A 143,833-nucleotide genomic window follows, 5' to 3' on the forward strand; every position below is an offset into this window, starting at 1 on the left:
GATTAACTACAGCACACAACTACACCTGCAACATGCACTTAGATGCCCATTAAAATAAGCAGCAACATGGCGATTAGAGGTAGACGCATTTGTAATTTTAGAGGACTAACCTTTCCTATTGTGATCTTAAAAAAATTAAAGCAACTCTTGCCCTTGGCTGAGACCGACATCCACATTTGGCCAGCAGAGGACCTGAGGAGGGGGATTTAAAAAGGGGGGAAATAATGACATCCTTGCCAATCTAATTAAGCAACATCTCCCTACAGAGAAAGAGAGACATTCGTTTCGTAACTTAAAGCCCACAACACTCGCAGATCAAGTTCTCTGATGAAATAAACCCTTACATAGGGACTGATACCAGCTGATTACAATTTAATGTTGACCGAGATACAACCGGACTGTTGGGTACAACAGATAAACAGCGAGCAACCAGTGACATCTGGTGGTCAAAAGAGAAACTGCACCATTCTCCTCTAATCCTGAATGACAAACTCGAGACCATCTGCCCAAACGGGGGAATGTCGTAAGATTTTCTCTTAACTCATGATCTGTTACAAATGAATCAACTAGGAACCTTCTTTAGAAAATGATAATTATCATCACAATATAATTCGGTTTAAAACATACCAAACAAATAACTCACCCTTTCCCCCCCACAGAACACAGAAAACAGTGTTTGTTTACATCAGCAAAGAAAAACAGATGGACCTATAGTCAATTTATTTAATATCACAAAATATTCAAAATAAACCAAATTATGTACAGTGGCAACAATCTTGGAAAATTAATATAACTTGCAAAGACTTTCCCAAAATCATAGCTCTGGCGGATAAGATCAATTATTCCAAAGTGGAAAATAACCATCTAATTTTTAATATGTGACCAGGATTTAAAAACAAAAAAAAACAAAAAAACTTGAAAAATATTTGAAATCTTTCTTCCTGTAAGCGTTTATTTAACCAACACATGCCAGAAGTGTTGGCAAGATAACCTCTAAAATTAAAAATTAAAAGCAGGGCAAATAAGTGTACACATGGCTGTGGGCTTGTCCTTTTTGCATTATAGATCTTACTTTTGCCAATAAAAAAAAAAAAAGAAAAACAACAGCTGGTTGTGAAAGCATGTGGATCAGAGTTCAACTTGAATATGCAGGACACAGAAGAAAACAAGAATATATACAGCAAGTGACCAAATACATTCAAACAGCAGGACCATAATGCAAAGGGCATCTCTGCAATTGGTAAATGGCCTCATTTATATATTGCTTTTCTCCAAAGCGCTTTACAGGAATGACTGACCCATTCACGCACACATTCACACACCGACGGCGGAGTCAACCATACAGGAATTGGGGTGAGGTGTGACACCAGTCACTCAGCTCGGAGGAGCCGGGGAACGAACCGGCAATCTTGTGGTTGCCAGCCAAACACTCTACCTCCTGAGCTAAACCCCAACCATTCTACTAAGGTTTCCATCTGGAATGACTTGGTATGTTTGTTTCTTCAACAACTACAGTACAGACATCTATACATGACGTCAAACATGACTGTAAGAGCTTTGCCCTGCTTTCCATTTATGTTGTAATGTCTCATGTTGTCCACTGAGTGTCGCTGCCCAATTGCGGGCACAGGTATAAAGGGGTGTCATTTGGCGTTACCTTTGTTGTTTGACCCTGAAAGGGCATACGGTTTTTGACCGCTGTAGCTCAATCCTGAAGTGTAAACAGTTGTTAGTAATGTCACAGAGGATCTAGCTGGATGTACACGCATGTAATTCGTGTCATGGTATGCAATAAACGGGTTGCAACAGAAGACGAGGATCAGTCGTTACTTCATACAGCTGCATGGACAAGTTTGGGTAAACATCGGGAGTCAAACCAAGGAGCATTCGTATTGGACTAAGCTCCCATATTAGTCAAAAACCCGCCGTTTATTGAAAACTAGCCGATTGGAACATTAGAAACCCTTCGGCACGTAAAGCAAGTTACAGAGACGGCACATGAGACTGAGACTCCTGCTGAGTTTGCCAAGATCAGTCGCCCAAGCTTGAGAAGACCATTGATGACCTGGAGGTTGCAAACTCGCTGGATACGGATGCGTACATTAATGCTTTGCTGCGTTTCACAAGTAGAACAGGCCAAGTTTCTCATATGCTGTCTGACAATGGTACCAATTTCGTTGGAGCAAATAGAGAACTGAAGGAGGCTCACGCTGCACTTAATCATGACCAGATCCAAAGGTCTCTTATTCCAGCTGGAGTGGACTGGAACCTCAACCCTCCAGGGGCATCTCATTTTGGCAGTAAGGCGTGTTGTCAGATCTGTGTTGCACCAGCAGCAATTGGACGACAGCCTTCACACGGTTCTCTGTGAAGTTGCACGGCCCATCACTCAGCTGTCCGAGGATCCTAATGATCTTGAATCTCTCACGCCGAACATATCCTCCTCGTGAAAGGCAAACCTGCGTTACCACCTGGGCTGTTTGTGAAACAAGACCTGTATACAAAGAGAAGGTGGAGACAGGTTCAATATATATCTGATCTATTCTGGAAACGGTGGGTTCAAGAGTACCTCCCTTTGCTGCAAGAACGGCAAAAATGGAACTGAAAAAAGGAAATCTTGTGCCAGGGGACATCGTCATAGTCATGGATTTAACTCTTGGCTCTTGGCTGCTCGGACGAGTAGGCAAGACCTTTCCCCGACAAGAACGAGTTTGTATGGTCCGTTCCTCTTAAGACAAAGTTTAAAACTATGGTAAGACCAGTGACCAAACTGTGTCTGTTAAACGCCGCTCAAGATATTTGATGATAATGCAGTAATGCACAATGGGTGTTGATGGCTCGTTGTTTGTTTTGTTTGAATTATTAGCTCCATCCGTCGCTTACGATTAGGGGCTGGAGTGTGAGAGCCATTTTCCTGCTTTCCATTTGTTGTAATGTCTGATTTTGTCCACTGAGTGTCGCTGCAGATGATCTAGATGGATATACTCATATGTAATTGGTGTCATGGTATGCAATAAACGGGTTGCAACAGAAGATGATAGTCGTTCCTTCATACAGCTGTATGGACAAGTTCGGGTAAACATCAGCCAGGTCACTCAAGGTCAAACCAAGGAGCATTCGTATTGGACTCAGCTCCTATATTAACCATAAGTTAAAAAATGTAACAACTTAGAAGACCGTGCTTAAATATAGTTTTTTACTGCTTAAAGATCTTGTGCTGTACATTTTATAACAGAGTCAATGAAATCTACCAGCAGTCTATGAGGTGTGTTCAAAAATGCCCACCAGCCACATAACAACTTTCTCCCTACATATATAAATGCAGATGTGTTTTCCTTGTTCATGAACAGCATCGATAGCCACTCGGCGTTGCACATGACGAGGAGACAGATGTGCTTCTTCCTGTTCTCACGAGCCAGAGTCTGCAGGGTCTATGGTTCTGTGCTGCAGTAGCCTTTTACTGCAATAAACAACAACTTTCTCTTAAAGTCTTTGTGACGTCAGACTTAACTGTGGCCTGGAAATATTTATTTAGAAACAGGAATGTAGGTTGTTTGTATTCTTCGTCATTAATTTTGATTACTGGTATAAACTAAAGCTAGCAAAAGCCAGCAGTCATCGGATCCCTAATCCCCCCCCCCCCTTTTTTTTTTACAGCCATTTAATATTAAAGGTGTGAATGTAAAACATAATTCAAAATCAAGAGGCATTTTCTTTCCCCATGATATTTAAACTACACATTGTTGCAGAACCAGAACCCAGGTTCAGATCAATTTAGCTCTACTGTACCATCCTAAAGTAATCCAAAATGCTGGTGTTTATTGCAGGTACCCCTGCAAGAATATGAAGTAGTGAGCTCAGCCGGTGGAGGAGAGACAAACAACACAGACGAGAGAGAGCGAGAGAGAGAGAGAGAAGCTACAAGTGCTTCTCCCAACAATAACGGAAGTCCTTTATGTTCCTTGGTCAGGTGTTGAAAAAGCAATCCTCAACAATCTCCTTGTTAAGGGACGAACAAAAAGTTATTTCAAGGGAGAAGGTCCAAAAAGTGAAAAAAGTAAAATGAGTCATCCTTAATGTCACACAGAGGGACAGTTTGTCTGCAAGTTCCCCCAAACAGTTGCGAGGTGCCCAGCATAGAGGTGCTTCTCTGAAGTGTTATCACTTCTCGCTCTCACTGCCACAAGTCCAAAGATGTGAGATGAGGAAGCGAAGCAGAGTCTGTGATTCCCATAAGGTTCAAGCTGTAAAATAGTCCATCCCAAGGTAAGAAGTGAAATCATTTAAGGTCACTGAACCTCCACTCTGGTCCCCATCCTCAAGCAAATGAAAACATTAACAGCTTAACTTTACCAGTAAGTGACCAGCTGTTTTATAATAAAGTAAGAATGAAAGCTCAAGGCCACACTAGGTGCCATCTCATCCTTCTCTACCCGAGTAGTTCTGGTTCGACAAAGGGGACAAAAGGTTGATCCAACGCGAGGACAGCATCAGTGTTCAGATGAGAAGTCAAAAAACAAGTTCAGAGGCAGGAACAGAGGGGTCAAATGGCACACTGCATGCTATAATAGGCCTTAGACTAAGGACTAAGTCTGAAGCGGTGTGGTGTCCAGTGTGTCAAAAACCTGTCTGCACTTCTTTAAACTCCCATTAAATTCTGGTTTCTTCAAAAGGGTCACCAAGGGGGTCGTAGCATTGAACGGGAGAGTGGTGACGCTAGAAGTAGATTATAGCTTCATGTTGCTGAGGTCCTTGGATAAACTCTGCAGGTAAGCATCATGAATGGCACCAAGGAAGTCAGGGTCGTTCTAGACGGGGAGAAAGTAAATGAGAGAGGAGGTCAATACACAAAAGAGTCACCCTGCCTGAACAGAACTGACCCACATTCCAGCCAAGAGCGAAACAAATGACACCACAGCTAAACGTAGTGTTAACTAACATAAACGGGCCTTAATAATTCTCAATACCACCAAATTATACACTACAGCTGTCAGGCTGGGAACCCAGAATTTAACACATGCATCTCCTTGTTTCCCATGGTTTTCTGGGAGACTGTGCTTCTGCTATAATGGACAACAGCTTAAGCTTAAAGTCTTTCCACTTCAACGAGCCAACAGTACTGCCTTTATGTATTTTACGCCCTTTATGTACCTTAATGAGGTGTATCAGAGTATCCTGTAGCTGTGTTTTGCTGCAGGCAGCTTGTGGCAGCTCTAAAGCTCCTACAGAGGAGCAGGAGGGCTCGGCAGGGGCAGGAGAGACCACTGATGCTGCTGCTGCTGTCTTATTGATGGACTGCTGGAAGACGCTGGGTGACAGAAGCACAGACATCGGCGGCCCTGGAACAGCAAGACCTGGACTCATAGGGACAGCCTGAGAATAGAAAAGGAAAGATGTGGAGAAACAAAGGAGAAGAAACGACACAAAAACAGAATATATATTAGTTGCGTTATAAAAATATAGACAAGACATTGAGACATATGAGAGTAATATCAGTCTACAGATTAGAGCTAAGAAAACCATCTAACTTACAGACATTGGTTTGATCAGGTTTGGAGGCTTAGAGAAAACATCCAACTCATTGCTGTGCTGGTGAAGGGGCTTCCCCATGGGCTCTTGGAAGCTGTGGGGTGGGAACAGCGTGCTTGGCAGGAAGTTGGGTGCGAGGATGGGTTTGTGGGTGTCGGAATTGACAGATGGCACTGCTGGTTTCAGGGTGTTAAGTAACTCCTGTCCCAAATAGGCCGAGGGAGCTGCTGATGGTGCTACGGGGCCAGGGGGAGCAGATCGAGGCTCTGAGCCGGCTGGGAGCACCATAAGAGGAGAGACTGAGCACCGAGGCTGGGGATCTGACCTGGGGACCACTGACTGGAAAACTGGGCTGGGGTGTAGCGTGTATGGAGCTGGGAGCAGGCCAGGGACTTGGTGCCGCTGACTTGACCCAGGGTCTTGGGCTGCGAGAAGGGGCGGAAAGAGGTGGTTTTGGTGGGCTGGAGCGGGATAGGACTGGTTCTGGAGGTAAGCAGTGGAGGGGTTGGTGTCACTGGAAGCAGTGTTCTGTGCGGGTATGGTGGGTAGAGGGGGGTCCTTAGGGAGGGAGGAGCCAAAGAGCTCCTCAACTGTGATCTGCTTCACCATGGTATGAGAGCTCTGGTGGTTTAAAAGAAAGAAATCTGTGAGATTAAATGCTTACAATGCATTACTGAAACACATGGTCAAAAGACAGAAAATCAATCAATCAAAGTATGTGCCGACATCTCTTTTATACTTCTATGTAAAAACTGGCAAAACCAGCAATATGTGGATGCCACATTGGACTCTGGGAATTTGAGATGGACATTGTTGGACCATTTTCTTAAATTGTGTGTATATATATATATATATAAAAGAATTAGCTGCTTAAATTCAGTCTCTCTTGCTTACTGCAGTTTGAACATGAAGAGGCTGTGCTTAGCTTCTTCCTGATTTAATTTCTAGGTATCTGTCTGCAACATAACCTCAATCATCAACAGCTTCCTGCAGCCAAATAGGCAACCATATATTGGTTGACAGCACCACCCGAGATAAAAACATGCTTCTCTTTGTCCTTCTCCACAGTATCTATATGTAGGCGTTAAAAGTATAAATTAATAACTATCAGACCGTTGCTTACGCGTTCGTGTAATGCCTGTACCTTTTCAGGTTGTTGTGTGCTGTGCACATGCTCTGTGGTGTTGATAGCCGCTTTCACATTAGACTCTGGAGACGCATCCGTTTCACCTGCCTGAGCCTGCATCACACACAGAAATCAAATGGAATTTTCAATACGCTATTTCAAAAAGGAGAGAGGATAAACATGCAGGCTAAAACCTGGGATTTGGCAACTGGACCAGGCATAAATTCAGACTAAATCATAAAATTCTGACTGCATATGTGGGAGTCATGAGTCTGTATCTGTTGAGTCAGAACTGTGAAAGTGTTTCAGTCATTGTTCCTGAGGTATGAACATAATAAAAACATGTAGTCTGTGATCACGTTTTTGAATAATCTTATAACTATACATAATTAATGGTTGGGTGTAATACCCAATTCCAGGCCTAAAAAATATGTAATAAGCTAATTGTGTGTGTTTGCCTCCTCACTCTTTGGTATTCCTCCTTGGCTTTGCTGAGCAGTTCCAGGATGTCGATGGGCCTTGGTTCTGCGACCCCATTGGTCCTCCCTGGCGCTGCCCTTTCTGGAGACTCTCTCTGGGCATGGCCTGCCTCTTGTTTTACAATCCTGGGGGAGAGTTAAAGCGCAACATATAGTCTACACGCATAAATACTGTCAAGTGTGGATTCAAATGCTAATCGTGACGAAAGCAGGGTTGCTTCTAAAGCTAACACCTAATGGGTTAAATAGCCATCAGTGTACTGTTCCATCTCATCCAAACACAGATACAGTATAGTTTTATGTTCCGCTACTTACTTGACCATCAGCTGAGCGATGCGTTGACAGTCTCTCTTGTCATAGAACCAAATACTGTAGATACCCACTGCAAGAAAAATAACAAATACTTGATATTATAATATGTAGCAGATTAAATGAGACAAAACTCTTCACACATAGAACTTTATAACCAACCAATTGTAAGGGTTTACATTTTGTTTAGAAGTGAGTTTTGCACAACAATAACGTAATACGATTGCACTACTGGAACATAGCATTCATCACCATTATTATTCTCTATGCAGTATATTAACTGGGCAGCCTGCCCAGAAGATGCTGTATTAAGTTCTGCTGTATTAAGTTGTTTGTAAAAATAATCAATAACTTATTCTACAAAGGGAAAAAAGCACTTTACAAAAACCCTTCATCATTACTGTGATGCTGAGCATAAGTGCTCATTTGAATCACAGTAATGGGTGTTATATCATTAGCTATGTTGAAGTAAGAGAAATCTTTGCTTGATAAAAAGGGAACCGACTACTTGTTGTACAATAAAATGTGAAAATAAAAAAACTGTATCTCAGCATTTTTTGCTGCAAATAATAACTAGTTAATTTTACATGGCTGGTGTGCCATTTGTGTGTGTGTGTATGTGATGAAATACTAGTGTATTGAAGGTCCCTCAAGAGGCTGAGGTAACCTAGCAACCTGAGTGTTTGCCTCCCTGCAGCATCTACTGCTACCAAGGGGAATATGGAGAGTGGTAAACAGGTGTGTGTAAGAACACTGGTCTCTCTAAAGAGTATTCACTAAGATTGAGTACAATTGTGAACTTCAGGCAGCAGGTTCACCAGGGCTCACAGAGGAGCAAGAAACAGAACAGAACCATTAAATATCAACATCTTTCTTGAGACTCCACCCTTCCTGTGTTGGACTTTTGATTCAAACTTTTATCCAACTCGCGCTCAGCCTTTGACGTTCCTTCTTTGCACTTCTTACTTCACTGCAGAGGGAGGAGTATTTGAACCATCTTGAAGATTTTTTTCAACAACCACACCTTTTCAGGAGCACAATCAAAGAGACAGACACTACATGATGACCAATTGATGTCTGAGAACTACTAAAGGGGAGAGAAGAAAAACTAGCAGCCAAAACCAGCTTCCAACAAAACCTGAGGAATATTAAAAACCAGCATTTTACACAGCAACGTACCCTGCAACTCAACCCAGTCTGAGGAACGAATATGTTAACAGCAGCACTTGGACTCAATTGAAGCTACTGGAGAAGCTGCTCTGGCCTGAATACTAACAAGAAATTACATCATGTCTTCCATACCAGGCAGGCTGATGGGCAAACCAAGTCCAAAGGGGGAGCAGTCTACTTTGACATTGACTCTGGCTATGCTGTTTTTTCTTATAAGCAAACAAATGGGTAAACAGTCTAAGTCCTTATGCATTGCTTTGATAAAACTCCTGTTCAGACTTCTAATAGATTACCTTGGCGGCAGCACTGTCAGTTACTTTCTCAAGATCTGAGGATTTTCATCTTTTCCCCCTGCATCCTACAAACTCTTTCCACAAGGCATCCAACTACAGCATTGGCATCTCACTGGATTTCATCTACAAAAGCACAACTTTTATAATTATATATACAAATCAAATAGTCAAATTCGTAATGAAACAGATCTTCTTGGCTGTTGCCCTCATGCAGAATAGTACTGACTGTGGCCGAACCCAGCTGAAACGGTTGCCATCTGGTAAGCCTGTGTGAAGCCATGAGTGCAAAACCCTCCTCAGAAGAAGTTTTCTTACTAAACGCGACTCCAAGACACCAAAATGACTTCAAGCAAAAGGGAAAGGAGATGTTCCAGAGAACGCTGGGGACTTGCTTGTTCGGGATTTTCAGAGGTATCATTATGTTCTTTTCCATTTGTGTGCTTGTGATTCTGAATGTCATCGCCAGCTGTTTAGTAGCAGTACGTATTTCTTAGACAGAATCGTCTGAGCTACATAAGTGTTTCATAGTAGTTGAGAATAGATATTGTCGATAATAATCAATACATCATGATATTCACACTGACAATAGAGGACTTCGAGATTTTGCACAGGATTGATAATTATGTGACGATGACGGTTCAATGAGCATTTTCGCAGTATCTCACATTTCTCATCATGCAGATTCTTAAATTTTGTCCCGGATTTGTTTTGGATCAAATATCAGATCCCGGACATTGAACAATAACCTCTAATTACATCTCATTTCACTCCACCCGGACACAGAAATATGTCTGCACTGTATATAAACTGAAGATATCTACTCTTTAAACGCTTATATTCAACAAAATACTCACAGTTGCCGTTCCGATAGAGCAGGAAGGGATCCTGCAGCTGGAATTCCAGGTCTTTGTTGATCGGCTCCACCAGATTCTCTGTGCTCAGTCGGTTCATTATGGTGAAGCCATGGTGAGGCGAGGCAGACCTTAGATGAACAAAGATTGCAAACACTATAAATAATAGTCTGACTGTACAAAACATAAACATCCCATTCCCCATCACACTTTAAAACACCTTTTTCATGACCAAACGCTAGCAAACTTGTTTTACTTTCATCAGTTTAAAGTATATTAATCTACAATAGTATATTTAAGTTATTTTAATAAATATATCACTTCAAATATGAATATGACAAATGTTTTTAAAAGTTAAAGTATGAACTATACATTTAAAAAATCATGATAAAGGCTGATTGTGCTGAAGTAGCTCATTTAGTTTAACAACGCGAGAGAGAAGAAGAATGCAAAGTGAAAGGCAGGCAAATCGTCATGCTTCGTCAGTAATAATCTAGTACACATTTATAAGTTAGTGTAACAAAGGCCTTTATGTTGAAACTATGGACATATACAATTAAGGACATATTACAGTTAGCCTAATAAAGAACAGCTGTTTGCACAAGGCTGTAATAAAAAGCAAATCAGATACGTCTTAACGAACCGCAGTAAATATTTGTTTACAAAGAATGAGGCCTACGCACGTGTGGATCTTAACGTTAACTTTACGTCAAATGGCAGCGCAAAGTGACGTACCTCGAAAGACGTAAACAACATTCATGCTCTTCGTCGTTTTAAATAAATTGCTTACCTTGCATACACAAACAGGGTACCTTCAATGTCGGTCTTCTCCTGAAATGATAAGTGACGTTATGTATTAAACACAACAACCGTAATCCAAAACGTGCTGAATAATAGCAACGACCGCTGCCGGTTGGCGTCACTAGCTAACTTATGTTAGCCCAGGTAACATAAAGCTATAGCTAACTATCGTATTACCGGAAAATCAACGAAAACACTAACACAATGACACTGGTATCACAGCGGCATATCTATGAATGCATCTGATTAATAACAGGTTGACAAATACTAACATATTCCTTACCGTTCTCTAATGTTTTTATCAAAGAGTTAGCATTACCATGCTAAGTGAACACAGCATACTTTTGATGACTTTACGTAAGACTGTTTCCGGTCTTCTAACACACTTACCCATTCGTTCGCTTTGGAGTTGAAGTTGTAGAGAGCCACTTGGCCGGTAACATCGAGCAGTTTGTTTATATACGGGTCTTGTCTCTGTAGAGCTGCTAAACTCATCATTTGTCCAGCATTTACGGTCGCCATCTTGGATGTGATTGTTGCTCCCGCACGGACGGATTTCCGAAGACACATTTATAACTTCCGCTGTCCCCGGAAGTCCTGGCTATCAAAAAGTTTCCGAGAGATTTATTTATTCAGCAGAGATTAATCTGAAACGTAATATAGGTCATTCCCAATTTGTTAAAGTGGCGCTTAAAAAAAAAATGTTTTAGGAAATGATGGATAACCTAATGACCTTAGCCTTAGCCGGGGTGCTTTCTGAAATCAAACAGGTTATATTTCAAATAAATAAAATTAATTATTTAAAGAAAACCCAGCAATAAGGACAATAATTTGACCAAGCAATTTTGCTTACACTGTGTGTGGCGTTTAAATCAAATGAAACTAGCCTAAATTAAATTAAATTATATTTAGTCAATAAAATAAACTACACAGAAAATACACCACATTAAGGAGACAATCGTGGTACTAAGAGATAGGTAAAAAGAGATATTTGTTATTGACTTAATAATGAAGTGAACCAAGGGCTGATATTATTTTTCTAAGAAGTAAAGCCCATGTATGTCTATCTGTAGAAATACATTGACAGTAGGCTATCTTAAAGTTGTGTAAACACCACAAGGCTGCGCTGCACTAGGCCTAATTATGTTTGAGTCCAATCCCTGTGAAAAAATATTGTGCAGTTTGGTTTCACTCAAAATAAATCAGAAGTGCACCGAAGTGAATTCTGTTCTGTTAGTCTTGCCTTTAGTTTTACGCAGTCCAACCAAGTAGTGTTGTGAAAACATGGCCTATAGAAATGTGAGAACTCAGTCGGGTAGAACACTTCACACCATCATATACAAAAGAAGAAGAAAAAAAACGTACAATTCTCTGCGTTTGAGGGAACATTGGAGCAGAGATTATAATCGCGAGGATTACGCGCTACCGTGAAACTGTTATCCTCTATACGGGCACAGGTAATCCAATCACTGCTAACCTCCCAGCACAGCTCCGGCAACTCATTTCCTCTCGAGTCGCTGCGGAGTGAGAGCAGAAATCGGCGCTATGGGGCCCCAGAGAAGAGCCAGGTGACAGAATGCCGTTCATTATAAGGGGAAGACCGCTGCGGGGTAAGTTCAATGGGCCTGGAATACAGTGACTAGACTTTAATGGATAATATATGGACATGGTGTTTATCCAGAAGAAAACAGATTCATTTACACAGAGTGTGAGCGCACGTAGCGCATCGGACTGAAACATGTACAGAATATAGACGAGTCAGATATTTTAAGTCTTATACATAGAAAAACAGACCATCTTCAGAGTCTTAGCTGTGGGAGGCGAGGGTTTGTTTTGTTTGAGTCCCATGCTGCGTAAATTATTGTTAATACGATTTATGCAACTAGATCTAATTAGCAACAGGCTGACATCTTGTCGGATTCACTGCTTGTTTGTTTTCCATGATTTCTTGTCTCCGTTCACATGACATCACGTTCTGTTATTTGTAATGAATCAAAGCATAAATCATCTGGAAACACACTTGGACGCGGAGAGGAGTTTAACACGCACCCTGGACGTTTAGTGGGCAGCAACAGGTGTATCTATCCAGTTTGGGTGTGATTCCGGTTCGCTATTCTGTGCGCTTCCTCCAACTTGTGACCAGATAATAATCGACAGCAGCGGATTGACTGCTGCTGTCAGCGCGTCCCCTCGGATCCGCCGTGAATCTGCAGGCGGGCACCCGGATGTGGCGAAAATGTTTGGCGCTCTCCTCCCAGGGTCTGCGCTCGGGAAACATATTTATAATTCGGGTTAACGGCTCGGTTCAGGCTCGCGCGTCGACACGCTCGGGTGGTTTCTTTTCCAACGATGAGTTGGATATAAAACGGACCATTTCAATGTGGATTCGAGGATGCAAGAAGCAGATGAACAGTCTGAAGGTAAAAAAAAAAAAAATAAATACTCTGCGTGGAGCGCAGGAGGAGAGTTGGAGCGCTACGAGAGCGAGAGGGAGAGAGATAGAGAGAGAGGGGGCGAGAGCGCTCGTTGGGTATATTCTCTGGATGTCTGTTTATTCTCTCATTATATGCTCGTGTCTGCGTCCAGGCGTTTTCTTTGTTTTCTTCGCCAAACTGTATTTTAGTCCACAGATTGGGGAGGCTATTGACATTATAAGGCTCAGTGTAATGACAGCAGTCATTAAATTCAACGAGTTGCTGCTAGTTCTCCGAAAAAAAAAAAAAAATGGTTGTCTATGTTTGGTCTTATATTATGGACAAGTGAAACCATGTGACTTTTTGGGGAGGATATCTGATGGTTTGTGCGCGAGAATAAACTTTTCAAGTAAATCCCGTTAGTTTTAAAATCAATTTCTCTCTTTTTGTTTTAGAAGTGGTGATATGTTGTTAGAAAAAGCCACCGCCGGTTAATGTAAAGTCTAGAACAACAGTTGTTACCCAGCAACGTGTGACAGATTATTATACTGGGATTATTATTCCCGTTATAGCCTACATCCCGGAGATGTCGGAGGAGCTGTGGTCACCATGAAATAACAGGTTGCACTTGTTATTTTGCACCTGTGGTGATGTTGTGTCCTGGAATGAGGAGTCCTGCAGTTATAATCCTCCTTGTTGAGATTAGCAAATGTGAATTTGTGATTAAATATCTTTTCTCAATACAGTAAAAACAGTAAAAAAAAAAAATATGGTGGGAACTTTCTGTAAGCAGTAGATTTGTTAGTCTGGTTTTCTTTGGTTTATTAGCCATTTATTCACCATTTCTACCAGCTGTTCACAAGTCTTAAGAGATCGAATGCTTGTAAGATATTCTGATGAATGATGAGCTTTTTGGATCTCTTTTAGTTGAATGACATGGACGGCTGGTTGGCTGTGACAGTGTCTGATGTGATTCTGCTGCAGTCGACCAAAGTGACTGTGTCAAGGGCACTGTCTTTTTCACTCGTGGTTTGCATTGATTTTAATGACTCTCTCTGTCTCTCTCTCTCGTTAAGGCAGGCTGTCCTGCTCTCTCTTTTCAAACCAACGCTTCCTCCTCCTCCTCTTCTTCTTCGTCCACTCACTTTTCTTTAGGTTATTTCAACATCTCAACTCAACATTTCCGGCACATGTTAAAGGCAGTGCTTTAATGTGAAATTGCACTGCTCGTGTCTGCATAAAATACAAAATTAGTAACTCCAGTCGACTAATTGAAGCTTTGAATGTTTGTCCAGTTTGCCCAAAGGAAGTTTGGGTACTTCTCTGCTGACAGAAATGTAATTTTCATTAGAATGTTTAATTATTCTATCTATAAACTTAGTTAATCAGGAAAATGCTATAAAAAGTGTGCTAGTTTCCTGAACTGCACTAGAATCGTCTGAAAACGTATTTTGTGTGTGTTTCCCTTCCTCCAGGGGCACCGTATGCCAACAACAAAAGGCCCACTCCCCCTGCTGATGCCTCAGCCCTCTGGGCAGAAAGCCAAGCCCGTCTGCCCCGGCTCCATACACCTGAGCCCCTGCACGCCCCGCCTAGCACGGGGAAGCCCGTCGGCTCCTCTTGTGGCCTCCTCGGGGCAAACAGCGGCTTTCAGGATCCCGGTGGCACCGATTCCGGTGTCAGCCCGGTCCTCGCTTGGCATGCCACCATTAGTGCTGCTCGCCAAGCGCAGGACGATGTCGCAAAGCCCGACATGACTTCACAGCCCTCGGTTTGCACCACCGGGCCACCTCCCGTGGGCTCGCTGGCGCAGAGGAAGAGGCAGCAGTACGCCAAAAGCAAAAAGCAGGGAGGATCCACCAACAGCAGGCCACCCAGAGCCCTGTTCTGCCTCACCCTCAACAACCCAATCCGCAGGGCCTGCATCAGCCTGGTGGAGTGGAAGTATCCTTTAGCCCAGAGACAGAGGCTGGTTGAATGAATGGATGGTTGTTGCTTGAGTGTCTGGATTATGCTTTTTGGAAGGTATAGCTACTTAGTGGATGGATGGGTTTGTCCAACAATAGACTAAATTATAAAGCCTGGATGCCGTTTCTCTATGTATTCCTTAACAGTTTCTTTTTCCAGACCGTTTGATATCTTTATACTGCTGTCTATTTTTGCCAACTGTGTGGCCTTAGCCATCTACATCCCCTTCCCCGGAGATGACTCCAACTCTACCAACCAAGAACTGGTGAGTGCTGCTGGAGAGAATGTAATGGATAAATTGTGGTTTGCCGAAGTATATAGTACATCCCTCATTACATGCTGCTACCGTGTTTATATGCCTGCTGTTGTAAAGTGTATATGACAGCAGGATACGACCCAGAAGCAACGAGGACATTCAGGCTTGGTGTTGCACATGTTTGAATGAAAGAAATCCCGTCATAATTTCTTACTTTTCCCTCGTGGTGTCGAGCCATGCAGATAGTTTAGTTCTTTCACACTTGCACAGTGATGCTCGCGGCTCGTGCCACTATTTGTCATCAGCTGACACACGCAGAGACGAGACTCGACACCTTTTACACGAGTGTGATCAGGGCTGACGTGTGGGTTGCGTCAGAGGGTTTTCCCGGCAATATATAGGGATGGATGTGTTGGGCTCATTGTTTTGTTGACACGATTACACAACACACACACACACACACACACACACACACACACACACACCGACCTCATTTCATGTCTGTATTGACGTGTACTGATTGTGCTTGATTCACATCTTACTAGAGTATTGTTGCACCTGTTTGGATGGGACACGTACCATTCTTAGAAACGAATGGAATCTGGTGAGGACACTTAATCCCAGCATCATTTTGCCGGAGTTCAATGGGAGCAGAGGTCTCATCATACTTCTTCAGAATCAGGAACATTTTGTTCATGACTTACTGTCTCATGCATTCATTCAACATTTTCAGAAAAGGAAAACCTCCATTGTTCTGACTTGGACACATTCACACATTTAGTCCAAGATGACTCAGCCTTAAATTTGTAACATTTTCACCTATTTTTATGTAATTATGTAATTTCTAAAGTTACTATAGAACGACTTAAAACAATGGTGATTGATCAGCGTTCTTTGAGGCTGGCGACGGACCTTTTTGTCTTCATATGGAATTGTGTGAGTGTATGAGTGTGTGTTGGTGTGTGTGTGTGTGTGTGTCATAGTGAGAGACAGACACAGAAATGTAACATGTTCCCTCAACAGATGGGGATTATTCATGCTATCCAATTCATCACTCACTGCACAATGTACAGTATCTGTGTGGGTGTGTGTTTTTGTGTGTAGGTGTGTGTGTGTGTTTTTGCAGTCACGTGTCACGCTGCTCTTTTCTGCTTTTAGAGATGAGATGTCTTATCATCTTCAGTTAGTCATTAACCTCATTTCATTGTTGTTGTTGTTGTTTATGTACTGTGGTTTTTACATTTACGAGGAAGGGGATTTTTTTTTAGTTTTTTTCATTTGATTTAATGTGACGCAAAGAATTTGTTCTTGTATAATATTTATTCTGGTCCAGAATTTAATTCTGCGGTAGCTGCACATTTGATGGCAGCCACTGAATCTGTGAAAGAGTGAGTGAACGAGACTTTAGGCCAAAATGCATTTTTCTTCCTGAAAATGCTTTTAAAATGCAGTGCAACATTGTGCTCCAGTTTTAATGAAGTGGACCTTTGATCCGATAGCAATTTATAGAGAAATGTTAAAGGAAGGCTGCACCAAGAAGTATCCAAACAAAAGTTTCCATAGCAACTTCCCAAACGACTCCTGCAGCATAATCCATATCTCCTCTGTCCACCCTCATTGTTTTCCAAATGCTCAGACTTGAGCCAAGATGTGCCAAATATACTTAAATGTAACACTTCAATGTGATGCTCTGTAAGGCAACATAGTTGTGTGTGACTTTTTATACATTTACAGAACATTAACAACATCAATTCTAGAGAGGCCATACATTTTTAAAAAATCGTATAATTCATTCAACACAGGTTTACTCTCGCACCACAGTATTTCCACAACTACGGCTTCGTCCTTTTTTAGAGAGCATGTAGGTGTTGTTTGATTGGCTCGTTCATAGCAAAGGAAGGGAAAGAGGAAGAGAAATAGACAGCTGGGGGAACAGCAAATAAGTCCTTATATGAACTTGCCATGAAAATCAGCAGAAAGCGGTTTATTATTTGTTTCATATTCGATTATGTCCAGATTCTGATGTTTGTTGCTTCACTAAATACATTTATTGCTCCAGCTTTTAGATTCGATGACTTGTATGTCTTTATGCTTGATTTTCAAGCTGACTGTGACGGCTGCATGAATAGTACGAAAACAGATCATAAAACATTTCTACATTCACCTTCCAAGCCTATTTGCCAAACGCCAGTTCTGTCCCTCTGTTTTAAAGAAGAATGTTCATCCCATTCATAGAAGTAGGACAGTCATTTAGGGCCGTTGTTGAACTCGTAAGTGAGTCAGTGAGTTCTGTGTATTTGAGCATGTGTTTTATTTTATACAGGAGATCGTGTGTGAGTGTGAGGGACTGAGTGTGCAACAGGAGAGAGTTGTGTGTGTGTGTGTTTGTGTGTATGTGTGTGTGCATGTGGAGGTTGAGGGATTAAGCTGGGCAGTGGATTAGTCGTCAGTGAATGAGTGGAGGTTGTGTGTGTGTGTGTGTGTGTGTGTGTGGGGGGGGGGATGGAAGAGATGTAGGGCTGGAGATTACAAGTCTATCTATCTATCTATCTATCTATCTATCTATCTATCTATCTATCTATCTATCTATCTATCTATCTATCTATCTATCTATCTATCCATCCATCCATCCATAGATCCATCCATCCATCCATCCATCCATCCATCCATAGATCCATCCATCCATCCATCCATCCATCCATCCATCCATCCATCCATCCATAGATCCATCCATCCATCCATCCATCCATCCATCCATCCATCCATCCACCCACCAGTCCATCCATCCATCCATCCATCCATCCATCCATCCATCCATCCATCCATCCATCCATCCATCATCCATCCATCCATCCATCCATCCATCCATCCATCCATCCATCCATCCATAGATCCATCCATCCATCCACCCACCAGTCCATCCATCCATCCATCCATCGATCCATCCATCGATCCATAGATCCATCATCCATCCATCCATCCATCCATCCATCCATCCATCCATCCATCCATCCATCCATCCATCCATCCATCCATCCATAGATCCATCCATCCATCCATCCATCCATCCATCATCCATCCATCCATAGATCCATCCATCCATCCATCCACCCATCCATCCATCCATCCATCCATCCATCCATCCATCCATCCATCCATCCATCCATCCATCCATCCACCCATCCATCCATAGATCCATCCATCCATCCATCCATCCATCCATCCATCCATCCATCCATCCATCCATCCACCCATCCATCCATAGATCCATCCATCCATCCATCCATCCATCCATCCATCTACTCTCTGTTCTGGCTACCACAGTTTACAGTAAACATGTAATAGAATAAGTAAATAAATAAGTGGACATAAACCACAACAGAGCTCTTCAAAATCAGCTCTTGTTTTATTTTCATTGATTTCCAACTCTTTATTTTTTTTTAAATGTATAACATAAATGTAAATATGTTCACATATTTTGAAAAAAAAAAGCCCATTCCTATCTCTTTAACATGAAGACAGTCGGATGGAACAAGGAAACAAACTAACTTTCTGTAGAGGCTCCTCATTCAGTTTATACTCTCGAGCTCTGACTGTAACTGAAATGCGTTCAAATCAACAGAAGGAGTGCATGTTCATGATATAATGAGATGTGTTTTGTTATTCTGCACGTGTTTGCAACATTATGTCAGCGCATGTTGATGTAATGCAAGAATTACATGCGAGTGTAGATATCAGAAGTCGTCCCAATATGACACGCAAGAAGCAAATGCAAATTGATCATCAGGGCCTGCAGTTTTCGTTATTGTGACCTTTTGTTTTGTTTGATGCTTCCGCTCTTCTGTCACGTTCATCTCTCCGTTACTCTCAGATTATAAAATGTGTGCCTTTCTTTCTACACTTTCTGGTTTTCCTCTCTGCCTTCTCTCCTCCTCCCCTGACATTTTTTTCTTTCCTCTATTCAACACACCTCCCTTTGTCCCCTCCATCTCCTCTTCCTTTGCAGATTGGAGAATGATTAATATCCTATTAAGCCGGTTAGATTGAACAGATTTATGACGGCCCCTTTGACCGCTAGCTGGCTAACATACACCTGCCTGATCAGCTCGTAATCCCATAAGGATTCTATATTATTCTGCTGTATAAGAGTGTAGGAGTGAGAATGTATGTGAGTGAACACCTAAAACGCATGTATGCACCTTAGAGTAGACATGCTGATGTAACGCCTACGTGTGATTGGTTGTTTTTTTAAGTGTAAAATTCACAAATAACATTTTTGGGGAGAATTCATCATCGGATAAATCATGTGAAAACCAGACAGAACTGGACAATCTTCTCTTGACTAATGAGCAGCGATTAACCTGAGAAAATGTTGTCAAAAGGTTAAAAAGAACATTCAGTTTGAGCAAGTTGTTATTTAGCCTGTTGTTACTGTCTGCCCCCAAAATAATGGCAACTTAACAAAATAAATTCCCATCACTGATCTCGGTCTGGCACACGTTACTCTCTTCATAGGTTTTGTTGGTCGCCAACAAGCTAATTCCACTGTCACAATGTTATGTTTCGGATTTATATATTTGGAAATATATATATATATATATATATATATATATATTAGAGGTGTAACGATTCATTCGATTAATCGATGAATCGATTGTTAGTCCTATAGATTCGACTAAATCCATCTGCTAAAATAAATAAATAGAATGAATCGTTTTGGCTTCACCAATAATCGATATAAATGCATTTAATCGGATGAATCGTGATTCTTACTTATGATTAATGTTTTAATACGTTTAAGACACTCTCTCCCCTGCCAGCATGTAGTCTATTGAATAATGTTCAAAATAACTGAGCAATGTTTAATTACATTTTTGTATTCAGCATAAAATATTATGCAGGTTTAATATACATTGTTTTTTATAGAATAAATATGTTATTTTTCCTCTTTCAGAAGAATACAGATAGTCTCACTCGCATTATTGCATGTTTATTTAATGGATATAGAATTTTGGTTACAAGTTACTGAATCGAATCGTGGTTTACAGAATCGAATCGAATCGTTACAAAAAAAAGAAAAGAAATCGGCCTTGAATCGAATCGCCAACTACTGTATCGTTAATCGAATCGAATCGCTGTGAAGCCAAAGATTCACACCCCTAATATATATATATATATATATATATATATATATATATCAATAAATACTGAACATCTTGTGCATAACTTCATAGACATTTCCCGAAGATTTCCACTTGACGTATATGGCATCTGTGGGAACTTTAGGCTCTCATGGCTCAGTGTGTAATGTCTGACCCTCCTAAAGACTGAAGGTTAATGTTTTTTTAAGTTTGAAAAGTAACAGTGGGAAAAGGCAGATCACTCCAACTGTCCATGCTTCACAGCCAGTGAAACAGCTTCCACTTCGACTACGCCACTGCGGCAACAACGGCATCAATTAGTGCCAGTATACACAGATTAGTGTATAAGCTGAATTATATACACAAGGTCACGTTGGTAAGAATAAATCTGATCAGAGTGTGTGTCCACGTTTTAGGGTTGCTGGGTGTGTCAGTGCTTTAACATTAGTGATACAACTGAAAAACTAAAATGACATAAACCCTCCCTGACTGCCATTCAAACTAAAGCTATAAGACATGTCACAATATTAAAGAGGACTTTTGTCCTGGATTCTGTGCATTTACAAATCACAGCATGTTGTGCAGTGAAATTATTTATGCTTTGATTGATGTATTCTGTGGCTAGTAACAACAAAAAACTGTATTAATATCTCTGGTGCAACATGAAGTATATAAAGACATTTATTCTACCATGTTAAAGTCTTCAACCAGTCTTTTACGAACACAATCCTGTGATTTTAAAAATAAAATATATGTTTTAGATCTCACTGATTTCTTTTTACATATTGCAATCACAATAAATAATAGGATAATTTTTCTTCTTTGGAAAGATGATGTTGACTCATTCATATTACTCTATATGAGATGAGATCTGCGTATTCAGGTTATATAGAAACCTGAAGTGAAGGGAGCAGCTGTGATAGATATTTTTAGATACATTTATTTGTTCATTCTGAATCGTGACATCAAAGTCAAAACACACAGCGGAAAACAGCCAGACTTCACCCTAATTTAATTCATTCCCATTGTAAAACTGATTGTCATAAATCTGCCTGCAAAAATGAAACCGCTATGATAGGCTAATTCTTCCAGCCCAATTTCAGCGTTTACAACTTTGAACACATTTAAGAGTCCTTCTCTGACTGTTCTGTCTCAATCAATCATGAGATTAGTTGAAGTCCTGGTTGCTGGATGGTTGTCAAGCAGAGTGCCTTTTGTTTCTCATCAGCTTCAGGTTTAAACTTGAAGGGATTCCTTTTGGAGGGGAAGCTTTGGAAATCGGCACCTTTGGCCGCTACTTATGAAGTGCAATTTGACACAAGCCCAAGAAAACCGTCCTTAGCACTTAATGCACCTGTACCTGCCATATTTAATTTCAGGAGCAATGGCTTTTTAAATAATATGAATAAGAATGTATTTTTTCATCATCTTGAAAGTGAAATGAAAATACATTAGGAGAGCAGTGCATGAGGGTTTGTGTTGTCACGTTCATTTTCCTGCTAATTTCGCCTCACTGTGATGCAGAAATATATGTACGTGCCTGTGTTGCAGTCATGTATGACGTGTGTTTTTTGTGTACGTGTGTGCAATTCTGGGAACAAAATATCATGTTTCTCTCAGTCAGGGATTAAAGGTTTAAAGAGGGAAATGAGAGTCACTCTAAGCAGCACGCTGCTCCGTCAAGCACGTGTGTGTGTGTGTGTGTGTGTGTGTGTGTGTGTGTGTGGGTGGGTGGGTATGTCCTTTTCTTTGCACGCTTGTATGTGTTGCAAAGAAAACCAGAGAGAGAGAGAGAGAGAGAGAGAGAGAGAGAGAGAGATCAATTGATTGTATTGGTGAACAGACTAGGGCAGCGTGTGACTGGTCGTTGACCTGGCCAGTTTTCAGCCTTTAGGCAGCATTTTTGATACAAACATACTACTGTATATACACATACATTCACTTCAAACTGTTTGTAATAATGTGTGTCTTCAGTCTGTCTGCACTACTCCATTTTATGTGTGTGTGTGTGTGTGTGTGTACTTGCAAAACAGTAAGTGCATTTCTCAAAACAATTCGTACAAATAGTAAAACACCATGATTACCTGCAAAATCCAGTCTCTTGCTCAAAATCTTTAGTTCATCTCAAAAGTAAATATCTGTGTCAATGAACATTGTGTACGGATAAGACACTCAAATTGCTTAGTCATGTTGTCAATATAACAGTGTAGTCTGGAGGGTGTTCTGATGTAAACTATGGCTGAAGCTCTGATGACAATTATTGTAAATTTTAAGTTACACCTTAGTGCATGTGGGAGATTGATTGCAAGAGACTGGAATAAAGAACATGATGTGAACATTGAACAATCTTTTAGAGTGTCTTATCCAGCAGAGAAAAATTATAATACATTTTGATCAACATGACATAAGCAATTGGTAATGTAGGAAACAGCAGAGAACTGTACATGATCATTTGCATGGATGTACCAAAGCATTTGCAACGTGTTCAAAGAAATGTGAAACTGCTTATTTTGATGTGCACAAGTGACACAATGATGTGAAGATTGAACAAGTAGTTTTTGAGAATTTCACTTCTGATCTGAGAAATATTCCAAGGCGACTGAGAAAAACTATAAGTGATTGTTCTGGGTATCGTTGAAGACAGTCGTGTCTCACCTGTGAATCAAAACTCATAAAGCGGAGACGTCCCGACATTTCTGTTATTAAGCTATAAAAATAACTGAACACATGTTCGTTGTTTTATCATTCAAAGTTAAGCATAGCAAGCACACATTCTGCCATGTTGATCAGTTGGTGTTGACAGTGAGGATCTGTTTTCATTCATGGTGTTAAAGGATGCTGATCGCGTCCCTTCTGATCAACTCTTGTTGTTCTGTTAAAATTACTGTGAACATTTCACAACTGGTATCATGTCAACAGTCAGCTGATTTGAATGAAATACATCAAAAAGACAATAAGAGATGAACAAAAATAGAGAGATGATAATAATAAAAGCAATATAATCCAAGCCATTATATACAATATAATACTGTATACTGTATAAGTGAGTCCATTGCACAGTCCATTCGAGCAACTCTGGCAGCCATGATGTCATAACTGTATATTATAACTATAGGTATAAGTATGAAGTACAATAAACATAATGACATGAATAAAGTCTATTAAGTAATGCCGTTTATGTAATTTACACACCATTAATAACACAATACTGATGCACATCTAATAGAAATCATATTGAACAATAAACAATGGAAATATGAACAGTTGCAGAAGTGAGTGGTGTAAAATTACACACATGGTGAGCGAAACTTTTATCCATAGTCGTGTGAGTGAGTGAACAAAGTGGTCGACAAAACTTTTTAATCAAGTCATCACATTGATATTCATCCAGCTGACCACCAAATAACACTTAGCGCTCCATTCCTTGTACCCGTAAAGTGAAGAGAACGGAACGGCAAGTGTTTTCTGCGTTATGATCAGATAACGAGTGACCAGGCTGCCCACACACTTGCCTTCAACACACATAGAAGACATCCTAAGATCAGCGTTTAGATGAATTCGATTTGATTCGATTTGATTTGATAAAGACGGGACTGTGTATGCACAAGGATGTTTTTTTTTTTTTTTGCTTTTATCACTTGATTTGTATTTAAAATGAATATAGGCCCATCTGAAGGAGATTTCTGAGCATTGATCTCACATCTTGATCTGCCAGATTGGCAGAAATGCCACTGATGGCAGGATGTATGGAGAGATAAAGGGATGGAGAGTGGGTGGGATAGTGTGAAGAAGGCCATGTTAATTTACCCTGTTGGCTTACATTCTGTTTAAGTTCACTCACTTTCCACTGTCAGGACTGTGTGTGTGTGTGTGTGTGTGTGTGTGTGTGTGTGTGTGTGTGTGTGTGTGTGTGTGTGTGTGTGTGTGTGTGTGTGTGTGTGTGCGCGTGCGTTTGCTCTGCTAGCACTCCATGAGCAGGATAGAAGATTCATGCGTGGTACTTGGTGTACCTGTTGCGTTGTTCGAAAAAGGGGCTGCAGTATGTTCAAGGCTTCCATCTATTTGTGTGTGTGTGCGTGTGTGTTTGTGTGTGTGTGTGTTCACCAACAACCAATAAGAAAGCAGTCGTTGATAACTATTTTGACAATAGAGTGATGTCAAGTCAAAATACCAAACATTTTCTTAGATTCTGAGACGTGACAATGTGTTGCTTTTCTCCATTTTAAATCACTGTTTATTGAATGTTGCTGTTGGATTGGACTGAGTGTGGGTGTATCAGAAAAACCATGAAACCATGTGAAACGTCTGGGAGCAGCACACTTAACTGAATGAATACTTTTTATTGAATTGTTCATAGAAAAACATTTTGTGTAAGTTGATTTTTCAGACTGTTTAGACAATTGGGCTTTTGTAACGTGATGCGTATTTGTTATTTGACATTTTATAGACTAATCATTATTAGTATAATAATAATAGACAATATACTGTGAGACAATAGACATTTGTCACAGATGTTGCTGTAATCAGGCCATTGCTAGCAATCTTTGACTTTTTTTTATATGCCTTTTGCATAATTTTGAACTGCCCTTATATGTGTTTAATTCACTGTATTAGCCCCCTAAAAGTGTGGTCTTTGTAAGATGAAGCATACATTTATTTTGGAGCCACTATATGTGTGTGTGTGTGTGTGTGTGTGTGTGTTTGTGTCACCGTTAAAGCAGCCTTGGGACATCGGTGATCATACATCTCTTAGAGTGCAGTCCCATCGTTGTGAGTCATTTCCTTCCTCCTCTAAGCCGTCACTCCTCTTCATCATTATCATGTGTTAAATATAGCCTCTCTGTATAAGCAAACATGCTCACAAACACACGGCCTGCTAAATTCAAACTGTCATTGAAGACGACTAAAGAATTTGTTTTAGTGGTTGAGAGCAAAATGCTCATCAGAAAAGAATTCTTGACTTGGCTGAGTGTTATGAAAGTGTTTGTGTATTATAAATGGAGCCCACGGGCTTTAAAGGTTTTTAGGCCGTTGGGTGACAGATGCCCAGATGTCAGGAGGCCTGTTGGACAGAATGCTTAGCACCCAAAGGCCCAGGGACCACAGACACCGTGGGGAAAATGGGACACACACACACACACACACACTTTCTCTGTCACTGTCACACGGTCAAATACACACTGTAACGTTTGTATCCCGGACCACATTTTGTTCACACATTAATAGCCACAGAGTTCGCTTAATGAATGCTGTGTTGAGCCTTGTGCTCCAGACCCAAAAATAGATAATAAAGGTTTCAATACAGATGGTTATTGTATGGATCACTGCACAATAACTGCACAATAACACAAGAGAAACACAATCACGAAATTATGACTTTTTTGCATTGTGATTGGTTTTGGAAGACAAATGATGTCTTCAGGGCTCATATTTATCAAACTTGTACAAATCACACATAAACATCCTCTCAACATAATTTGAGATGTAAAGGGTTGGAAGAAGACACATTTATAAAGCAAATCCTCTACATTTGGTACTAAATGAAAAAAAAGAAATTCTGCAAAAATGTATATTTTTTACATACATTATTTTAAATTGCCTCCAGTCATAATTTTCATGTGAAATTAAACGATCAAACTAATATCTAATATATTTATGATGTAGAAATTAATATAAATAAGGACTTTGGTGGGGAAAAGATAGAACCCTATATATCGCTTCAGCTAACAAAGTACTCATCATGACCAATGATATTTTGTACAATCACTCCGAAACACAGAGCTCGCTCTTATTTCTGTGTCCTGCCTCCAGCCCATAAGTTGCTATTGGATGTAGTTTAACTTAGTGTTCATATTCATCAGGTTACACCTTCACCTCATTTTACATACTGCACAGCCTGCTGCCGTGACAACTGTGGCCATGGAGACTTGTGGAGTATCCGAGGAGAAGGCTCTCGACAGGAGAGAAAAGAAGGAGAGAAGAGACGAGAGAGGGACGGAAAAATGAGAAAAGAGCAGAGAGGACAGGAGAGTGAACAAGAGAGGGTGGAGGAGTGCCAGGAGAAGGAGGAGGAGATAATAAGGGTGAGAAACAAGGAGATGACAGAAGGACGGAGAAGAGGAAAGGTTAAGATTGTAGGTGACGCACAGATGAGAATAAAAGAGGAGGAGAGAAGAATAGATGTAATTAGAGCAGGCGGAAGAGGAGGAGTTCAAATGAAGAGGAGAGCTGAATAAATAAGGAGAGAAGTCCTCATCCTCTGTTTTGCATAAGACCTGCTGTTTATCTGCCATTAACATGTTTAACGTGACTCAGCTGCTAACTGAAGTCGAGCTGCGTTCAGCAGCTTTGATCAGCAGCAGCGATGTGTTTTATATTTGTATCACCGCTCACTTACACTCTGGCGAAGCCATGTCGCCGTACACATGACTGTTTACATTCGCAGCGCGGCGGATCTCTGTTGCAGTCTTAGTACCAACTCTGGATTAGTAAGTAGCTCTTGGTGGTCCGCCAGCACCGACGCCGGCTGCTTTCACTGCGTTTGTGGCCACGCTTGCTGTTTTGACATCGGGATTATGAATAGCCACGACTAAAAATAGACACTAGCATATATGGCCTTGATTGGAAAACCGTTACAGGAATGCACAGAGGCCGTACTCAGCTGCTGAACCATCGATAAACACTGTCTGGACTGATGCTGCCGCAGAGCTAAAAGAGATAGAAAGGCTGTCATGATATCATCTGTTGAAGTGAAGCTCCACAGGTGAAAACTGTGATGGACACAAGTCATTTTGTGATTGGCACAGCCGTTTTCATTTAAAACGTGTAAGTGTACGTGAGTAAGTAACATTACTTTGTTGATAGTTTTGTAAATGGTCACCTGTATATGCATCAGGGAAAGGTGATCAGAGCGTCAAGTGACCATATTTGATCTGTGGAGGAGCGACAGATGGATTAGACGAACACAAACGGCAGAACAACACCCGGAGCAGCAACCTCACTGTATCTGGCTCCGTCTGGCTTCCGTGAAGCTGTTAACAAAGTTAGCTTCCATAATTCAAGGGCAATTTAACTGCTAAAATTAAAGTCATCTTAGCAGCTAATTGCATTGGAAGCGTGGTAGCGACGGTAGCAAGGCCAGCCACGCTCTAAAGCTTACCCTAAGACTTCAAACTAGCATGCTGTCTTCACAATGTTTACAGTGATAATCCAGTGAGAAGTTGGGTCATTTTTTCATAGACTTCCATGCAATCGGAATCATTTTTCAACCAGAGGAGTCGCCCCCTGGTGGCCAGTACAAAGAATGGTTCAAGGTTTCATTGGCTTCACTTCACTTGATTTGTAACATATTCAGCATTTTGGCCAACGTGTAAATATAAAGGCTTTCTTATGATGTTTTTCACTTGAACATTTTTTCAAAGACATTATTGCAACCTTTATTAGCAAGAATGGAACTTTCATAGCTTTACCTTTGAGTCTTTGTTCATTGTTCAGTCATAAGTTTATATCTGGCTATACCACTGCAGCCTTTCTTTGACCACATCTTTTGTACAGGTTGAACTTTTCGTGAATCTAGCTTTTGCTTGACTGCTTGCTGGATTCAAGTCTGTGTACCTCAGACTAAGTAATGAGTGAATAGATTGGGTTTGACTCAATGAAATGTAAAATAGACTTAATAATACATCATACTCAGCACAAATATTCCATGTGAACTAAAATGTGTATTTTTAACCACGCACACTAAATTTCACGACTCATCAGCTTAATAATTAGCACATAGCGATTACTGTGTTCATATCTCATGTCATCTAGATCCATCACATGACACACTTTTGTATCCGGAGATGAGAGAGATATGGAGATAGAAAGAGAAAGAAAGGCAGACAGAGGAACAGGGGACGCCAAGAGGGAGAGACACGGGGGATGCAGACGTATAGAAGAGAGGCGGGAGGCTGCCAATATAAATCACATCTCTGTTTCTCTACTCATGTTCACTGTGTGCTTCAGGGCAAAGTAGGAATACTGGCAGTCCGCCTTCCTTCCTTTCCTGGAAGAATTTAACAGAAGTTAACATGTAGAAATTTACATGTTAACTAATTTCAATCAAGTCAACCGTAGAAAAGTGTCAATCCAACATCAACCCAAATGAGCACCAATGTAATGCAACTTTTTCTGGGGCGATTTTGTAAAACAATGCAGCTGCAAAATGAGTAGACAGAGGATTCTTAGTATATTCTGATTCATTGCATTCTCTACACCCTGTACGTCCCAAGAGTGACAGGTCGGGGATATAACCTGCTTCCGGATTAGACCATTCTTATAAACCTGGATGTTCTTTTTTCTCAGTATTTAATGTGAACTCTCTTGTCCGTCATTTGTGCGATCATTTAGATTATGACAACCCGTGTATTGCCAACTTGTTTTGTGTTTGAAAATGCAATCTTTACATCTTATAGGCCAAACATGCAGCTTTAACCTGCAGGAACTAGACAGGAGAGGTCAATATAATTAACGTCACACTGAAGCAGCTATAATATAACCATGTCAGGTTTGTCATGAATAGATGCTAAAAGAGAGAGATGGCCATTCGCACAAATTAGTCCTAATTCCTAACAGAGCAGGATATGGACTATATGAATGTGTGTGGTGGTAATCCTTAATTTTTGAAATAGATCATTTCCAGATAAGTTTAAAATATATATACATGCTGGGCTTTAGAAGACGCTGTAGATTTAAGAAAATCACTCCATTAATCTTCTCGTCACTAATAGAGGAGATGTCGGTGACTCTGTTGTTCATCCTGTGGTCGTGCTCTGGAACAATCAGCACGAACATCCTCGGCCTGGCCCTCATTAATTTTATTAAGACCAATGGGAACACAGGCTAATAGGGGTTGATTCGCCTGCTGCTGGCCGCCTGGCTGATTCACCTACATGCACTCGTTCACACGCGCATCAGCCCTACAGACACCGGCACGCTGACAGAATCACACTGACACACTCTCGTATGAGCACGCACCGCCGTCCACACAGATGTTATTCAGGCATCAACTTGGAGGGTTTTGTCCGAGAGAGTTGGTTAGCAGATACAGACACTGTCAGAGAGGCACTGTCCTCATATTAACTCAAATGTGTCGATGTACAAATAAAAGCCCAGCTGGCAAATACCAAACTTCAGACTACAGCTCAGTGTTTGACCATCAGAGCTGCTCCTCTGCTCCGATGTGGTCAGTTATTACTCACACATCCTCAGGTGATCATGACACATTGAGTCAACCCGGTTGGGTTTGGCCCATCGGAGAGGTGCAGGAATGATGCATTTTTGTAGGCCAAATTATAAAATAGAAGTGTTTATAGGCCGGTAGGTAGACAATGCAAATTTTCAGTATAAAAATGTCATAATCGTAAAGCAAACCATACAATAAAATGTTGTATATGTTGGAAAGCAAAATGTGTGGGAAAGTACAGAGGATTCAAAGAGGGCGTAGGCCATACAGAGGTCAGAGTTCGACATCCTGGTGGCCAAAGAAATAAGCTTTTTCCCTAGATGTGTAGAAGCTGGAATAATCTATTGCTGATTTGGTGAGGATTGTACATAATCCTTCTCGCTCGTTCTTCACCTTCTGGTCCTCCAGAGTGGATCTGCTTGTAGCAGAGGAGACATCCCAGCCTGTCTTCTTCTGGTCTTTACTTACACTTCATTTAAGGTGCTGGGATATTTGTTCAAGCTTTGGAATCTAGTTTATTAACCTTTTTGCAATATAACTTGTTTTGCTGATCAATGTGGATGAATATAAATCCAGTTTTGTTTAAAAGTAGTTCAAGCTACTTCCTGTTTACATCATGTGATTCAGGCTGACATCATCGCAGCTGTTGGTCACTGGCAGAGCATTGTTGGATGCTACAGTACCTGTTGGGTGGGGTGGGGATGACCAGGGTTACACACACACACACACACACACACACACACACACACACACACACACACACACACACACACACACACACACACACACACACACACACACACACACACACGGCATTGAGTGTTATGTCAGCTCGTGTTATCATCAATGAGGGTAGTGACATCCAGTGACCCTGCATCTGCTGTGTGTGTGTGTGTGTGTGTGTGTGTGTGTGTGTGTGTGTAGCTCCCAGCACTTCTCTTTGATCAACTTTAGTACACACACACCCACACACATATACACACATGCATGTATTTATACCAGCGTATTTAAGACTATAAAAGCGCTACAGAAATGCAGGTCCGTACACAGCTGGAACGAGGGGGATTACAGTCACCTGGAAAACACAAAGCAAAGCCGTTATAAACAGAACTGAAATCAGCGTGCAGGAACGATCAGACAGAAAAGAAAAGAAGATAGTACAGTGGCCATCTGTAGAACGTCACAACCCTGTCTCTCTATCTTTGACCTGCCAAATTATGTGCAGCCTCAGGTAACAGGGGGAGTAGAGAGACGACTTTGTTTATGTGACTTAAATTAGATCACTTACTGTGAAACATATTTAGTTTTGGTTGCTGTTCTCAGAACAAGCTGTACTGTTAAGCTGTACAGTTTAAAAAAGTGAAATTGACTTAAGCACCAATAGACTGGAAGTTAAATAAACTGAAAGCAGTAAAATCAACAGCAATAAAACAGACATGAACATTGCCTGGTGGGTCCTCCAGTTCATCAACAGCCGTGCCCTGCTGTTCCCTCCATCTTGAATTGGAGTACTTCTCTCAAATTCTTGTTTTTTCAATGGATTTACTGGAAAAACAACCTGTTTACATCGATATTTAGACCGATAATGTGATAAAAAATTGAATTATTTTAATATCTTTACTAATAGAATGTGTACATAGGCTGTGTATGGAGCAACCTTGGTGTTTCTTTGACAGTACTGACATTATAAGTTGATTTATTGATATGTATTCTTTGCATATTGAGTAGTAAACTTTCCCTCATCATTTTCAGTGAATTTGTGGCTCACGAAGTCACACTAATACATGTTTGTACTTCCATACATCAACATAATGCACTCTCCTGTTATAACTATCTCAACTTCATGCCTAACCTCAACATTTAACTAACATTTTAAGACTAATGGGAAGAAAGTTGACCATTTTAACTAACTGCATTGTAGCTGCATCGTGGAGATTAGACAAACTAACCCTTAATCAGACGGATACAATCACATTCAGATAATTAATTAGGCGTGTGTCATGTGAGGTGGGACCGTGCAGAAAATGCACTTGTTAGTATAACTGCAAAGATTCGCACAACATAATGTGGCGCTTGCAGAGTACAGCCAACTCACCACTGCTGCTACCAGTTGGTAGAGTGGAGAACACAGTATTACATTGACATCATTTTACAGCCTGATGCACAATATAGGAACCACAAAAACAAAATGCAAAACCAGACTTGGAGGATTTATTTCATTCTACCCATAACTATTTTGTATCTCTTTTTGAGTTCACCTATGGGAAACCAGTCATACTGTATTTCAGACGTCCTATTTCATTGTGTGTCATTAAGCATCCATTACACTGATAGTCTCTTCTGTCCGTCCCTTCACTTCTTCTCTCTTTTGCAGTTCCTCAGTCTTCTACATTTTTTCTCCTCTCCTCTTATTTCGGTCTCTCTGCCCTGCTGTGCTTTAGTTACTCTAATCCTTTACTTCAGCTTAGATCTGTACCAATCACCGCCTCCTCTCTAAACTGCCAAACCTCAGTAATGGCTACATGTATTATAATAATAGTGTGTTTAATCTAAAAATAATGTTCTACATTTTGGGAGATGTTTTGAGAAAAGATGACATGTTCATGAAAATATAGTACTCACTCATTGTGAGTGAGTTGTGCATTTATCCAGTCAAGTGTAGGAAGGATTCATGTTGCTTGTTTAAGTGCTGGAGAGTTAAGACCTCTCATCTCTTGTACTCGGTCTCAGAAGTGATAATTGTGGTTTAGCCGGGATAATAGGTTGATCAATAAAGCCATTATGATAGAGGATAAGGCTAAATCTCTTCATATTAACAGCACGACTCAAAGTGTTTTCAACCCAAACCGTACATTTATGGACTCCTGACTGCGCCACAGTTACTGTGTATCCAAAAAAACATCATCTAGGACATTTTATCTGGCCTCTGTACAGGGACCGTGAGCTCTCTTGGCTTCAGCAACCAACATTTCTTGTCCAGCTCCCAAAAGAGGGGATTTGGGAGCTTACAGGATGCCCTGCTCCTCCTTAAAACAATTAAGCTGCTTCGTTTTGTGTGCCTGGGCCCGTGTTGTGCTGGGGTTAGTAAAGACATCTTAAAGCCATGTAGAGTACAAGGGAAAGGAGGACAAACGTAGATGGTGCCAATGAACTTCTCCATGAATATAGAGTATGGTTCATGGAGTTTGACATAGTTGCCTTCAGGTACTTCGTTTAGGTCTATACATTTGGGCATTGTGGGTTGAAGCTGACTGGACTTGTAGTTGGATGAGCGTAATACAAAGACTGTGAGGAATAAACCTTGACAATAACAGTAAAATACGTCACTTTTTTGTATGCTGCTGTGTAGCTTTAATAGATTAATAATATATTAATTTTGAAATTGTTCAAATCAAAGGTATTTATGAAGTGCATCAGTGAAAACTCCTATATTTACATGCTGTTCCAGAGGCTGGAAGTCTCATTCTCTGCCCACAGATTAAACAAGCCTGATTTCCATGGCAACGCTATCCCTACAATACCAGCATCGCGGTTGTATTTCCCAGTCTCTCCCCAGTTGGAACCGAACAAAATATTGTCTGGAGAAGAGGGTTGACAGGGTTCAGGCACCACTTGTTGTCTCTCTCTCTCTTTACACCTCGTGGTCAGCACTCAGCTCCGCTCTACTTCTGCCACGCAGCGCAGCGTGTTACTGCGACACTCTCACACTCGCTTACTATCCAGGAACCCCCTGTGGATGTGAGAAATAACAAGGGATTGGATGGTTTTTATATAACATCATGCCACGTGTATTAAAGCTATGCCGAGGTATGTAACAGTGCAGAGGGCAACGACTATTCATTTTCTGCCTTAACTTATTAATCCTCTTCCCTGCAGGGAAGAGGGGAGTTACATGAGCATAAAACTCAAATGTGGATTGAAGTGCCAAATGAGTTTCTGATGGGTCTCCATTTAGTTTGCTGAATTAGATTATTTTGAAAATATAGTGTATTAAAAACAAATTGTTTTGTAATTTACTTGCTAAGACAATACTTTATACGAACTATTCTATGCTTGCTCAGTTAAAACTAAAATAACGCAGGCTGAGATAACGGCAGTGATTACAACTCTTCCAGCTGCTTCACACTAAAGCCATAATCCAGTCCTTTCACTGGAAAGCTTTGATGCGGAGGCAGGAAACACTTTTCCATTAACAGCATTGCACACATGCACCTGCCCACGGAAAACTTGCGGTGTGCTGGCCTTGCATTATTTTGTCTCCGTGATTCATTGCGTCACAGATTTTCTCTTTCATTTTGGTTTAAGGTTGAAAATAAAATGGTCTTGTCAGTGTATCCTGCATTTGTACTGGTAGATAAAAGTTAGGGGTACAGTGTCATACAGGGAATAGAGAGTTTGTTTGGTGTTCATAGAATTGCTTACTCTTCCGTGTGCATTGTTTCTATCATTGTGTTTGTGTTGGTTAAGTATGTTAGATCATGTGACCGCTCTAATTGTTGTCTCCATTGTCCTGCAGTAATCTCCGTTCTTCAGCTACAACCATGTTGATTATCAGCCTTACTCGCAGGTCACAACCTGAATACAGCAGGCTGAACACACACACACACACACACACACACACACACACACACACACACACACACACACACACACACACACACACACACACACACACACACACACACACACACACACACGCACTGTTTGTCGGCTGTTCACTAAGCAGAGGAGCTGATGTTTCAGACGTAAACAACAGAAGGCTGGAGCAAGAATGTTGAATTAGATGCAGGCAGGTGTGTGTGTTGTGTGTGCTTATCAGTGTTAAACAGCTCGGAGTCGCCAGTTGACCCTAACAGGTCACCCATCAGCCACTATAATGGGACACTGCTCGGTTGACACCCGTCAACAATTACGAGCCAGACAAAGACATGGAAAATAATATTTATATTGTTCATCTGGGTAATTCTGCAGCATGAATGGAGGATAGCAGTAATTTTGCATATTCTTACTGCTGAATATTTTGCAAACCTTCAAGGAAGGTCTGTTGCAACCAAAATCAAATCGCAGACTCACAGTTCGTGTTATAATTATTTGAAGTCAATACTTTATGGTCTCAAAATACATGCAAACCCCAACGACTTTTGACCGCACAGTGGTGCTAGATAGAAAGTTATTACATCACCAAAGTCAGTATGATTCATCCTGCGTGAACCATGACCGCATTAAACAAAATCTCTGCACTAAAGTCGTGGACCAACATCTAACATCTCTAGAGCCGCGGCTCAAGCATGGTTAGAAATACGATGTGTACATAATGGATTACACAACTCAAAGGTTTAAAGCGCAAATTGTTTTTTATACTTTACAGAACTAAATGAGAGTCTGTGGCTGCTTGGAAATGTTGGACTTGACTGCATGCGATTAAATAGTCAGCAGTGGCATTAAATATATATTATGCACTTATTAACAGGTGGCGGTTGTGGTGTTTTTTACAATGGCTGCTGTTTAATCACACATCCTAAAGTTACATTGCCTGGGGCGTCTAATCCCTGTGCTTGCTGACTTTCATAAATGTGTGTACTACCGCAGGTCTCTTGCCCGCTCGTGTGGGTGTGAAGTCTGAGTGTGCGTGTTGCTGTTGTCGTCAGTGTCTTTCAGTGGCCATGAATGTGTCCGTGTGAGTCTTTGTGCACGCTGTCTGTGAGCGCCGTCTGTGTTTGTGTCCTTTAAATCAACAAGAGGAGCGCTTAGCTTAATGGGCCCTATAACCCGCCGACTCGCCAACCTTTCGCATTGAGGGAGAGAGAGGGAAAGAGAGAGATAGAGAGACATGCAAAGATAGAAAGATAGAAATGGAGGGAGTTTGTGTGGGAGAGACAGGGCGAGAAAGGGAGACAAAAATGGTAGGTAGGAGAGTGAAAGGTATTTCTGTGAGAGAGAAAGAAATTGGAGGTGAGAAAGTGAAAGAATGTGTAAGCTCAATGAATGTGGAAATGTCCAAATTCAGGGCCCCATTTCTGTTACCAGACACAGTGTTACCATGGAAACATGCTGATGATGCAACAGGACATACAGTATTACTGAAAATCTTTCTTTGGGCCAGAAATATATTTTTTTGGTGACAGCTTTGATGCTGAAGTGGTCATTGCTTTATTATTTCTGCACTACATTTCCCATAGATCATCTGTCAATCAAACAGGTTGACAGGTGCAGGTACTGTGACATCTCTGTCCGGTTATCCACCATGACGAACTCTGCTCATGCTAACTACCAAGTTCTTCCTTTTATTCCAAAGCACTAATGTGTAATGCACCACTTCCTGTGCAGTGTTTCTGAGGAGGGTCACTTGAATGCATCATAATGTGGTCCGAGCCATAAGGGCTATGATGTCATACGGGTCCTTCACCCACACGCCTCCACAGATAGCCAGTGTTTGCCATGTTCCACCATGCTGCTGCTGGATGAAAACATTGAGCTCTCAAAAGATGTCTAATGAATGTTATCTGTGCTTACAGAATTAAATTCTCTCTTTGAGTTTTTTTCTGCCAATGTTGCAAAAAATCCCACGTTTGGTAACAGCATCCGTGAAAAACTATGACTTTAAGATGAATATCATATGTCAAATTAGAAGACATGACACTTGTTATTGAATCCCAGAAACCTGGACCAAACGTGGGAGATGACAAACATGTACCTACAGCCAGACATTCACTTCACCCACTCATGAGATTCACATTTGTCCTTGCATGTTGATTTCAGATAAATTCACAATTTCTTTCTCTCCTCTCTACTCCCTCTCATATTATTGTTATCAGAAGTGGATTGATGTATTCAGCCCGGCATTCTTGCTGTTATTCCTGCAACAATACTGAGCTTTATTACACACAAGGCAAGGCAAGGCAAAGCAAGGAGATACATACAAAATAATTTCACCTGGAAAACACTTGTTTAATTTGTTTCCAGTATTCCAGTCGACATGACGCAGTGCAAATCTCACAGGCAACTTCTTGGCAGTGCCAAACCATGCTTACGTTTTATGTTCCACTGAATTTGTTTGGGTAGTAGATAACTAAACTTTTCTCTTTTATTTTCTCCCTCTCTCCCTATCCCTCCCCTCTCTATATACAGGAAACAGTAGAATATGCCTTCCTGATCATTTTCACTATAGAGACATTTCTGAAGATTATTGCTTACGGCCTGGTCATGCACCAAAACTCCTACGTCCGAAACGGCTGGAACATGCTGGACTTTGTCATCGTCATTGTGGGGTGAGTTCATAGGTGGCACACACACACACACACACACACACACACACACACACACACACACACACACACACACACACAGAAACAGATTATTTCTTCCACTTGCTTCAGCTTAAACCATAAAACTACTGCTCATACGCTCTTGCTCCCTGACTCACAATCACACATATGAATTGCACAAGCGTCTTCACTCTATATTTATTTTGACCATTTGCGTGGCTTCCCAGCTTATTGTTCTCATCATGTTGAGCAGCAAGATGGCAGTCGTGTTTTGGTGCACGTGCACACACACACGGCCTTGTTTAAAGTGATGGTTTATCAGTAGACCACCTGGCCCTGGTAGGACCTCAATGTAAACTGTGATGGGGTGTGAAAAACTGAAGGTAAATATGCACAGACATAAAGGGCGCACGCATGAAGCATGTATACGAGCACACGCTTGAACACACAGCATGCGTGTCACAGAGACAGGTACAAAGGAGTACAAAGGCTTCGTATTTTTTTCTTTTTTGCTTCCGTGAGTTTGGCTGTTTTTATAATCTCTGACTGCTTTCTTCACCTTTCTCAAGCTTCTGCCTCCATTTCCTAAACTTCTCCTCTACTCCCCCGTTTGCCTCCCTCCTCTCCATCAGGTTGTTCAGTGTAGTTCTGGAGATGATAACCAAAGACGCCGACTCTGGAGGCCAGTCTGGAGGCAAACCAGGGGGGTTTGATGTCAAGGCCCTCCGAGCCTTTCGCGTGCTACGACCCCTCCGCCTTGTCTCCGGAGTTCCTAGTGAGTTTACACAGAGCTGTTTTACATCTTAAGCAATTTTAAGCAAGTCTCAAGTCAAGACTTGGGTCAGAAGCTTTAAGGCTGACATGTCCAGTCTACAGTTTTAAATTATTATTCACGTGAAATTTAACATAAATTAAAGTTGAACTAGGGAACTCCTCATGTTGGTGCCTCCCAATAACAGGCTTTTACAGGTGTGTATAGTGCACAATAAGTCACTATATGGAAACCTTAAATTCCAAATCCAAAGTTCATCTTCAAGCAAGTAACGTTAGCACCAGCTAGCTAACTTTTAGCAGGGTGTTCTTGGCAATAAAGGCAGGGCAGCGTGCCAAAAGAAACTGTCCTGCTGACGTTTTCTATCAATTCGTTCTACGGCTAGCAGCGTAAACTTTGTCCATTTGTTCTCTCACTGTGGCTAACCTAGCTGCTCGCTAGTTAGGCTACATAGTAAGGTGAGTTGGCTAATTAAAAAGGAACGCGTTAGCTTAGTTCATTGCTTCAATTCAGTAATGAAGTTACATAGCTACCCTGGTTGTTGTGTATGATAATTGTATATCATTCAAGTTAATTCAAAAGACAAACGTGGCTTGAATTTAATGAAAACTTCCCCTTTAACTCAACTAATATTTAGCTTTTTCAGTACGGTAGCAGTTTGTTGTGGTGGTTTGAGGACGTTAAGGAGGAATAGGCACAACATAGTTTAACTGGACAAATCATGTTACTGGTTGGAAGAAACCTAAAACAATTATATTTTCATGATTTCTGCCTGTAATCGTTTTACTATGAAACAACATCCACACTAAATGTTTTGAAACATCTGTTTTACTGTGTTACCACTGTAACCAATAAATATTACCTTGAATATTTAAACAGAAATTTGGAGGCTTCCCTTCCTGCGAAGAAAACATCTGCTTAGTCCCTACATTTCTGCCAAATTCCTTCATCACCAAGGAGATGCTGTTTTCGTCACTATTTCTGCCCAGCTCATTTGACCTCGCTCTAACGTGTCTGCATTCTTTGAGTTGCCATAGCGATGCGGTCTCCGGGAGGAAAAGACCTGTGTGAGAGATGAACCGAGTTTCAACGACATTTTCAGTCCTATTCCAGCTGAACATTTGTCTTTGTCGGCTGGAAGGCACAATTTAATTAAGATGTGATATTCCAGCTTGTTGGCTGATGCTACAGAGGCCGGTTTGTTGTTTTCAGTAATATCATGAGGCTTTGAGGGATATCGCTGACGCCATGCCTTTACAACTACTGATACATTTCTTTGTGTATGCTTCTGTTTCCTTTCTTTTTGCATATTTTTCTATTCGTATATCGTTTATCTAAACAATCAAACTGAGAAAATAATCAATCCACAATAAAAAATATTTGTTAGTTGTCGCCATCATTTTCATATCTAATGTCTCATGTGCTTTTCTCATATGGATGACAACTCAAACCTTGGCTTCTGTGTGTGTTCGCAGGTTTACAGGTGGTTTTAAACTCCATTATTAAAGCCATGGTCCCCCTGCTTCACATCGCTCTGCTGGTCCTCTTCGTCATCATCATCTACGCCATCATCGGCCTGGAGCTCTTCATCGGCAAAATGCACGCCACATGCTACCTGATACAAACAGGTAGGGTAGTTTGAAGCAGTTTTATTTTATTTGTAATCATTGGTTTAATTTGGTGTCATTCTGTTCAGCCATGAGACTTTCTTGGTGAATTTCATGCAACTGTATTTTTTAAAATTCCCACATCCATCCTGCAGTTTGAACAGGCGTATACGTACATCTCATCTTCAGAAAGATACTGGATTTAATCCTTGAGGATGAATGGACACATGTGGTTTTAATGTGAATGGTGGCAAGCTACTAAAAACAGGACAGAACAACAGCTGGTGGATTAAATCCAGCGATTAAATTACTAATATCTGACTATTATGTAAACAGGCTCGACCTTTACTCCAGCATTGCTTCCAACTAGAGCTGTCACTATATTCGATTTTCATTATTATTTTTGCATTTATTTTATTATTAACCTTATATATTTATGCATATATTGATCATTCTTTATCATAATATATACTTAAAATATTTAAAAAATCTATCTGTCAAATGTATCTGTAACTTTGTTTACTGTGTTTTGCGTCTATTTAAAAAAAATTGTACACTCAAAATACAAGTGTAGAATAAATATAATTGAATATATAAACTGATTTAGGAGGGACTGGATTATTTTCACAATATTATCATATGTATGTTATTAATATTTAATTTTTAAATACCCTGGTTATCATTCCTACTTCCAACACACGGCGACCACATTCATATTCAGCTGGAATCACAGGAACTGGTGAGCTATGCAGTAAAGGAATATGACAGCAGTTTTCCTGGATTATCACCCTCTGTCTTCCCGTCTCACTCAGACACCTTTCACTTAATCATGCCCACTTTCTCGCTTTGATCTGTTTGCTTGTGAACGAAAAGGAGAAGCATTGTAGTTGAGAGTTCATGACAGAGCGAGGTGAGAGCCCTCTTTAATCCCTCTCGCTTGCATTCGCTCTCTTCGCCCTGAGAAAGGCACGAAGTTTAACGTTTTGTGGGCACATCACATACATCACATACATGCATAATGTGCTGCTGTGGTTACATAACTGCATGATGACAGAACATCCAGTAATGAAATGTAACATATATGACTATATGAAGGCACATATGGGCTGCTGATCTTTGCTCGGACCGCGATGCGTTCAAATAACTGTGTATGATTATCTTCTTAGGGAGCAATTATTAAAATGATAATTTCCTTTCCAGAGAAATTAAAAGAAAATGTACCTACAGGACATGAGATGAAGGGAGTTAGTAAACAAAATGATGACTAATCGAACAAAATAATTAAATTTGAGTGTAATAAGAGGCTAATTCACGGTACGGGGTTACCAGTAAAAGGAGCTGATATGACTTATAATGAGTGTTATAACATATACTGCAAATAATAAAAGGCTGTTGGTTAGAAATAAATATTCTAAATAAATGTTATAAAGTCACTTTAAACTTGTTGTTCTCCTTCAACATGCACCAGAAATACTTTAAGTTAGATGAATTTGTCCACCTCCGTGCCCCCCAGGTGCCATTGCAGAAGAAGAGCTCACGCCGTGTGCGGTATCAGGGCATGGCCGCCATTGCCTGCTCAATGGTACATCCTGCAGAGAGGGCTGGCAAGGCCCCAACAACGGCATCACCAACTTTGACAATTTCATGTTTGCCATGCTCACTGTGTTCCAGTGCATCACCATGGAGGGCTGGACCGACGTTCTCTACTGGGTAATCTGCATCTGCACATCCGAATGACTATATTTTACATTTACAGAATGTTACTGAAAATGTGTTGGCTACAAGAAACTCATTCAGGCCTTTAACACAAAATCTGTTTCCCGTCTCTCCTACAAATTCAAGCTATGTAATTTTGTTTAATTGGAAAGTAGTCCCCATCTAGAGGTGGAGTCTGATCCTGAACCATCACCCTTCTTTTCGTTGATAACAAGCATTTTAAAACTAGAAAAGCCAGGCTCACTTCAAAAACCCTCAGTTCCTCATTAGCAAAAATCACCAACAGCTTGCAATTAGCCAAAACACTCAACAGTGTACCTCAACTCAGAATGAGTTTTCATCCAAATCCACCCACATCCATTAATTGACGGAGACCCTCATCTGTGAAATAATGAACCTCTGCCTGTCCTTCTCTTATGTATGTCGTATGCGTTGCCATGGCAATACCATGCTAATACTGCTGTGATGAAGGAAGGAGCCAAGCCTTAAAAAGGAATAGATAGATGGATGCAACGGCAGACAGATAGATTACATCTCACCTCTGACCTTTCCTACAGACATCAATTAAATATCAGTGACTGTGTATTGTGCTCCGGCTGGAGGCAGAGTCAAAGCATTGTGTTGTCTCTGCCTCGCCTTGCCAGCTGTATTGGCTTTGATATATGAGATTTTAAGTAGACTTGCATGTAGAAGAAACAAAATGAGGAAATAATGGGTTATTTGGACTGTGTAAAAAGCCGTTGTGTGGTTGTTAATGGACAAACTTCAACTATCAACTGTCAAACAGTTTTATTAAAAAGCACTTAAGCTCTATAATGTGGTCATTGCCACATCCTCATCAATACTAAAATATATGTCATCTTCTAATACCTCCTCCACCATACCTAATCAAGTTGGCTCTCACATGGGGCCCCCTGGTGGCCACAGTTCCTGTTGTGACTCAATGAAGATCTCTTTCCCTCTTTGAACTGCCTCCAGTTTATTTAAAATCCAGTACTGGAGTATAAGCACTCTGGAGCTAAGCAAGATGAGCTTGTACTCCACAAAGTATAAAACAATGACACTAAACACAGTATATGAGTATTTACTTTCAAAAATGTAATTTTGAAGGCTGTGCCTGTAAGTAAACTGTAAATACCTGGAGCATTCAGAAGCACTGTTTTTCTCCCTCTGATTCAGTTCTTTGGTAATATAAGTCTATCTAAACATTAATCTTTGGATTGCTGCTACAGTAAACAAGCAAGAGAATATGTGCACAATTATGATGTGAACTAATATGTCTCCTTGCTTGTGTTTCTGTTTAGATGAACGACGCAATGGGCTTTGAGCTGCCCTGGGTCTACTTTGTCAGCCTGGTCATCTTCGGATCCTTCTTTGTTCTCAACTTGGTTTTGGGTGTGTTGAGTGGGTAGGTTTGAGTTTGCATGTGTTGGTTTTGTGCTTTTACAATGTGTTGTCCGATATGACAGTCATTACGCTTTGCCCTGTCTAGAGAGTTTTCCAAAGAGCGAGAGAAGGCCAAGGCTCGGGGAGATTTCCAGAAGTTACGTGAGAAGCAGCAGTTAGAGGAAGACCTGAAAGGCTACCTGGACTGGATCACACAGGCTGAGGACATCGACCCCGAGAACGAGGAGGAGGGAGACGAGGAGGGCAAGCGTAACCGTGAGTTTACTGGATTGAATCCATTACGTTCATTCTCTCCGTGTCTAAAGAAGTGGAATGAAGAATGTTAAATTAACAAGCCTTAAGTTCTTGTGCCTTCGGTGGGAGAGGAGGGCAAACCGTTACTCATCTATCCGTTCCACTCTGGCAAACTCAATGATGCCTTTAATGTATCATCAAAGGAAATGTTTCATGTTTCTGAGAGTAATGGCCCTGACTCAGCTACTAAACCCCCCCCCCCCCACAATTAGATGTTGAAGAACTTTTTCAAGCATGCAAAAGTGATCAAATAAAATTGAAAGACTGACACGTTGCATTTATAAATGACATGCTGACAAAATACAAAGAGACAGTATCACATGTTGCCTAAATAACACACAAATGTCACCTTACAAATATGCATTCAATGAATGATGCCTCTCCAGACACTATCTTTTGCAGTTCGGTATATAAGTCTCTACAGGAGGAAATAATCCCAGAAAATGGTTACTTATTGGATCAAAATGAGACATTCACTACACAAAAAAATCACACATTTTTGACCATCATATTTTATTGTAGTACGATTAATTAGTTCAAGAATAGAAATAACTGTTATGTTTATCACAATGTGCTGCAATAACACATGGTATATATACACAGTGTGTGTATATATACTTTTAAATGTGAGGAATAACATCAATGCATTATCATCTAGATCCTCACGATTATCTCTTGATGACTGCAAACATAAACTCTTGCAGATTAGGGCAGTTGTGCAGCCATATGTGCTACTCACTTTCCTGTTTAAGTGCCACAGGATAAATAAAACTGTCCTTTAGGTGGCGCAATGCGCTGTGAAGTGAGCGAGTGAAAACCTCAGAAAGTGGGCGACAGCAGTGCTTTGATTTTTGGTCTTTTCTATGATGTAGCCTCGTGTGTGTGTGCAGTCGCCATGACAACACAGCGTTAACTATGGATGATTGATTGTGTGTGTGTGTGTGCATGTGTGAGAGAGAAAATATTGCTTATTCTGAGGAGGTTTGTTGAAGGGACAGCTTGTTTGGACGCTGTGTTTTTTTCCTGGTGCGAAAACAATTAATACAGAATTAAAATGACTTGAAAATGAATTTGAATAACTAAAATCCAGTCATGTGTACATTTCTGACCGGTTCTTTGACCATACAGTAAATGGGAGGTGGCTGCCAGAGACTTGTTGTTTGTGGTAACAATAGAAATGAGGATTGACTTCAATTAAATAAGCCGTGGGTGCTTGTATGAAAAACTGTAAGAGATTTAAAAGAAAACATCATTATTTATAACAGCTTATGATCAGCTTCTCCTCAAAAATAGAGTCTTTTATTCTATATTTTGTACTATTATTTTATATGAGTGCCCTTGGAAGTGGTTGCTGTTGGAAACAAGGAAACAAGTGGTTGCTGTTGGAAACAAGGGCAATCACTTCGAGGAGTCTCTAAAAAGGCAGATCTAGACCTTTGGTCCTGTGGGTAGCAGCTCTTTTCTGGTTTCGGGTTTCTTCTGGTTGTCTTCCATGTTTCTCACATGGTCTTTGCGATATGCTCTTCAGTGGCTCTGGGATGCAGTTATGACAATGTGACTGACTGATAATAGACTACAGTGAAATGTTGTAGCACCATACAGATACAGTACTTCCAATCAATCATCTTTTGCAGTATTTGTGCCATGATAAATTGTATTGAGGTAAAATGCACCACATCAATAAACGAATGCTTTTGTTTAAATCCTAATTATTAATGATTGTTGTCATAATAAATCTAGACAGAATTTTTTTTTGCATCCTTCTAACACATAAAATGTCCAGAATGCTGCAAAGGATTTTTCACATTTCGACAGTCGTCGTTCCAATGTTCGCCACTCGTTTCTTCAGGCCACTATTTCCTGAAAGTTTCCCCGTCTTTTTAGAAACTCCTGTCTGCCAGCAACCATCTCCAGTTGTACACTTAATCGTACATCCCATCAAGGCTACCGGAAAGTGATTTTTTTTGTCTCTTTAGGACTGTTATTTATGTTTCTTTAGCCTTGTTTGTCACCTGCTCATGAGAATAAACTGTTTGGAAATGAAACATTAAGAACTCTTTGGGAGTAGGCTATGTGAAAATATCCTCGAGTGATGTCACTGTAGTCAGTGTCTTGTTGAAAGTAAAAAAAAGTTTTGAGAACAAAAATCTCGGCTTGGGGCTACGTTAGCAGCTACTAACATAATACATGTGGATCTCAATTGTGGGCAGTAGCGTTGCATCGTGGGTAATGTGGGCGTCACTTGCCAGTTCGTTCAGTGCATAGTTACCTGTGAGTTTTTATATCCTCTAGTAATTACCCTGCTCTCACCCTTGCTGCTGCTGTGTAGACTATAGAGACCCGACACAACACACTAACTCTCTCTCCTTGATTCCTGCAGTGACTGTGTGCCTCGTCTGTAGATTGCTGCTAACATTAGTTCTTTTCCCTCTTTCTCCTTTTTATTTTCCCCCTTTTCTGTTCATATCTTCGTTTCTTATTGTCAGCAGAAGTTATCTGCTTTCCATCTTCTGTTTTCTTCCTAAAGTCTTGTTGATTGCAAATCCTTTCCAGTCTAATATTGTATTAATAATCACTCTGTCCAGAAATCATTCACCTAAAATCTCCCGACCTCAGCTATGTTTCAAAACTACCTCAGATAAATGGCATTTCTGTACTCTGTTTTTCTTGTTATTCATTGGCTGACACAAACGCCAGTACCTGTATGTCTGCACAAAACTAATTTAGGCCTGGCTGATATACAGTACATATTATTAAACTATTCTCTATTACTACTTCAGTTAGTGAATAGCTCATATAAAATATCAGTTAACTGTGCTGGGAGTTTTTATTCTTATTTCAGCACTTGCAGTATGTATAACATGTATAGCTTATAACATAAGTAAATATTAAACATCTACTTATTTTACTGTATTGTGTCAAGGCCTTTAAAACCCATGTTATGTGCAAATCCCCTTCCTGCCAAAAGTGAATGATTTACTGTAGTAGGACATGGTGATGTTACTGTATGTCCTGTACACTTGTCTTCTTCTCTGGACATGGTAGCTGTGTCTGTACTGTAGTTTTTGTATTGCAGCTATCTTTTGCTGTACATTCCTCTCTCTCTCTCTCTCTCCCCCCCTTGTTCTGCCGTGTACTGACTCACTGCTTCCTCTGCTGTCTGGCTGTGTGAACTGCATGTTGGTAACACCAAGGGGTCACGCTGGCTGACCTCACTGAGAAGAAGAAGGGAAAGTTTGGCTGGTTCACTCAGTCCACAGAGACACAGGGTAAATGCGTTTGTGTGTGGGAGTGTGTGCGTCTTTTATTTATTTTTTTTGCAAATAGAATGAGGACGGTCCTTCTTTGTCCCGGAGGGCTCCTCTGCTTGCATGTGCTTTGCTTCTGCTTTTTGTTCGTGCTTTTGTGCCTGCACGCCCTGTGTTTCATTCGGTATGCGTCTGATCCTCATTCTCATCCAAAGCAAATCCATTTCATCGACCTTATTGTCCATTATCGATGAACTCCTTTAAAAAGAAACTTTGCACAACACTGTCCTCTACCAGCAAAACAAAGCCGTTCTAGTGAAATGAGTCATCGCTTTATACTGTAGAAGAGATGAGAGGCTAATGGAGGAAATATGTCCTCCAGTCTTCATGTGGATGTGTGCCGAGCAGCAGTTTTAATGGGAAATGTGGCTTTCATTTGAAATAAACAACAACACCAGTGTTATGTTATGAATGACACACTCACACAAGATACATGGTATTTAATATTCAGCTTGTAAATGACACACAGGTACAGGTTTAAATATTACATCTTGACACACTTTATAATGTATAGAAATACACAGTCATGCTTTCAGTTAATCTCATTTTTGGGTAGTAAGTATTTGTGTGCAGATCTCTCATCCAATCATAATCACATTCCTTTCATTTGTCATTTATATATACAATATTGTATGCATGTATATATGATAAGTATAGATTACTTCTAAAGTATTGTATGCTGTAACGCCTTGACTGATAGTTGTTGCAGCATACAGACCAAATAGTCTGATCAAATATTTAATATTTTAAGTATACTCTTTTATATGAGTAACTTTATCTGTAATCTGATATTTCTGGTTGAATTTTTTTTTTTTTATGACGTGTTATTTACAAATAACCTTAAAATTCACGTTTTTGGTCTATTTTGTTGAGAGCAAAATTATTCTTTAATTAGGGAAACCCTAGTTTAATTTTATTTCATTCGTGTCAAACTCTGTGGAAGAGTCACCCAGCATTTTCTATTTTCACCTGCATTTTTTGTTTTTCAGTGGCTTGGCTCGTCCTATAAGTTTGCTGTGTAAACACGTAAAAAAAAGATATGTTTTGTGCTGACAAATCTACAAGCAGAAGAGGTCAAATTGGAGACTCAGTGCTGTATTGATTTATTTTGCAAATGAGTCATTGGAATGTGTGATATACAGTAAATAAACCAAAAATGCATGTGTGTAAATAGGAAAATCTATGAAATTTCATGTGTGAAAGCTGTTTCCTCACAACAGTGCTTCTGCCCTTAATCTCTTTGTTAACCTGGTAGCTTATTATCTCTCTGACTTTTTCTTGTTTGTACGTGTCTGTGTGTGACATCACAGCGAGCATGCCCAGTGAGACAGAGTCTGCGAACACAGAGAATCACAACGGCGAGGAAAACAAATCCCCCTGCTGTGGGCCGCTGTGGTGAGTGTGACACATTGTTGTTATTATGAGCTGATAAAAAACACAGAGTGCACTATTGCACATGTTGTTGCCCTGCGTTTAAAGCTGCCTCCTCTTTTATTCTCCCCAGTCAAAAAATTACTAAGTCAAAGTGCAGGTTAGTACCTTGGTACTGTATGACATTGCATGGTTGATGCCTTCCTCATTCATTTATTAGATTCAACTCATCTTGCATGGTTCACTCTTAACTTGAATTGCCCAGATCCCCGAATGTGTTCATATCTTTTTTTGCGATTGATCCAATGTCTGACAATTTCATGACTGTCATTTCTTCCCTGTTAACTCACCTAAATTTCAATCCTTCAGACCCCTTTGTAATTCATTTTTCATGGTGATGTTGTGCTTTCATGACATATCATGTATACCTGTGAGAAAGCGTAATCAAATACACATTTTATATACAAGTAAATCCAAAATGTATTACATTCAGGGAGTCAGTCGCGACTCTTCTGAATATGTCTGAACATATCTTAACCATTGATCCTGAAGTGGGACTGACTGTCTGTCTGTCTGTCTGTCTGTCTGTCAGTCGTCAGTGGCGACGGTGGAACCGTTTCTGCCGCAGGAAGTGTCGCGTGGCTGTGAAATCGGTGACGTTTTATTGGCTGGTCATCATCTTGGTGTTCCTGAACACTCTCACCATCGCCTCCGAGCACTACAACCAGCCAGACTGGCTGACTGAAGTACAGGGTATCTTCTTTTTGTTCCCTTCTGTTCTATTTGGGTTTATTGTAAAACATGCATTCAGGTCGGCTTGTTGATTTTTTTGGTTAAAGTAGTCCTCTCCTCCGCTCCTCTCCAGACGTTGCCAACAAAGTTCTCCTGGCGATGTTCACCTTGGAGATGCTGGTGAAGATGTACAGTTTGGGGCTGCAGGCCTACTTCGTGTCGCTGTTCAACCGCTTTGACTGTTTCGTGGTGTGCGGCGGCATCGTAGAGACCATCCTGGTGGAGCTGGCGGTCATGTCGCCACTCGGCATCTCTGTTTTCCGTTGCGTACGACTCCTCAGGATCTTCAAGGTGACACGGTGAGCAACAGATGGTCCCAAACTAACAAAGCAACAGGCTAGTGAATACAGGCAGGAGAATGTGTTCATCTGTTTTTCTATTTCTTCTTCTCCAGTCATTGGGCCTCTCTTAGTAACCTGGTGGCCTCTCTGCTCAACTCCATGAAGTCCATCGCCTCCCTGTTGCTGCTGCTCTTCCTCTTCATCATTATTTTCTCCCTGCTTGGCATGCAGCTCTTTGGGGGAAAGTTCAACTTCGACGAGACCGTGACCAAAAGGAGCACGTTTGATAACTTCCCCCAGGCCCTGCTCACCGTGTTCCAGGCGAGTGTTTTGGGTCGTATTCGGTTCATTGGGATTAAATGTACCATGGTCTAAATGATTCAAATGGCTTTCCACTGTGTTGCGTTGGCCAGATCTTGACAGGAGAAGATTGGAACACAGTGATGTATGACGGTATCATGGCGTACGGCGGTCCAGCTTCCTCTGGAATGGTGGTCTGCATTTACTTCATCATCCTCTTCATCTGTGGAAACTGTATCCTAAACACACACAATGGAAAATCCACACAGTCACGCTTGCTTGTGTGAAAATGTTGTGTTTCAAAATGAGCCTGTTGAGATGCATCTTTCACGTTGGTCAGTGTTACTCTCCTTAAGTCACATGACCAGACATCCTGCTAAACGTCTTCTTGGCCATTGCTGTTGACAACCTGGCAGACGCAGAGAGCCTCAACACAGCGCAGAAGGAGGAAGAGGAGGCCAAGAAGAGGAAGAACAGCGCCAAGTACAGCTTAAAGCACCACACATCTCTTTACTTGTTTGTGTAGCCATTTTACAAACACTTTCTAATTGCAGAAATAATGTGCTTCCTGCCTTGTTAGTCACTCCCTGTTTGATCTATCACTGACAGGGATACAAGCACTGACAAGAGAGTTGAAATAATAGATGTGAAGGATGGAGAGACCAAGGTGTGTTGCTAACAGAACATGTCTTCTTTATGTGGTTTTCATCTCAGTAATTGTACATTTCTATAATGCTCAACCTGCTCACCGTGTGTAGGTACCAGCGGAGGTCTTGCTGGAGGAAGACAAGGAGTCGTATCCTGTCATCGACTCTCCAGGTAAAAGTGTCCTGAGTGAAGCAGACCCAAATTTGGGTCCACAATCCATCCATCCAGTTTCATGGTGTAAGGGTTGGAGTCAGAGATCATCCCTTCGAGTGAAAATGTGGATCAAAACTAAACTATTACAGAAAAACAAGGAATGGGCAAAATGTAACCTTGTGAATTGAGATGGCACATTTAAAAAACACTGTCTCAGCTACACACTAACAATGACATACGCTGAATTTGGCTCTGAAACGATGCTGTTGTGAGCATCAGAAATGAAACTACAAATACAACTGAAGGACTGTTTTCATATAAAGAGTTATTAAGATAACTCAATCTCTGTCCGTAGCGTGTGATGATGACGACGATAACGGCGTTCTCCCAGAAGTCCCGGTAGGGCCCCGCCCTCAGAGGCTGTCTGAACTGAGCATCAAAGAAAAGACTCCACCCATCCCGCACGGCAGCGCCTTCTTCATCTTCAGCAGCACTAACCCGTGAGTCTCAGACCCGATATTTGGTGATATCGGCACGGGAACCAGATGTGTCACGTTTCTCTCTGCTCTAGGTTTCGTGTATTCTGCCATAAGCTGATCAACCATCAGATCTTCACCAACCTGATCCTGGTCTTCATCATGCTCAGCTCCGTCTCGCTGGCTGCAGAGGACCCGATACGCAACTGCTCTGCTCGCAATATCGTACGTAGACATCCACTGGGACTGTGGTCTGAAAGGCATATTTGGAGGGTTTATTTGACTCACTGTAGCTGACAATCAGCCTTTATCACAGCACACCTTTGGATACGTCACAGTAAGAAAGACACAGGAGTAAATAATAAACCTAACCATTTTGGTTTCTGTGATCTTGTCACACTGTGGAAACCATGATTTTGAATTAAATTCTACTGCCTTTTTACATAGAAATAGAAAGTACAATGGCAGCATTTTGATGCCGAGAAGTCCGTTATATTAACCAACACGTGACCAACAGTAATTGTTTTGGTTTGATTTTTTCCTTAAAAGTCACATTTTGTGTATATATAACCTATATATCACCGCCACATAATTCTGGATCAGAATCTTGTCTCGAGCTGCTTAAATATACCAGTAGTTATTTTTCATCTGTGTTAGACTCTGACTGTATATATATACAGTATATATACACATATATACTGTATATATACACACACACTGCATCCTATTATGCTTTTATCTTGAAATAACTTGGAATGACTTGACTTGTGCATTGCCTCTTGCAGATACTTGGTTATTTTGACTATGCGTTCACCGCAATCTTTACTGTTGAGATCCTGTTGAAGGTAAATGACCTGTGTGCTGTGTCGTGCTGTCCTGGGTAGAGCTTCAGTAACCCTGCGTGCTTATCTCACTCTGATTGCCTCCTCAGATCCTAGGCTATGCAGACTATGTCTTCACTAGTATGTTTACATTTGAGATCCTTATTAAGGTAAACGATAAAAAAATCTCTTGCGTTGCCTCAGCAACAAACCCACCACTTCCAAGCTTGCTGCACTCGCCCTCCTTCCCCTCATTTTCGTCTTTATCATTTATTGGTCAAAACGGTCGCCTTGTCTTGTTGTCATGGGGCCGATCCGATCATGAGATTTCATTCAACCCTGTCTCCGACAAAATTGCATTCCCGTACAACTAAATATTAGGTTTCTAGGGAAACGTTTTTGTTTTTTTTCTGCACCCAACAGTCGCAGTCTTAAACAGTTTGACAGACAAACGCTACAAAATTAAATAGTAAGGGTTAGGCAACAAAACTACTTATTAGGTTGAACCCCATCGGGGTCTGGCTTCAAATGACTATGAAATTAAAGGACACGAACAGCGGTCTCCTGGGTGAAAGCCCTGTGTTGGTTTTTTGACAGATTCACCACCCCGATCTGCTCCTTGTAGGCTACAGACTTTTGTGGATTTTTAAAAAGTAATTTGTGACACGTGAAGAGCAAATATGAATCGTGTTTCACAGTTTTGTAGTGTGGGAACGTCATTTTTAGGAGACCTGACTGTTTCGTCAGATATTTGTTTTTGTCTGTCAGTCACTTTACCATCACGGCCCACTTCCCCCCTTCATCCGTGACCAGTTTACAGACCAGTAGCTCTCCAGAGTACAACTACGCTTTTGGCTGAATGTTTACAGTGAAGAGTAAAAAAATATTTGACTGGTGGCATTTTGAAACCTTTCACCAACTATTAGAAACATTTTGAACAACAAAATATTTCAAAACATTTTGGATTTTTAGTTAGAATTATATTTGTTAAATTTGAAATATTCTGGACTGTGGAGAGATGAACTTGAACTAACATCAAGCTTTATAACCCACTGCCTGATTGCATCCTGATGTGCCCCTTTTTTGACTAATGCACTCTCGATATAGCACTCGCATATCAGGAACCATTGTATTTTTGTTTTAATTTTTGCTATTAGAATTAAATCCTCTGCCTCATACGTTTGCTCGCTGCATGGCTGTACCAGGTAAACCTCATGTATTGTGGCTTAATCAGGAGATCAGGAGAGGATTAAAGGCTGTGTCTGCAGCTTAATCTGCACCGGAAATGAGTGTAGTGGCTTTTGAATAAGGTTTCACCACGTCTTGTGTGGACATTTTGCATCATATGTGATGGTCTTCTTGTGTGTGCCTGGTGTGTGTGTGTGTGTGTGTGTGTGTGTGTGTGTGTGTGTGTGTTTGACTACAGTTTGTTTACATTTTTTTTTAAATATTGAACAAAACATATTAGATTGCTTGATTTGTGTGTGTGCTTACTGTAAGTGACATTATTACATAACATAATTTCAATGCAGGACCATCAGCCGGGAAACCGCAATTATGTTGTACATTGCTGTCATGAACACTAATGTTTGAAATGCAAAAATCAACTTGAATGTAAGGCAATAATAGAAGAAGATCCGCTCCGGTCCTGACTGTTGCCTCTCCTCTGTGCAGATGACGGCGTTCGGAGCGTTCCTTCATAAAGGGGCATTCTGTAGAAACTACTTCAACCTTTTAGACCTGCTGGTCGTTGGTGTGTCACTGGTCTCCTTCGGCATTCAGTATGTATTCAGTATGCATTCAGTGTGTAACAGTGCTCTCTCTTCATGCCCTTACAGTTGCTCAGCTGAACCCCCCGCTGTGCTTTCTGCCGTCCTCAGGTCCTCTGCTATCTCAGTGGTGAAGATTCTGCGTGTTTTGCGAGTCCTCCGTCCCCTAAGGGCCATCAACAGAGCCAAGGGACTAAAGGTCCGGATGACAATGACACAACATGGTGCAACTCGGACCTGTTGATGTGTATTTTGGTGTATTAACGGTGTATAACTGTGCGTCCTTTGCAGCACGTTGTCCAGTGTGTGTTTGTGGCCATCAGGACCATTGGAAACATCATGATCGTCACCACGCTGCTGCAGTTCATGTTTGCTTGTATCGGAGTGCAGCTCTTCAAGGTACAGGGGAAAAGTCGAGGGTAATGGGGTCAGAAGAAAATCAACAGGCTCCTCTAGTGAAAAAACATATTTGTATGAAATGTGTTTGAAATGTTTTAAACAAAGAGCACCTCTGACTTTCTCTGGCGTTTTAGGGGAAATTCTATCGCTGCACAGATGATGCTAAGTCCAGCCCAGAGGATTGCAAGTGAGTTTTTTTTTTTTATTCGTCATGGTTCGCTGGTCATTGGCCTGCATGAGTGTGCCAGTGCCTGTGCTTATGCGTACATGGGGTTGATATTTAATCTTTCCTTCACAGAGGAACCTACATTCTCTACAACAACGGGGACACGGCGCTGCCCATGGTGAAGGAAAGGATCTGGTACAACAGTGACTTCAACTTCGACAACGTCCTCACGGCTATGATGGCTCTTTTCACTGTCTCTACATTTGAAGGATGGCCCACGTAAGCGCAGATTTGACGACCATCATATAGAATAATGCCACGATTTATATCATGTTTGCTCATCATTCACCTTCGTCTCTGTCTCAAAGAAAAGGCTCCATTCTCAGCATTTTTATTACCCAGAAGTAAAGCGATACAGCCAATTGTTTCTATAATTTGACTATTTTGCGAGTATGAATGTGGTGTCTTTAAACAAACAAACCATCTTGACTGTGTTTTGTGTGTCCCTGCAGTTTACTCTACAAGGCCATCGACTCCAACAGAGAGAACATGGGTCCCATCTACAACTACCGTATCGAGATCTCCATCTTCTTCATCATTTATATCATCATCATCGCCTTCTTCATGATGAACATCTTTGTCGGCTTCGTTATTGTCACCTTTCAGGAGCAAGGGGAGAAGGAGTACAAGAACTGCGAGCTGGACAAGAACCAGGTAGGAGGGACCCGTTACGTTTGTGTGTTTGTGCATGCTGTGTATTAAATCTCTTCATGTTTGATTATTAAGTGAGGATAATTGCAGTATATCCTCACACAGCGGTTCGTATGACATCTTACGAAATGTTATTATGTATGTTTACTTCCTGTCCACTGCAAGGTGATCTCACAGAAGTAGCCTATGGGAAATGACCATGACCTCTTTAACCTTTGCAAACTGCCTCCCTATCCCCCATGCCACGTCCCAACATAACTAAACGTTCACTTGTTACATGCATACAGACTTTCCAAATTAACTTGCATCTTCACAGGATACTATTTGTAATATTTAGCCAACAAAACTACTCGGTTAAGATTAGGAAAACATTTTGGTTAAGATAACTATGGAAGTGGGACAAGAACAGTGGTGTGGGTGGATGTTTTTGGACCCACCCATCTACCCTGACCTCCCTGTGGTTCACGATTATATGGATTACATACAAATAGATTTTGTAGGATATGTAAGAATTGCAGTGCTTACATTTTCTCGAGTATTTTCGAACAGTGTTACATCTAGAAATAGAATTGCAGTTGATCACGAGTCTGTTTGCTTGTCTGTTTCTCTGTTTCCCCACCACCACCACTGCAGCGTCAGTGTGTGGAATATGCTCTTAAAGCTCGTCCTCTGCGACGCTACATCCCCAAAAACCCGTACCAGTACAAGTTCTGGTACGTGGTCAACTCCACTGGCTTTGAGTACGTCATGTTTGTCCTCATCATCCTCAACACCCTGTGTCTGGCCATTCAGGTGAGTGCTCTTCATTCACTCCTTTGGGTGATATTGACATAAATTAGCTGCAGGTGAATCTAACATCAGTCATCAAAATTATGTGGAAGGATTTATGCACGTGCCTGGGAATGTGAACGATGTTTTAGTTAAAGTTATCTAACTTTCTTTCCTTATAATTAAAAAGTAAAATATCCAATCTCCGTGTAGTTTACATTGCTTTGTTTGTAGCAGTGGGTATCATGACCTTTCTGTATTATCAATAAATGTGTTTTAGATTTCTGATCAGTCTTTCTGCATGCGTCTTTCCAGCACCATGGTCAGTCTCAACTGTTCAACTACGCCATGGACATCCTCAACATGGTCTTCACTGGGGTTTTCACTGTGGAGATGATCCTCAAGCTTATCGCCTTCAAACCCAGAGTAAGTCTCCTCTCCTCTCCTCTCCTCTCCTCTCCTCTCCTCTCCTCTCCCCTTCCCTCCCCTCTCCTCTCCCCTCCCCTCCCCATTTATCCAAATATATGTAAAACTAGACAAGACGATCTTTTGGTAGAGTTTTTCCTTTTAGATCTAATATTTTGTCTATAAAAGTCCATGTTTTTGACTTTTTATCTGAAAGCACCCAGCCCTCATACACTTTCCATCTTACCTCCCCTTTTGGACTCTTCACCCTCCTGCTGCGACTCCCCTTCCATTTCTCCTTTCCCAACCTCTCCAATTTCCTGCATCGCACCTCCTCTCCTTCCTCCCCATCTCCTGCCTCCCCCTCTCCTCCCACTGGCTGTGCATGGTGCCATAATCAGGGCTATGTCGGGGACGCCTGGAACGTCTTTGATGCCCTGGTCGTGATTGGCAGTGTAGTCGACATCATTCTCAGCCAGGTAGAGAGACTTTAGTATGTATCTTCCTGCTCTCCCACTGCTGCTGCTCCGTTGTTTCCGCCCCTTCACATCTTTCCTCCTTTCCTTCCTTCCTGTCTTAATTTTGTCTTCTCTTTTTAGGTTGGCTTGAGCCAATTTCTGGTCATGGAGAGAGTCTGTTGAATCTGCTATAAAGTAATGATTGATGAGCACCATAGACCAATACATTTCATACTGATTAGATCATGTTAAATTGTTTCATTTTAAGTCTATGGCGGCTGTTTCTGTAAGCCTGCCTCTGCATCAGCAGGAGTAAAAAAAACATCTCGATAAGAAATTAATATAGAATAGACCTATTTTGACATGAGTATTTCTATAAACAAAACAAGCTAATACTACCACAGACTTAATAGCAGAACGGATTTGACTTTCAACCTCACCCTTAAATCTAATCATGACGTTTTATATGTTCTCCTCTTCTATCTATCATAATCCTTTTTGTTTTACCTTTTCTTTCTTGCTCTGTTGTCTCTCTCTGTCTTCTTTTCTGTGTCTCTGCTGCTCGTGCTTGCAGAACTATTTTGCTGATGCATGGAACACGTTTGATGCCTTAATTGTTGTGGGTAGCGTGGTTGACATTGCCATCACTGAGATCAATGTAAGTAGTCATTTATCACACATACAAGCGTGTCTTACTGTGACGCTCCCAGCAGGAGGGCCTTGCTTTAGCAGCAGAGTTGCATTCAAGATGCTAACGGTATTTGTTATGCATAAATTAATAAAATACAACTCCATCATCTGTGATAAATGAAACGTCTCATGATATGGTGAAATTATTATGATGTTGCTGAACTACTGTTTTTGAGTTTATTAAGAGAATCACAATGATAATGAATTATTTAACTGAACAAATGTAAATAATATGTTTATAGCTCAATTTATATTTATGAAAGATATATTTAAATACATAAATCCCACATTTTGATAAAAAAAACTTCTGAATTGTGAACTGTTTTTGATGCAGCTCATTGATCATTTAAACATCTCAGATGTGATCGTTTTGTACCAAATTGTTTTTGCTTGTAACTCTTTGACTGCTGCTACTTCAAGGCCACTCAATATTCTGGCTTGCAGCTGCTGTTAACACGGACTTCCTGCTGTAGGCTTGTCCATATGAATATGTTTGTTTGTCCTGCTAGTCTCTTGCTTTGAATGGATGTTAGAGGTAAAGAACACATAGAACAATCTGGCACGGAAAGACGAGGCGGAGCATCACCGAGCAGCAGTCAGTTATTTATGTTCACTCATGAGGCCAGATAGGGGTCGAGTGGGTCTTTGAAAATGTCCGTCCCCAGTACCTTAGCTTTCTGAAAATGTGGCCCCAATATAGTTGAGTAGCCCTGTTGTACACCATTGTTGATCAAACTCTAGCATAACATGTAACATCCAAAATAAACATTGTAGGTCTGAATGTTAACTGTATGTTAGAGCAACAGGATAATAAACCCCAAGAGCATGTCAGCATTTGCTGAATATTAACCGTTTGGTTCTGCAACCCAGAAAATACCAGTTTATATTCATATTGTTCCTTAACGGTTTGAAATCCAGGGTCCTTCCCAGGTTCCTCACTCTCCAATGTTTCCTTTCTAGAGGAACATAAGCTCAACCCTCTGCATTCACTCTGAGATGTCAGTTAGACAAAGAGCAATGAGCGCCTACACCTGGTTGTCAGAATAGCTGGGTGTCATCGGCGTAGGAGTGGTAGGAGAAGCCTGCAGGATTAAGTTATATTTTCTAGGATGTCACAGCTAATTTAAATCAGGCGTGATATGAAATGATCATATCATTTAAAAACAATGTTATTACATTCGGCAGACAGTTCATAGTGAAATGTAAGATGTAGTCAGGACAATCCTATGTATGACAGTAGCAATGATAATACAAAGCAAACAGTGTCAGCATTTTCCTTTAAAAAGTGCTTTTATGATTATTTTCAGTGTCCGCGAAACTATTCTGATAAAGAACACTCTTTCCTTCCACGCTGAGCGCTTGCATCTCATTTCTGCTGTTACTGCTGAGAATACATGGTGAAGCTTTTGCATGACTTTACAATAATGATGCTGTTTGTTGTACGTTACAATGTTTTTAAGTGAAGGTTGGATACAATGAAGGTAATGATGTTTGCTGCAGCATTGACTCGTGAACGGTTTGGTGCTGTGCAGCTGGTTTGTGTGACTCGGATTAACTTTAGGCTTTTGGTTTCAAGTCGGCAGCCATTCCTGTCGTCAAGGTGATAGTGGAGCCAGGGGTAAGAACACGATTAAAGCCCTTCTGTGAACCCAGCATCAAGATCTTTTTGTTGTCTCTCTCTGTCGCTCGCTTACTGATGGAAACATTGAGATGCGTTATGGTCTCATTCAATCATGTGATATTTTGTAATCCTCAGTCTTTGTTTTGTCAAAGTCTGGTTTGTTGCATTTTGGCTCCAGTTTTTCATGATTCAGCTGACATTGTCTTTGTTGAGACTTGATCCTGTCTGGGTGCATGGCATCTTTTGCCTTCCTTTATTTCAACATAGCTTGCCGATCGTTTGCCATCGGATTTCCATTATTGCATTGTCAATGCATTGTTTTGAGTTTACATTACTTGTCGAAGGTCTTGTGTGATTGAATTGCAAGAGAGTAAAAGACGTTTAATGAGACAGTAAAAGATGCATTTTGATGTTTGCATCTGTTCTGAAAAAAAAAACGCAATTTCAGTTTGTCATTTGGTTTGTCTGTCTTTGGGCTTTGATTCTCTGTCCGTTACCCGTTTCCAATCAGTCAAGTTAAATGTTCTGTATGTCTAAGTCCTCGGTCGGTCACGGCGGACACAATCACTCTGCATGCACATTGATTGTTGTCATCGCACAGATGCAAAAATATCACAATATGGGAGGAATTCATCATAATTTTGCATGTGAGCTAATATGACTCATATGTGGTATTTTAAAAGAATGCATGTACGGCCGACTGCATTAATGAATGAGTGCTATGTATCTGCCTCACTCTCTGTGTTTGGACTTCTGGTTTCTCATCCCGTGATCGCTCTCCCGGTCCTCCGCTCCAGAACACGGAGGACAGTGCGCGCATCTCCATCACCTTCTTCCGCCTGTTCAGAGTGATGCGATTGGTCAAACTTCTGAGCAGGGGGGAGGGCATCAGGACTCTGCTGTGGACCTTCATCAAGTCCTTCCAGGTGAGACTGTACCATTCAATATGCAATCAACCAATGAGATAAGGGGAAAGGTCTAATCTGCTACTGGTTGCTGGGTAGTCAGCTTATAACCACAATTCCTGAGTAGCGTTTCATGAGATTTAATTTCAAAATAAATGACAACGTAGTCTTTCTCTGTATAATATAGTTCGGAAGAAACTGTCTAGCTTACCAAGATAAGAGAACATGCATTTTTCAACAGAGTGAGGCTTAGCATTGTCTCACTCTATTCTCTTTTTTGCTCACCCAGGCTCTTCCCTATGTTGCACTCCTGATAGCCATGCTGTTCTTCATCTATGCTGTAATTGGGATGCAGGTAATATGTTCTATAACCTGGTTGACACCCTGCATAGTAAGTGCTGCCTTCAGGCACTGTTTTCCACCAAGGAGGTTGTTTTGGATGCACGTTGGAGAACTTTGCCTTTCTGGCAAAAATCTCCTGAGGTTTAAGGCAACAAACTTACTATGGTTCAGGAAAAGATCATGTTTTTATTTTAATTAAAGGGACCACGTTTCATGAAACTTCTTGGATGTTGCATGGAAGAAGGAAGAACAAATTACATTTTGGAGAGGATATAATGGGGCGGATACAGAAATGAATAGCGTTAACATTGTGCGATAGGGCATGGGCTCGGTAGAACTTGAGTGCAGGCTGGCTGATGTCTCTTTATCTGTTTTAGGTGTTTGGGAAAATAGCCATGGTGGATGGAACACAAATCAACCGCAACAATAACTTCCAAACCTTTCCTCAAGCTGTCCTGATGCTTTTCAGGTGTGTTAAATTGTGGTTTAACGTCAATAGAAGTTTTCATAAATGCATAAATAGATGAAAACCTCTCATTCTGTTGTTTCTTGTTCTATGTTAGGTGTGCCACAGGCGAGGCCTGGCAGGAGATCATGCTGGCCTGTCTGCCCGGGAAGCTGTGTGATTCAGAGTCTGAGGAGAGAACCTGTGGCAGCGGCTTCGCCATCATCTACTTCATCAGCTTCTACATGCTCTGTGCTTTCCTGGTAATCCTTTCCCTATTTGCAGTGGCAGGAATGTTTGAGCGCAGACTTGAGCATGCACATTCATACAGTGAATTACTGCTCCTGGAATTCCTGTCCTGGTTTCAGATCATCAACCTGTTTGTCGCCGTCATCATGGATAACTTTGACTATCTGACCCGTGATTGGTCCATTCTTGGGCCGCATCACCTCGATGAGTTTAAAAGAATCTGGTCTGAATATGACCCTGAAGCCAAGTGAGTACTTTCCTACTACTGCTGAGGAATATGTATGTCATTTATCAGATTCTGTAGTGGCAGTGAAGACTGTGCTTAGTAGTATAGTGGCTCTTATGATAATATTTTAATGTACCTTGTCGTCAGGGGCAGGATAAAGCACCTTGATGTGGTGACTCTGCTGAGGAGGATCCAGCCTCCGCTGGGCTTCGGCAAGCTCTGCCCTCACAGAGTGGCCTGTAAGGTGGGTCTCCACCACACGACGGCACACTCACACCCCAGTGCAGATAGAGAAATGCGTGCTGAGGGTGACAAGAATACATGAAAGCTTTCGCACATCGTTAATCTGTACTTCCGTTGCAGCGTCTGGTGGCGATGAACATGCCCCTCAACAGCGACGGGACGGTCATGTTTAATGCCACCTTGTTTGCTCTGGTCCGCACCGCTCTAAAGATTAAGACTGAAGGTGAGTCTGCAGGTTCGAGCTATCAGAGATTTTTATTGGTTCTATACTTATGGATCTTTCTGATTTGTTGGGCTTTTTTGAGCTGTGCATTGTCATTTTGTACAGTAAAAAAAGAGGGACTTACAGTGCTGAATATATTTCATTTTGAGTCAAATGAGGTGAAGTGTGAGGTGTTTGAGCCAGAGTGTCCTGCTGTGTGCACTGGAGCCTCCAGACATAATAGCTGCTAGTCCTGAGAAACCCCTACAGCACCCATCCCTCATGTAATTTTGTTTTTAATTTATCTCATGTTGTGCTACTTTGAATGTATTAAAGTAGTCAACTATTCGTGTCATGGAATCCATGAGGTCATGCAGCCCATATTCCAGTTCAACATTTTGCCACAAGAGGGAGTTATAGATGTTTGTAGCTCTCCTCCATGGCCAACAGGGCCAACTGTATGATTGATGGAGATCATTTTGATCATGTCCAACTGTGTTTTCAAAACTGAGGGCATTTAATGCTTAATGCATGTGGTGAGAGAGAAAGAGAGATGGATTAGTATTTTACTTTCAGGCAGATACCGCTCCATACACCAATACATCCCCTATTATTTGGTGCTTTTAACTAAAGTCACCTTACAGTAAAATATTCCCCCGTTTCCAAGGTAACCTGGAGCAGGCCAACGAGGAGCTTCGGGCTGTGATTAAGAAGATCTGGAAGAGGACCAGCATGAAGCTGCTGGACCAAGTGGTTCCCCCTGCAGGCGGTCAGTGGTCATTATGTACACAAAGGCACACGTGGTCAGCACTGTGCATGAACAGTGGTCATCAATATGCGTGACAGTAATCACACCGTGTCCGTCTCTGCCTCCGTACCGTTCTTTCACTCCACTGATTTGAATAAATGTTGCTTCTCATTTGTATTTTCCCAAGAATCCATAATGACAACATCCCATGTAGTGAGGTGAGATAAAGGTTTCTGAAGTCACACAGCAAACAATTCTACATTCATAGAATGAGGAAGGATGTCAAACAATGGACACGCATTTGAATGTGCATATAACATACCCTTAATTTGAATGAAAAAACAAAGTCAGTGCTACTCCTTGAAAGCTTTGTCGTAGGCAGCTGGACTTCTTTACTTCTGAACTGAACCTATTCTGAAACTCTCTTGGATGAGAGGTGAAACATCTTCAAGAGCTTAAGGCGAGTCCCACGACAAAGCTTTAAGAATTTCACACAAAGTTACACACTTTCCTTCACATTTCGCTGGAGTTTAGGACTTTTGGTAACGTATCCATCCTTCAACATCCTGCATTTGCTTTTCTGAACAAAACCAACAGCGAGATAGTCAAAGTTACCAAGTACAGCGCTTTCACATCAGTTCACGGAAACTCCTTATCACCTTCAGCCAGTGACAGTTCAACTGCGGTCTCTGTTATGATCCTACACTTATCAGTGATCTCTTTTTCTGCATTCTCTCTTCCTCTTGCTCTCCCTCACTGTTTTAGTGAGGTGTATACTGTGTGTGTGTGGAAACCATCTTAACGGCCTATTTAAACAGCAACCTAGTGGCAGCTACTTGAAAAAAACTTTGATGCAGATGTTTTAAGGCATAAGCTGGATTTGTCAGAGTAGCAGATTCTACCACCTCGTTCACAAGTTGCACTGCCTCACACACTTCCTTCATGAATAGGTTATTTGCAATCATCAGCCACCACTGGCCAAGCAGAATGTGTATTGACATGAGAGCCCAACTGAAATCAGTCTGTGGGTAGACAGGCATAGGTATAGGTGTGTTCATGCAGCTTCCTCTTCCTGTAGTCTCTCCAGTAGCTATGCGTACACTGCTTCAGCTCTGCTGTGTGTTCTGCTTGTCACACTTAATGCATGACTTTGTGTGCATTCGTTTGCTAACCCCTCTTCTTTTTGTCGAACCTTTTCTGCCGAGCCTCTCTCTTCCACAGCTTCCTCTGCTTTCAGTCAGTCGCGGGCCTCCTCCTCTTCTCTTTCTGCCGTCCTGAGCTCTCTGGGGCAGTTCTGTTTTAGTTCAGTGGCATGAAACTACTGATACCTCTTTCTTAAAGAGTTCATCAGGCTTTGCCCAGAAAAAGAACCTGCATATGGCTACAAAATGTACCACACATTGATCTGCCCACACAGGGTTGATGTGTGATGTACAAAAGTAAAATCTTACCATATTATCAATTGATCAGATCAGATAAACAGCCTTAAAATAACTTGTGTCAACACAGTTCTTTTAATAGAAAATATATAGAATGATTCAGATCCTTTGCTTGTAAATGTGAGTACTAAAAATATGATTTATCTGATGAATAATTGGCCCACATGCTCACGAACATCTGACATTTAGATGAGAAATTCCCCTTGAATATGCTTTTGGTTGCAGGTTTTCTTTCTGGCCAGAGCCTTTTCTTTCTGGCTGAGTCCGGTGATGTAGAGGAATGTGTCAGCTGCTTTAAGGTGGATCATCAGATAAGGATGGAATGGTGTTTCCATCTTAAAGCCTCCATCCTACTGACATTCATCTGCTTTACTTGATTCCACTCCAAATGAGCTAAAATGGGTCAAGGAAAGTTGACGAAAAAACCCACCACATTTCCTACGCACCGGGGTTCAGTCGCTTGTTTTCCTGTTTGGCTCCCCATTCTGCTTCAGCAACCTTATCTGAGTGAATCAGACCCATGCTTACTGAGCCTCCCTGCATGACAGAGTGCGTGTAGTCAGCTTCCTCTCTGGCTGAATGTAGCGTGTTCTCTCACGAAAGAAGAGCTGTAGGTTTGACCCTTGCTGTTTCCCTTCTCTGCCTTCTTGCATGTGCTTCTCGCTATAGATTCTTTTTTCTGGGATGGATGTAGAGAAAAAAAACAAAATGTTTTGTCTATAACTTCTGTTCCCTGAAGGAGAGGAGCGGGGGATATGACTTCCTGCCTTCTCTGAAAAGACCTCTATTAACGACAGGTGGTGAGATATATGAGGCTCTGCCTACACACATATATCACTTACAGATACCCTTTAAACAAAACCCACGATGTTGCCATGCTACTAGTAGAGTGTGCCCTCACACAGACAGGCAATCACACACCCTTGGTGTTGTAGCCCAGGGAGATAGCCTCCACAATCCAGTGAAAAACACTCTTTAGACAGGGCTTTTCCCTTGGATATATAGGGAGGGCCACCCATACGTCACCACAAGTCATCTGCCTTAAAGGGAACAGGGGTCTTCACGTAAAGGTCACGTGGGCCTGATTTTCCATCTATGTGTTGTACCGAGTGAATCGGCTGAAAGGGAACGCCTGTACTCGTCTGTCTCTAAAGGTGGTGGTGGATGTAATTAATTGTGCCATAGCACTGGTATGTGTGGTAGTAACTTGTGAGACTGACTAGATAATCTAGTTATCAATTACTGTCATTTTGGTACACAGAGTTGAAGAGAGATCATATTGCACTTGCTTGCATGAGAAGTTATGTTTTGCATGTACGTGCGTGCCTTTATATCTGCGTGTGAACCGAGAAGTGAACCGAGATGGGAGCTGCAGGCGTAGATGTTATCTGTCTTGGGGTTAAAACACCTGCTTTCATACATCCGTCTCATTGATATGCTCCTGAAAAATAATTTCATGACTCAGTGCTGTGTATGTGTTTTTGCTGACCTACTGTCTTGGTATTCTTTCATTGTGATTGTAGCAGAAGCACTTTGTTTCATTGTCAGGATGTTGTCCTTTCAAACACCCGTCTGCAGTGGTGGTGCTTCATCGTTGTGATCTTTTACTGTTAATGGACAGTTTTTATACTTTTAGTGATATTTAGATGAGTTTCTGTTCTCTTAGATGGAGAGATGGTGGTGGATAAGCTCTCTGTTGGGGGATTTTATTTTCTAAATGTGGATACAAACAGAATTTTCCCCTTGTTGAGGTATTTCAGTATGTCGGTGTTGATCTGGAAGGCTTTGGTGTGTCTGGTCTGCTCACTCAGATGACGAGGTAACAGTGGGGAAGTTCTATGCCACCTTCCTGATACAGGACTACTTCAGGAAGTTCAAGAGGCGCAAAGAGCAAGGTCTTGTGGGAAGGCACTCGTGGGACAGGGTGAACACGACCATGGCTCTGCAGGTGAGAAAAATGCAATGTAACCGGGACACGTAAAAACCAAAGCTCTCTGCATAGTGGATACTACAGTAAGTGAGACAATGTGTTTAATTTGGGGCGAAGCGACCCTTTAAAAGTAATTATTTTCCTCTTATGCTCCACAGAGATCAAAACAATTAGAATATGTGAGATTCGGACTACCTTTAAAACCATGTTTTCAGTGTCTCTTCTCACTATTGTGGACTTGTAAAAGTCTGGGCAGAGACTTGCTGGGACCTGGTAAAGACTGGACTGGTAATGGCTGGCAGGTTTGGTGTTACAGCTGCTCTGTTTGCAGGCCGGCCTGCGCACGCTGCATGACATTGGACCGGAGATCCGTCGAGCCATATCATGTGACCTGCAAGACGCGGGGCTAGTGGATGCTGATGGAGAGGAAGAGGAGGAAATCTACAGGGTAAACATTGTTGAAGATCCTTTTTAGATATTTAGACTTTTTTTTTTTTGTTTAATTGTCTGAATGGCTGAACCGTTTATGGTGTCTCTACAGCGTAATGGCGGCCTTTTTGGGAATCACGTCAACCATGTCGGTGGCGATCAGCAAGGCTATTTTCACCCGACCACCGTCACCCAGCGGCCGCTGCAGATCCTGCCCTTCTCCAACAGTGGCTCCACTGAACCCCAACAAACAGGCATGAGAGCCGGCGACGCCGACAGAGGAGAGGAGACCGAGATGAACTCTTCCCCCCACCAGTACAACAATCACTATCACCCCCCTCATCCGTATAATTACCCTCACTGTATTTCCACTGTCCATCAATCGCCGATACCCTCCAACGCCAACCTCAACAATGCCAACGTGCCCTCACTCCTCTCTGTGACTAACGGGAGGCAGCAGAAGTGTTTGTTACGGCGAGAACGTCCGTCCTCCACCAAAAACAGATTGTCGGTGTCAACTTGCAGTAAAGAAGTACATGACAAGCTCTGGAAGTCACACTCCACAAGGTCAGTGAAAAAAAGGACCCGTACAACTTTTTTTCACATGCAGTCGTCCTCCCCAGGACCTGAGAATCTGGTTTTGCGTCAGCATTCAGCAGGAGCATCTGAAAATGTCACTGAGTACTATATGTTGGAGAAGAAGAAAAAAAAGGACTTGTTTAATAAAAACCCCACATGAAACTTCCCCCCGAGCATCCTGTTCAACTTGATCTCATTCCCCCACAGTTTTACAAATCTCTTCCCACAAGAGCATCTTCAAATGGTTTAGTGTCCCAAAGGTTTTAATTGCAAGTAATGCTTCAATTTAAACATTCCCTGGTTGTGACGAATGTATGAAAACAAATAGCTTTCATATAAAAGTATCACCCAATACCACCTCCCCTAACTCTGCCTCTGTTTTCCCATATTCCCACTCTGCCTCATCATATTAACATTCATATTTCATTTGATTTACTTTTGAATTTACAACACTAGCAGGCAGATATTATACGACATTATTAAAAAGCCTGTATTTGGATTTTTTTCTTGACCTTTTTTACCCCAAGCTTATGTTCTACAAATATCTCACATTATTTTCTTATTTTGCCAATGACATGTATTTTCTCCTGTTTAAATAAGAACAATAAGCTTGTAGAGTAGTGACACCATTCAACAAATACAAACATATATTTTTTAAAAAGGGCTTTAATTTGTGTCCCCTTGTCTTGTCTTGTGATTGCATGCAACCTCTCTTCCCCTTCCTTTCCTGCTCTCCCGTTGCAATTAATCCTCACCTATCTGACTGCTGACTTCCTCTCCTCGGAGCAGGACACGCTACTATGAGGCCTACATTAGGTATGTGCATGATTATTATCATATGATTATTAGCTTCATTTGACAAGATGATGTTTTTGATGGCAGGTCTGACAAAAAAACATGCTTTGAAAGCATCTCTCTTGCAGACATAGAGTGTCTCGGTTTCAAAGCATGTGAACGTCAATGAGCACTATGGGAAAATGTCGCTTTGAGAATCAGCGTTTGTGTATTAATGCACGTGTGCTTTATTGCACTGAATCTGCATAAAACCAACAAACAGCAGCTGCGAATAAAGAAAAAAATAGATAGGGACATCTGTAATTGTCAAATTTGCACTAATCGACGTATCTTTGACGTTTCAATGCAAGGTCAGAGAGCGGCGGCGGGCTCTACCCCACCATTCGCCGAGAAGAGCCAGGGGGCGATGACAGCGATGACGAGCGGGGCTCGGGGGAGTACTACAGTGGGGAGGAGTTTCACGAGGATGACATCATGCTCACAAAGGAAAGGTACTGCGATGTGATATTCACTCCAGCTTGGTTCACTATTCAATCATAGCCAATTAGGTTTCAGAATGCTCAATCAGAAACGTTAATACAGAGAGAAGTCTCAAAAAGTTTCTGGCTGAATGTGCTGAAGCAAGGTCTGTATTCCATGGAGGAAGGAGCAGAATGCTTCACGTAGGCAGCTCCTCACCTCTCTTCAGCCCTAAAGGAAGGGTGTTGTCTCACCCTGATTGGCCAAGAGGGGAAACGCACAAAGCTGCTCTCAATTCTTGATTAGGAGTCCCCACATCCTACACCACAGGTGACCTGAATGACCTGAATCAGCTAAGTGAATTATAACAAGGAACATGACTGAAAATACCAAAGAATGAAGGAATGCCACAACTGACAATAAAACTGTCTATCACAAGTATGTTTCTCTGTCGAACGTATCTAGAATTAACTATTTTGGTTCACGGTTAACTCATTTATCCACCAAATCTTTGCATATCATTATATAAGAGTTTCATAGTACTTATTTTTTTTTTAAATTTTACTAAAAAAAAACTTTTATCTTTTCGTTTCTTAGGTTATCCAAAAAGGATAACCACGATGCAGAGGGGGACTTCGGGGTTTTCAGGGGCGACCAACAACCCGAGGGTTACCATGACGATGACCAACAGCCGATCTACCAAGATGACAGGCGGTCACCCAGGAAGTGGCTTTTACGCTCACCTCAAGGTGACAACAGCACAACTGTAGTTTATTACTTTTAGAATGTTTGCAGAGGTATTGAGAGGAGATTTGTTTTTGCAGATTGAATGTATTTCAACTGCATGTTATTCAGATGAAGTGATGATTCTTGTTTGCTCTCTCAGCCTCCAACAGACCAACATTCAGTTTTGAGTGTCTTCGCAGAAGAAGTAGTCAGGACGAAGCTCCTCCCTCTCCATCCTGCACAGCTCTTCCACTACACCTTGTGCAGCAGCAGGTACACACACACACACACACACACACACACACACACACACACGCACACACACATCTTTTTCTGTTCATGAATATTGTGATGGACGACTATACAGGGATCTCACAAAATGTCCGGCTTTATTGATGGAACCTCAGGTGATGGCGGTGGCCGGTCTGGATGCCAGCAGAATTCACCGCCTGTCTCCTACGCATTCGCTTCCCTCCTGGGTCACACCTCCTGCGTCGCCCCTGAGTCGGGACTGCTCGCCTTGCTACACACCACTCATACAGGTCTGAGTCACTGAGCGACCACATATTCAGATAAGCATGCTCATTTCTTTGCATGGCAAGACTGCTTCAGTGAGATAAAAGGAAGAAGACAGAAGAAACACCAGAAATCCTGTCGATGCTCATCGAGCTGTTGATGGCTGATGTCATTGAACCAATCAGATTGTATGTTTGTGCGGGTACTCAGGTGGACTGGCGCAGTCCCGGCAGCGTCTGCAGCATCCCCGGAGCAATGAAGAGGAGTTCTTGGTATACAGACGGCCGGGAGGCTCCTCCCAGTCGCAGCCACTCTCCGGCACATCTGCAGTTACCTGCAGACTTCTGCCCACACTTCCTGCAGAAGAGAGGCAGCGCCAACAGTGTGGTGGAAGCTGTGAGTCCAAAAACACGGACACTCACATATCTGGAGTCAAAAAGAATGGCACAAGCCCAGAAACAGAGATCCACATTTTATTTGAATATTTCTTAGAATTTATATTCATCCAACAACATTTTTTTAAACTTTATGTTGATTAGCAACAAGCAATTAGCATTTGTGAAATATGGATTTTCACCTAATCAATAAACTGACTTGAGCTCTTTAAATTGTCTGAACTTTGCAGAAAGTACATTGAAATTAATGTATTTCCACATTTAACTGGGACTCCCCATAAGGACCCTTGCAAGTCCTTGGACTCCCATTGCAAAAGCCACAATGTGCAAAAACTGGTTCAAGCACAAACAATATTCAGACGACACCAGCAGAATCTCCCATTTAGGTGAATTCTGATGTGAATTGATTGATGAAACCATCTTTTCAGCTTTGACTGTTTGACTCATCCTCAGGTGTTGATCTCTGAGGGTCTGGGGAAATACGCCAGGGACCCCAAGTTTGTGACGGCGACCAAACACGAAATCGCAGACGCCTGCGAGATGACCATCGATGAGATGGAGAGCGCTGCCTGCAACCTGCTGAATGGGAGCATGGGTAACGGCAACGCTGGGCGAACGGGCAGCGTCAGCTCGGACCCACGTGCCCCGGCGCTCCTCAGAGACCGCAGCATCCGCGACTACAGCGACGAGGAGCCGTACGTGGCTCTGAAATGCGAGGAGGACCTATCAGACGAGATGATATGCATCACGTCGCTATAGCAGCGGCTCACACAGGATTATTTAGGTTTTTTCAATTGAATTTCTACTTCTATTCCACAGTGAGGGGATGTCTCCATTCACATAAAAAAAACCATGGATGGATACGAGAACAAAGTGCCTTGTTTACTCTTTGAGTGGAGAATGGAAACGTTGGGAGAAAAACAGATAAGATAAATGAGAGGGTGATTTGGGTTTCCTTTATTGTTAACCTGCCAGCCTCGCAGAGCTCATCCCTTTAGTTTCTCCAACTCTATCCAGAGGATCCGTTTGGTAAGATGCTGGGAGTTGATGGTATGCAGTCTGTACTTGGTTGTTTATGTGTTTTACAGTTTTGAAATGAGACAAGAATCCCGATGGCTTTAACTTGAGGGCGTCTGCGTTCATATTGAGTGTCGGGGTTGTGGGCCTGTCATTGTTCTGCTGCACCATCCTAAATGTGTGTGACTTTGTATAAACAAGTGACGCTGGCTTTGCAAAGCTGCATTTGTCCCGCTGTTGGTTACCCAACGATTCCCTGTATTCAGTCGGAGTTTCACGTCTTGTATATATATATATGATGTGCGATTTGAACCGGGTTTGTCCTCCATGGCTCAAGTAACACAAAAGGTGATGAAAACGTTTTTTTTTTTTTTTATTAAATTATTTCGAAGATCATTACGATCTGGGTTCAGGCTTTCAGGGTTAAATGTTGCTCGATCTGGTACTTGAAAAGAAAAATCACATATCACTGAAAAACGACTTTGTCCTCAGGCATATCCTTCTGTCTAATGTGCATGCTGATAACAGAAACATACTCTTCCCCTCTTTTACACCACCAATATACACATTTACACCCAGGTTTATTTAAACACCCTGACTTATAAAGGAAGATTTAGCATGATAGTTCAGCGTCACACTTGTTTCAATAGTGAACTTTGATCAAAGCCCATTAAAGACTGTGAGGAGAGACCAGTTCATTGTTACAAACTAACTCAGAATATGCAAAGATCCACTCTTCACAGATCTGCTTGAGACTATTTGAACATGAGTGACGTTATGAAAATAAGAGTCTGTAGAGAAAACGCTGTGGCACATCAGTCTTGTATATTAAACCCCTGCATGAGACTTGAACTAGTAATAGGTTTGAAATTACTCATCAAGGCAAGAAAACAAAGAGGATCCAGAGATTCCTGCCAGATTGCTAATGCACAAAGTAATCACAATAGTATCATCTGTCTGATAATATTTAAAATGCCACAACAAAAAGGTTTCCCTGACAATATATAAATTCAGTATTTGTGATTTTGAATGAAATGATATTGCCTTTTATTTGTAGGATTACCTTTTGTTCCAACGCCGACGTGAGTGCACAAGATGTCCAGAACAGCTGCCGGCTGTGAAGGGACGGCTCGTAGACTAGAAACACTAAAGAGAAGCAACATTTCTCACCTGCTCTTTTCTTCACATTCGCTCCAACACTGCCAACTGGAATAATGTCTTCAGGTCAACTTTTACAAGCCAACACTGGGTCGTGGCAGGGCAATATATTTCCCCCCCTTCTTTTTGCTCAATCTACCGTTGACAGGACAACATGCTTTATCTGTGCAACGAAAGGGCTCCTTCAAATATAAAACCAAAACAAGGGATCGTTAAGTACGTTGTTACGCACATCAATATTCGTATTTGTTTCCTTTTTTAAGTTGAAGAAGGGTACACTGTTTCGTGTGTACAAATATGACAAAAGGTTGATGCCAATATTCTTTCTTGCTTACATTTAATAGTTAATATACAGGTAAATTGAACCCGAGCTGGTGTCTGGAATGCTCTTCATATGTACTGTTAATGTAAATTCATTGTTCACATATACACAGGTTTTAGTGGCCAATACAGCTGATAAATATGACTTATGCATTTTCTCGCTGCACGTAAATTATGTTCAACTAAGAACGTTTGACAAATGTCAAAAATGTCAGAGAAACTGTGGCAAAGGCTGCATTTGCACAAAATGAGAAAAAGATATATAAATTTCAAAGTTGTAATCATGTGAAACATTTTAATATCAATACTTTTCTGCAGAAAGGAATCAGAATTCTGCATTTTGGTTGGTTAATGGTGATGACACGCACCTCCAAAGCCTTGAGGTTTGATTGACAGGTGAATGTGTCGCAACGAACCAAAATCAGAAACTGATCATGAAACACAATTACCTCTTTAAAACCTTTGTTTTGTGCAAATACAGCCAGAGGTTCTATTTTTTGGATTCTACAGACCTTAAAAGATTTTTAGAGGAATTAAGAGCACTTCAAAAGCCATATTACACACATGCTGGAAGCAGAAATGTGTACATTTGCTGCATATCCCTCTGAAACGTGGCTATGGGAGAAGCATACTAATAAGTAGATCAAACACAAAAATAAAATGAAATTGTTTTTGTTATCATGAATTGGTTTTAAAAGCACAAAAACAATATCCAAAATGGCTGACCAACACTGCATGACTGAGTACCGCCCGTATTTACATGTCAGCAACTCCAGAAAACAATCTGCTGCTCATTTACAGTGAAAGTATCCAGATGCATCAACATTTAGAGTTTAATTAAAATGAATAACAAAACAAAGTGACAAAAGCAAACTGACAGCTTTATTTTTTTTGTACTGCTCCACTGCTTTACAGATGACTACACGATGATAACAATGTAAACATTCTGAACAGTGTTTGTATAAAGTAAGATTTCTGCTTTCTACCCATTTGTTGTATGGAAATTAAAAATCTATCTATCCATCTACTTTGTAGCATAAGTACTATTACCTTATAGATTTTGTACCTATGGAAAACAAAAACCCTGTTTTGTACATTTGAATTCTTAACAGTGAACTTGCTGAGAATTTTTGTAAGTATCACTAAATAAAGTCACGAGGACAAGGTCAGGATGGTTTCTGGCGTTTGTTTACAATCAATAAAAGAAAAAGGCTGTACAAGCTTCACAATAATTTTCCCTTTACGATCCAAGTCTCCTTCATTAGGACCCAATTTAAACATTCATGTTATTTTCTACAACACTGCATACAATGCAAACAATAGTCACAGTAACTAAGATACTTCATAGAGTAGTGCAAAGCTTAAAACAATTATAATTCATCCTAGCAGCTGACTGCATTCGAGCTGATCATGAAAACAAGTGCAATCAACTTGAATTAATACTTCATGCGTGAATTTAAGACTTTGATTCAAGATGATTCACAATTCATCAGTGACTGTATACACAGCAATCCTCACTGACATCAGAGCATAATGATCTTACAGGCACAGAAGGGATTATCTGATCAGTTCCACACAATACTATTCAAAAGCTTCTTTGTAAACATCCCCCATACATTAAGAAAACAAAATTCACATTGATGTTTTTTTTTTTTTAGTTTCTAGTAGTTTTTAGTGCACATTTTACAGAGTATTTTAAACACATGCTGAGCTATAATGTATTAGTATTGCTACTTAGATTAAACAGCCACCATACTGTCCTGGACCAAAAGGCAACTCAACACTGTGAGCTGTGATGCTTAACAATGCAAGTGGAATGATGTTGAGGCTGCAGTGAATTGCAATTTTGACTGAAATTAAAATTGGCTTTGTTAGTGCGTTCAACATTTACAGCATATAACTGTTGTAGTGTTTTGACAGGCAGGACATATCTTTAGTTTCTGTTGTGAAACTGAGGATCCATTTAAGACGCTTAATGTGCTGGTATATGGAAGATGAAACCTCGCCATGGACTATCTCAGGATAGTAGTGTGGTTAAAATGTTATTCTAAGCTATGTTAGTTTTAATATTCAACACGGTAATGTTGACTGTGAAGGCAAATAAGCGTTACTGGAAAAATAAGACAAACGGTTTCTTTGTCAGGACACCAAGTACCAAGTACTCAATCTGAATTTCACATGTAAACTGCTAAAATCAATTATGACCTTGAATTAAAGATAGCGTAGATGGTGTTGACGGGTGTCTTGTGGACAGTATAACCTTCACCCATTCTCTTGTTCAACGCTGCGCGTTGAGTGTCGGCGGGTGGTACACAGGAACCCCCGGGTCGGTGAGAGGAGGGCGTCCTCGGATGATGTCAGCAGCCTTCTCCGCCATCATGATGGTCGGGGCGTTCAGGTTGCCGCTGACTATGCTGGGCATGATGGAGGCGTCAACCACCCGCAGCCGCTCAAGCCCCAGAACACGCGTGTTCGATTCGACTACCGCCATCGGGTCGGATGGCGAGCCCATCTTGCAGGTGCATGATGGGTGGTAGGCGCTGTCAGCTTTTCGCCGAACAAAAGCGTCAATGTCGGTGTCAGATTGAACCTGCGGTCCGGGCTGGATTTCAGGACCACGGAACGGGTCAAAGGCCTTCTGGGTAAAAATCTCTCGGGAGAGTTTGACACAATCCCTGAACTCCAACACATCGACATCTGAGAGGAGAGAGGAGATGAATATCTAAAAGTGACTTTATTATAAGCAGTATGTAAGCCATTCAACACAATATCAGGCTCCAACAAAAAGATGTGACAAATCTTCAGTTCAGGGACTGAATCTTACCAGTGGAGAGATAGTTTGGCTGGAGAATCGGGTGATCCAAAGGGTTGGCGCTCTTCAGCTTCATCCATCCGACACTGGTGCTTCTCATTGGTCCGACATGAACCTAGAACACAAACAGCAACACTCAGCTCTGTTGTGTCTCTTGTCTGTGCATGTCATGTGTACTGTACTGTAAGACTTTGTTATCCCCATAGTGAAGGAAGTGATCCCTACTGCTACTTCACTGTAAGAGACAAAAAGAAACCCCAACATGTACTTTAACCTTTCTTTGTGCAGAGTTGACTAACACTGACAGATGGGAAACTACGTTGAGTCAACTCAGGAGTTTGTTAATTCTGAGTTAAGCTCGTACGTGGTGAAAGAAAAACACCATCAACAATGGAGCTCCATGGCAACAGGTAAATACAGAGCCTTTTAATCCAGCGGTTGGAGAGATATAAATGTGTGTAGGCAACACAAAGTTTATTCAGGGTTGTACAATAATTCGTCATTGACCAGAATTAATTTCCTTAACGGATGTGTGGTGAAATCTCACTGTGTATTAGGCTGTAACATACGTTACATTTTCAACATGTGTTCAGCTTTAATCTGATGGGGACAAAACACGGGCCAGCAACTGACGATTAATATATAGATATAGATCAAAGAAAAAGAGATGATTGTAAGCACAGGATCTGATCCAGTGATAATGTGTTTGGTGATTTGCTCTTGAAAAGGCATCAAGGTACAAATACAGTGGAGATCTATTTAGATCTTGGCTCAACAGCATTCAGTGGCTTTATTCCAGCTACTTCAACAAATGGAGGAAATTTAAACAGTCATTGAAATGCTGTTAAAAACATGTTCAGACTATACTTTTATACTACTAAGTCAAAGCATTATATTTTATATACAAAAAAGGACTTTCACTTGCAAAAAGAAGGACATGCAGTTTTTGTTCTGAGCTTAGGGTGACTGTTCAAAGAAATGACTGACAACACAAAAGCAAGAGGCTCACATTTGGGGCCCTAGTTTCGTAGACTACGCGTAGTCAGCTTTCAGCGCACCTGCGCCACGCCGACGGGGTGTGTCCGCCTGGACTTTGCAAGTTTCGTGCACCGCGCAGGCTCGCGCAGGCACACCTCCCGCGAGACGTGTGTGTGTATGTATGTATGTATGTATGTATGTATATATATATATATATATATAAAAAACATCCTCTTTGGTTTGCTGCTGTGTTCTATCGCTTGAGCACCATAGTCACGTTGACTTTGTTGTCCGACTTGACGGCGTTTGGCTACGGTCTCTTTTAAAGCCCGCCCCCTCAGACACCTGCAGCTCTTGTTGGCGTGATAAGTCAAGTCAAGCCAAGACCATCCCGAACAAGCCTAATATATGACGCCTCCCCCTGCTGTGCCGCCACACCCATCTTGGCGCAGGTGATCCACCAAACTGCCAAACTGACCTTGCGCAAGGCTGCGCTGGTCGAAACTTGCATTATGCGAAACTAGGGCCCTTAATGTTCGTGTGTAAAAAGCGAATAGACTATCCGCTAATGAATGCGTGTTTGATATGGACTGAATCAATGCGGGAATAAAATTGCGTGCTGACTGAGAGAAACTCTTTGTTGAAGAAATTCAACAGAATTTCAAGACAACTGGTTTACTGTCTTTTCTTATCCCACAGAAGTGAGCCATTATGCCATATCCAGTGTAATTGCATTCGACATTCATGGTTCCTGCACACAATAACAAAACCGGGCCAATCTTTAACACAAATAAGCAAAAGCTTTTAGTAGCAGTTCAATCGAAGCCTCCTTCCAGGATATACACAAGTCATAACAAGCTCCGGGCAGACTATACTTCTCTGGAAAAAAGAACTATAAATAATGTCACTGTGCGACCTCTCTCTCTGATCACAAATTATTTTCTGTGGTTTGGTTTCTGTGGAATTGCACGTAGGACTATAAATACTCCTTTGTGTCTTGTGCATTACATGAGAGTCTTATCTAATCAGTCATGACGTGTAGCGGCATTGTTCAACGTGTACAGGAATATATACGTCACTTTATGCCTATTTTCTGTGGCACTGCTGACAAATAAGAAACAGCCAAAACACACTCATGTGGATACGCATCCCCTCGAATAATACAATTAAACTACAATCATACACTCTGAAAGCTGCATTAAGCATACACACGTTAAGTCAAACGTGTATTAATAATTAATCCTCCATCACAAACAGCAGTCACGATTCCCTGAACACACACCTGATACGCCTCGATCTCGGAGGCAACTCGGCCGTGGTCGATGACCTGCGATGGCAGGAAGTGGAACTGAATGTCAGGGTGTGTGACGCGTGGCCGACTACGGATGAACCCTCCGCTCTCCAGGTGGGCTGTTGCTCCGTAACCTAGGAGACAGTCGCCTTGGTAAGTGAGATGGTGGGACACAGTGTCATCAGCAGGCAAACAGATGACAGATACTTCATATACACACTCTTGGTTTTAATGGTGCAATGTGTAACAACTGACCAGAATTTTTGTTGATTTGTTGTGATATTTTGTATTAGTTTGTGTTTGTGAAGGTGTACTTATGTCTGTCTGCCATGATCACTTGCCAAACTCCCCTATCAGTTAATAATCTGTATTCTGTGCCAGTTAACATCACAGTACACTGTATGATTTGTGAGTCCTGATTAAGAAAGCTCTTGATAAGATCCCTTGCGCCTGTGATAGACTGGCGTCCTGTCCAGGGTGTACCCTGCCTTCGCCCAATGACAGCTGGGATTGGCTCCAGCCCCCCCCCCCCGTGACCCTGAATACAGGATAAGTGGTAGACAATGGATGGATGGATGGAAGATCCCTTGCGTTGTTATATAAACCGCACCGTTTCCTGCATTTCCTCTCAGTCAAAAGATTTAAGGCCAGTTTCCTGTTGTTTATGAAATGATTCGAGCAGTTTAGGTTTGTGCTAAATTATGAACCTTTAGTCGCACTCTAAAGCCATGGGCAACCTGTCTATTGTAGCTGACCTTCAAATGTTGCTGTTTTTGGATGCTAAGTGTCTTCAATGTCTGTGTTGTAGTTGTGTGTATGTATGATAATGCTGCTGCCTGTCTTGGCCAGGACACTCTTGTAAAAGAGATTTCTAATCTCAGTGAGTCTTTTCCTGGTTAAATAAAGGTTAAATAAATAAATAAATGGTTTTGTCTTTCCATAGAAAAGCCAGATTTCTTTTTCTTTTGATTGGTGCCCACCTGAAGCTTTCCCTGCACCTGTCTGGTTATTCTTTTCAGTTGAGTAACATTTACAATAATTAACAGGTAATTAGACTAGCCATGCTGCCAATATTTGCATGTCAATGAGAAACAGCAGCTTTCATCAAACTGTCCATAAACTCTGTCCATAAGTGATATTTCCTGTATCAATACTAGTCATTGAAGCGCAGGGATCTAAACCCACGAGAAGGGGCTATTTTTTGTAGAACTTTTGGGAGAATGTGTGTGTTTCCACTGGTTGCCTTTGGTTACCAGTGAACATGGCGAGCCACTCCAGGCCTATCTTGACCATGTGGAAAGGCGTCTGGGCTTTGTACAGGGTGATGGGCTGAGTGCACTGATGCTGGACGTACAGCTCCAAATGATCCTGCAGGTTACTGCCAACACCTGAGAAACATCCGAGACAAGAGGAAGACAGTGAGAGGCCCGAATAGCACTCATGTTTGTAAGCATGGTGGAACAGGTGGAAATGAATCACTCTCAGTCTGTATCTGTAATTCTTGATATGTTTAATTTGTTTATATGTTTAATAAATAGCAAAAACTAGTATACTTCCCTACTATAAACTAAAGATGCAGGTTTTATAGAGTCAAATAGTTTCCCCTCCATTTCAGTTTGTTGAAATGAGGCTTTTTAAATCCTGACATGGTTAAAAAAAACATCTCCAAGTGCACAAAATGTACCTGGTAAGTGCTGAACCACAGAGATGCCGAGTTGATTCAGGTCATCAGCGTTTCCTACGCCAGACAGCATGAGAAGCTGAGGGGAGTTGATGGCTCCTCCACTTAATATCACCTCTTTATCTGCAAACGCCTGAAGACAGACCAGGAAAATCGAACGAGCGAATCATTGAACAAGAGTCTAGTCTGTGAATACGCACAGCAGTACAGTGAAATAAATGCTAACATCAGCATGCTCGCCATGACAGTTATAACATGTAAATGTCAACCTCACGGTGACGCGAGAGGAAGCGTCAGTGGATTGTCAAAATCATTTGAATATCGTAATCATAAAAGGTCCGAACAATGAATGTTGATTTTCACTGTGCAAATTCTGACCTTCAAACAGGGCTGGATGAACAAGTCTGACAATGTCGTGCCACATATGTGCCAACTTCCAAGACAATTCAAAACATGTCAACATGGTTCCAAAACAAGCACATCTATATCATTGTGCTAGGGGGGAAGTCAGGAGTTTGCTGTAGCTGAGAGGATTCATCCTCTGTATACAATTGGGAGCCGATCCATCCATACTTTAGATATTTCAGTCTGAATCACACTTATGGAACAACAGACTAACATTAACCTCCCAGATGCCACTAGTGTGGCTGGGTACAAAAGGAAATGAGCTTTCTAATTGATTGAGAGAGATCCTTTCAATTTTGTAAGTGTGTTTTTTTTTTATATATAAATACTTTTTGCAACATAATTTTCCTTTGTCTATTTTTTTATTTTTAGATATTTAGATAAAATGTATTTTTTATTTAGTTAATAAACATTGAAATCCTTGCCTCTCTAATCTTTTTTTCATGGTATATGAACTGTGTCATGACACATTCTATCCATCTTACCCTTTTCTTTTGGCCTCCCTGTGTATATTCCACACCTACAGCACGGTTGCCATCAAACAGGATCTTGGTGGTCAGGCAGCGCACCTCTGTCTTCAGGTTGGCTCGACCCAGGGCAGGTCTCAGGTAGGCACTGGCTGTGCTCCACCTCTTTCCTGGACAGATTTGGGCAGTGAGATGTAGACAATATTAAAGAATTTGTTCGCAAGAGAGGTACAAATACTGCGTTGTAGTATGAAGTAGTGAAGTGTTCTTCATGGTTATTGGATAAAGTAGTTCCTTTTGCTTTAAACCTTTATGAATGGTCATGTCCATCCAGCCCACGCCCTCCTGTTGGTGCCCGTTCATGTCATCAGTGAAGGGGTATCCTGCCTGCTGCCCCCCCTCAATAAAAGCTTTGTGTAGGGGATGGTTGGTCTTCCCTCTGGACACATGGAGAGGTCCACTGCCTCCTCGGTACCTACAGTACACACATGAAACACACGTTTTAATGTGTCACGAAGATGATGGCAGTTCCTTTTCAAAATGTAACAATTAATATGTCTATGTGAGACACATTTACTTTCATTTATGTTCCTTCTACCTGCATTCATTTTGTACAACAATCTATATATTTATAAAAAATCTATCAGATCAATGCAAAGCTGTGACATGAACATTTGACACATAAACAGATGAATTTGAAAATATGCTTACTGGGACTGACTTGGACTTCCAATTCTTGCATGTGGATTTTGTATTTGTGGAATGTTTAGCTGATTTATAGTATTGATTATGTAAGTATTTCCATTGGATTCCTAACAACAATCAACAACAACAACAACAATCAGGCTTCGCATTGACGTTATGTTGAGTATATGATTGTCTTGCTGCTAAGTATAAATACACACAAATGGACATGATTAGGTGATACGGTGCTCAGTGGAAGCATCTGTCTTTCACTATAACACAGACGGACACGTACATCACATCCACCTGTGATATCTGCTTCCCAGAATGTCATATTTGTTGCTATGAAGCTGTCTACCTTCCTCATTTGCATGTGCTGATATTAGATTAGTGATGCACTGCATTACTTTCCCGATGCTCCCATGGCCAGGTTCTGCGTAGTAAAATCTCGACTACACGTTTGCATTGCAAAGCATTTACGAGCCAGGATGAATCCTGGTGATTCTGTGGGACTGAGGGGTTTCCTTCAAACTCGGTCCTTTCATATTCAAATTATATCTTGCAGATGTTTGTCAGGTACCTGTTTTCTCCCAGCTCGTGACACTGAGCTTTCCGAAAGTAAGGCAGACAGTGTTCGTAATCCCAGCCCTCAGCCCCCTCTCTCTGCCAGCGGTTGTAGTCTTCAGCGTGTCCGCGGATGTACACCATGGCGTTGAGTGAAGAGGACCCGCCCCAGACACGGCCCCTCGGCCAGTACATCACCCGGTTGTCCATGTGGGCCTGAGGTAAAGTGTGGTAGCACCAGTTATACCTGAGGAGAAATTAAAAGGGATACAGCATGACATCAAAGTGGAACAAATATATTTTTGCTTAGCAGTTCTAAAAAGTTGCACCAATGTAATACATGGATGATTCACTTTAAATTACCTTTTCATTGTGGCATATTGTGGCTTTAATAGTCCAAAATACCATAACACCATTTGACTTTTTTTTGCATTTCTAGACTCAACTATAAATATTTTTGTTCTATTATGACAAATAAGCATGTTACCCGCTTTCATATTTAAAACTGTAGAATAAACTGTATGATAGCATTTTATAACAGACTTCATTTGTGTTAGCACACAGTAAGGAACTGTGCAGTAATGAATGGCAAGGTAAATAAAACAGTTTCATAAATCGGCACCAAAACATTTGTGAAATTGTTTAACTACTGTACTTGTCATCACAGAGGTTGTAGGTCAGCGCAGCTGGCATGTGGATCTTCCATGAGAGTCGCAAGTTGCCTAGCAACATGTCCTTAGGCCCAGCCTCCAGCTGCAGCACAGACTCGTGGGCATCCTCACTGAGACGGTTGGCAAGGACGCAGCCCGCCGATCCTGCCCCAACAATGATATAACTGTAGGACGGCGTTTTCTGATTGGCTGCAGGTGATGAAGCGTTCCGATGGGCAGCCGTGGCACTGAAGCTTTTGTAATGGTTGAAGGAGGAGCGGGGAAAGGACTGGCCCATGGTCCTGGTCCCGGGGACACATTCTGGCAAACAGGTGAACAGGCACCTGCCATCCCTCATAAACCAACCTCGAGTCGCAGTCACAACTCGTCGGGCTCCGGCTTGGCCTGACGTGGCCAAAGACAACATCCTGGTTCTGGGAGGGTTTTCAACATTCACTGTAAATCACAACAACAACAACAACAACAACAACAACACAAGTTAGAGAATGCACTTGAGAGAGCCACCTGGAACTGGGCTCATTCTTGAAAACTTTATGCAGAGAAGCAACAGGAAAGCATTTCTCTCTCTCTCTCTCTCTCTCTCTCTCTCTCTCTCTCTCTGTGTGTGTGTGTGTGTGTGTGTGTGTGTGTGTGTGGTCTTCTATTCAGGACAAGTTGGGGATATGTAGGTCAGACTCAGGACTGTAGCAATACACCAGCAGTAGTGGTGAACTCAGAAAACAGCCCGAATGTCCGCAAATAGCTTCTAACCACTGTGACACCAACACATTCACCAGTGGGAAACACCAAGACATTTATCCAAGTTGTGTTTTACGACTCACGTTCGCGATAGCGCGACATTTTTACGACGAAAGGCCAATTTCGCAACCGTTTGCTTATCAGTGTAACAACAGTGTGATATTACATAGGTCTGCGGTCATTAATACCTAACTAACACCAGCTAACGTTTCTAGAAAGGACTTCTACTCGATTAAAACACGCGTCTAACGTTGCAAACGCGTTAAAGGACGTTTAAAGTGTATTTAAACAACATAAGCTTATGTCAAGTGTTTTTTTTCCCTCGATATTTTCTGTTAACCAATATGTGTATTGACGTTGAGATTTCTTATGTATGCCGCGTTAACTGAATGTAACGTTTACTAGACAAAGTTTAAAAGAGTCACGCTAGTTTAATATCAAAAACAGACGCTGAACAGCTGAATGAAGCAGCAGAAGAAGGAAAAAAACAGAGATTACCTTTTTTTTACCCTGAAACTGGAGACAGACAGTGAACCGAGTGGACAGCAGCAAAAAAAGGTCAACGGCTGTGGGCGGGGCTTAGCGGGCTGTCCTTATAAGTGAACAGCGTTCAGGCTCCAAGTCAGTCAGATGGTGGACATCGTCAAAGTGTGTGTGTATCCCTTAATTTTATGCTAGTTCTACTTTTTATTTCATTTTTTTTTTTTTTATCCAACCAGGGATAGACAATGTGGGGAGCCGTTCTCATCTCCTTCTATGTCGCGACCGAGGTCACATCGCATGAAATTGTAAGTTGTCGATTTTGGCGACTGAGCCATTGTCGTTTTAATTTAAAATGAAAACGTGGTTTGATTAATCTGTTTCTGGGATTTCTTTGCAGCAGGTGGAGTGTCATGAATTCAATGGTATGTTTTTATCCATATTCTTGTATGTAGAGGTTTCTGCCCTAATGGCAATAATATCATGGTGGGGTTTGAAGCCCCTAAAGTGGATTTAAGTTTTTTTATATGCAGACCAGGGGTAAAAAACTTCCTGAAATGTAACAAAATGAGCATTACACAAGCACTAAAAAAAGTAGGCCTACAATACAATTTAACAGCTGAAGTAGTAGGCATCTGATTAAATCTCAGACAATAATAATACACACATTACAAAAGTGGGATTTTTTGTCCAGATTTCCCTCCTGTCAGTGACACCCCTCCATCTGTCCCGGCCGACCTGAGAGTGGAGCTGGTGAAAGTGGGAGAAAAAAATATGATGAACATAAGCTGGGCAATCAACATTGATGGTAAGAAATAATACCTTTTATTTTTTGTTCCAATGTGGAACTTGTAGAACCACTTGATATTGTTGACTTAAAAACAGTTGTACCTATAAAGATGACCAAACACTTTGGATTGATAATTAAATACATCTTTGAAATACAATTGGTTATTGTTGATTATCTGTGAAAGCAACAAAATGTGATAATCCTACAATTTTTATGAGATAACAGGTGATTTCCCAGAAACTTTCTTGTTTTTCAAAACTTGGTAATTTTTTTTAATTGATGAAACATAACATAGTGCCACAAAACAACCGATGCCACGTAAAACAGAAAACAATCACTGTTTTATTTATTTATTTATTTATTTCGGGCATGTCAATTAAATCGTCATCATCACACATTTTTGTTCAATAATACAATACACAAAGGGAAAGCGGGAGAAGCCAAGGCTTATCTAGTCCCGCCCCTATTACCCACAGGATAAAATCTTCATCATAATATTTTCTTATCTTTTGCATTTTTCATTTGACATAACATTTTCTTTTACTTGTGACATTTTGACATAACATGTTACAGCAGTAGGTGGTATAGAGAGCTGAAGTCCAGTGCATACAGATTACAATTGACATGAGTTTTATACAAAATATTTAATATTTATACAAACTGTCTTTATTTAGGTAGACTCTGACATGTTCTGTTCTTGCAGGTAGTATTAAATATCTGACAGGTACTCGGATCACAATTCAGTGGGACTCATACCACTGTAAATACAACCCAGTGTTGTCAAATTCAAGCCTCGGTGAATCCGAGCAGGTATGGATGAAATCTTGACTTATATTTGTCTGCGCAACATGAGTTTGAAATGACTGATCCCAGCATGTCATCTTTTCAAATCTAGATATGGTTTCATTTTTTAGTGAAGGCAAGCTATGGCTTCAATTCAATCCAGGTTGCCAATCTCCCATTGCATCCACCGGAGTCCCGCTCTTACAAGGACACCGCAATCATGATACCTCGTATAACACAACGTAAATTATTATTATTTTTTAATTCTACACTTTTTTTGATACTCTATTAAAATGAGTGAAAAGTATTAAAATGTTTAATCCTTCTGGGGTTTTTTTTCAGGTGATATAACAACAACTACAACAACTCCAGTTACTTTGGGTGAGCAATCATATTTGTTTTCCCTTTGGCTTTGAATTGCCTTGTTGCTGAAATGTGCAATACAAATGAACTTGTCTTGCCTCTATGCTGGTGCATGTGTATATCCATAGTGTGTTAACAATACTTTTATTTCATATTTGTTTCAGTTTCGATCACCACGGGTATGACTACACAATTCCTGAAAGCACTGTCCATACAATCTCAATACAATTACATAAAGTAAAATGAGATGTTGTGCATGTGTTCTTCTTTGCAGCCAAGGAAAAAGAACCTGTCCCTGATAAAGTCTACTTCGTCACCATAGTGGTGGTCATTTTTGGAGGCCTGGGCGGTTTGATGATCCTATGTTCCTGCTACATAATCTGTAAATACAATATACATTTAGTTGTAAGAGGCTTGTACACTTTGTACACTTTTGTCCCCCAGTTACTAGCTACTGGATCAAAATATGTGAAACTTGCTTCCCCTGCTAGATGTGGAGATTGGATAATAGAAGTACTGATATGTATCAAGCTTAGGAACCACAAATGAGTTAAGAAATCCCCTCTAGGTTATATAAAATGGTCAGCACTGCACGGAAGAGAACTAACCTCTTCTTTCCAATACTTTCTTACCCTTCAGATAAAAGCGGCGGAGCCAATGTTGCCACCTTATTGGGTTTCAAGAGGGTGCCTACGTCCCCCATAGCTTGTGTCCCTGTTCTTGTGGTGTACCCTGCTGAGAATAGAGCCTTCCAGCGAGCCGTGGTGGCCCTGGCAGAGTTCCTGCAGTGGCACGGCGGATGCAGCGTGGCTGTGGACATGTGGCAGCAGAGGAAAATAGCAGAGATGGGGCCAATGCGCTGGCTTGCAGAAAGGGCCAAGGCTGCACACAGAGTCCTCGTCGTCTGCCCACAGATAGAGATTGTAAGTTTTGTGTAATATTCATTTATGTCTCTTGACCTGCTGAGAGGGATTTTAAAAAGCCGCTCTTATCTCCTCTCAGCCCTCGTCAAAGCCCGGTGACCCTCCTCACGACCACGCCTTCCCAGAACCCTCAATCCCAGCAGCAGCTCACGACCTGTACCTCCTGATTCTCAACATGGTGGCGAGCCAGGCAAAGAGCGCCAGCGACCTGGCTAAGTTCTGGGTGGTGCAGCTCGGTGAGCAGCAGGGCAAGAACCCTTGTAACCTGGCACTGGAACTGAGTGCCTGCAAGACTTTTTGTTTGATGAAGGACTTGAAGAAGTTGTGCAAGAATCTTCATACCCAGGATCAGGATGACGAGAAGATGTCTGATCTGAACTTCAGCGAAAAGAGTACAGTAGCGTTAAAAGAAGCTGTAGAAAAGCTAGTCTTCAGAGAGGCGGAACCAGTGAAATCTCTGGTCGCCATTGTTTGAATGTATAAAAATGTTTAGATTGATGGATAAAAACAATGTGTCATTAGTGATTTGTTACACTTTCTAAAATTCATTTATTTAATAGATGGCATTGTTTGCACACTGCAGGATGGATACGTTTCTTGTTTTTTTTTTTATTGCAGCACTGCATGAACTTATTATGTAACAACAAAGTTTACACTTTATGATTTGCCCTCGAACATGCTCTGTTAGTGTATCATCTGTCATCGTCATGTAGAAAGAAAGAAAGTGGGCAACAAAGGCAACTTGCTTTGTTTAATAGACTTAAAAAATAATGTATTTGTATATTTCTTCTGAAATCCTTAAATAGCACATCAATTACAGAGAAAGGGATTGTTGCCAGGTTAGATTCCTGCTTTGGGTAAGCCTGAATGGGATACAATTCATACACACTTTTCCAGGAATGGAATGAACTATCCCACTGGAGCCAGGCCAAGCAGCCCAGAATTATTTTGATTGAAAATTAAAATGAAAGCTTGATCATTTGCATTTCATATCACTGTGTTTTTGGGTCCCTTTTCTTCAAATGATTCACAATTCAATGTGACTGCATTTCCATTTACTCATGAACTGGTGTTACAAAAGTTACAGTCTTGTTTTACTATTATTCTTTCGAAATAAACTGAAGTAAATCTATATGAAACTTCATTTAAATATATTTGCCAGCAGAGAAGCTCTACCACCAGCTATTTTTCTGTTATTATTAAGCTAATCATAATTTACAATGTGAGCTTTGCCACTGCATTGCGAGTGTCTCTCTCGACAAATAGAAATCGCTGCTCTGTGCCACGTGATCAAACACGGAAGTAGCATCTTCCGCTGCCACAACTTTCCACCCAGAGGAAGGTCCGCACGCTTATAGTTGCGCGTTGAAGTACTTCACAAACGGTGAACGTGGCTGCAATTCATTATTTCTGTTTCGTCGACTGGATTTATCGGTTAGCATGACTCAGGCGGAGAAAGAGCAGGACAGCGGGAAGGAGAAAGAAAAGGACCGAGACAAGGAGAAGGAGAAAGAACAACAACGCGGGGTGAAAAGACCCATCGCTCCTCCGGTCATCCCAGACCCCCTTCAGGAGGTGAGATGGGACGTAGGCTGCTTTAATTGTTGTCCAGTGCTCATATTTCTAGAAAATAGACGAATATCCTCGTCTCAATCTCTAATAAGTCAGGCTATCCATCTTTCGCGGGCACAGACAGCCACTTCTCTGGACGTAGGGGGCACATTTGGTTATGTAGATTATAGGCTTTTGCTTGTTCTTTGGGTGAATCGTATAGTCGATTCCAAACTTTGCCCATAAGTTACAACAGACAAAAAACCCAGCCCCAAATCCGATGTCTTAATATATTTCATTCGATATTTTAACACTGTGTTTGGTGAAGATGAGCACTGACCTCAACCCCATTCATCAGCTTTGGGGTTACCTGGAAGACTGACTGTGTGTGAGCCAGGCGTTACGTCATTAATGTTAATGTTCTGCATCCAGATTCAGGAATTGCGTGGAAATCCTCTCCAGAATAGAGGCTGTTATATTAATAATATTGTTATTATCCACGGTTTGGCTTGCGGTTTGGCTTGCACATAATGTTCAGGTGTCCCCGTACTTTTTGTGATTTTGTTGTGCACGACATGGTTATGTTTATGCTGATCATCATACACGCATTCCTCTTTTGCAGCAAATACAGAGCAATTTTATCATTGTCATCCACCCTGGTTCAAGGACCCTCCGCATCGGCCGAGCAACAGACAATCTTCCGGTGACGCTCCCACATGTGATCGCACGCAGACACAAACAAACAGGACAACCCAGATATGAAGACGCCTGGCTTTTGAGAGATGGTTTAAATGTAAGTCACAATGCAGTCGTTTATTCTAGGGTTGAAAAAAATGTAATATCTAATTGTTATATATTTTTTGAGCGATTTGCGATGTAAAAGGGATTTCTAATTTTTTTTTAAATCATTCTCGTTTTCATTGAAAAATATATGAATGCCTCTGGTGGGATTTAATGCAGGGATCTGTACCACACAAAACTGTTTTCTTAACTCCTCAACAACATATGTAGACATTTCTGCAGCATAACATTTGATTTAAAATGGTATGTTGACACACAAAATTGGAGCATTTCACATTTCGATTAATTCTGCACCCCTATTTTATTCAGCGTCTCACTCAGATGAATTCATTTCATATTTGACTGATTTTTAAAAAATGTACCCTCATTGCTTCTGTGTCCTGTTCGACAGAAAGCAGAGAGTAACGAGCAGAGGCAAAATGGACTCAAAATGGTCGACCAGGCCATCTGGTCCAAGAAGATGTCGAACGGAGTGCGAAGGACACCTGTGTCCGCTGAACAGGTGTGTGTTATGAAAGAGTTGCTGCATACGTAACACTGCATTATTTACAGAAAGCAGAAACATATGTATATATATATGTATATATGTGTGTGTGTGTATATATATATATAATCAATACATCTAGTAACTAGGACTATATGCGTTCATATGCAGAAATATATAAAATGATCTTCGTCTGTGTGTGTGTGTTTTAAGGCCAGAGCCTATAACTGTCAGATCCGTCCGGCAATACTAGACAGCAGCTCCAGGGTGAAGTGGACCAACACAACCCACCAGCCTCCTCATCTGGTGGGAGAGGAGGTCAGTCTGCCGGATATCATCTGTCTATGGGGCAGTGGGTAGTGTGGGTCGTCCGGTTAGATCCCAGCTACTAATGTCCATATGTGGAAGTGTTGGGGTTCAGTGGCTTGAGCGAAACACTGAACCCCAAATGCTTCCCGAGTGCTTTACAGCAGCCCCACAACTCCTAGATACTTAGGATGGGTTAAATGCAGAGGTCAAATTTCATGTATGTATTTTTAACGTATGTGTATATGACTATATATCATGATTGTAATAAGTTATCTAAAACGGTATTACCTCAACTCTGTCAGTTATCTTGCTTTTTCTCTCTGTCTTTCCACCCTTCCGTCCTGCCATCATGTAGGCTCTAAATGTGAATCCATCTGACTGTTACAACATCCACTGGCCAATAGTCAGAGGTCAACTTAATGTGCACCCTGGTCCTGGAGGCTCTCTGTCTGCCATCCTGGCTGACCTGGAGTCAATTTGGGGTCACGTAATTCAAAAACAACTGGAAGTCCCCCTCAAAGACTTGAAGGTTGGAGGAACCTCTTCACATCACATTCTTCTGTGGGGCAAAGTTGAAAATTCTGAAACAAGTAGAAAATAATGAAACAACACTGACCTTTTCCCCTAATGAATCCTTTGCTTGTGTGACTGGTTGGCAGTATTACAGATGCATCCTATTAGTCCCCGACATCTACAACAGGCAGCACATCAAGGAAGTTGTCAACATGCTGCTGCTTAATATGGGTTTCTCAGGTATTACACACACACACACACACACACACACACACACACACACACGTATCCTCGTTTGGCTGATCACACAACAAAAATGTACATATACACTGTTACAGTCTGCCATAGTGAATTCATGGTAGTGGAATCATCCAATTTGTCTCTTTTGGCATCTCTTCACCCGTGTGTGTGTGTGTGTGTGTGTGTGTGTGTGTGTGTGGGTGTGGGTGTGTGTATGTCGGTGTGTGTGCATGTATAGCAATCATCGTGCACCAGGAGTCGGTGTGTGCTACATTCGGCAGTGGTTTGAGCAGTGCTTGTGTCGTGGATGTAGGAGACCAGAAGACCAGTCTTTGCTGTGTTGAGGACGGAGTGTCCCACCGGAACTCCAGGTCAGACTCACTTTTATGTTTTTTTTTATGTCTCTATAAATAATGAATTCATCCAGATTATTATTACAGATATGGATTTATTTTACACATGAGACAGAGAAAAGTAACACACAGTAAAACACTGATATTTAATGTTTGATTAAAATAAAAAGTGTATTTAAATGCATTTAATTTCTGTATTATGTGGAGCCTTTGAAGGGTCATGGTGGGAATTTTGTTTCTGAAATGATTTTGTTCTTTTGTTTTACCTTCCCTCACAATATTTCAAAATTCTGTCTGATCCATAAGAACAGTGTGTTGGTCTAGCCAGTAATGCACGGCCAGTTTAGGGAAACAAATTCCCACTGTCACGTATTAGGGGCTCTGTAGAACAATATTATATTGTATGTTCTGTCTCTTGGACTTTGTAGGCTGTGTTTGGCATACGGTGGCTCAGATGTGACCCGTACATTCTTCTGGCTCCTGCAGAGAGCGGGCTTTCCCTACAGAGACTGTCAGCTGTCCAGCAGACTGGACTGTCAGCTCCTGCAGCATCTGAAAGAGACTTTCTGCCATCTAAACCAAGTATGTGTTGGTCAGGGGGTGGGGGTCTGTTCAGAGGGAGCATTGGGGATTTGTATCGTTGTACACTGATCAATTTCAGTCAAGCGTTAGCGCCATTGCGTCTGTTTAGATCACCATAGCAGTTCTCAATAATGGACAATGTTGCAGTTATTCGGATAAATTCCAAAATATGTTTTTCCACCACTTATTCTTAATAGGACATATCAGGACTACAAGATCATGAATTCCAGACACGTTTCCCAGAAGCCCCAGCTCTTCTCTACCAGGTTCGCCTCGGGGATGAGAAATTACAGGTACTTAATTCAAATGAAAAACTATGCTTTTTAAGATTGGTGTTGAAATTATTTTTACATTGTTCTGTCTCCAGCATGTTTACTGGAATTACTGTTCATATGTGGCCCGATTTGTGTCCCCTTCACATGCTTTCTGGTGCTTCTGTGTGTATGCATATGTTAGGCATCCATGGGTCTTTTCTACCCGACCACATTTGGCATCGTAGGTCAGAAGATGACATCACTTCAGTTCCGTTCCCAAGGCGACTCAGAGGATCCTCATGATGAACACTACCTGCTGGCTACACAAAGCAAACAGGACCAGGTAAGACACACACACACACACACACACACACACTCACTCTATTTATACAACAATAATAGTTAAGAATTACCGACAAGGATTGGGCCATACATGAATAGTCTCATCCACAAAATATGTCAATATGTTGCTGAACATAACTTATCCATTTCAGATAGTAATCCTGTCTGTTTTATGTAGCTTGTATAGATATCCTAATAAATAATTCTCAGTGGAAGTAAAATAGGAAAATGTAGAAACAATTTTCCAGGACATGTCCTTTCATTTTCCATGTGTTTTCCATTAATGGAATTAATATTCTTATTTCTTGTTTTGAGATAGAGGCTCTATGATTCTTGTCTTTTTTATTATTGTTCTCCCATTTTTTTTTTTACCAGTCCTCCAAATCTGCAGACCGGAAGGGTATTTCCAGACCAGGTGGTGGTTTGGATGGTGAGATGAGCAGTCAGGGAGGGATTGGGGAGCTCTCTGACCTAACCAGAGGCTGTGCAAGTGGCAGCGGTGGAGGAGGGATGAAGGGGGAGATGGAGTTTGGGCCTGGACATGGGGAGAGTCTGATGGGGGCAGGAGAGGTGGAGGAGCCCCTGTCGGCTCACCTCTCCAGAAAGACTGCTATCATGAGCCAGTTTGAGAGCAAAGCACTGGGCCTGGATAAGGCCATCCTGCATAGCATCGACTGCTGCGGTAAGGGAGGACAGGCGGGTAACAAAATAAAGGTTACGCATGAGGAGGACGTGTTTTACGGTGCTCAGGATGTTCTGTTTTACCTCTTATTTTTTTCATTTTTATAGCATCAGACGAAACCAAACGCAAGATGTACAGCTCCATCCTGGTTGTGGGAGGAGGGCTCATGTTTCATGGTGCTCAGGAGTTTCTGCTTCACCGCATCATCAACAAGATGCCGCCCTCCTTCAGAAGGCTTGTAGACAACGTGGAAGTTATCACGCGGCCAAAGGTAACCAGGGATATGTTGTACACAGTCACAGAATAGGATAGGATAGGTTAGAAAGATGAGTGCTACACACAGCATATTATATATACATCCTGGAGAGATGGGTAGGCCTACATGAAAATGATCCACACCTCCTCTAATGTACTTGTTTATGGATGTGCATGTGCTCTAGGACATGGACCCTCGGCTGATATCGTGGAAAGGGGGAGCAGTGCTGGCGTGTCTTGACACCACCCAGGAGATGTGGATCCACCAGGGGGAGTGGCAGCGATTTGGTGTCCGAATGCTCCGTGAGAGAGCTGCCTTTGTCTGGTGAAACCAAACAGATTCGACTTGAATCGAACATTGTTTCTACACAGGCAGTGAAGTTCACACAAGATGCTTTCAGGCACAATTGGACATGCAGAAAGACTTGGCTGCTCAGAATGAATCAAGTCTTGGTTAAATTCATACAGTAGATAAAGCAGCATTGTGGAATAAAAACCTCGAATGTTCTCCAGAGGCCAAAATTTAAACCAGGATACCATCTGGGTGCATAGTGGTGAAATATGACAACAGTATCATTTTGACAAAAAGATGCTTGTAGCAACATTGTTAAAAACGGTCACCAAACAATCCATTTTCCTCTTGTGTTGGCTGTTTCATCCAATAGAAACCCAGTGTCACTCACTATTGTTTAACTTTGAACAGTCTTTAATACTATTCTGTAAATAGTGCCGTTCTTTCATCTCTAATAAAGTTTGGATGCAAGAAATGCATCCATCAAAAAAAAACCTCTTTGAATTTTGAACATATTGAATTGAAACACGTTACCTCTACTATGAGCCAAATTATAAACCCAGTAACTCAATGCATGTAAGTCTTAAACATTAACTGTCAGTTAAAAGAACAACAAATGCTGCCACATGATATGAGACACAAAAATCATCCACTTATTAGATTTAATACTTTGTAATATCTTCACATTGAAGTGCAGTCAAAAATATGCCAGTTTTGTCTGTATTGCCCAGCTCTAACATGGAGCTAAGCTGTGTCATTACAGAGAGTGATAGTAATAGAACAAGACAAACTCAATCGTAACAAGTTTAAACAATCTTTATTGAGACAGAAGGATACAAAACAAAGACAAACTAACGTCATGATTCCCAGAAGGGAACTGGTGTGACAGAAAAGTGTTAGAGCAGAAATAGGATAAAGGGAGGAAATGGTGTGGATAGCTACTGTATCGGCCATTCTGGCCCCTACGTGTAGGAATTCCCAGAAAGGCGTCAAGAAACTGCTTGTGGCAGCGGCAGCCAATGAAGGGGGGCTTCAGCACTGTGACATCACCGTCATTCTTTAGGTTCTCCGTACACTGTGCCAAGCCCCACGCCTACACTTTCAGTGTAGGCATTTACCTAGAGAGAAGTCAGGGTAATACAAAGAATGAGTAACTTCCCAGATATCATCTGGGCATTTAAAGAAAACTGTAAACGTTTTGATTTGACAATGTGTACATTTTAAGGCCACTCTAAATCTAACTTTATGATATAGGCACCAGAAATAGAACGAGAGTATGAGATACCAAGTGGGGTTTATATGATAATTATGTTTTAATTAAAAAAACAAACAAAACACATTTCCTCACCTTCCTCATCCTCCTCCACCCATTGGTGGAGCACTGGGACCTGCACCGTGGTTTATTCTTCCCATGCGTTTTCTGCCACCAGGGGGACCTGGAGGCCTGAAGAAGCAAGTAACAGAGAAGAGGGAACAATGTTATTAAATGGGGCTGAAGGTCTTAAAAGGTCATCATAATTTTGATATTCGTTGTTTTGTCATGTTCTTGCATATATTAGCTATTTGAAACTGGATTGCAAGGGATGGGAAACAGAAAAAACAAACCTTCCTGAACACATAAAATCACTTTTCTGCAATTCACTAACAACTGCTGTCGTGGGCAACAGCATAACATAATATTTAAACTCTCTAAAGAAGACCTGCCTATAACAAGTACATGCTACCGCACAGATGACACTCCCACCATCAGATTAAAAGGTACCTTCATTGTTGAGCATAGAGGGACAAGTAGGGCATGTCCCCTGTGTGTGTGTGTGTGTGTGTGTGTGTGTGTGTGTGTGTGTGTGTGTGTGTGTGTGTGTGTGTGTGTCTCGCGCGTGACAGTAGAGAAATGAGGACCTACCCTCTGCCATCGGAGAAGCGTGATGAGGCACTGTTTCCACCCTTTGACATATCGGGGTTTAGTATCGTCTTAAAACTGGTAGGACAAAGAAGATCAGGGTGGATTGCAGTGTTAACGGGTGATACAAAAACACAATTGTTCCTCATTTATTTGACTTATTACAAAATAGCTGATAAAACACATGGCATCAGGATCTTCCTCAGCGGCCAAAATTAAGATAGGGAACCCAGAAATCACACCATCCGCATGTTAGCGTGGGGATAGCCGCACTAACGTTTAGCTCAAAGCATTTGACTAGCAACACTTTAGCAACATTAGATCATACAGCACTTACAACAAGCCGAAAAACTCCACCGCTCCCCAGAAGAAATCGACCAGGAAGGAGAGTCGCCATGGCGACTGGGACCTGCTGTCCAGGACCTGACCTGGGAGAGACAAATATAGGTGGGTGAGACAGCAAGCATCAGCTGATTGAAAACAGAATAGCTTGTAAGGTTATTCACATTCAAAATCAAGAGTGTGTACAAATCCCTCCTCAGTTTACCAGTTCATGATTTAACCGGATTCACCTGTAAGCATTTAGTACACACAGGCTAACCGCTAATCAGACACAACACAGCAGGGTCCCGGGTATGTCACATCGCCAGTGTTTAAAAAAGCACACTCAAACTACTACAGTTAACTCAGAAATGATGGCGGAAACACGAGTAGATACCCTCTTGTAGTAAATTCGCTGGATTAATTCAGCACTTCTACCTGCGACGCAGCTACAGCTTACTAGCTGCTAACAAACTAGCCGTTAGTTAGCTAAATGTAGCCTAACACCGCTACAACTACACGTTGTATATTGAAGTAGTGCGTTTTAACTGGTGATATTCGGCAGAGAAAATACGTCAACAACAAAGCTACATATTTACTCTGAAGTGGAAAAAACGGTTGAAAGAGAAACCCACTCACCGTTGGACACGTACACCATCTTTTGCTTTACTACAGCTTTCACAGCTGTGTTTACAATTGGTTCTGCACTTCCGGGTCCGTTGTTGCGTCATTGTGGTGCAGCCCATTGTGGAAAGATGAATGAATTAATAAATAAATGAAATGCAGCATACAGCACCGTGTTTATGTTGCAAAACATACCTCGCTGACATTTAATTATTATTTTATGGCATTCAAATAAAATGTATATACCGGTAGTCCATTTTGTTGAAAGTTTAGAGAGGCGTTAATGCAACATTACAACATCTCAGAAGCAAATCTTGTAGGCTACTACACTACTATATTTATAGTTAGCTATAGTTACTGTTCAGGTTTCTGTCATACCCTTCATGGCCAGCGAAAATATTTGCATATGCAAATTTGGTGATGAACCAAATTATTTAAAGATTATCACAGGACATCCATATGATCTTATAGTACATAAGGCATTGCTGTAGTTACCCAAGAGTATACAAAGTAGATCAAAATTAGCACTAATTTAAACATCTATAACAGTTTAATAACAACATTGGGTTGTATGTTCCAATATCCCCCTGAATGAATACAACAAACATTAGAAGCATCATTAAGACAAAAGGGCATATTTAATAGTATAGTATCTACTTTCACAACAGAACATACAGACATTTGCTTTTTTGAATGTACTGTTTTAATATTAAGTACAAACATTATGTATCTTTCTTTGTGTCTCACTCCCAATACCTGCCAAGGATATGCACATGCAGGTGCTATAACCATGAAATCTACGAAAGCAAAGAGGTAGCATGGGAGGGATGTGATGATTCAGATTCAATAGCTTATCACTCAACATATTAAGAAGCGCCTATGAACTTGCGCAACATTTCATCATCATTCACATTTTTTTCAGTAGACAAAAGTGCTTTATTTGCACCACCCCACATTTTGCTGAAGGGACGTTCGGGGAAACCCGTCAACCGAGCCTCCTTTGAGCCTTAAAATCTTCATATCACAACACATTTTTTAAAAATCACCACCAAGACATTTGAGAAGATGCACATTATGAAGATCTACTACCAATAATCTGACATTTTAGGGGCGGCTGTGGCTCAGAGGTAGGGCGAGTCGTCTTCCAAGAGAAAGAGCGGTGGTTTGAATCCCAGGTCCTCCAGTCTGCTTGCCGAAGTGTCCTTGGGCAAGATACTGAACCACCTCTGTGAATGAGTTAGCTCCTATTGTGCAATAAATGTATAAAGCGCATTGAGTAGTCAAAAATGCAGATCCATTTACATCTTGTGGAAGAAATTAATGACTTTCCTGATACATACCACCTCAAAAATGCCATACTTTACAGTATAACACAAGTAATCAGATATGGTGTAAAACAGCAGATATCTCAGCATGGCCTACTGTAGATGTTTAACTACTAAGGCTCATTCTCAAACAGTCTATATTTAAGTTTACTTGTAGTCCAAGAATAATGAAAAAGCCTGGGGAAAGCCAGAGTATTGCACCGTTATGCATTCATGCACAAATAAATAAAATCTAGAATTTGAAAAGTTTTTTTCAGATTGATAGTAACGTTTAACAGTTTGCGACATAAAGGTTCTGAAGGCATTGTATGGTTTTAACATGACCGATGTGGGTGTATTAGAAAGGCTGAAATACAACACACAACGTTATTCAGTTTTGCCGGTCTCAAGTCCAAGTCCTGCGATCTCTTCTCCATGCTTTTGTGTGCTGTACTCCTCTTCCCTGCTTCGGGATTCAGGATGTCTCTCTTCAAAGTTTTCTGCATCGTACTCTTGGTCTCCCACAGACTTTTGTGTGCCACAGTCTTTGTCACTTATGCTCTCTTCACCAGGTTTGCGTGGGCCACGCTCTCTGTCAGGTCCACTGCTCTTTACACCTGGCTTCTGGGCATTACTGTCAGGCTCCATTTTCCGACCGGCTGCTCCTCTGAAAATCCCGGCTTTGTGAAGCTCCCTACGTATAGTTTTGACTGAGACGGTGTGAGAGAGTTGTCTATTCAACTCTGTGGTTAATTTCAAGGCTGTGTACTCGGGGTGCTCGTCGACTAGCCTGAGAAGTGTCTGTCTATCCTTCTCAGTGAGCTTCGACTTGCGTCCGCTGTTCTTCTTCGCCGATGCGGTTCGACCATGTTTAATGTACACAGTCATGACTCTGGAGACTGTTCCCCTTGCCACATTAAACAGCTGTGCGGTTTTTGTGACAGACGCACCCGAGAGTCGTGCAGCAACTATTTGGCATCTTTCAAACTCTGTTAAGTCGCTCATGTTTCTTTGAATGGATCTCTTTTGGTGCCGGCAGACAATCCCAACCAGCAGGCAGGTATTGGTACTTAGGTGTTCCAAAGTCTTCTGTCACATAGTGTTTCCATTATTTTGTACCCTGAAGCAGGAGGCAAGGGTACGTAAACATCAACCACCGTGTCTAGAAATGAATGAAAAAGGTGACAATAGGAAAAAGTTGAAAAAAACTTTCAAAACATATTTGTTTGACACACCAGAACTCCATAACATGCTGATGTATTATGTGTAAACATGACTCCGTGTCAGAGCTATCTTTGCCTGAGAAAGTCACTTCAGAGAGGCTGAACGTTTAACACGTAGAGCAGCTCAATAGCGTTTCTTCGTCTTGTGTGGACACTCAAAAGGTTTTCAACTAACTAACTAAAATATGAGTAACGTCAATGCGCGATGAAGTCATTTTAGGCTAGCCAGGTAGCAAGCTAGCAGGTTAGCTTCCCTCAACTAGATATGTTTTCAGAAGAGCGTTACCATTTTAATGACAAACTGAAAGACACAGGTGCGTGCATATATTTGAAGTGTTACTTACACCTGAATGTGAACACAACAGAGCAGCCTGTCCACCGCTACTTCATCACCGAGCTGTTCACGTTTCACCGGGCAGGAGAATTTACTACTTCCGGTATTTCTTCCGCTCGGAGGTTTTCAAAATAAAAAGGTTCTTCTTCTTCGTTGGTGTTTAATGGCAGTCGGCATCCCTAGTGTTGCATTAAACGCCATCTGCTGGACTTTACTTCTCCCGTTCCTCTTCTTCTACATCCTTTTAATTCATCCAGTTGATATCTCAAGATGATTCTCATTCCTTCCCTCGATTTTCCACATTCTATAATACTGTTAAAGTTAATTACCCTCACTCCTACCTTCCGCAACCCTCTAGTAATAATCTCCCTCTCCCTTTCATATCCAGGACATGCTATCACCACATGTTCTACTGTCTCCCTCTCCCCACAGTTACACAGACCATTTGCATGCTTCCCTATTATATTAAGTGTGCTGTTCAGTTTACTGTGTCCTATTCTTAATCTGCTCATTATTACCTGTTCTGTTCTATTATCTCCATAACATCCCATCTCTCCTACTACTCCTTGTAATTTATATAAATGTCTCCCTTTTTCCTGGCTCTTCCAATACTGATTCCATTGATTGATTATTTCCTAAACTTTTCCCCTCTGCTTTTGATAATTTTACTTTCACTTCCACCTCCTCCTTCTTTACTGATTTCTCGTTTCCTTGTATCCCTAAGTGAGCTGGCACCCACATGGAAAATAAAAAGGTTCACGATTACGGTTCCATTTTTTACTTATAGCGTGTTTTGCACGTCTCATTAGCAGTAATCAGCTGTGCAATAATACTCATCATTACAATACTGTATTAACACATTCTAAAACTTCTGGTGGTACAGGGGGGAAGGGTAGACAAAGTAAATTCGACATGGCTAATTACTTGTGATGTAATGCTGATGTAACAAAATTAAGACAGTAACTTATGATTAATTATTTATCTATTTTTTCATAATTTTGAGACTTTAGTAGAAGCTGCAACTGCAAAGGCTGGAATTTTTTTTGACACAAACTGAAGGCCAATGGTCAAAATATGATAAAAAAAACAACTGTACATTTCTCACATCAACGCTGGAGACAGAAGACAAAGACTGGCAGTACATGGACCTTAAAGTACAACCAGCAAGTCTATTTAATATCAGCATAGGTTATATCTACTATGTCGTGTTATTGTCCAAATGTGTTTGTCCGACAGGCTGCAGACTAAAACGACTTCTCGTCTCTTGTCTGGGATTCAGGTCTCTCTAGCTCTTCACAGTTTAGTGTGTCTACCTCAGAGTCAGACACCAGTTTCTCACTAGTAGCTTCTTTATCATCAGCAGCAGCTATTTTATAATCAACAGCAGCAACTTCTTCATCATCAGCAGCTTCTTCATCATCATCATCATCATCATCATCAGCAGCAGCAGCAGCAGCTTTTGTGAGTCTTATCCTTTTCCTCCCTGGCTTTTGTCCACCGTTCTTCTTTACTGATGAAGGGTGTCCATGTGTGTTATAGACGCTCATGACTCCGAGGACAGTCTGACTTGATACATCGCATAACTTGGCCGTTTTCTTGACCGACAGGCCTGAAAGTTGGGCGCCAACGATCTGGCCTTTGGCAAAGTCTGTTAACTCACTCATCACTAAAAAAACAACAACTAAAAAGTCGTCTGTCGCTGTGACGCTTCGAGGCTGTGGTGTGGTGTTTCCCTTATTTTGTCCACTGAGGCGAGGCGCGGAGTGCAGGGGAGGTCGCTCTTCTTCGTCGGTCTGAAAATGGACGGAACGCAGGTAAGCTATCAGGCCAATGTTACTAGATGAGCTCCCCCCAAACAAGACACGTTGCGAAGACAAGTGAAACACACGCACAAGGCACTAGTCATGGTGTGTTTACTTACAATTAAGTAGTCACACTGTGCGGCCTGTCCTCTCTATCCCGTTTGTTTAACTCAGCAGATTCAACATCCGGTGGGAGTATTTCACAATAAAAGCCCCAGCGTCATACATGATAAAGCACACTGGTAGAAAATAACAATTAGTTAGAAACCTTAAGAATCAGGTGGAAAAACGAGTGTGAAGTGACTCAGTTGGGGCTTAAACTTCCCTCTAAACTTCCTGCTAATTCCTTCTCAACTAAACAAAAAGTCACATTAATCACTGGTGTCGATTGCCGTTCATGTCATAATAAATGTGTTTCAGGATAAAAATGCCAATCATATTTTTAACCAAGGAGCATCACTGTTTCTTAATGATTCCTCGTTTCCACTGTAGAGCCACCAGAGGGCAGCAGAGGCAAAAATATGACATTTACAGAGCGTCGTTTTTTTCTCGTTAACTAACTAACAGTGATTATAATACATGCGGTTCCTTATTTTGATGTGGACCTTTCTGACCCCGCCAGGAGCCTTTCAGGTTCCCAGAGGTCCCTTTGGGGAAGACTAATGAATTAAAAAGAAACAGCTCAAATACTTAGGAGGCCGTGCGTCTTTGAAGCAGCTTGTCACCACACTGGTGCTCATCTGCTGCTGCTTCTGATGGCTGTGACCTCCAGACTGAAGGTCACAAGCTCAGACAAAACAAGGGCTGTGCTTTTGCAGGCGCACATATTAACAGGAGAAGAAAGAGCGGGTAAGGTAAGTGTATTTGTCCTCATTAAAACATGTATTGATATGCATTTGTTAGGATTCAGCAGCACACCGTGATGAAATTGTCACCTGCAGCTGGATAAACAACTTCTTTCCCCTCCATTATCTCTTATTTCCTCCGAGGTCAGTTTTTTAGACGTTAGATAAATGGGTCTGATGTCATGGAGAGGGATTGTGACCAAACGATTGTTTGGATGAAACAACTGACTAATTAATGGTCACGTTTATCCCTTTGCAACAAAGGGATTTGCAACTTAACACTTGTACACACACACACACACACACAGGCACACACACACACACACACACACACACACACACACACACACACACACACACACACGTGAGCATGCAAACACTCACAAGCGCTAATGTACCTCCACGTAGGACTGTTTTCACAAGAGTGTAATACATGAGTCTATTAGTGTTGAGTATTTTTCACACCCTCAGCTGGTTATAAGTGGGTCGGGCCCTCTCACAATAACAAGAGCTTTGAATGCAGTTTTCTTTTTACATGATGAAATCTATGGAAACAAGCTCACGCGCCGTTTTCCCATTCTCACCCCGGATGTCTCATCAGGTGTTACAACTCAGTCTCACGACACAAATCGTGAAACAGTCACGACATTGAAAGGATTTGGGTACATTGCCACAAATATTTCCATTTCCCATGTCACAATGCCGGTGAAATCCTTTTTTTTATTGGTGGCAGACACACGGAAAATAAAAGCATCCACAGAAGTGGTGATGTATAAATATTGAGAAAGACCACTAGTGGGTGTGGGGATGAGGTCAAACAAACTGGACTTTCCACAGGAGACTTGCTGGCACAACCTAAATACGTGTGTGAGCCACCATGTGCGAAAGTTTGTATATTTTTGGCTCCCTTCAGAAGGACTGAGTGTAATGACGGACGGATGAGATTATTTGTCTAGTCTACATTTCATTAATGGTCTTTTAGGCCGCCTGAAGACAAATGCATGAGGTTTAGGTTAAGAGGAAAAGCATCGGGAGAAGGGGGATGGAAAATGAGCAACAAGGAGAACAGAGGAGCGTAGAGGAATGTTAACATGCTGTTGAGTTTCTTTCTTTCACCCCTTCCAGTTCCTTCCCTCCCCTCCATAATTACTGCAGCTAAGTGGGTTTCAGCTGTTAATGGTTATTAGAGATTAGATATGAGACAGTGCTTGGCTGGCGATCTGGGTATCTCGACTTATATTTGGCTGCGACTGATAAGGGGAATGAAAGAAAGGAAAATGCTAGGAGGGATTGGTACTATATATATATACTGTATACTGTATGTAATAATGAAAACCTATAGGAAACAGTGGACAAACAAATTTGGAGGAGATTAGAAGGAGAAAAGACAGAAAGCATAGAGAAGGAAAGAAAAAAAAATTGGACTTTCGGAAAAATGAATGACATTTTTACTGCTTGTATTTTTTTTGCAGCCTGTAGTCTGTGCTTTGTCTCTTCTAAACCAAACCCAATTCATCCAAATACATGATTATAAAGTTCAGTCGAAGTCGGAGAGGACAAGAGACAGTGTTTAAAAGTACAATAATATTCTCAGCAAAATGCTATCCATCGATAGTATTCATTACGAATATGTTATTGGATTATTGCTATTGGTTAGTTAACTTTAACTACTTTATCATGTTGTGCATTTTCATATTTTAGAATGATGATATGTTAATGTGTAAAGTAACTAGTAAACCAATAGGTGGGGTGGTAAATATACATTATTTTCCTCTTTTATTTAGTGGAGTATATGATGTGGTATAAAAATGAAGTATTTGAAGCGGTTGGTAGATGAGTAAATGCATTTTGTTACAAGCCAACACTGGGAGAGGATGAAGGCGAGAGGAGGTGTTCACACGTTCAGTTATTCTGCCATAAATGTCATTTCACTTTGTGTTCATGTTCAGTTCATCCATCAACATAATAAAACAAGGAGATGCAGGAAATTACATGTTAACTCAATGAGTAGCTATGAATTCCTGGACGGCAAACCAAAACACATTCCAGGAACTTTTTACCAACTCACGTCGTTCCTGAGTAGGTGTAGCGGCTGGGAGGGAAGTCCAAGGAGGCAAAGAGTAAATAAAGGTGAGGAGGGATGGATGGGACAAACCGAGGTGAAGGAAGAAGAGGACAGAAGACTGTACGGATGTGACCTCTCTGAGGGAGAGCTACGTTGCCACTGGGGGGGTCATAGAGGTCAGAGTCCAGCCTTTAGGGAAACCCTCACGAACCCTGTCCTCATGAATCATCATGGCAGCTTATAACCAAGTGTATGGGGACGTATTCCCATATGTACTTATTAGTGGGCTGGCTTGCGACTGTATGTGTGTGTGAGCGTATGCCCAGTTTCTTTCTGATGAATGAAAAGCGCCTTCCTCTGCAGGTCGGAGGTTAAATTCTTCTAGTGGAAACATTTAGACACTCAGACCACTTGTGTGCACCTGGGAACAAGGCTGTATACAGATTCAGTCGCTGCAGAGGCTTCAACGCATTTCAATTGTTGCACTTCGAAAGTATACCATCTTTGTGGTGCTTTGGTGCCCTAACCCTTATAACCACACACAGAACTATTTACTTGGAGAAACAAACACATTCATTGGGCCGCAATTCCCCCTCACCTCTTTTAAGCTCTAAAGGAAGGCCGACGTCTCACCTGATTGGCCAAGAGGGGAAACGCAGCAAGCGGCTCTCGGTTCTTGATTAAGAGCAAGTCCCCACAGCCTGCACCACAGGTGATCTGAATTACCCTCCAATCATCTCAGGGGGTATTGTGACGATCGACTAAAATGAACTGTGAAAAAAGGGAAATGACGGCAAGTCTCAAAGAATGAGGAAGTGGTGAGACGTCTTGTCGCTGTGACTTAAGCAGAGCAGCTAATTCTCACTGGACGTACATTTGTTACTTTGGTTTCATGTGAGTGCATACAGTGTTAACGTCACCAAATATCAAAATTGTACCTTAAACTATCAGTCAATTTCCACTGCATGAGGAACTATTATGTGTGATTTTTTTGTCTTTAATAAAAAACTTTACTCCTCCTAATTGAGTTTAGTGCATGACAGAGTTAGAGCTACACGACATAGCACTGTACATTCTTGAAGTGAACACAGAGAGGGAGGACTGTGGAATAAGAAGGCAGGATTACGCTCATGGTTCACCCTCCTCTTAACCCTCTTTCATAAGAAAACAGCCTCCTGGTTCTGTGAAAACATCATTATCTGAAGCTACTGGCACCTCTAACACACACCTTATCACACATGCTCATTGAAGACACAAACCCACTGGTTGACCCAGATTGTCTAAATTGAAAACATATGAGAGTCACTCGTTAGACTGAATATGTGATTTATGAATACAATCAGACATACTTTCTATCAAATATAAATACGGTTAACTGTTTTGACTGACATACAGTTTGTGTACATTTATTTGATTTATATTTTTTACTCTTACTCCTGTCTGTCTGCGTGAGTGACTGTGCACCTTTGTGTCTGTCCACAGCTAATCTCATATTCTGCTGAAGCAAACTGTGTAATTTTTTGGGTGGCCAGTTATGGTGGCCAGTTATGGCTATGGGCTCAAGGACCTCTCGTGCACTTTTTCAAAACACCTTTTGTATTGCCTATTTTGTACTTCTATTGACCGCCTGCAGAGCCCACTCACTCCTCTGTGCATCTCTAACCTCCATGTTTTGCCTTTGCATTGGGCATCCACCTGAATTTGTGCAGCAAAGCACTTCAGTCCCTTGATTAGCTTCAAATGACTTGCTTTTTGCTTTTTCATACTGATGGTCCAAGGAATGACTGGAATCAACAAAAAGACACTAGCGAGGGCACCAGAAGATTGTGTTTGTATGTGTTTCCAGGTCGCTGCAAGCCAATGACAACGTTCTCTCCTCTAACAGCATCTGACAGGTGAGGAGTGAAGTGTCTCTAACGGCTATCGACCGGGTTAACTAGGGCAGGTCTCACCTCCCTCGTCTGTATCTCTTTCACTTCCGTCTTTTTCACTTTCACCCGCGTCTTGTCTCTCTGACTTTGTCACTTTCCTCTGACTGGCTGTACACTTGGATGCACATTTACATCTGATGTAAAAGTTGGTTATGTAGCCAAAACTCAGCCAAATCTCAAATGGAATTTCTTTTAGGAGATATTTGATGCCCAGTGGTATCCAAGCAGTGTTCATACAGGTCAGGTAGACGTTTCCACGTGAAGCCTCTGTGGAATGTCAGGATGATGCGCTGTCTGATTCCCTAATCCCACAGTGAAGGCCTTCTTTGTTCCCGAATATCATCTCCATCAGCCTGCCAGTGCACGCACACACACACACACACACACACACACACACACACACACACACACACACACACACACACCGGTAGTCACCGAGGAGAAGATAACAGCAGGACTATCACTCAGATGGCTGCCAGGTCATCTGTCACTGCTGGAGTGGAAGGAGGGGGAGGGGCGGTTGCTAACATGGTGATAAACGAGAAACAAGAAAGGGATTATTAATTAAGGAGGAGGGGTAAAAAAAAAACAGAGAGAGGCATGAATGGCATAAGAACAAAAAAAGTGGAAAGGCATGACAGAGAGGAAGAGACGTGAGCAGAGAATAAAGCCCTGATTATGCTTCCGCGTAGTGATCACGCAACGGCCACGCAGTTGCTTGGAGACCGTGATGGTTCTGCGTTGGGTTTACGTGTCGAAATGCAATTCAACGCCACACCGGTAAAGGGCGCTATGTTTTTTGTAAAGACTGACCGACCGACCGAGACTCTTGGCGTATATCGTTAGCCTCGTTATAGCCTATTTGTTTACTTTCCGGCTTTAAACGTCCACAATTTTTCAGAACATGGTGTTTTATTTCTTTGTGCAAAAGCGACAAGGTACAAACAATAAAACAAGGTGCAAACAATAAAACGAGGTGAAAACAATAAAAGTAGCCTATTAAAAGTTTAAATGGCGGTGTTTATGAGTGGAAACCGGATAGCGGTCTCCAGCGGATGTAGTTAGCGGACCAATCACAGCCAATGCCGCTGCCTTGGTGTTGCGTTGGCGTTGCGTTGGCGTTGCGTTGGCGTTGCGTCGCCTCGACGCGCGTCTAGGATTTTTGGGAGGTGCACGTCAGGCCCTTGCGTTGGACGTAAGGGGGGTCCGCAAGGACGTAAGGGGTCCGTAAGCCCCCTTGCGTTGTGTCGACGCGGAAGCATAACTTGGGCTTTACGCTTCTTGTCAATCAGTCAACTCACTCTTGCCTGTTTAACATTTTAAGCATCACTACATAAAACCTAAATGTGCCAACCCTTCCACTTCCAAGACCATACTGCCTGTTGTCTTGATTACGATTATTATGTTACATCAACACAGGGAGACATTTGCTTGAGGTTAAACATTTTTGGAAGTAATGATAAAAAAACAAAAAACAATTGCGGTATTAAAATATATTTCTGTAGCACACACAACAGTTATGCATTAGGTTCTGATTGAACGGTATAACGTTTTTATATTTAGAAAAAAAGGCAAATTGAAAGCTTTTATATAAATCATATTTTTACACCTGCTGAATTTGTATTATTTATTATTTAAAGCGATTTCTAGAAACATGGGTGAAAACAACACCACTCTGGTGAGTGTAGGCTGCTCCGCGTGTTGATCACTCTGGAGTGAACGGTTCAAACAGGATAGAAATAAATCTGTCTAAAGGTGAATCTTCCCCTCTTAAATCCGTGGTCATTCATCACTCTTAATCCTGAAAAATCCTCTCTCACCTCAGAGTCAAGGCATGAGCAGAAAAATACCATATTTCACAGCACAACATGGGGTTTAGCCCTCCGATCAGCTTAGTGCTGTCAGCATCCTGGCTGTGAAACACTCCAGTTGGGGGGGATAGTCTGGTAAGTGATGAACAGTATTATAGAGTATATAAGCAGATTGATTAAATAATTATTTTATTGTTATATATAGTAAACTGCTAAAAGCTCAGTTTTTTTTCATTAAATTTTCTTGGGAAATCAATGATTGATAACATAAATAAACCACATATAACTACTATAACTTAAAAACTCGAATAAAGTTACATTCCTGAAGATGCTTTTGATTAAAAAAAAAAACACACTGGCTAATATGTGATATAAGATCCAGTTAATGTATTAATTTGAGCTTTTTTTTTTATATCATCGCTGAGTTGAAGTCATTCACCAGACAGATTTACGCCTTTGTGTTTTAGCATCCCATGTATCTATCAGCAGGGAGCCACATTCATTCATATCTCTGTTTTAAGTTTCTTTGTGTTGCAGACTTTGCTGAGAAGATGTTTTTCAACGTCACCTTCTTAGTCTGGTGTGTTAGCATGCTAATATTAGCTAATTAGCACTAAACACAGTACTACAGCTGAAGCTCATTTGAATGTCATTAGTTTTACAGGTATTTAGTCCCACAAAGATGTCACAAAGATGAAACAAAATCTCATTGTATGTGTGGCCATTTTGGTGCTTGACCCTATAATAGACACTACAAGTCAATATATCCCAGTCTCTGCTGCATTCACCTTTGACCATTTAATTTGCCTCAGTTAACTTTATGGAAGCATCATCCAAATTACTCTTTTATGGTTGGGCAGAAAGTAGACGATAGTTAGCAGATGGAGACGGAGTGGGAGGGGGTGGGACAGGGTGGAAGGGTAACAAGGGTTCATTGAGCTGCATGGGTAATAAAAAGATATAGAGGGGAGCAGTGAACAGGTGCTGACCATGTGTACAGTGTAAAGGCAGTGAAATCACACACAAACACGTACACACACACACACTGAATCTCTCCCTCTCCCACACTCACGCTGTTGGACAAAACACAGCGCAGGTCTGCAGGGTCTTGTGTGCGTCTGTCATTTTGTATGTCTGCATTGTGTGTATGTGGACCTCGTGAGTGGCGATGCGTGACAGAGTGAGATTGAAGAGGTTCGAAATTCCTGCATTTCTATGGGGAGTTCTCTCAATTATTTACCTTCCTTGTCCCATGCATTTATTCTGAAACACACGCACACAAACACACTCTTTAACTTGTCATTTGTGGTGTGAAAGCAAACGAAATGACCACAGGATTTTATGATAGCAGATGTGTGACTTTAGAATGATTTCAAAAGCTAAACTTTTATTATATCCCTCGCTTGATCGTGAAATCTGTACAGGAAGCAATGTCATTTATCTGTACAATAAAACCTATTAATACAAATCAACAGGTCTGTAGTCAACACAAGCATTTGCCATGATAAATAGGCCATTCATTTGTAAACCGAACCAGAACTAAAAATCCAACGCATCACTCCTTTTCACTTGGTCCGGACCAAATGAACCAAACACTAGACACTCTCTCTCTTACAGTTAGCAAGACAGTGTAGACAGTCATTGAAACATTTTTTATTTATTTATTAATTTTCTTTCTGTTTCCACTTTCACTTGAAAGACACGTATAAGTGCGTGTGACCCAGAGGCAGTTCAACCAAAGCAGAGCTGACATTAGTTATTGATGAAGAGCTGCAGGCTTTCAACCCAAAAGTGTGCGTCTGTTTACAAGTGTGGGTCCTTTTACCTGCAAACGCATGGTTTGTGTGTGTGTGTGTGTGTGCATCCCAAAAGCTACTATCACATTGGTCTGGTCATATTAGATTACTAATGCACAGAGTGAGTACCGGAGAGCTTTTACTGCCGTTATGTCATGGTCAAAAATAAATGCCCTGGTTTTAGGAGTCATTTGGCGGGATTGTTTGTGTGGAAATCGTGTGAGGGCGGCTTGTTGACCCACTGAATTTTTGTCAAAATATAAAGCAGGCTTAAATAGACAGGCAAATATAAAAACTTCAAATTTGGTCTGAAAAGAAAAGGGCACTTAACGGGCTGTTTTCCTATTTTACTAAAAGTCCAAAAATGACACGTTCCTCATTATTGCAGGTCGTGTTTCTACACTACTCCCTTTTACATCTTTTTCTACGCGGTTGAAAGATGCATTTTCACCCGGTGAAGAGGACATGTGTGCTGGTTTTCCTAGCTGTGTTTGGGCATCAGTTTGCCAAAAGTTGTCACTGGGTCACATTTCCACAGTTCTTTGATGTCTGAGGTATCCAACTTGACTAAAAAGTAATTATTATTAAGTATCAATGTTTCCTCTTTACACAGTACATTAACAGCCAGGTAGTTTTCAACACAGCCCAATTTACACACACACACACACACACACACACACACACACACACACACACACACACACACACACACACACACACACACACACACACACACACACACACACACACACACAGGGGAGGAGTTCAAATACATTTTAAAATGAAAATGAAAGTGTGGCTGTCAGTACGGAAGGGTGACGGCTGCACTAGAGTGTGTGAATAAGTAACATTCGAAGGATTTCAACCTCAACTGTTCAGGTAAGAAGACAAATCTCCTTAAGTAGCACAGCTGTTCATTTTTAATCAAAAAACTAAAATCAGCTCTTTGGTTTTACCGACACTGAGCAACAGTTTATTCTCTGAGCACCACCCTGCAATCTTACCAGCACGTAGGCCTGCATGTTTCTTAAGAGGATACGGCCTTCATGGCCATGTGCTTGCATACAGATAGCACATCTCTACATACTGCAACATATAGCTGATTTTTATAGTTTTATAGTTTATGATTCACCATTTATATCTGTGGCATAGCTTCTTATTTAGGGAGGGCTAGAGATGTAGGTGTATCGTGACATGTGCCTTGTTTTCTATCTCAGTGAAGTTCGACTGGTTTACTTTTTGACAAGCATTTGTTGTAATGTATTTTTGTTGATTGCTCTGGTTTGGCAACAGCGGTTGTTTAACATTCATGCCAATAAAGCACTTTAAATCGAGTTCAATTCAGGTTTATCACACTGTATTTGATGTCTATGAACATCAAATCAAAATCCACATACTATAGTCTTATCGACATTATTAATCATTAACTGACTTTGCCCTCACACAATAACTCTGAAGGATATTTTCTTTCGAATTCAGATCAGGTTTTGTTGTAATATACTGTAAGTCAGCGGAACTAAATTACTATTTTTATTTTTCAGAAAAATTCTGACTAATTGACTGGATTTAAGGGCCTTAAGTGTGAGTCCTTTTTGTCCAGTGCTGATGTCTGTAACTCAACTGTAGCCTGGTGAAAAAGTCAAGGAGCTGGAAATAATGTATTTGTGAAGGGGCATCATCATAGAACTGCCTCTAAAACCAACATGTCTCAGGAACAGGCCGATCTCACATCAGTTGACAAGTAAGTGGACCTTTTTTTTCAATTAGCAGACTTTCACCACATGCAGGACTTTTTAATTGTTCACGACAACAATCAATAAATTAAATGCTCTCAAAAAGATCTGGTATCCGTAGCTGTTGCAGGACTTTAATAATCCCTGGCCAATCATTGGACGGCCTACCTGCCTGTCCAACTGCTGTCTGTGTGCATTCACCAGAATCTTCCACAAGCTGAGAGCTTGACATCTGTGTGTTTGTTGTTAATGGTCATTATATATTTCCGTTCAAAATTATAATTTTTAGTCGGTGTTGGTTGGTGGCTTTGCAGGAATGCCTGAACGGACGGGCTGTCAGTGTTACCAACTTCGCGACTTCCTCGTCAGATATACAGACGATTGGAGCTTAGAGACGTAAACGTAATTTGCTAAAGAGATGACAGCATTAGGCTGGATTTTTCAGTGTGATAATTTTGTACACTTTTCTTTAGATTGACAATCCTAACTTTAAATGTTCTGTATTTGACATCCAGATGATTACTATAGCATGAAACAATTATTTGCTAAAAAGATGTAGTGAAGTCTACCTGAGCAGAGAATGAAGTCAGTCACCTTCTGATCATGTGGTTGTGTTGGATGTTTGATGCAGTCAGAAATAAAATTGAAGATAATGACTGACATAGAAAGAGAACAACTGTAAATTCCGCTTTGACGCTCAACAATCATGTTAAAAGTGTCAAAGTTTGTAACAGTGACCTGTGTTATAGATGGCTTGAACCAGAGAGACCAGACTCTCCTGAACCGAGCAGTGTCTCCATGAAGAGTCACGCTTCCAAGGATGAACCTTTGAACTTCAATAAAGGAGTACCAGGGTAAGATGTGTTGGTTGTGTTGGAAAATTGATACAGAGAAAGATTTAATTGAAGACAATGACTAACATACGCAGATAAATATTGTAAATTCCACTTTAATACTCAACAATCATGCTAAAAGTGTCAAAGTTTGTAATTGTAATCCACGTTAAAGCCCCCTTGAGCCCAGAACAGACTCTCCTGCACCCACTAATGTCTCCACGAAGAGTGACTTTTCCAAGGATGAACTTTCCAGCCTCAGTGAAGGAGTACCAGGCTGATATGTGTTGGTTGTGTTGACTAATTCACACAGAGAAGGATTGAATTGAAAATAACAACGTAGAAAGAGAAATACTATTAATGGAACTGCAAGTCTCAACAATGTATAAAGAGATGTTAAAAGTGTTAAAGATGGGATTGGTAATTTTCTTAAAAGACACTTTTGTTATATCGATTTTTTAAATTTCATTGCATCCTGATTCATGACAACAATCAATAAATCAAATGCTCTGACATAAAAAGAAAAGAAAAAAAAGATCTGGTATCTGGAGCTGTCGCAGGACTGTAATAACCCCGGCCAATCATTGGATGGCCTACCTGCCTGTCCAACTGCCTGTCTGTGTGCATTCACCAGAATCTTCCACAAGCTGAGAGCTTGACATCTGTGTGTTTGTTGTTTACGGTCATTATATATTTCCGTTCAAAATTATAATTTTTAGTCGGTGTTGGTTGGTGGCTTTGCAGGAATGCCTGAACGGACGGGCTGTCAGTGTTACCAACTTCGCGACTTCCTCGTCAGATATACAGACGATTGGAGCTTAGAGACGTAAACGTAATTTGCTAACGAGATGACAGCATTAGGCTGGATTTTTCAGTTGGATAATTTTGTACACTTTTCTTTAGATTGACAATCCTAACTTTAAATGTTCTGTATTTGACATCCAGATGATTACTATAGCATGAAACAATTATTTGCTAAAAAGATGTAGTGAAGTCTACCTGAGCAGAGAATGAAGTCAGTCACATTCTGATCATGTGGTTGTGTTGGATGTTTGATGCAGTGAGAAATAAAATTGAAGATAATGACTGACATAGAAAGAGAACAACTGTAAATTCCGCTTTGACGCTCAACAATCATGTTAAAAGTGTCAAAGTTTGTAACAGTGACCTGTGTTATAGATGGCTTGAACCAGAGAGACCAGACTCTCCTGAACCGAGCAGTGTCTCCATGAAGAGTCACGCTTCCAAGGATGAACCTTTGAACTTCAATAAAGGAGTACCAGGGTAAGATGTGTTGGTTGTGTTGGAAAATTGATACAGAGAAAGATTTAATTGAAGACAATGACTAACATACGCAGATAAATATTGTAAATTCCACTTTAATACTCAACAATCATGCTAAAAGTGTCAAAGTTTGTAATTGTAATCCATGTTAAAGCCCCCTTGAGCCCAGAGCAGACTCTCCTGCACCCACTATTGTCTCCAGAGTAAATCTTCCAAGGATGAACTTTCCAGCCTCAGTGAAGGAGTACCAGGCTAAGATGTGTTGGTTGTGTTGACTAATTCACACAGAGAAGGATTGAATTGAAAATAACAACGTAGAAAGAGAAATACTATTAATGGAACTGCAAGTCTCAACAATGTATAAAGAGATGTTAAAAGTGTTAAAGATGGGATTGGTAATCTTCTTAAAAAACACTTTTGTTATATATTTTTTTATTTTCATTGCATCCTGATTTATGACAACAGTCAATAAATTAAATGCTCTGACAAAAAAAAAAGGAAAGTAAAAAAAGATCTGGTATCCGTAGCTGTTGCAGGACTTTAATAACCCCGGCCAATCATTGGACGGCCTACCTGCCTGTCCAACTGCCTGTCTGTGTGCATTCACCAGAATCTTCCACAAGCCGAGAGCTTGACATCTGTGTGTTTGTTGTTTACGGTCATTATATATTTCCGTTCAAAATGATCACTTTTAGTCGGTGTTGGTTGGTGGCTTTGCAGGAATGCCTGAATGGACGGGCTGTCAGTGTTGCCAACTTTGCGACTTCCTCGTCAGATTTACAGTCTATTGGAGCTTAGAGTTACTAAAAACGTAATTTGCTAAAGAGATGACAGCATTAGGCTGGATTTTTCAGTTGGATAATTTTGTACACTTTTCTTTAGATTGACAATCCTAACTTTAAATGTTCTGTATTTGACATCCAGATGATTACTATAGCATGAAACAATTATTTGCTAAAAAGATGTAGTGAAGTCTACCTGAGCAGAGAATGAAGTCAGTCACCTTCTGATCATGTGGTTGTGTTGGATGTTTGATGCAGTGAGAAATAAAATTGAAGATAATGACTGACATAGAAAGAGAACAACTGTAAATTCCGCTTTGACGCTCAACAATCATGTTAAAAGTGTCAAAGTTTGTAACAGTGACCTGTGTTATAGATGGCTTAAACCAGAGAGACCAGACTCTCCTGAACCGAGCAGTGTCTCCATGAAGAGTCACGCTTCCAAGGATGAACCTTTGAACTTCAATAAAGGAGTACCAGGGTAAGATGTGTTGGTTGTGTTGGAAAATTGATACAGAGAAAGATTGAATTGAAGACAATGACTAACATACGCAGATAAATATTGTAAATTCCACTTTAATACTCAACAATCATGCTAAAAGTGTCAAAGTTTGTAATTGTAATCCATGTTAAAGCCCCCTTGAGCCCAGAACAGACTCTCCTGCACCCACTATTGTCTCCAGAGTAAATCTTCCAAGGATGAACTTTCCAGCCTCAGTGAAGGAGTACCAGGCTAAGATGTGTTGGTTGTGTTGACTAATTCACACAGAGAAGGATTGAATTGAAAATAACAACGTAGAAAGAGAAATACTATTAATGCAACTGCAAGTCTCAACAATGTATAAAGAGATGTTAAAAGTGTTAAAGATGGGATTGGTAATCTTCTTAAAAAACACTTTTGTTATATATTTTTTTATTTTCATTGCATCCTGATTTATGACAACAGTCAATAAATTAAATGCTCTGACAAAAAAAAAGGAAAGTAAAAAAAGATCTGGTATCCGTAGCTGTTGCAGGACTTTAATAACCCCGGCCAATCATTGGACGGCCTACCTGCCTGTCCAACTGCCTGTCTGTGTGCATTCACCAGAATCTTCCACAAGCCGAGAGCTTGACATCTGTGTGTTTGTTGTTTACGGTCATTATATATTTCCGTTCAAAATGATCACTTTTAGTCGGTGTTGGTTGGTGGCTTTGCAGGAATGCCTGAATGGACGGGCTGTCAGTGTTACCAACTTCGCGACTTCCTCGTCAGATTTACAGTCTATTGGAGCTTAGAGTTACTAAAAACGTAATTTGCTAAAGAGATGACAGCATTAGGCTGGATTTTTCAGTTGGATAATTTTGTACACTTTTCTTTAGATTGACAATCCTAACTTTAAATGTTCTGTATTTGACATCCAGATGATTACTATAGCATGAAACAATTATTTGCTAAAAAGATGTAGTGAAGTCTACCTGAGCAGAGAATGAAGTCAGTCACCTTCTGATCATGTGGTTGTGTTGGATGTTTGATGCAGTGAGAAATAAAATTGAAGATAATGACTGACATAGAAAGAGAACAACTGTAAATTCCGCTTTGACGCTCAACAATCATGTTAAAAGTGTCAAAGTTTGTAACAGTGACCTGTGTTATAGATGGCTTAAACCAGAGAGACCAGACTCTCCTGAACCGAGCAGTGTCTCCATGAAGAGTCACGCTTCCAAGGATGAACCTTTGAACTTCAATAAAGGAGTACCAGGGTAAGATGTGTTGGTTGTGTTGGAAAATTGATACAGAGAAAGATTGAATTGAAGACAATGACTAACATACGCAGATAAATATTGTAAATTCCACTTTAATACTCAACAATCATGCTAAAAGTGTCAAAGTTTGTAATTGTAATCCATGTTAAAGCCCCCTTGAGCCCAGAACAGACTCTCCTGCACCCACTATTGTCTCCAGAGTAAATCTTCCAAGGATGAACTTTCCAGCCTCAGTGAAGGAGTACCAGGCTAAGATGTGTTGGTTGTGTTGACTAATTCACACAGAGAAGGATTGAATTGAAAATAACAACGTAGAAAGAGAAATACTATTAATGCAACTGCAAGTCTCAACAATGTATAAAGAGATGTTAAAAGTGTTAAAGATGGGATTGGTAATCTTCTTAAAAAACACTTTTGTTATATATTTTTTTATTTTCATTGCATCCTGATTTATGACAACAGTCAATAAATTAAATGCTCTGACAAAAAAAAAGGAAAGTAAAAAAAGATCTGGTATCCGTAGCTGTTGCAGGACTTTAATAACCCCGGCCAATCATTGGACGGCCTACCTGCCTGTCCAACTGCCTGTCTGTGTGCATTCACCAGAATCTTCCACAAGCCGAGAGCTTGACATCTGTGTGTTTGTTGTTTACGGTCATTATATATTTCCGTTCAAAATGATCACTTTTAGTCGGTGTTGGTTGGTGGCTTTGCAGGAATGCCTGAATGGACGGGCTGTCAGTGTTACCAACTTCGCGACTTCCTCGTCAGATTTACAGTCTATTGGAGCTTAGAGTTACTAAAAACGTAATTTGCTAAAGAGATGACAGCATTAGGCTGGATTTTTCAGTTGGATAATTTTGTACACTTTTCTTTAGATTGACAATCCTAACTTTAAATGTTCTGTATTTGACATCCAGATGATTACTATAGCATGAAACAATTATTTGCTAAAAAGATGTAGTGAAGTCTACCTGAGCAGAGAATGAAGTCAGTCACCTTCTGATCATGTGGTTGTGTTGGATGTTTGATGCAGTGAGAAATAAAATTGAAGATAATGACTGACATAGAAAGAGAACAACTGTAAATTCCACTTTGACGCTCAACAATCATGTTAAAAGTGTCAAAGTTTGTAACAGTGACCTGTGTTATAGATGGCTTGAACCAGAGAGACCAGACTCTCCTGAACCGAGCAGTGTCTCCATGAAGAGTCACGCTTCCAAGGATGAACCTTGGAACTTCAATAAAGGAGTACCAGGGTAAGATGTGTTGGTTGTGTTGGAAAATTGATACAGAGAAAGATTTAATTGAAGACAATGACTAACATACGCAGATAAATATTGTAAATTCCACTTTAATACTCAACAATCATGCTAAAAGTGTCAAAGTTTGTAATTGTAATCCATGTTAAAGCCCCCTTGAGCCCAGAACAGACTCTCCTGCACCCACTATTGTCTCCAGAGTAAATCTTCCAAGGATGAACTTTCCAGCCTCAGTGAAGGAGTACCAGGCTAAGATGTGTTGGTTGTGTTGACTAATTCACACAGAGAAGGATTGAATTGAAAATAACAACGTAGAAAGAGAAATACTATTAATGGAACTGCAAGTCTCAACAATGTATAAAGAGATGTTAAAAGTGTTAAAGATGGGATTGGTAATCTTCTTAAAAAACACTTTTGTTATATATTTTTTTATTTTCATTGCATCCTGATTTATGACAACAATCAATAAATTAAATGCTCTGACAAAAAAAAAGGAAAGTAAAAAAAGATCTGGTATCCGTAGCTGTTGCAGGACTTTAATAACCCCGGCCAATCATTGGACGGCCTACCTGCCTGTCCAACTGCCTGTCTGTGTGCATTCACCAGAATCTTCCACAAGCCGAGAGCTTGACATCTGTGTGTTTGTTGTTTACGGTCATTATATATTTCCGTTCAAAATGATCATTTTTAGTCGGTGTTGGTTGGTGGCTTTGCAGGAATGCCTGAATGGACGGGCTGTCAGTGTTGCCAACTTTGCGACTTCCTCGTCAGATTTACAGTCTATTGGAGCTTAGAGTTACTAAAAACGTAATTTGCTAAAGAGATGACAGCATTAGGCTGGATTTTTCAGTTGAATAATTTTGTACACTTTTCTTTAGATTGACAATCCTAACTTTAAATGTTCTGTATTTGATATCCAGATGATTACTATAGCATGAAACAATTATTTGCTAAAAAGATGTAGTGAAGTCTACCTGAGCAGAGAATGAAATCAGTCACCTTCTGATCATGTGGTTGTGTTGGATGTTTGATGCAGAGAGAAATAAAATTGAAGATAATGACTGACATAGAAAGAGAACAACTGTAAATTCCACTTTGACGCTCAACAATCATGTTAAAAGTGTCAAAGTTTGTAACAGTGACCTGTGTTATAGATGGCTTGAACCAGAAAGACCAGACTCTCCTGAACCGAGCAGTGTCTCCATGAAGAGTCACGCTTCCATGGATGAACCTTGGAACTTCAATAAAGGAGTACCCGGGTAAGATGTGTTGGTCGTGTTGGAAAATTGATACAGAGAAAGATTTAATTGAAGACAATGACTAACATACGCAGATACATATTGTAAATTCCACTTTAATACTCAACAATCATGCTAAAAGTGTCAAAGTTTGTAATTGTAATCCACGTTAAAGCCCCCTTGAACCCAGAACAGACTCTCCTGCACCCACTATTGTCTCCAGAGTAAATCTTCCAAGGATGAACTTTCCAGCCTCAGTGAAGGAGTACCAGGCTAAGATGTGTTGGTTGTGTTGACTAATTCACACAGAGAAGGATTGAATTGAAAATAACAACGTAGAAAGAGAAATACTATTAATGGAACTGCAAGTCTCAACAATGTATAAAGAGATGTTAAAAGTGTTAAAGATGGGATTGGTAATCTTCTTAAAAAACACTTTTGTTATATATTTTTTTATTTTCATTGCATCCTGATTTATGACAACAGTCAATAAATTAAATGCTCTGACAAAAAAAAAGGAAAGTAAAAAAAGATCTGGTATCCGTAGCTGTTGCAGGACTTTAATAACCCCGGCCAATCATTGGACGGCCTACCTGCCTGTCCAACTGCCTGTCTGTGTGCATTCACCAGAATCTTCCACAAGCCGAGAGCTTGACATCTGTGTGTTTGTTGTTTACGGTCATTATATATTTCCGTTCAAAATGATCACTTTTAGTCGGTGTTGGTTGGTGGCTTTGCAGGAATGCCTGAATGGACGGGCTGTCAGTGTTGCCAACTTTGCGACTTCCTCGTCAGATTTACAGTCTATTGGAGCTTAGAGTTACTAAAAACGTAATTTGCTAAAGAGATGACAGCATTAGGCTGGATTTTTCAGTTGGATAATTTTGTACACTTTTCTTTAGATTGACAATCCTAACTTTAAATGTTCTGTATTTGACATCCAGATGATTACTATAGCATGAAACAATTATTTGCTAAAAAGATGTAGTGAAGTCTACCTGAGCAGAGAATGAAGTCAGTCACCTTCTGATCATGTGGTTGTGTTGGATGTTTGATGCAGTGAGAAATAAAATTGAAGATAATGACTGACATAGAAAGAGAACAACTGTAAATTCCACTTTGACGCTCAACAATCATGTTAAAAGTGTCAAAGTTTGTAACAGTGACCTGTGTTATAGATGGCTTGAACCAGAGAGACCAGACTCTCCTGAACCGAGCAGTGTCTCCATGAAGAGTCACGCTTCCAAGGATGAACCTTGGAACTTCAATAAAGGAGTACCAGGGTAAGATGTGTTGGTTGTGTTGGAAAATTGATACAGAGAAAGATTTAATTGAAGACAATGACTAACATACGCAGATAAATATTGTAAATTCCACTTTAATACTCAACAATCATGCTAAAAGTGTCAAAGTTTGTAATTGTAATCCATGTTAAAGCCCCCTTGAGCCCAGAACAGACTCTCCTGCACCCACTAATGTCTCCACGAAGAGTGACTTTTCCAAGGATGAACTTTCCAGCCTCAGTGAAGGAGTACCAGGCTGATATGTGTTGGTTGTGTTGACTAATTCACACAGAGAAGGATTGAATTGAAAATAACAACGTAGAAAGAGAAATACTATTAATGGAACTGCAAGTCTCAACAATGTATAAAGAGATGTTAAAAGTGTTAAAGATGGGATTGGTAATTTTCTTAAAAAACACTTTTGTTATATCGATGTTTTTAATTTCATTGCATCCTGATTCATGACAACAGTCAATAAATCAAATGCTCTGACATAAAAAGAAAAGAAAAAAAAGATCTGGTATCTGGAGCTGTCGCAGGACTGTAATAACCCCGGCCAATCATTGGACGGCCTACCTGCCTGTCCAACTGCCTGTCTGTGTGCATTCACCAGAATCTTCCACAAGCCGAGAGCTTGACATCTGTGTGTTTGTTGTTTATGGTCATTATATATTTCCGTTCAAAATGATAATTTTTAGTCGGTGTTGGTTGGTGGCTTTGCAGTAATGCCTGAACGGACGGGCTGTCAGTGTTACCAACTTCGCGACTTCCTCGTCAGATATACAGTCTATTGGAGCTTAGAGACGTAAACGTAATTTGCTAAAGAGATGACAGCATTAGGCTGGATTTTTCAGTTGGATAATTTTGTACACTTTTCTTTAGATTGATAATCCTAACTTTAAATGTTCTGTATTTGATATCCAGATGATTACTATAGCATGAAACAATTATTTGCTAAAAAGATGTAGTGAAGTCTACCTGAGCAGAGAATGAAGTCAGTCACCTTCTGATCATGTGGTTGTGTTGGATGTTTGATGCAGTGAGAAATAAAATTGAAGAGAATGACTGACATAGAAAGAGAACAACTGTAAATTCCACTTTGACGCTCAACAATCATGTTAAAAGTGTCAAAGTTTGTAACAGTGACCTTTGTTATAGATGGCTTGAACCAGAGAGACCAGACTCTCCTGAACCGAGCAGTGTCTCCATGAAGAGTCACGCTTCCATAGATGAACCTTTCAACTTCAATAAAGGAGTACCAGGGTAAGATGTGTTGGTTGTGTTGGAAAATTGATACAGAGAAAGATTTAATTGAAGATAATGACTAACATACGCAGATAAATATTGTAAATTTCCCTTTAATACTCAAAAATCATGCTAAAAGTGTCCAAGTTTGTAATTGTTATCCATGTTAAAGCCCCCTTGAGCCCAGAACAGACTCTCCTGCACCCATTAATGTCTCCACGAAGAGTGACTTTTCCAAGGATGAACTTTCCAGCCTCAGTGAAGGAGTACCAGGGTAAGATGTGTTGGTTGTGTTGACTGATTTACACAGAGAAGGATTTAATTGAAAATAACAACGTAGAAAGAGAAATACTATTAATGGAACTGCAAGTCTGAACAATGTATAAAGAGATGTTAAAAGTGTTAAAGATGGGATTGGTAATCTTCTTAAAAACACTTTTGTTATATATATTTTTTTAACGTAACCTTTGAACTTCAATAAAGGAGTAACAGGGTAAGATGTGTTGGTTGTGTTCGAAAATTGATACAGAGAAAGATTTAATTGAAGATAATGACTAACATACGCAGATAAATATTGTAAATTTCCCTTTAATACTCAAAAATCATGCTAAAAGTGTCAAAGTTTGTAATTGTTATCCATGTTAAAGCCCCCTTGAGCCCAGAACAGACTCTCCTGCACCCACTAATGTCTCCACGAAGAGTGACTTTTCCACGGATGAACTTTCCAGCCAAGATGTGTTGGTTGTGTTGACTAATTCACACAGAGAAGGACTGAATTGAAAATAACAACGTAGAAAGAGAAATACTATTAATGGAACTGCAAGTCTCAACAATGTATAAAGAGATGTTAAAAGTGTTAAAGATGGGATTGGTAATCTTCTTAAAAACACTTTTGTTATATATTTTTTCATTTTCATTGCATCCTGATTTATGACAACAATCAATAAATTAAATGCTCTGACAAAAAAAAGAAAAGAAAAGAAAAGATCTGGTATCCGTAGCTGTTGCAGGACCTTAATAACCCCGGCCAATCATTGGACGGCCTACCTGCCTGTCCAACTGCCTGTCTGTGTGCATTCACCAGAATCATCCACAAGCTGAGAGCTTGACATCTGTGTGTTTGTTGTTTACGGTCATTATATATTTCCGTTCAAAATGATCATTTTTAGTCGGTGTTGGTTGGTGGCTTTGCAGGAATGCCTGAATGGACGGGCTGTCAGTGTTGCCAACTTCACGACTTCCTCGTCAGATTTACAGACTATTGGAGTTAGAGTTACTAAAAATGTATTTTGCTAAAGAGATGACAGCATTAGGCTGGATTTTTCAGTTGGATAATTTTGTACACTTTTCTTTAGATTGACAATCCTAACTTTAAATGTTCTGTATTTGATATCTAGATGATAAATATAGTATTATATGCTAATTAACTAACTTGATTGTGCCCAGCAGTGCTTCTGGAGAAACTCTCCTGGCTGGAGACAACCTTGCCAAAGGTACTCAAACTTTATCATCTTTACAATCAATACATAAATTAAACACAAAACAATTCATATTTACAGTTAGTTTTATTCTCATGTGATTTCCTCTGTGTTTTAACTGCAGGCATAACGCAACACTTCGTGTTACACTGTATTTTGTAGCTGTCGTTATATTGTGTAGAAGTGTAAAATGAATGTATTGTCTTTCCCATTTCATAAAACAAATTTGGCAAACTCACACAAGACCTGAAGAAGAGAATCCTCGATCAGCATAATACAGAAGTGGCAGGACAGGATATTGACACCGAACTCCACGAGATACAAGCTGTCGCAAGCAAAAAAGCTGGAGCAAAAACCTTCAATGAATTATTTCTTAATTCAAAGAAAGAGAAAGTGAGAACAGTTCTGACGAAGGGAGTGGATGGTGTTGGTAAAACATTTAAAACTAAGTTGTTCATGGTGAACTGGGCAAATGGAAAATCTGACAAAAACATAGACTTAATAGTGTCATTTAATTTGGCTGATCTGAATTCAAGAAAAGAAGATCAAAGTCTGAACGAGCTGCTTCGTCACTCCCTCAGTGGTGATACGCACATACGCACATATGATGAGTGTGAAGTAGCTTTTGTCTTTGATGGCCTGGAGAAATGTGAATTTCCTCTGGATTTTACAAAGAATGAGGATGTGACTGACATGGAAAAGCCAATCTCCATGGACATGCTGCTAACAAACCTCATCAAGGGGAATTTGCTTCCCTCTGCTCAGCTCTGGATCATCACTCAACCTTCCGGAGTTGATAAGATTCCTCCTGAATACATTCAGAAGGTGACAGAATGTCGAGGTATGAAATTTGAGCTGCCTATGTTCAAAACAATCCGTTTCATGCTACGTGAAGATAACTTGCTTTCATTAGGACCATCTTTGTTCCCTTTATTCAGAGACCACAAAGCGACGGCAGAAGCTGACGGCCGCCCTGAGAGAAAGATTTCTTCGAGAAATCGCTCAAGATGTAGACATAAATCATCCGAACCAGAAAGATACGGAACACATCATGAGAGAAGACGGAGGTGTTGAGGTCAGCAACAAAGAACAAAATGGACATGCAGCGCCAAAATCAGTGACACGAGTGCATACAGTAACTGACATCTTCAAAGGTCAGAACATCAGAACCGTGCTGACTACCGGAGAAGCTGGAATTGGAAAGTCCTTCCATGTGCAGAAATTCATAACGGAGTGGGCCAAAAATGCCAAGAAGACAATGTTCAAAGAGTGGTTAGAGGCAACGTTCTTTGGCAAAGCTGAAGATGAAGTTTTTTTTCCACTTAACGTCTCTGAGCTTAATTTGATAAAAAAGAAAGAAGTCAGTTTGGTAGGACTTCTTAATCATTTATTCGAGGAAACTAACAAATTTGTGATCTCTAACTTTGAACATTTTAAAGTTGTATTTGTCTTGGATGGTTTGGATGCTTATCAGCCTCCACTTGACTTTGACAACAACAACGACACCTTGACTGATGTCAGAGAGCTGGCTTCAGTGGAGCGGATACTGAAAAACCTCATCAGAGGAACCCTGCTGCCGTCTGCCCGGGTCTGGGTCACCTCCCGACTGAAGCTGCCCTCTGCATGTGTTAACAGGATGACAGAAATACGATGTAAGCTTGAAAGTGTGGATGAAGGCTGTCGAGCAGGAAAAATATGTATAAATAAGGGTGCAATTGAATCAAAGCAAACTCACCCAAATCCTTTAATACTCAGTATCTTATGATACAGACTCCACAAGTTATATTAACCTAACTTTTGACTAAATATTTATCTGACACTGTGAAATCACAGACTACTAAATCTATCGCACCTTATTTTTCACAAGCTTCTTGATCCAAATACTATTCCTGGTTCAAAGTTACCAGTAAATTTGATCAGCTTGAATAACTATTAATATAAATATTGTATTTGTCCTCAATAACTTAAAGAGCTGTTTTCCTACAGGCAAGCCAACAATTCATATTTACAGTTAGTTTTATTCTCATGTGATTTCCTCTGTGCTTTAACTGCAGGCATAACGCAACACTTCGTGTTACACTGTATTTTGTAGCTGTCGTTATATTGTGTAGAAGTGTAAAATTAATGTATTGTCTTTCCCATTTCATAAGACAAAATTGGCAAATTCACACAAGACCTGAAGAAGAGAATCCTCGATCAGCATAATACAGAAGTGGCAGGACAGGATATTGACACCGAACTCCACGAGATACAAGCTGTCGAAAGCAAAAAAGCTGGAGCACAAACCTTCAATGAATTATTTCTTAATTCAAAGAAAGAGAAAGTGAGAACAGTGCTGACGAAGGGAGTGGATGGTGTTGGTAAAACATTTAAAACTAAGTTGTTCATGGTGAACTGGGCAAATGTAAAATCTGACAAAAACATAGACTTAATAGTGTCATTTAATTTGGCTGATCTGAATTCAAGAAAAGAAGATCAAAGTCTGAACGAGCTGCTTCGTCACTCCCTCAGTGTTGATACGCACATACGCACATATGATGAGTGTAAAGTAGCTTTTGTCTTTGATGGCCTGGAGAAATGTAAATTTCCTCTGGATTTTACAAAGAATGAGGATGTGACTGACATGGAAAAGCCAATCTCCATGGACATGCTGCTAACAAACCTCATCAAGGGGAATTTGCTTCCCTCTGCTCAGCTCTGGATCATCACTCAACCTTCCGGAGTTGATAAGATTCCTCCTGAATACATTCAGAAGGTGACAGAATGTCGAGGTATGAAATTTGAGCTGCCTATGTTCAAAACAATCCGTTTCATGCTACGTGAAGATAACTTGCTTTCATTATGACCATCTTTGTTCCCTTTATTCAGAGACCACAAAGCGACGGCAGGAGCTGACAGCCGCCCTGAGAGAAAGATTTCTTCGAGAAATCGCTCAAGATGTAGACATAAATCATCCGAACCAGAAAGATACGGAACACATCATGAGAGAAGACGGAGGTGTTGAGGTCAGCAACAAAGAACAAAATGGACATGCAGCGCCAAAATCAGTGACACGAGTGCATACAGTAACTGACATCTTCAAAGGTCAGAACATCAGAACCGTGCTGACTACCGGACAAGCTGGAATTGGAAAGTCCTTCCATGTGCAGAAATTCATAACGGAGTGGGCCAAAAATGCCAAGAAGTCAAAGGTCAAAGAGTGGTTAGAGGCAACGTTCTTTGGCAAAGCTGAAGATGACGTTTTTTTCCCACTGAACGTCTCTGAGCTTAATTTGATAAAAAAGAAAGAAGTCAGTTTGGTAGGACTTCTTAATCATTTATTCGAGGAAACTAACACATTTGTGATCTCTAACTTTGAACAGTTTAAAGTTGTATTTATCTTGGATGGTTTGGATGCTTATCAGCCTCCCCCCGACTTTGACAACAACAACGACACCTTGACTGATGTCAGAGAGCTGGCTTCAGTGGAGCGGATACTGGAAAACCTCATCAGAGGAACCCTGCTGCCGTCTGCCCGGGTCTGGGTCACCTCAAGACTGAAGCTGCCCTCTGCATGTGTTGACAGGATGACAGAAATACGATGTAAGCTTGAAAGTGTGGATGAAGGCTGTCAAGCAGGAAAAATATGTATAAATAAGGGTGCAATTGAATCAAAGCAAACTCACCCAAATCCTTTAATACTCAGTATCTTATGATACAGACTCCACAAGTTATATTAACCTAACTTTTGACTAAATATTTATCTGACACTGTGAAATCACAGACTACTAAATCTATCGCACCTTATTTTTCACAAGCTTCTTGATCCAAATACTATTCCTGGTTCAAAGTTACCAGTAAATTTGATCAGCTTGAATGACTGATAATATAAATATTGTATTTGTCCTCAATAACTTAAAGAGCTGTTTTCCTACAGGCAAGCCTGATGTTGTCAGTCAAAAGAAACTCAAATCTCAGCTGAAGTTGCAATTCACCCACGTGTCCGAGGGGATCGATATGCAGCAAACCTCCGCTCTTCTGAATGATATCTACACGGATCTCTACATCATTGAGGGAGAGAGGGGAGATGTCAATGTTCAGAATGAGATCAGACAAATTCAAGATGCAAAGTTCAAACCAGTGGGAGAAGAGACATCGATTAAATATCAAGACATCTTCAAACCGACATCTGGGGACAATATGCCCATTAGAACTGTGCTGACAATCGGCGTGGCAGGCATTGGAAAATCGTTTGCTACAAAGAAGTACATGCTGGACTGGGCTGAGGGCACAGCCAATGGGGACATATTTTATATGTTTCCACTTTCTTTCCGGGAGCTGAATTTGAGAAAAGAGCAAGAATACAGCTTGGAGGAACTCATTCATGAGTTTTTTCCGGGTATGAAGACATCAGAAAAAATAAACTATGACAAGTACAGAATACTGATCATCCTGGATGGTCTTGATGAATGTCGCCTTAATCTTGACTTCAGTCAGGATTGGACAGAAGTGAGAACACGAACCTCAGTGAATGTTCTTCTGACCAACCTCATCAGAGGAAATCTGCTTTCTAGAGCTCAAATGTGGATCACCTCCCGACCTGCAGCCTCCAACCACCTCCCTGCCGACAAAGTGGACCGGGTTACGGAGGTGCGAGGCTTCAATGATGAGCAGAAGGAGGAGTACTTCAAGAAGAGATTCAATGATAAAGATTTGGCCGACGCAATCTTGTTGCATGTCAAGAAATCAAGGAGCCTTTACATCATGTGTCACATCCCTGTCTTCTGTTGGATCACGGCAATGGTTCTAGAAGACTTTGTGAACAGAAACGAAGAACGGAGGATGCCCATGACTCTGACCGACATGTACGTCTGCTTCCTTGTGTTACAGTGCACACAGGCTAATGTGAAGTATGGTGAAGGTGAGACAGGTGAGAATTCTGAGGCAGATTCCTGCTGGAATGCAAGGACCAAGGAAACAGTCATGTCTCTGGGGAAACTGGCTTTTAAGGGCCTAGAGGAAGGAAATCTACTGTACACCGAAGACACCTTGGCAGAGTGTGGTGTTGACGTCACAAAAGCTGCAGTCTTCTCTGGATTATTCACTCAGATCAGACGAGAAGTCTGTGGGCTGTACACACAGAAGTTGTTCTGCTTTGTCCATATGACCATTCAAGAGTTCATGGCAGCTTTTTATGTGTTTCACACATTCAATGACATAGGTGAGAATCTGCTTGCCGTGCCTGCTCCAACTGCTGAAGTCAAGCCTGCAGACTTCTACAAGACAGCAGTAGACAAGGCTTTAGACAACAAAAATGGAGACTGGGATATGTTTCTCCGCTTCCTGCTAGGCCTCTCTCTGGACAATAATCAAAAACCACTGCAAGAGCTGCTGAAGAAGACAGAAAACAGCGATATCACCCAGAAGGAAACCATAGATTACATCAAAGAAAGGATAAGGGAAGAGAACAGTGATGCTGATAAAAATGTCAATCTTTTTCACTGTCTGAATGAGCTGAACGACCACACTCTTGTGGAAGAAATAAAAACGTACCTGCGTTCTGAAACAATCTCATTTGAGAAATTATCCACCTCCCAGTGGTCAGCTCTGACTTTTGTGCTGATGACATCAGATGAGAAGCTTGATGTGTTTGATCTGAAAAAGTACCTGAAATCAGAGAAAGTTCTTCTCGGAATGTTGCCGGTGGTCAAAGTCTCCAACACTGCTTTGTAAGTACTTTCAAATACTCTTACAAATAGGATGTTGTCATCTTGTTATAAAACATATAACTGAAGCCTGTTTACCAATTCCATGAGGGTCCCAACTGGGCTAACAATGGGCTATGATAAGTCCTGTTTGGGCAATCGCCAGTAAGAATCTGCTTAATTTAGGCCATTTTGTTTGTTTTCTCATGTTGACAAGATGGGCTTCAAGTTGGGGCCATGTTTTATCAATACACATGGTTAAATGTGCCATAAGTTGGGTGAGCCTTCCAATGGAAACACAGTTGTTAAAGTGGACCAGCTCTTCTCACCCTCTCACTGAAGTGCTGTGTTTGACCTCCCTCCCAAAAATCCCATCCTGCTCTGATTGGTCAGCTGGCCCTTTTTTCTTTTGTGATCGGTAGACCACTGAGTGTGTTTGTCAGAAATGTGACCCCCCTTGCCATAAGCAGAGTTGTACTGCTGAGCAATAGTGATACACATTATGCTAGCCAATTGTTCTTCACCTCCTTTCGCCATACAAAGGACAGCTCCTTTGGCAAAATACAAAACAGTGTCTTCTCAATGTGGCGACCACTAACCAAACTCTTCTAATAATGCTACAGCTTGCTCCAAGTACTCTTGCTTGAGGAAATCCCAAAGTAGCAGCTGGGCAGATCACACATGTAACACATGCAAATATGTTACTTGGTGACTGTGGCATAGACCCTTGCCCCCCAGGGTTCATAAAGCTCAGAAACCAGAAACACAGGTTGACCGTGCTTAAAGGTTCTTTTATTTCTATTTTTTTCTCACACACAAACACAAACACACACCAACACTTTGTCCTCCACTTCCATCTCACGGCGTGTTGGCCTCTCCCACCACTCGGCCGCCTATGTGGAGCATTCTTAGGGCCTGTTCATACTGCACCTTTCCGTTGATGGACCTGTGCCGGACGAGGGAAGGCGTGTCTGGTGCATGGGGGAGATGCCTTTGCGGACATCGGCTTTGTTTACATTGGCTTTTTACGTGTGCTATCCCTGGTCGTACCAAAACAGCGATTTTGTTGGCCAGCGTCAGAGTAGTTTATTTGCATGATGCAATCTGATTTGCTGACGGATCCTTCGGAGCCTGAAAAGTTGAACTTTTCTCAAGTTTTTTGGACCCACAATTTATTTCGGCATAACGTGACGCAAGCCCATGCAAAGTCAATGCAAAGGTGCAGTGTTAACAGTCATTCAATCAATCCTCCGGACCACTTGCCGCTGCATTACTCAGCGGACACTGCTCCGGTGAGTTGCATCCACACACCTCTCTCTCTCTCCTGCACCCAGATGCTGCACCACGCCCACCCCCACAGTGACCCCACAGTGACCCATCACTTTACAGAAGAAAAGGCAAAATTTAAATTGCGACGTTTCAGGCAGTTCAGTACGGTTAGGTTTTTTTTTTTTTTTTTATGTTTTACCTTAATTTATACAGGTAATCTCATTAATAAAATAACATTTGATTAAAAATGAATAAATAAATAAAATAGATGCAAATACTTAAACCAAAGCATAAAATCACAAAAGACGCTGTTGAAAATCTGACTTAATAATCGGCAATAATAATAAATAAACCTGACATCATGAAACACTACATAAAAGCAGTGGTGTAGTGGAGGGTATACGCAGGTATACAGGGTATACCCACTTCTTTTTCTGGTGGTTTACAGTATACCCACCTATCAGCCAGAAAGCCATTGGAATATATGGGAGAGTATACCCACTTCCTCCTCTGTAACCTACCCATCTACCTAGCAGTACACCCACCTCATCAACTACCACCACACCACTGCATAAAAGCCAGACTGTATGGGTGGCTTTTTAGTTTAAGTAGTTTAAAATTATCAATGTGTAATTTCACATAGAGAATGCTGGCAGATAGTACTGCGATTTAGTTTATCACAAGAACAACATGGCTGTTACTGTTGGTTTCCTTTGATGTCTAAATGTTTATATTCTGAGACTTCAGCAGAGGATGCCTCCATATATCTACAAATATCTTCACAGGCTGAGTTGGTGTGAGCTCTCTCAGGAATCCTGTAGGGGTCTGTCGGCCTCGGTTCTCTGCTCCCCTTCCGGTAATCTGACAAAACTAGATCTGAGTCATAACGACCTGCTGGATTCAGGTGTGCAGATCCTTGCTGACGGCCTACAGAGTTCACACTGTAAGCTGGAGATTCTCAAGTAAGTGTTAAATGCATTTACTGTACATATTTGTTATAGTGAGTGATAGAAAACCCACATTATTTCAAAGCACCAACAAGTCCATTGAGTGGTGCAGCAAAGGTTTTGGTGAAGTAAATATGCATAAAGAAGAAGATGAGAAAAGTAAGGAAGACGTTGAACCCTTTGTAATTTTCAGCCTGTAACAGCATGTCTTCTAAAAAGTTCTACCTTTGACTTATCAGTCCATAGAATCTGATCCCAAAGGTTTTGGCAAATGTGAGACAAGCCTTTGTGTTCTTTATGGACAGCAGTAGTTTTCGTCTCACAGCTCTACCATGGGTGGCATCATTGCCCAGTGTCCTTCTTATTGTGGAATCATGAACACTGACCTTAACTGAGGAAAGTGATGGCTGCAGTCCTTTAGATGATATTCAGGGCTCTTTCGGGGACCTCCTAGATGAGTCACCGATGTGCTCTTGGTGGAGTTTTGGTAGGACGGCCACTCCTGGGAAGTTTCACCACTGTTCCATGTTCTCTCCATTTGTTAAAGGAGTCATCACCTGGAAATCGCAATTTCTCTTGTTAAAACATGCATATCTGTGTTTGACCTCAGTTGAAACTTGCCTGAAAGGCTGGAGTTTGAAAGTGGCGCCGTTTTTTCGCTTCTGCTCTTTTTCCGAACAGGAATAGCACACAAGGGTGTGCATTCCTAAAGCACGAGATTTTGATTCTGCGCCTTCGGTGACGTCACCGTGGCGGCTACTTGCATAAGCCCACCCCTCTTTCACCACCCAACCCCGCCCCGTCCGCTACCTGAAATCGCCGAAGCGCCGCCATTATGTTTTGGAGTCTGCATGCAGGCAAGCCCCCCCGGCTCTGTCCTTCCTGCGGCGAATCAACGCGCGCCTCATTACATATTATACAATGCACATCCGGACCAGTCAAAACCTTGCGCGTAATCTCGCGTGATAAAATCGCGGTACGAAAAAGGGTCAGAACAAGCTCAATGTTTGATTAAAATTTTTTTTTTTTTTTCTAATAAGTTTTACGAATTGATCCAAAGCAATCCAAGGGGGGCTGGATACGTATAAAACCAGGTGATGACTCCTTTAATAATGGCTCTCACTCTTGTTCTCCGGAGTCCCAGAGCCTTAGAAATGTCTATGTAACCCTTTCCACACTTAAACATTTTTTTTTTCTCATTTGTACTTTTGATTGCAGCATCATGTGCTGAGACCTTCTAGCTTCACATTGCCTGAAGGGATTTATTTAAGTGATGTTCGGATTAAGGTCTGGCAGTAATAATTCCTGGGTGTGTCTTGCCAAATTGAACTCAATTATCAATTAAATTTGGTAATTTGGCTGATTTAGTAACCAAGGGGGCAATTACTTCTTCACAGAGGGTCCGGTAGGGTTGGATAGATTTTTTCCCTTGAATAAATGAAAAAATAATTTAAAAACTGCATTTTGTGTTTACTCTCGTTGTCTTTGTCTTATATTAAAAATAGTTTTAATGATGATGATGATGATGATGATGTGTGTGTGTGTGTGTGTGTGTGTGTGTGTGTGTGTGTGTGTGTGTGTGTGTGTGTGGTCTGAAGCCTCTCAGGTTGTCAGGTGACAGAGAAAGGCTGCTCATTCCTGGCCACAGCTCTCAAGACAAAAATGGTCCTGAAACAGCTGGATCTGAGTTACAATCACCCCGGAGGCGATGGTCTGAGGATGCTCTCTGCTATAGCTGGGGATCCGAAAACGAGCCTGAAGACACTGTGGTACGTTAAGATGAGATCAGGATGTGTGTCTGCGTGTTTACATTTATACTTATATAGCTGGTTTTCTGAGTTATAATAAGATTAGACAGATAGTAAGGTAAAGATCCAAGCTAAATCTACACACACAAACACACACACACACACACACACACACACACACACACACACACACACACACACATCCAAACACTCAAGCAGCAGCATTGCACAGTAAAGCTAGACCCTTGACACAGGTTGCCTTTGAAAGTATCCTATTGAAGTTGGAAATTTCCGTTCATGACAAAACAATTTTCATTTTGTACAGTTTGAACCATTGTGGAGCTCATCGGTTAAAGCCAGGGCTGAAGAAGTGTAAGTATTTATTATTGTGTAATTTAATGTTGGATAATATGCTCCTGTCACCTAACTTTACAGGGAGTATAGGGTCTGATAATGTGTGCACTTGTTTACCCTGTCATTTGTTACGTGTTGCCACAGTTACTTTGAAAAAGTAATCTGACTACTGACTACTCCTTTAAAAAGTAACTTAGTTAAGTTACTGACTACTTGATTTTAAAAGTAACTAAGTTAGATTACAAGTTACTTTATTAGTTACATTCAACAGCTGCCGACTACCAATTTTGCCAATACTCACTTTATTGACGTGCTTTTTTAACAGTAACATCAACAATGTATCCACTGACATTTTAAGTTGCGCTTGAAAACTATGTCCTGAAAGAAAATACATGTTTTTATATAAAAAAATAAAGACAGGCGCCTTTTCACCGTCACCGGGCGGGACCTGCTGTTTTAATGTGTAACGCACCGTGTATTTGGATAAGTAACTTTAATCTGACTACTGGTTTGGCAATAGTAGCGCGTTAGACTACTCGTTACTGAAAAAAGTAGTCCGACTACAGTAATGCGTTACTAAGTAGCGCGTTAGTGGCATCATTGCATGCAACATGCTAATATATTTATTACTTTATAGTATTTTAACTGCACAAAAAACAATATAATTTATTCTTTGTTTCGCTTTCAGATGGTGTAGATCTGAAGCTTGATGAAAACACAGCAGGCAGTAGGCTTGTTCTGTCTGACGGCAACAGGAAAGTAAAAACTACAGCGAAGGTGAAGGAGAAGGTGAAACGGCCTGAAAACGACGTCAGGTTTAAGAGGAGTCAGGTGTTATGTGAGGAGGGCCTGAAAGGCCTCTGCTACTGGGAAGTGGAATGGACAGGGAAGGTCGGCATCGCGGTGGCGTACAGAACAGTAGGGAGAAGTGGGGACAGTCAAGGTGGCCTCGGATGCAACAAAAAGTCCTGGAGTCTGCTCTGCTCGAGGACTCAATACACTCCCATAGATGGGAAGACATCCAAAGATGTTAAGTCCAAAGGTAAGACCAAAGGCCTCGGATGCAGCGAGAAGCCCCAGAGTCTGCTCTGCTCGAGGACTCGATACACTCCCATAGATGGGAAGACATCCAAAGATGTTAAGTCCAAAGGTAAGACCAAAGGCCTCGGATGCAGCGAGAAGCCCCAGAGTCTGCTCTGCTCGAGGACTCGATACACTCCCATAGATGGGAAGACATCCAAAGATGTTAAGTCCAAAGGCCTCGGATGCAGCGAGAAGCCCCAGAGTCTGCTCTGCTACACTGCCATACATGGGAATACATCCATAGAATTTAACTTTGACAGTAATGAGGCATGTCACAAAAAAGTAGCGGTGTTTCTGGATTGGGAAGGTGGTACTCTGACATATTACGGTGTCACACCAGAAAAACTGAGCCACATACACACCTTCCATGCCAAATTCACAGAACCTCTCTTCCCAAGCTTCTGGTTTAAGGAGGGCTCTGTGACTTTGGCATGAAAGGTGTGTGAACCCCTCTGAGATGAAGGAAAGTATAATGTAGTCACTTGATGCTCCACTCTACATTTCAATAGATAAGTAAAAACATAATGTGGATCATATCCAATGTGGAATACTGACAGTCAATATATATTAACATTGTGAAATGGAGCGATACAAAATCCCCTGTTGTTGTTGTATGTGAAATATATATATTTTACTTGTTTCTCATTTGTTGTCATTGTCATGCAAAGAAAACCAATGTGTTCTTATAATGTATATTGTGTACAGCAATGTGCAGCACTTGGGTAGCTTCACTCATTAAACATTTAGTTTGTATTTCATATTTGAATGTATGAATGATAAACTCTGATCTTAAGACCCTTTTGATATGTCTTTGTTATCTTGACTTTTTCTATTTTGAGCTTTCTGAAACCTGGATCGGGGAAGTCCTGAGTGAGTTTGTGCTTCACTCATGCCCACGGGCTTTATTATGTTTTTTGGTTTATTTTCATTGAAACATTACATTTCCTATTTTGGGGGCTTTTTCCCACTGAGAAGGCACTTGCGACTTGTTTCTCCAATAAATATGTGTGTATTATGGGAACTATTTCTCAGGCCTCTTACTAAACAACTGACACCTGGGGTATCAGTACTGCCACAACTTAATAATCAAATATGCCAACTAATTTGATTATGATGTAGAGAAATAAATTCAATTGAAATGAATGTGTGTGTGTTATTTATAACATTCTGTGTATGCAGCATGGAGGTGTATCCCTATATTTTACAGCAGTGGCGAGCGGTGACCTTTTACTGTGGTCATGCTGAAGTGTCAATACCATGCGCGCCCGTGGGGGGGGCATTATATTGTTTAATAAAAAATATAATATGGTTAGTGGAAACAGCTTGTAGTGATCACGTTGGTCCAGAGTACATTTGATCACTATTAGCGGTTGATTACTAAAACCGAATTGTTATTACAGTATTTCACTTATTTTTTTTATGGAGAACATCATCTAAATGCTAGTTGTATAGTTTTTCAATGAGAAAAATGTAACGAAACGGTCGTCAGCGCGATCCTCTCGTCAGCTCCAAACTCACCCGTCTGCACCTCAATCACAGACCACAGCTGGTTTTCCGCACAGCATTTACAGTAACTCACTGACACGTCTCAGATCAGTAGGCGCTGCTGCCGGTGTGTTTTTAAAACGAACTAGGCTAGTAGCGCCGCAGAATTCTCATTGCCCACCTTGTTTGACTGAGAGTGTTTCGAGATGGTTTTCATGAATGAACAGGCAATATGTCGCTGTCAGACCGGATCGTTTGACGGGAGGGGGGTCGGCTAGCTAGCCATTTATGTTTCTCATACGCGCTAGCTTGAAAGTGACGGACGGAATTCTTTGCAGTCTTTGTGATATTTACTTCAGGAGTAGGCCGTCCACTTGAAATTATAGCTTTCTTTTCCTCAAAAGGTCTCTGCGAAAACGGCACTGAACGCAAAGCCTGAATATAATTAATATTTTCAGCCATTTTGACCAGGCTACACAATGAATGAACCACTGACAGTTTCCCGCTGAACAATTCAAACAAGTCATTTTTGCGCATGCGCGTTGGCAGATAAGCTGCTTCACTGACAGCTTTTTTGCCATTCAAAATGCTCATCTACAGTAAACAGCCTTTAGCAGTAACTGTACTACGCGGTGTTACAGTGCGCATGCGCGAAACAAGCTGTCAGCTTTCCAGCTTTTCGCAAGCAAAACGGGACAGATTAGGCACGGATTTAAGACCAAAACAGTAAAACTAAGGTATTGTATAATTGAACACACTGCCAGATTAATATTTTCAATTATTTTTATTGAAGGGCTTGGGCATGCACTGCATTTATAGCTTATTATGACCGCTCGCCCATGTTTTACAGAATAAGTAAAGCTGAGGCTTAAACCAGAAGGACTCAACGTTTAGGTTTGCATTCTTTCACCGGTCAATATTCACTTATCCATATATACAAGGACACTATGTCCACTTAATGGCATAATTTCGCCTGTTCACACTGGTCATTAAATGATTCCTTCCCAAAACACCTCCAATGGAAGTGATCAGGGACAAAATCCACAGTTCTTGCTTAGTGCGAAAGATGTATCTGTACCAATAAATATGACATCTACCGTCTTCAGAGGTCTCCTTGCTTCGATTCATAGAAAATGTACATAAAAAAATTCTGTATATTGGCTGAAAAACCAAATAAAACTTTTTTTTTTAATATTATGACTGGGTTTTTTAAATAGCAGGAAATTAAAACATGCAAACAACAAGCCAAAAGGGAGGAGAAATATGTTTCCATCGCAGTAGCCTCTTTGTCCTTTCCCAAATAACCCCTAGTAGGTGTTTTCCAAAATTGTTTAGCTGTTCAGAAAAGGTATCATGTGAAGTCGAAGGTAAAAGTCAGCAGCCATAGAGAGGCGTGACCCTCATCGTGAATCCTTTTTATGAATATGGTAATAACTGTCAACACTTTTAGACAGTCTGCACATCAATTGCTGCTTCCTCTTCTTGCTGTTTTGGCGGTCTGTGTCAGTCTATAGCTTGTCCAGGTCTTTCCCTTCATCCATGGCCTTTTTTCTCCCTCTGAATTCTCTTCTCCTTATTCTCTGTCTCTTGGCTTTCTCAGAACAGTCTGTCAGATGCTATTTATTGACCTTTCTCTCTATCTGGATCCAAATGAAAAATGGCCAGGGTTTTGTTGTACCATGTTATGTAGAAGGAAACCTGGTCCATGGAGAAACATTATTGGGTGAGTGAATGCAGCTACAGTGTTCCTTCAGATTTGTGATGTGATGTTGAAACAGCACATTAAGACCGACAGATGCGACTGAAGGCATTGATTGAGCCTGATGGGAGAAATTATTCCCATTAATGTCCTTCACATTGTAGAGAAAAGAAGTGAACTGAAATAAGAGACTGGCCCCTTGTGTATGTATTTATTCTGTAGGTTTACTGCTGTTTTCCAACATTCTCCAAACCTTTCCGTGTTCAAAACTCAGTCTACCATATTTTACTTCATCCCGTCCACTTTCATCACAAATACGTGTGTGTGTGTGTGTGTGTGTGTGTGTGTGTGTGTGTGTGTGTGTTGAGCGTGTGTGTGTCATTTAATCCATCCTCAGGTTGCTCTGCTCCCACCCTGCGTGTCCACTCTGCCTCTCACAGACCAATCACATTCCACATTCCTCCACCTTCCCAGGATCCCAGGGACCTAGGGTGCATGGTTGTGGGGTGTTTCCATGGCATTGGGGTGATGAGGTCAGCCCCCTTTGGTACTTCAGTGATTAAATGAGAGCTGATGTGATAAGATAGGAAGGGATAAAGAGATGGAGGGAGAAAAGCACATCTCCCTCCATTAAAACATCTGTTTAAAAAAAAATGAAATACACATTTATACATCTATCATAGTGAGAACCCCAACTGACATCAGTGGTAGACTCATGTTGTCTGAAGGGAAGGAAAAAAATGTGAAGGACACCAACTTCAGTTTGGAACCCTAACCCTAGCATGCAAAAATGACCCCAATAGGGCATTTCATCACATTTTCTTTTGCATAGGCTTCTCCATGGTCGAGCTGTTGTGATTGGGTTTATCCCCTTGTGCATGCACATTTTTTCACGCCCTTGTGACCTGCAAGCCTCTTTCATGTCCCCATGGCTGCCATAGTTCTGTTCTGAATTAACCTTAACCCTAACCCCAACCTAAACCCCAACTCCAACCTAAACCTAACCATAACCCTAATCCCAACCCTAAACCTTAATTAATTATGATTTAATATTTATTTAATTGTTTTAATTTAGTTTTTTTCTAATTCTACCACCACTAGATAAATAGGCTTGGGCAAAGAAATCATATCCTGAATTAATCCTGTACCCTCTGAAGAAGCATTGGACTAATGCAAAACGTTAGGGACTCTTACTCTAAGGTAAAGTGTTTGCTCTTTTTCTTTGCTTTATTTGCATACCCCACCTTTGGGGGTTTTTAACCATTGGATGTTTTTTTAAATTGTATTCTTAATAAAGTACTGGTTTTAAAAGACACTGTTGGAGGGGCTACCACCTCTAGAAGGCCCAAAATAATAATTTTTTATGGTCCTCCAGCCTGGTATTTTTTAAGCCTTATCTATTCTGGTTTTCTTAAACATTTTTTGGACTGCTGTATAACCATATGTCTGAGCTGTTCTACAAGCCCAGTTACCAGACAAACTGCACAGGAAAACAGATCAACGACTCTGCACTTCCCTGGACCTCAACAAAGTCTACAGTCAGAACAAGAAACCAGCCACCATCTGAAATCCAGAACCACAACCCGGCTTGCCACCTGGCCTCAAAAAACATCTTCAAAAAAGAGCCGTGTGGGACATCTGCCTCTTTTGAAAGTAACTATAGGCAACTCACACGTTTTCAGCCAGCACCACCTACCAGGTAAACACCCCACCACAGTTGTCCTACCATGTATCACAGAGCACACAACACATTCGCCTGGAGTAAGCATGGGAATGACACACGACGACAACACACACAATCACACAAACTACCCTCACTTATGACACTACCTACACCCACACACCCCAGGAACAGACACACTCACACACCGGACAGACCCACACAGTACATACCAGCTGACCCAGACACCAGAAGACTCAGCAAACAGTACTTCAAGTTTATTCAAGCCACACACCACAAACATATAGTAGACCAGGGGGGTATTCCATCAAAGTCGCTAAGAAAATCGGGACTATGGTGTAATCTTGAAGCTTGAATGAACGGCAACTCCAAACCAAACCCCAACCCGTTCCATCAAACGAGATCAGCTGGCTCCACTTGACGCTAATTCCAGCCTCACCTGTTAAGCCTCACACTGAGCGCCTCCCGGCGGAATATAAAAAGACCCAACAAGTCGAGTGCTGAAAGTGTTGCAAAATGGCTCAGAATGCCACCAAACCACGGGCAGAGAGTTTCACTGCTGCTGAACAAACTCTCCTGATGGAACTATATGATGATTACCGGGAGATAATAACGAAAAAAGGTAACACCGCTCCAATAAACAAAGCCAGAGAGGCAGCATGGAAGACAATTGCCGACAGGCTGAATACGTAAGTGATGTTTCATCCATTCATTATTTCAGACGATAACCGTCTCAATGTTAATTGTTATGTTCAACATAAAAGATAATTGTAATTTCGGCTGTAAAATTAAAGAAATTCACTACACGACAAGTTGTAGGCTACAGATAGTGATTTAATCACATTTATAATCTGAGTTGAAGTGGCCATAATCAAATTGTTTTATATGCAAAACATTTATCACACAATTGCTCATGTATTATCTCATTTACCTCATTCCCCCTATTCAACAGAGGAGCGCTGTTTAAATGTTTGCAGGGGTTAATTGATTCTCTTGCTGCATAAAAAGGAGCTAATTCCTTCATTTTACCCTTATGTCTGTGCAGTAGGATGAGGAACAAACTAAAACTCACTCAGCATTCACTGTGTCTTTAATTAACCTCTTTTTACTGTCCAAACAGAAGCAACCTCGGAGGCCAGAAACGCACCTGGCAACAGGTCAAAATAAAATATAAAAACATCCTTACAAATGGTCAGTGATGCATAATAATTTTAATAATGTGAAATGTATAAATATGTGTGACTATGTTCCTTGCAGCAACCAAGAAAAAAGCTCAACTGGGAGCCACTGGTGGGGGCCCACCACCTGAGGAGTTGACACAGGCCGAATCCCTAGCCCTCAGCTCCAACAAGGGCCCCAAAATTGATGGGATTCAGGGGGGGAGTGCTTCCTCTCCTATTGATCCAGAGATACGGGCCACATTTGTTGAAGGAACCACTGTCCCTCCGCTGCATGGCGACAGCCCCTCAGTTGATTTAGCTGACTGTTAACATGTTTGTTCTATTAGTAACGGAGGGACAAATCACTTTATCGGAACCCCCGGAAGTTGCAGCACGGCCCTCAGGAGACCCTGTAAGTCCCAACCTGTAACTGAAATGCTGTCTAGCCTCCTCTAACTGATGTTAGAAACTCCATTTCCAGGGTGAAGGACCTAGTCATCACTATCACCAGGACAGAGATGAAGAGGAGACTCTTTCTGTAGAAGACACTGTACTCCAAGATGTAAGTCTGAATGTTAAATATTATTCATGCTGTTTGCATTGTCAAAATTAATAAATCAAACCCTGCTGCAGCAGACTACCCCATCCTCAACCGGAAGGAGTGAAGTGAGGTACCATTCTTTTCTTTTTCCCGTTTTCAAAATCCTTCAAAAAGGCCCTTTGAATTATTTGTGCCCCTTCATCAATTGGCTCCTCGTCCTCAATGAATGGACATGCCATGTTCTCTTAGTCTTTGTCTCTGCTGAATGTGTGTCCCCCTGCCTGTCTTGACTGCTCTGCTTAATAGTCTCCACCTGGTGCAGTCATTTGGAGGACATTTTAGGTGACTGATGTAGGCTTCCTCTGTGTTTTAATCATACCTTTAAATTTATTCATTGTAATTTATTTAATTTTATTTAATTCATCTTTATCTATAAGGATGAAATCAAGATAAACGAAAACAGATTGATTTTTATTTGTTACAAAATCATAATACTTACCAAATGCACTTTTTGCTTAGTTTCCAAAGTGGATGGAAAGCACGTTTTGGTTTCACAAATTATTTTATCAGTGCATTGTGTATGTAAATGCAAAACAGACATGTCTTTTGGACATTAGTGGAGTTCATCTTCACCTTAATCCTGCTCCAGACCAGGTTTGGCCGGCAGCATAAGTCACCATGGTTACAAGGCTGGCATTCGTGTTAACCACTTTCATGGAACAGAATTGAGGCTCAGGTTGATGGAACAGAAAGTCAGAGCTTAGCTCCAAGTGTCCGGCTTAGCCAGAACCATGGAAACATGCAGGGTGCGAACTACGGGGGAGCCAGGGGGGTCTCAGCCCCCCTTAATGAGACATGAGCTCCCCTGAAAACATGATTAGTGAAATTTTGGGGGGGGTCTCTAAAATATTGGCAAAATGCTGTTTTTTCCCATGCATTTCCTTTTTGTTTTGTTTTTTTGTCATAATCATGGATCATGTGTAAAATTGGGCTATTTTTAATGTATGATTTGCGCATGAGGGTGATTGATCACTATTTCACTTTAATAAAGATACCGGCCTGCATGCAATTCTTGTCCTCACCATTGAAGCGTGGGGGCGCTATGTCTTAAACGTCTTAATGCGGACTTGATTCCTTGTAACCAGACTGGCATGATTTGATTTTGATGCGTGTGGAGGTTGGATGTGATATGTGCTTATGTGCTGGCATACAGGCTTGTAATAATGGATGTGTTTTGAGTAAGTCCTCGCTCTGAGGCACGCGCAAGCCCCCTGCCCCCAGGCTCAGGGCAGATACACTGACCCTTGCCCGACAGACACTGAACCCGACCACTACTGAGCGCCCCCTTCCACCTCCACCCCCAGAAATGACAGAACCTCCCACACTATCCCCCATCCCAGAACTGGACGAGGGGACACCCTCCCCGCCCGCACCACACACAACACACACTACACACAACACACACACACCACCGGCAGGCTCTCTCCCGGCCTACAAGATCACACACAAAACACAGGCACCCCCCTCTCCGTACTACACAACAGACACTCGACTGGTCTCTCCCACACACTGCCCCCACTACAACCCCCCGACAACCATCACCTCTACAACAGCGCCCCCGACGATCCCAGATCCCTCCCCCCCGCACCCGTCTCCCCTCCATAGACTTCACAGACATCGCAGGTTCATCCTCACCCCTTGACAAAACTGGTTTCTCCACACTTGATGTTGATACATACTGTTTCATCCGATTCCCTAAATTCTATCCCTCTGTTTTCTCCCTCTCACCTCAAGACACAGGTCACAACAGAACAAGGTCCCTCCTGGCGTCTCACTCCTGAAAAACAGAAATATCTGGATGAAATGATGAAAAGGCAAATTGCTACAGTTGAAGCTATAAGAGCCACATCTGATTATCCTCAATCCCCATCCACAGGGAGTGAGTCGCCGGAGGGGCACCCGCCACAAGACTTCACGGACTCAGAGGAAAACGACTACACGACATCAATCGTCCCCCCTCCACCACTTTACCCTGAACCTAACCACCATGACGCCCCTAACCCCAACCAACCTTTTCCTAACCCTAACCCTGACCCTGACCTTTGCCCTGACCCCAACCCTTTTGGCACCCTGAACTCCCACCACCCCTCCATCAAGGTAACGGCCGGAACCAGTCACACAGAGGTGGATTTTCTGGATGTAACGGTGTATAAAAGTGAGGATTTCGGTACAAGGGGACAGTTTGACACAAGGGTATTTTTTAAACCAACGGATGCACACGCCTTGTTACATCAAGCTAGCTTTCATCCAAAGCATACCTTCAGGGGGATCCTGAAGTCCCAACTGATCCGCTTTCAAAGGATCTGTTCTAAAACTAGGGACCGGGATGTGGCCACAACCACCCTGTTCAGGGCCCTCAGAAACAGGGGGTATCGGAGATCCCTGCTCCGGCAGGTACAAAAGGAGGTGTATGGGGAAGCAGAGGCTCATCCAGCACGGGAGGAGGAGGAGGGGGGGCGTCAGAAGGACACAAAAGAAAAAAAACCCTTCGTGGTCATTTATTCCAGTTACACTACACAAGCAGTACGCAAGGCAAAGCACAATTTCGAGGTCATGATGGAAGGAACATCATTGAGGGAAAGGTTGGAGATCATTCCATCCTTTAGAAGGAACCCCAACCTGAGGGACAAATTGGTGAGGGCAAGACTTCCTCCAACAGTAACTCGGATCGGATCACCAGGGCGGGGGAGGACAGCAACAAACCCAGTCTCAAAACAAGTATATGCCCTACGGAAGGACATACGTCTTGGACACAAGAACTGTGTATATTTGGTCAAGTGCGGGAGGTGTGGGGCCATGTATGTGGGGGAAACACAGAATAGCCTGGCTCGAACCACCGCTATAACATCCGGACAGGCCTAAAGGCTACCACACATTTGGTACGGCATTTTGCACACCATGGGGAGGAGAGTTTCTACCTCCAAGGGGTGGAACACGATCCTGGCTGGACGACGAGGGAAAGAAGGAAGAGGGAAAGGGCTTGGATCCACAAACTGGGAACAAAGTACCCAAACGGCTTAAATGAGAGATAGGACCGGGGTGAGTGGGGACCAGAGGAGGGGAAGGAGAGAAGGAGAAAAAAAGAAAAAAAGGAAAAGGCCAAAAAAAAGGAAAAGAAATGTGTATGGAAAAAATGAAAAAGATAAAAAAATAAAGAATAAAAAAATAAAAAAATAAAAAATAAGGAGGGGAGGAGGGGCTGAGCCGATGATGTATGAGGTAGGTTCGGCGTCGTCAGACGGAGAAAATGCTTGTAACTGAGATCTCGCTTTCCTCCTCCTTTTTTTTTCTTTTCTTTTTTTCTCTCTCCAAACTAATTAGAATAATTATCATGCTAATAAGAAGAATATAATTCTCCCGGAAGGGGAGACTAGTTTAATTAATTAATTAATTCAGTTAATATCCAGGAAGACATATTAAAGGTATGAGACGACGCGGTAAGAACAGAAGGGATAAAGACCTTGAATCCCAACCCTGATCGGCCAAGCCATGACTACCTAGCGGTGTTAACAGGTGGCTAGTGTTGCTCAGGGGGTAAGTATGCGGCCCCCCCAGGTTCCGACTCTAGGAACAGCACGTGGGGAGTGGTGGTCCAGGGCATCAGGACCTTAAACGTAGCCCAGTCTTCTAAGAGGGTTAGTCTCAACCACACTACAGCCCATCTTGCACCACACACGTCTAATTCGACCCAAACTTAACATGGGGGGTCTGGAGGTCCGAGGAGGCAGTGCTCAGTCACGGCTGGCCTTGGTCCCTCAGGCCCCCCGGGGTGATCCAAGATAGTTCCGTTTACTCGGGGCTCGGTCACTCCTTAAGTATCCCTAAATTTCTCATCCCCTGGTTCAGCTTAGGTAACCAGGCCTTGGATGCACCGGGACCTAGGCTACACACTTTTTACCCCCCTTAGGAGCCTCCAGCTCTTCATCCTCTGGTTCAGCTTAGGAACCAGACCGTGGATGCACCGGGACCTAGATTTGCGTGCTACTTACCGTATTGGTTACCCTCTGATTACTAGTTTATTCTTTTAATCCACTTAATTTAGAATAGGGGTTCTGGGAGATGAGGGAGGCAGTGCTTAGTCACGGCTGGCCTTTGCCCCTCGGGACCCAGGGCAGGTGGGAGAGGCATCACTAGCTTGACGCTTATCCACTTAAAACCCTTAAAATAACCCTTAAAAATAGTCTTAAAATAGCACCGGATCCTCTAAACCCAATCTAGATGATTAGACTAGCAATAATAAGAATCATCTTTTTGCATCAATAACAATTCTTACTTATTCCTGCGCGCTCCTTCGTCAAACCGAACTATGTAAACAAACCACCCCTAAAGATTTAACCCAGAAATGAACCTCTAAGGTACCTCAACCATCCAAAATGTTCAAACTTACCAACCCTTACCAAAACTTTTAAATACCTCAATATTTCACATGACTTCAATTTGACCTTAATAGACACACTCCTGGGGTCTGATCAACCCCGGGAGGGCCTCCCTCGGGTGAGGGTGTCTAGTGATAATGGCCGAAACACTCGATGATCCTAGGGTCCATTACTGATGATGTGTCCTAAATCATTTAACAGGAAAATTCAATCTTGAAAGACAACCTGATAGACAACAATAACAATAGCAACGGCAATGGTTCCGTCATGTTCAGTTTCCGGTCAGAAGCGCCACGTGCCGGGGTCAGCTTGGCTGCCGCGAAGAGGTTATCTCTGTTGCTCTGGTGTTTGTGTCAGGACGGAGCCGGGGTCAGCTAGGCTGCCGCGAAGAGATGGTCTCTGTTGCTTCGATGTTCATGTCAGGACTGTTGCTGAGAGAATGCCGTGATCAGCTTGGCTGTTGCGAAGAGTGCGTCTCTGTTGCTTCTCTGTTGCTCTGCTGTTCAGGTCACTGCAGTTATTTAACAGAAAAATTCAATGCCAACAGTACACACACATTTTTCCATTACAATTTTAATTAATTAATTTTTTTGTGTAGTGATAATGGCCTAAACACTCGATGATCCTGGGGTCCATTACTGATGATGTTTCCGAAATCACCTAACAGGAAAAGCTAATCTTGACAGACAACCTGATGGACAACAATAATAGCAACAGCAATGGTTCCGTCCTGTTCAGTTTCCGGTCAGAAGCGCCAGGTGCCGGGGTCAGCTTGGCTGCCGCGAAGAGGTTATCTCTGTTGCTCTGGTGTCTGTGTCAGGACGGAGCCGGGGTCAGCTAGGCTGCCGCGAAGAGTTGGTCTCTGTTGCTTCGATGTTCAGGTCGGGACTGTTGCGGAGAGAATGCCGTGATCAGCTTGGCTGTTGCGAAGAGTGCGTCTCTGTTGCTTCTCTGTTGCTCTACTGTTCAGGTCACTGTAGTTATTTAACAGAAAAATTCAATGCCAACAGAGCACACATATTTTTCAATTTCAATTTTTGTTTGTGGAAGTTTTCCACTTTTTTCATTTGGTATTTTCAGAACATTCCCCCTTCCCCGTCCCTCCTGCACGCGTCAGCAGGTGGGACGATGTGGGATGCAGTCGCCTCGCAAGGCGGGGGAGGGTGCTTGGTGTAGACACATCACCCCTCTTCATCTCTGATAATATATTTTTTTAATTTTTAATTTTTAGTTTTAAATTTTTTTGTTTTTAATTTTTCGATTTTTATATTTATTTATTTTTTTATATTTTTATTTTTAATTTTTTTAGATTTAAAGGTTTTTTAAACAATTTTTTGCTTTTTTTCTCTAGTTTATTCTCTTCTCCTCTAAACCCTGTAGCCCTAACCCTAAAACCTCGAACCCGGGCTCTGAACCTTAATCTCTAAACCCTGGTCCTTCGCGTAACTCCGAACCTTAATCCTAACCTTTTACCCTAACCCTAACCAGAGGGGGCAGGATCGGTTACTCATTATCCTTATTATCATTATCCTCATTACGGGCTTTAAACCTTAACCTGGTAGCCCTAATCCTAACCCTGACCTTTTACCCTAACCCTAACCAGAGGGGGCAGGATCGGTTACTCATTATCCTCATTTCGGGCTTTAAACCTTAACCTGGTAGCACTAAGCCTAACCCTGACCTTTTACCCTAACCCTAATCTGAGAAGACGGGAAACGCTAGTTCTAATCCTC

At 41.3% G+C, this 143,833-nt stretch overlaps 7 protein-coding genes across 13 annotated transcripts; 4 read left to right on the forward strand and 3 right to left on the reverse strand.

Annotated features, from left to right (window-relative positions):
• Positions 1-3,208: 3,208 nt before the first annotated feature.
• dcp1a (decapping mRNA 1A) lies at positions 3,209-11,128 on the reverse strand (the record flags this gene model as incomplete). The annotated part of the gene is made up of 9 exons (XM_084015865.1): positions 3,209-4,808; positions 5,152-5,373; positions 5,533-6,150; positions 6,674-6,769; positions 7,122-7,260; positions 7,450-7,516; positions 9,761-9,888; positions 10,548-10,588; positions 10,949-11,128. The coding sequence occupies 9 exons, from the start codon at positions 11,126-11,128 to the stop codon at positions 4,728-4,730; spliced, it is 1,572 nt and encodes a 523-aa protein (XP_083871991.1). The 3' UTR covers positions 3,209-4,727.
• Positions 11,129-12,935: 1,807 nt separating this feature from the next.
• Positions 12,936-69,718, forward strand: cacna1db (calcium channel, voltage-dependent, L type, alpha 1D subunit, b). Its single transcript, XM_084015876.1, has 52 exons — positions 12,936-12,978; positions 14,448-14,916; positions 15,100-15,205; positions 36,692-36,831; positions 37,461-37,603; positions 39,076-39,228; positions 40,721-40,917; positions 42,228-42,331; positions 42,416-42,585; positions 45,819-45,893; positions 47,243-47,327; positions 47,437-47,463; positions 47,896-48,056; positions 48,169-48,394; positions 48,490-48,697; positions 48,790-48,910; positions 49,045-49,159; positions 49,286-49,343; positions 49,435-49,495; positions 49,833-49,977; positions 50,049-50,178; positions 50,739-50,798; positions 50,885-50,944; positions 52,449-52,555; positions 52,655-52,742; positions 52,835-52,942; positions 53,077-53,129; positions 53,241-53,387; positions 53,621-53,822; positions 54,453-54,611; positions 54,903-55,013; positions 55,394-55,471; positions 56,025-56,108; positions 57,717-57,758; positions 58,559-58,687; positions 58,956-59,021; positions 59,386-59,477; positions 59,572-59,716; positions 59,822-59,949; positions 60,076-60,172; positions 60,292-60,394; positions 61,041-61,142; positions 64,372-64,508; positions 64,822-64,938; positions 65,032-65,486; positions 66,288-66,314; positions 66,644-66,784; positions 67,350-67,501; positions 67,639-67,751; positions 67,886-68,020; positions 68,205-68,390; positions 68,843-69,718. Exons 1-52 carry the CDS (start codon positions 12,951-12,953, stop codon positions 69,146-69,148), a joined length of 6,852 nt encoding a protein of 2,283 aa, XP_083872002.1. The 5' UTR covers positions 12,936-12,950; the 3' UTR covers positions 69,149-69,718.
• A 10-nt stretch (positions 69,719-69,728) lies between these two features.
• chdh (choline dehydrogenase) lies at positions 69,729-80,869 on the reverse strand. The gene is made up of 9 exons (XM_084015877.1): positions 80,423-80,869; positions 79,784-80,014; positions 78,828-78,994; positions 78,538-78,689; positions 77,651-77,780; positions 77,220-77,354; positions 75,958-76,100; positions 73,710-73,812; positions 69,729-73,582 (listed from the first exon to the last, which is right to left on the reverse strand). The coding sequence occupies exons 1-9, from the start codon at positions 80,842-80,844 to the stop codon at positions 73,164-73,166; spliced, it is 1,902 nt and encodes a 633-aa protein (XP_083872003.1). The 5' UTR covers positions 80,845-80,869; the 3' UTR covers positions 69,729-73,163.
• A 926-nt stretch (positions 80,870-81,795) lies between these two features.
• On the forward strand, positions 81,796-85,505 carry il17rb (interleukin 17 receptor B). Of its 2 annotated transcripts, XM_084015867.1 has the most exons (10): positions 81,796-81,964; positions 82,057-82,081; positions 82,351-82,464; positions 83,150-83,256; positions 83,342-83,471; positions 83,572-83,610; positions 83,757-83,771; positions 83,867-83,974; positions 84,232-84,515; positions 84,595-85,505. In XM_084015867.1, exons 1-10 carry the CDS (start codon positions 81,905-81,907, stop codon positions 84,988-84,990), a joined length of 1,278 nt encoding a protein of 425 aa, XP_083871993.1. In that variant the 5' UTR covers positions 81,796-81,904; the 3' UTR covers positions 84,991-85,505. The 2 variants fall into 2 exon arrangements, with proteins under 2 accessions (XP_083871993.1, XP_083871994.1); XM_084015868.1 differs by lacking the exon at positions 82,057-82,081 and having other exon boundaries at positions 81,845-81,964.
• Positions 85,506-85,845: 340 nt separating this feature from the next.
• actr8 (actin related protein 8) lies at positions 85,846-91,618 on the forward strand. Its single transcript, XM_084014858.1, has 13 exons — positions 85,846-86,090; positions 86,689-86,859; positions 87,259-87,369; positions 87,565-87,669; positions 88,016-88,189; positions 88,320-88,413; positions 88,652-88,784; positions 89,195-89,348; positions 89,546-89,641; positions 89,805-89,945; positions 90,320-90,626; positions 90,734-90,897; positions 91,067-91,618. Exons 1-13 carry the CDS (start codon positions 85,956-85,958, stop codon positions 91,208-91,210), a joined length of 1,929 nt encoding a protein of 642 aa, XP_083870984.1. The 5' UTR covers positions 85,846-85,955; the 3' UTR covers positions 91,211-91,618.
• Positions 91,619-91,973: 355 nt separating this feature from the next.
• selenok (selenoprotein K) lies at positions 91,974-94,171 on the reverse strand. Its single transcript, XM_084015561.1, has 5 exons — positions 94,034-94,171; positions 93,411-93,501; positions 93,077-93,151; positions 92,522-92,617; positions 91,974-92,291 (listed from the first exon to the last, which is right to left on the reverse strand). The coding sequence occupies exons 1-4, from the start codon at positions 94,050-94,052 to the stop codon at positions 92,527-92,529; spliced, it is 276 nt and encodes a 91-aa protein (XP_083871687.1). The 5' UTR covers positions 94,053-94,171; the 3' UTR covers positions 91,974-92,291; positions 92,522-92,526.
• Positions 94,172-107,922: 13,751 nt separating this feature from the next.
• Positions 107,923-132,299, forward strand: LOC311016704 (uncharacterized protein). 6 transcript variants are annotated; one of them, XM_084014593.1, is made up of 22 exons: positions 107,923-108,008; positions 108,671-108,870; positions 109,612-109,716; positions 110,875-110,979; positions 112,138-112,242; positions 113,400-113,504; positions 114,662-114,766; positions 115,924-116,028; positions 117,186-117,290; positions 118,449-118,553; positions 118,708-118,809; positions 119,183-119,281; positions 119,982-120,028; positions 120,258-120,854; positions 120,952-121,665; positions 122,164-122,784; positions 122,882-123,595; positions 123,930-125,721; positions 127,752-127,928; positions 129,512-129,682; positions 129,987-130,033; positions 130,704-132,299. In XM_084014593.1, the coding sequence occupies exons 2-22, from the start codon at positions 108,833-108,835 to the stop codon at positions 131,531-131,533; spliced, it is 6,789 nt and encodes a 2,262-aa protein (XP_083870719.1). In that variant the 5' UTR covers positions 107,923-108,008; positions 108,671-108,832; the 3' UTR covers positions 131,534-132,299. The 6 variants fall into 6 exon arrangements, with proteins under 6 accessions (XP_083870719.1, XP_083870721.1, XP_083870723.1 ...); XM_084014595.1 differs by lacking the exons at positions 107,923-108,008; positions 108,671-108,870; positions 109,612-109,716; ... (5 more) ...; positions 117,186-117,290; positions 118,449-118,553 and adding exons at positions 116,235-116,279; positions 117,444-117,545 and having other exon boundaries at positions 118,707-118,809; positions 120,689-120,854; XM_084014597.1 differs by lacking the exons at positions 107,923-108,008; positions 108,671-108,870; positions 109,612-109,716; ... (3 more) ...; positions 114,662-114,766; positions 115,924-116,028 and having other exon boundaries at positions 117,071-117,290; positions 120,689-120,854.
• The last annotated feature ends 11,534 nt before the right edge of the window (positions 132,300-143,833 follow it).

Source organism: Eutrigla gurnardus (assembly GCF_963514095.1).
Source record: "Eutrigla gurnardus genome assembly, chromosome: 8".
In the NCBI taxonomy this organism is placed as follows: domain Eukaryota; kingdom Metazoa; phylum Chordata; class Actinopteri; order Perciformes; family Triglidae; genus Eutrigla; species Eutrigla gurnardus.

Excerpts from the sequence above, each read along its gene's own strand:
- actr8 (XM_084014858.1), top strand. The coding sequence starts at position 85,956 with ATGACTCAGGCGGAGAAAGAGCAGGACAGCGGGAAGGAGAAAGAAAAG. Across the intron at positions 89,642-89,804 it reads TCGGGGATGAGAAATTACAG|GCATCCATGGGTCTTTTCTA; the intron begins GTACTTAATTCA and ends TGCATATGTTAG. Across the intron at positions 90,627-90,733 it reads GCATAGCATCGACTGCTGCG|CATCAGACGAAACCAAACGC; the intron begins GTAAGGGAGGAC and ends TCATTTTTATAG.
- cacna1db (XM_084015876.1), top strand. The coding sequence starts at position 12,951 with ATGCAAGAAGCAGATGAACAGTCTGAAG. Across the intron at positions 36,832-37,460 it reads TTTGTCATCGTCATTGTGGG|GTTGTTCAGTGTAGTTCTGG; the intron begins GTGAGTTCATAG and ends CCTCTCCATCAG. Across the intron at positions 57,759-58,558 it reads AGGTGATAGTGGAGCCAGGG|AACACGGAGGACAGTGCGCG; the intron begins GTAAGAACACGA and ends CCTCCGCTCCAG.
- il17rb (XM_084015867.1), top strand. The coding sequence starts at position 81,905 with ATGTGGGGAGCCGTTCTCATCTCCTTCTATGTCGCGACCGAGGTCACA. Across the intron at positions 81,965-82,056 it reads AGGTCACATCGCATGAAATT|CAGGTGGAGTGTCATGAATT; the intron begins GTAAGTTGTCGA and ends ATTTCTTTGCAG. Across the intron at positions 83,257-83,341 it reads GCCTCGGTGAATCCGAGCAG|ATATGGTTTCATTTTTTAGT; the intron begins GTATGGATGAAA and ends TTTCAAATCTAG.
- chdh (XM_084015877.1), bottom strand. The coding sequence starts at position 80,844 with ATGTTGTCTTTGGCCACGTCAGGCCAAGCCGGAGCCCGACGAGTTGTG. Across the intron at positions 76,101-77,219 it reads GTGGCTCGCCATGTTCACTG|GTTACGGAGCAACAGCCCAC; the intron begins GTAACCAAAGGC and ends ACTGTCTCCTAG. Across the intron at positions 73,813-75,957 it reads CCGAGATCGAGGCGTATCAG|GTTCATGTCGGACCAATGAG; the intron begins GTGTGTGTTCAG and ends TTTGTGTTCTAG.
- LOC311016704 (XM_084014593.1), top strand. The coding sequence starts at position 108,833 with ATGTCTCAGGAACAGGCCGATCTCACATCAGTTGACAA. Across the intron at positions 123,596-123,929 it reads CAGGATGACAGAAATACGAT|GCAAGCCTGATGTTGTCAGT; the intron begins GTAAGCTTGAAA and ends GTTTTCCTACAG. Across the intron at positions 130,034-130,703 it reads AAAGCCAGGGCTGAAGAAGT|ATGGTGTAGATCTGAAGCTT; the intron begins GTAAGTATTTAT and ends TTTCGCTTTCAG.
- selenok (XM_084015561.1), bottom strand. Across the intron at positions 93,152-93,410 it reads GTGGAGTTTTTCGGCTTGTT|TTTTAAGACGATACTAAACC; the intron begins GTAAGTGCTGTA and ends TTGTCCTACCAG. Across the intron at positions 92,618-93,076 it reads CGCTTCTCCGATGGCAGAGG|GCCTCCAGGTCCCCCTGGTG; the intron begins GTAGGTCCTCAT and ends TTGCTTCTTCAG.